This window comes from Drosophila serrata, unplaced genomic scaffold (genome assembly GCF_035046125.1).
Source record: "Drosophila serrata isolate PLE 108 unplaced genomic scaffold, ASM3504612v1 contig_162, whole genome shotgun sequence".
Taxonomy (NCBI): domain Eukaryota; kingdom Metazoa; phylum Arthropoda; class Insecta; order Diptera; family Drosophilidae; genus Drosophila; species Drosophila serrata.
Genome location: NW_028257060.1, coordinates 1 through 139,568, shown reverse-complemented (window position 1 = coordinate 139,568; position 139,568 = coordinate 1). Strand labels below are relative to the sequence as shown.

General features: G+C 41.0%; 14 protein-coding genes and 2 long non-coding RNA genes across 27 annotated transcripts; 10 read left to right on the top strand and 6 right to left on the bottom strand.

Moving 5' to 3' along the window:
* Positions 1–15,542: 15,542 nt before the first annotated feature.
* Positions 15,543–16,588, bottom strand: LOC147644530 (uncharacterized). The gene is made up of 2 exons (XR_015270339.1): positions 16,311–16,588; positions 15,543–16,235 (listed from the first exon to the last, which is right to left on the bottom strand). It is a non-coding gene; the product is annotated as an uncharacterized LOC147644530 (long non-coding RNA).
* A 28,403-nt stretch (positions 16,589–44,991) lies between these two features.
* Positions 44,992–76,034, bottom strand: wat (waterproof). Of its 2 annotated transcripts, XM_020944199.2 has the most exons (10): positions 74,852–75,403; positions 50,174–50,283; positions 47,175–47,249; positions 46,944–47,056; positions 46,627–46,875; positions 46,311–46,566; positions 46,058–46,250; positions 45,757–45,996; positions 45,436–45,693; positions 44,992–45,370 (listed from the first exon to the last, which is right to left on the bottom strand). In XM_020944199.2, the coding sequence occupies exons 2-10, from the start codon at positions 50,253–50,255 to the stop codon at positions 45,283–45,285; spliced, it is 1,554 nt and encodes a 517-aa protein (XP_020799858.2). In that variant the 5' UTR covers positions 50,256–50,283; positions 74,852–75,403; the 3' UTR covers positions 44,992–45,282. The 2 variants fall into 2 exon arrangements, with proteins under 2 accessions (XP_020799858.2, XP_086682851.1); XM_086826725.1 differs by lacking the exons at positions 44,992–45,370; positions 45,436–45,693; positions 45,757–45,996; positions 46,058–46,250; positions 74,852–75,403 and adding an exon at positions 75,998–76,034 and having other exon boundaries at positions 46,267–46,566.
* Positions 76,035–80,686: 4,652 nt separating this feature from the next.
* On the top strand, positions 80,687–81,407 carry LOC110177452 (uncharacterized). 2 transcript variants are annotated; one of them, XM_086826726.1, is made up of 2 exons: positions 80,687–80,738; positions 80,796–81,407. In XM_086826726.1, the coding sequence occupies exon 2, from the start codon at positions 80,814–80,816 to the stop codon at positions 81,123–81,125; it is 312 nt and encodes a 103-aa protein (XP_086682852.1). In that variant the 5' UTR covers positions 80,687–80,738; positions 80,796–80,813; the 3' UTR covers positions 81,126–81,407. The 2 variants fall into 2 exon arrangements, with proteins under 2 accessions (XP_086682852.1, XP_086682853.1); XM_086826727.1 differs by lacking the exon at positions 80,687–80,738 and having other exon boundaries at positions 80,796–81,113; positions 81,165–81,386.
* A 3,767-nt stretch (positions 81,408–85,174) lies between these two features.
* Positions 85,175–89,048, top strand: LOC110177460 (SCY1-like protein 2). Its single transcript, XM_020944198.2, has 6 exons — positions 85,175–85,608; positions 85,678–86,277; positions 86,340–87,215; positions 87,282–87,501; positions 87,576–87,758; positions 87,827–89,048. Exons 1-6 carry the CDS (start codon positions 85,482–85,484, stop codon positions 88,344–88,346), a joined length of 2,526 nt encoding a protein of 841 aa, XP_020799857.2. The 5' UTR covers positions 85,175–85,481; the 3' UTR covers positions 88,347–89,048.
* Positions 88,876–90,638, bottom strand: Ssl2 (Strictosidine synthase-like 2). The gene is made up of 4 exons (XM_020944200.2): positions 90,425–90,638; positions 90,158–90,366; positions 89,802–90,090; positions 88,876–89,741 (listed from the first exon to the last, which is right to left on the bottom strand). The coding sequence occupies exons 1-4, from the start codon at positions 90,538–90,540 to the stop codon at positions 89,108–89,110; spliced, it is 1,248 nt and encodes a 415-aa protein (XP_020799859.2). The 5' UTR covers positions 90,541–90,638; the 3' UTR covers positions 88,876–89,107.
* Positions 90,639–90,753: 115 nt separating this feature from the next.
* Positions 90,754–92,166, bottom strand: beta4GalNAcTB (beta1,4-N-acetylgalactosaminyltransferase B). The gene has a single exon (XM_020944051.2). It carries the CDS (start codon positions 92,029–92,031, stop codon positions 91,060–91,062), a length of 972 nt encoding a protein of 323 aa, XP_020799710.2. The 5' UTR covers positions 92,032–92,166; the 3' UTR covers positions 90,754–91,059.
* Positions 92,167–92,633: 467 nt separating this feature from the next.
* Cpsf100 (cleavage and polyadenylation specificity factor subunit 2) lies at positions 92,634–95,119 on the top strand. The gene is made up of 2 exons (XM_020944088.2): positions 92,634–92,926; positions 92,980–95,119. The coding sequence occupies exons 1-2, from the start codon at positions 92,778–92,780 to the stop codon at positions 95,093–95,095; spliced, it is 2,265 nt and encodes a 754-aa protein (XP_020799747.2). The 5' UTR covers positions 92,634–92,777; the 3' UTR covers positions 95,096–95,119.
* On the bottom strand, positions 95,091–97,477 carry Slu7 (Pre-mRNA-splicing factor Slu7). Its single transcript, XM_020944089.2, has 4 exons — positions 96,462–97,477; positions 96,171–96,399; positions 95,930–96,113; positions 95,091–95,872 (listed from the first exon to the last, which is right to left on the bottom strand). The coding sequence occupies exons 1-4, from the start codon at positions 97,060–97,062 to the stop codon at positions 95,141–95,143; spliced, it is 1,746 nt and encodes a 581-aa protein (XP_020799748.2). The 5' UTR covers positions 97,063–97,477; the 3' UTR covers positions 95,091–95,140.
* Positions 97,391–107,982, top strand: Pkc98E (Protein kinase C). 8 transcript variants are annotated; one of them, XM_020943950.2, is made up of 11 exons: positions 97,391–97,618; positions 99,405–99,762; positions 99,862–100,055; positions 100,124–100,181; positions 100,237–100,349; positions 100,490–100,563; positions 101,136–101,167; positions 103,003–103,073; positions 103,135–104,353; positions 104,432–104,571; positions 104,629–107,982. In XM_020943950.2, exons 2-11 carry the CDS (start codon positions 99,609–99,611, stop codon positions 104,788–104,790), a joined length of 2,217 nt encoding a protein of 738 aa, XP_020799609.2. In that variant the 5' UTR covers positions 97,391–97,618; positions 99,405–99,608; the 3' UTR covers positions 104,791–107,982. The 8 variants fall into 8 exon arrangements, with proteins under 8 accessions (XP_020799609.2, XP_086682847.1, XP_020799607.2 ...); XM_020943948.2 differs by having other exon boundaries at positions 97,395–97,618; positions 103,123–104,353; XM_020943949.2 differs by lacking the exon at positions 97,391–97,618 and adding an exon at positions 97,648–98,158 and having other exon boundaries at positions 103,123–104,353.
* Positions 107,983–109,074: 1,092 nt separating this feature from the next.
* Positions 109,075–110,359, top strand: LOC110177309 (putative dimethyladenosine transferase). The gene is made up of 3 exons (XM_020943974.2): positions 109,075–109,267; positions 109,327–110,039; positions 110,156–110,359. The coding sequence occupies exons 1-3, from the start codon at positions 109,210–109,212 to the stop codon at positions 110,303–110,305; spliced, it is 921 nt and encodes a 306-aa protein (XP_020799633.2). The 5' UTR covers positions 109,075–109,209; the 3' UTR covers positions 110,306–110,359.
* Positions 110,360–110,494: 135 nt separating this feature from the next.
* Positions 110,495–111,884, top strand: LOC110177308 (serine protease snk). Its single transcript, XM_020943973.2, has 3 exons — positions 110,495–110,802; positions 110,855–111,125; positions 111,203–111,884. Exons 1-3 carry the CDS (start codon positions 110,715–110,717, stop codon positions 111,789–111,791), a joined length of 948 nt encoding a protein of 315 aa, XP_020799632.2. The 5' UTR covers positions 110,495–110,714; the 3' UTR covers positions 111,792–111,884.
* A 378-nt stretch (positions 111,885–112,262) lies between these two features.
* On the top strand, positions 112,263–113,580 carry LOC110177320 (venom protease). Its single transcript, XM_020943994.2, has 3 exons — positions 112,263–112,489; positions 112,543–112,813; positions 112,868–113,580. The coding sequence occupies exons 1-3, from the start codon at positions 112,399–112,401 to the stop codon at positions 113,463–113,465; spliced, it is 960 nt and encodes a 319-aa protein (XP_020799653.2). The 5' UTR covers positions 112,263–112,398; the 3' UTR covers positions 113,466–113,580.
* On the top strand, positions 113,407–115,108 carry LOC110177321 (serine protease snk). Of its 2 annotated transcripts, none has more exons than XM_086826723.1 (5): positions 113,407–113,542; positions 113,620–113,937; positions 114,087–114,354; positions 114,414–114,729; positions 114,793–115,108. In XM_086826723.1, exons 2-5 carry the CDS (start codon positions 113,859–113,861, stop codon positions 115,066–115,068), a joined length of 939 nt encoding a protein of 312 aa, XP_086682849.1. In that variant the 5' UTR covers positions 113,407–113,542; positions 113,620–113,858; the 3' UTR covers positions 115,069–115,108. The 2 variants fall into 2 exon arrangements, with proteins under 2 accessions (XP_086682849.1, XP_020799654.2); XM_020943995.2 differs by having other exon boundaries at positions 113,469–113,542; positions 113,631–113,937.
* A 106-nt stretch (positions 115,109–115,214) lies between these two features.
* On the top strand, positions 115,215–118,688 carry Sirt7 (sirtuin 7). Its single transcript, XM_020943956.2, has 2 exons — positions 115,215–115,631; positions 115,864–118,688. The coding sequence occupies exons 1-2, from the start codon at positions 115,479–115,481 to the stop codon at positions 118,063–118,065; spliced, it is 2,355 nt and encodes a 784-aa protein (XP_020799615.2). The 5' UTR covers positions 115,215–115,478; the 3' UTR covers positions 118,066–118,688.
* Positions 118,689–118,948: 260 nt separating this feature from the next.
* Cul5 (cullin 5) lies at positions 118,949–122,830 on the bottom strand. Its single transcript, XM_020944057.2, has 6 exons — positions 122,632–122,830; positions 120,958–122,561; positions 120,415–120,893; positions 120,170–120,348; positions 119,944–120,093; positions 118,949–119,878 (listed from the first exon to the last, which is right to left on the bottom strand). Exons 1-6 carry the CDS (start codon positions 122,638–122,640, stop codon positions 119,741–119,743), a joined length of 2,559 nt encoding a protein of 852 aa, XP_020799716.2. The 5' UTR covers positions 122,641–122,830; the 3' UTR covers positions 118,949–119,740.
* Positions 122,814–124,428, top strand: LOC147644529 (uncharacterized). 2 transcript variants are annotated; one of them, XR_015270338.1, is made up of 2 exons: positions 122,814–122,974; positions 123,684–124,428. It is a non-coding gene; the product is annotated as an uncharacterized LOC147644529 (long non-coding RNA). The 2 variants fall into 2 exon arrangements; XR_015270337.1 differs by having other exon boundaries at positions 123,461–124,428.
* Positions 124,429–139,568: the final 15,140 nt, after the last annotated feature.

Genomic DNA, 139,568 nt, shown 5'->3' with positions numbered 1-139,568 from the left:
GGCCAGCACTGTAGTGCTCGCTCTCGCTCTCTCTCACTCTCTCTGTCTCTGTCTCGACTGCGACGGATTTATTGTTAATTGGAAATGAGGCATGCCCCGACTGTTTGATGCGAAACTGAACGGAACGGAACGGAACTAGATTTCCGCCACTCAGCCGAACACAGAGAATGAGACTTGAGACTTGCAGGGATTCCTACTTATTACCCCACAAAGGCACAAAAACACCGAAAAAACGCTGACAAATAGCACGCGTAATTAGAAATTAAGTTTCTCATTCTGTGTGATCCCCGCCTCCTGTCTGAGGGGGGGAAACCCTAGAGCCCGGAGTGATTAGTACAATGACAATCTGAATGGGCCAACTGCAAAACCGCTCGAGACTGCGAGTCTCCGCCGCAGAAGATTCTGAAACGGCGAGCTGGCAATGACAGAAACTGCTTCCGTGCCGAGCTAATTTATTACAAATGCTCGCCGGCAACTTCTGGTGCTTCTGGTGCCTCGGGCACCTTAGAGTGCCCTTCCCCCACTCGTCTGGGTCGCTTTAATGAAGGTCTTTCAATTATTTTCTAGTTATGCACTTACCAGCGCAGACCTCACGGAATGAGCTCCAAACTAAATTTAGTTCTTACAACGAAAACCTAAGCCTTGACTTAGTTAAAAATAGCTAGATCCATAAGGGGAAAAAGGGTGTCAAGGATTATTATATTATATCTTAAGAATTGATTAAAGTGTATGGTTTAGCAGAAAGGAATACCCTTACAGTTTGCTAATGAAAGAATTAAAAAGTAAAGTTCCTTAAATATCTGTAGAAATTAATACTACAAATGTATCCATAATATTATGATAAATGCTTCCAATAATAGTTATTGCCCATTAATATCGGTTCTCACTCGTGTTGATTTCTAATTCGAAATGTTTGCGCTGTTGACTTAACCCAAATAATGTTATAATTATGAAGATAAATTACCTCATATGCCGAGTTGACCATTTATTTGGAAATTAATCGGAATATATTATTGTTGTCTTTAATAATGCTGCCCACCTGTATCAATTAATAATTTTAGTCAATCACAAGCCTGTGAAAGGCATCAATTAGTAGATATGTATATGCATAGGCTGAAGGTTTGCTTTGGTAATTAATTCAATAGCCACTTGGATGTGTATTTTCTATACATTCTAACAATAACTTTAGAGAGAGAGAGAGTGAGAGAGAGTTCCTTCAAATAGATACAAAATTCCCTGCTAACAATATTAAACAAGGACTTTTACTGGTTTAAGATGGCTCCAACCAATTAGAAACATTGCTAGCCATGTTGACTTCCAATTAAATATCCAATCTAATTATTCTCCTTTCGGTTGCTTACATTTTCAATTGAATCCCAAGTGGATGCATATACATATGTATGTATATGTGCAAGAGGATTATTACGATTTGCACTCTCACAACTGCACTGCAGTTTAGATATCATAAGCTCAGTAGATGAAGCTTAAATAATCTGGAAAACCTAAACAGGGTAACCCCAATTCACACTCTTAACCCATTTAAGTCCTGTGCTGCCAGAAGAAACCAATTTGAAAACACATAACTGACTTCAGGGTAAGGCGAGCCAGGACTCTGACTCCGACTCGAGCCCGAGTATCCTTCGAGCCGTTTACTCCCTCAATTACCCCCACACGTACACACACACACACACACACACACACAGAGACATCGCACACGCACACACTCCTGCATATGTATAAGGCATCAAATTAGAATGGCTAATTGCAAAGTCCTCACATCAGGACCACATTTTCTTTTGTTAACTTGCCCAAAAACTTGCCTCCAGCCATCATCATCACAACTGCCAGAGCGCAAAAAGGGTGTCGATGGGCGAATATTGAGGGGTTGGCAAAAGGAAAATACTAGCTCCTGGATCCTGGTGTGCTGCATCCCCCAAGCAATGGCAACTATTGCATGCTGTCCATGCCCAGTCTGCCGAGTCTGGCAAGCAGTTAAATTACTTCTCGTTTATTTTAAATTGTGAAAAATATGTGCAAATGCTCGGCAGCCAGCAGACATTACACAATGATACCTAACAAGACCGAACACGAAGGAGCAACCCTTCCTTCCTCACCGCCCACAGAGAGTGGCTTGGAAAAAGACGATGCCGTGAGGGCTAGGACTACGGTTGGGCAGGACGACAAGGACGTGCAGATAGAGAGAGAGAGAGTGTGGGGGCCCAATGCAAAAACATGGGGCAAAACTCTTCTGCAATTTGCAGTGAAAATCGCATCGCACGCGCTGTATTTTCAAATAATGCGAAAACTTTTCCGCCTATGTTTTCCCGCAGAAGAACACGGGCGAGAACGAAGAAGCAGCAGCAGCAGTAGAATCACAAGCGGATGAGTTGGGTCGCGATTATCCGGGGAAAACCAAAGCCAACCCGGCCACCGAACCGAACAGAACCGAACCGAAGAGTACTGAACTGCACTGAACTGAACCATCCAGCAACCAGTATCCAACATCCAGCATCCAGAAAGCAGGATCCAGAAACAGCAGCAACTCCAATATACTTTTGTTTCTTTGCCTCTATTGTGACGCCCCCACCACCCACCACCCACCACTCGCCTGTTGGCTGCGTGAAATGCAATTTCTCATATTTGCATAACTGCAGACAGCAGATAGCTCAAAATAAAGTTGAAATTTTCGCTGCGGTGGCGGCAACAACAAAGCAGCAACAACACCAACAACTTTAATATTGCCTGGCCGTGCTGCGTAATTGCCCCCGCCTCCACCATTCCATTCCCCACCGTTTTCCTCAAAGGCCCCCATGTCTTTAGTCCCGATCCGCAATATAAACACTGAGGGAAAATGTTTTCAAATATACAAATTTAAAAACATAATTACAAATATTAAAAGATCTGGCTTTAAGGACTACAATTTAGTTCCATTTTTAAACAATATTTATGGATTACAAGGGTATATTCACAACCAAAAATATATATGTATCTTTTGGATCTCTTAAAAATATATGATGTAGGACAAATAGCAAATTTTCTGGGTTGCTAAATCTTAAAATCATAAGGTTCATAGCTTCCTTATTTACTATAGGAACAAAAACAAGGAAGATAAATGAACTATTCAGTAAAATATTTTGTAGAAGTGTTTCTTTTTTAAATGTTTTACACCATATTAATTAATATTTTGATATCCAATGGAAATGTACATGACTTTTGACATTTATTTGCTTTTTAGGGGTCTTATATCATTAAGGAAAAACCTAGAATATTTATCTTTTAGTAACATTAAATCGATATTTTTATATGCAAATTTTTGGGGGAAAATCATAGCTTTTAAAATAGCTTAACTAAACCAAAAATGCATTAATTTCAAATCGGAATGCATATTTGTGTTAGTTTTTATAAAGTTTACAAATCTGCATATTCGTTTTTTAAATTAAAAAAATTTTTTTTTTTTTGGTAATTTTAAAAATTGTAACCCCTTTTTAAGGGGTAGAAAAAATTTCGAAAATTTCTTTCTGCCTGACATGTCTAGATCGATTCGGCTGTTGATGCTGATCAAGAATATATATGATTTATAGGGTCGGAAATGTCTTTTTCCAGAGTGAGAAGCAATTATAATACCCTGCAACGGTATAAAAACGAATTTCTGTGTGCCAGTTTTAAAACAATAATAAATCTATCGATTCTAAACAAATATAGTTTTGGTTATAGTTTTAACTAATAGCTTTAGGCTAGGAACTTTTGCTGACTTTGGCCAATAGTTTAGGCAATGTTGGTACCTATTTTGTGCAACAAGATAGCATGAATTTCGCTCAGTGTGCCTGCAGCGTCAGAGCGCAGTAACAGAGAAATCCTTTCCGCTTGGCGCGAGTTACGTAGTCCGTGGGTTTCCGCCAACTGTGCGCTCGATTTTACAAAACAATACGGCAATGGAATGCGACGGGGCACAGAGCGGCAGCCAGTGGCAGCAGCAGCAGCAGTTTCAGCCAAATCAACGGAGTTACGCGCACAACAATCACACCCCCGTATACCACACACACACACACACACACACACACTAGAACTGACACCCCCTCCATGCACAAGACAAAGCATACTTTCGGGCGCAAATAACCAGCGCTGCGAACGGAAACCAAAATTGAGCGTCCTTCGCGTAACAAGGACCCAAAGCGCGTAGGAAGCGTGGCGAGAGTTGGTCCTATTCTATTAGGATAAACACAAATCACAGTCAGGGGCAACGGGGCAGCGGGACACCGAAACGAAGGGAAGCGAAGCACAAAAATTTCACGCACAAACAAAGCAAACAATGTCGATGGCCAAAAGCAAACATAATTGATATCGTAATCAATTCAAAAATCTGGGAAAACTAAAAACAGCAAATGCTGTGAAAACAACGCTGTGGACATTGGGACAAGAGCGGTCCCAGCCGCAGGCAAGCTATGCACACACACACAACCCACACTCGCACACCACCCGGAACACCCCGTCCGCACACTCCACACTCCACAGGGCACAGCGACCAAAACCACTTTCACATCAGACATATGTGCTTGCCAGTGCGTGCCACTCAATCAACTCTGAAAAAGTCTACAAATATTAGCCCCTAATACCATTGAGACTGCGGCATGAAGGACGAGGTCGTGGACGAGAACGTGGAGGAGGCAGTGCACCCACATCGACGACCATAAAAAACTGGAATTGTGTATAAAAATGAAGCAGCAGCAGCCGAGCAACAAAAAGTGGCAGCTTCAAATAAAATTGTTGCGACAAAGGCGAAGGAGCAGCTGAAGGAGCAGTCCTGGCACAACGATAACATTAAGACGAAGTATCGAAAAAATGTGTAGTTCCATTCGCACACACACACACACACACACTCGCGCCGTCTGAGGCGACACAAAAGCTGAATAACAACACAATCAAGCGAGGAACTTGGCCATGTTGGGGTGGCAGGACGAAGAAGGAGCATGTCTGGGCATAGGCAGCCGCAGGAGCAGCAGGACTCGAAGCATCAGCAGGAGCAGGAGCTGAAGCTGAAGCTGAAGCTGGAGCTGGGAGCAGCGGCGCTGCATAAGTTGCTAGCGCCAGGCGCAAGCGGCACGTAATAACATTTTTCTAAAGAAAGCAGCAGCGGCAACCAGGAGTAGCAACAACTACAGTTAGAAAAAATTAAAGCCATAAGGATCTTTCTCAATTAGGAGACAATTTTGAATGAAAGTTTTGCTCAGAACTTTTGGATACATTCTTGGGAACTTTTTAAATCATTATTTGTGAATTCAAAACTTACCAAAAAGCTTATAAGACAAGATTAATATATGCAAACAATATGTTTTCTAAATATTTATATCAGTCTAAATCTTAAAAGATATAGAATTTGGTATAAATTTTTTAGTGAAAGTTTTGCTCAGAACTCTTGTTACATTCTTGGGGACTCTTCAAATCATTCTTTGTGAATTCAAAACTTACCAAAAAGCTTATAAGACAAGATTAATATATGCAAACGATATGTTTTCTAAATATTTATAGCAGTCTGAATCTTAAAAGATATTGAATTTGTTATATATATTTAGAGAATGTTTGTAATTATTTAAAAATAACTAAACTAAATGAACTAAATTCTATACAAGTATCCCTTTAATCATATACAAAATAATAGAATCCCTAAGCTTCACAAATCCCCAAAAACTGCCATACAATTTCCTTCAGTGTTGGGGACACAAGGACAACAAAATACCGTTACAGAGCGGCAAACGAAGATGTCAAGCGAAGGAGCCTCCGAAGTTGTGGCAACGAAAAGGCAGCAAAAAAATGCGAGGAGCGAAACACAGGCCACACACACACACACACAAAAAAAAGGACGAAAAAAAGAAGAAAACAAAACAGACAGGGAATAAAGAAATGTGCGTGGCGTGTCCTGGCTCTTGTGGAATGCTGTCAGGAGACAAGTTATTGTTTTTGATTTCATTTTTCTTGCGTTTTCCCAGCCAGCCGCCAAAGCGACTTTCACCGTCTCCACTCCACTTTACGAGCTGAATGCGACCGACTTCATACATATGTGCGATTTTGGGGGCTTATTTCCATATCAGGGGGGGAGGCAATGCCGGAGGGAGAGACTAACCCCCGAATTGGTTAGTTTGGCTAATCGAGGTATTTGGTACTTGGGGGGAGGCCGGGACCCGTCAGGATTTGCCTCGCTTGGCTTTTTTTACGAGAGCCCAGAAGATTGGCGTTGGCTGCGTTATTATTATTATTATTACGATTATAAAAAGTTGCCCTAATCCGAGTGGGTAATTCATTTCTGAGAGCTAGACGAGCGCTCTGGTAACCTACGGACTGTCGACTACCGGTCTCCGGAAGATGCCGGGAAACTATGACGGAAATCTTAACACTTAAGAACCCTTCTGGGAATTTCAAATGTGTACGAAGTGAACGTGCTTTTTCTTTTTACCAGAACTACAATATGTATGTAGTTTTCGGGGAGTGTGTGTGTGTGTGTGCTCGGGGTCTGTATCTTTTACCAAGACAGTTCACGTAATTTTTCGCACTCCGTTATATTTCACTTGTTTTTTAATAATGGATAATCCTCTTCTCGTGACTATAACTAAGGTTTTTGTTACGCCTTCAAGTTGGTCTTGTGGTTAAAAGTAGGTCAACTTATAATTGAGACTTGAAGTGACAAAATTAATTCGAATTTGAGAAGCTTATAATAAATAATAATGTATACAATAAACAAGAAGCTGTCGGCATAAATTTTGTGGCCACGACTTATCTTCTTAAGCTGAGACACTCTTGTTTGAAATAACAATTTCAATGATAATCCAGCTGTCACAAAATATGTACTTCAAGAAAGTGTTTGTTTTCTAAATTAATCAACCGGTACTAAATGAAAACTTTATTATATAAATATATCTATAGATATTTCTCTGTTTAAAACAACTAGTTACCATTAAAACTAAATAAAATCTATTTGTTTTCGGTAGTTACTTTATTTTCTTTACGAAGGCAACAAGAATTGTGCTAGGCAAACTCTCTGCAACTCTGTAAATAATTGAATTCAAGTCAAAGTTAAAGTTCACAAAATTCTGGTAACTCCGATCATTAGGTGAAGTTTTCTTATCAAGTCTTATCCACACCGCACGAGCACAGAATCATCAAGTGGCGAGGGGTGAGGGTGAAAAACAAATAGAATGTATGGCAAATAGAAGTAAAAAATGCAAACGATGTGAAAATGTGAATAAACCAGCAATGACAATCAATCATTCAGTTAGTTGCAGCGCCAAACTTCAGCAATTTTGGGGGGAGGTGAAGGGTTGTCATTAGGTAGCCAAGCCCCCTGGAAGTTTCCCCAAACCCCTGATGGGGTCCCTCCCGGCATTTTGGCAGCCGCAATTCTGGTCTGTTTCACTCTCAAACTAACTTTCGGGGGGAGAAGGAAAACTTTCTAATAAAATAGCCCTCTATGTGGCCCGAGGTCCAGGCACAGACACAGGAACAGGCACAGGTCCTGGTAACAGAAGTTACAGCTTCTATTCCGTGGTTATCACCCCAAAAAGAGAGTCGAGTCGAAGGAGCAACCAGAACCGCAACAACTGCAGCTGAGAGTTAAGGATTCACAGGATTCACATGCAGGCAGGGACTCAATGCAACGAAAGCTCTCTCGCTCGCTCTCTTTCGCGCTAGCTCTCTTTGTGTTCGTTTCCATTTTGTTTCCGCCGCTCTCTAACCTGCATGTGTGTTAGTGTGTGTGTGTGAGTCTACATGGCCGCAACATCCGTTACAATTTTTTACGACTGCGGCGCTGACGTTGATGTTGAAGTGCCTGCTCCTCTGTCTGTGTGTGTGTGTGTGGTGTGTGTGTGGAGCTGGGGGCATGCCGCATTTAAGGATTGAGGAAATTTTTGTGGCCTCCTCCAGTAATGATATGGAATGTGTTGGAATTTCAAGAAGTTCCTCACAGATTTCTTTATTTATTTAAATGAGCAGCCAGCCAGAGAATGCCACAAAGTCAGAGCCAGGGCTCCTGTGTGTCTGTGTGTCTGTCTCTGCGACTGCGACTGTGTTTGTGCATCTGTGTGGTGGTGGCCAGCCAACCAGCATCTTCAATTGACTGACTCACTGACTAACTGACTCACTGACTGACTGACTAACTGACTCACTGACTCACTGACTGACTGACTAACTGACTGAGTGAGCATACAACTAAATGAGCGTTGTTATCGGCCTCCGCTCCTGCTCCCTCGGCGACTGTCTGTCTGCCGTTGCCTTTCTCGTTCTGCGATTACACGCGGCGAAATCAAGTGGCCATGCAAATGAAGGTTAATCAATTATAATTGCTCAGCAGTGAGTGAATTTAGCTCCGAGAGAGTTTCAGTTACAAATATTCAGAGGAGGAACTCAGGCTAAATTCCTGGAAATCAAAGCAGAAATGCTAGAGAGTCCTTCAAGCTCAGAATCATCAACATTTGTACAAAAGCTATTTTTCCACAGAATTATACTTGCTACCTTAAACTAGATACTGTTTTTTTTTTGTAGAGATTTTCTGGCTTACTTAAATAGATGTAAACTCCAAACAATGACCCCAAAGGATTTCTTTCAGTGCTGTCTGGGTGTGTGACTGTGCGTATAATTGTTAGGGCAACCTGCTGGCGGCAGCAAAAGGAGCAAAGAGCAGCCAAGGAGCGCTGAGACAGCAGTTGAATCACAGGACGAAAAAAAAGGAACAGGAACAGGGAGCAGTATCGAGGTGGGAGCGGTAGCTACCCGCAATCCGCAAGCAACCAGCAACGTCATTGAAATTTATGCACGTTGTACTTTCGTGTAGTGATATTTGTATTGGGAATTAAAACTATGCCCCCGGGATTATATCCTAATTTTTGGCGCTGTTCTGCTCCGGCTCCTTCTTCCTTTCTGCTTTCACTCTTGGCTTTGCTTATCCTTCGCCTTATTGTGATGTCTTATTTACCGCACCCCCCCCACGTTGAATTTCCCTTTTTGCTGTCTGTCTTACCATTTTGCCAGTTTTACTTTTCATTGCTTTTGTTTGCCGTGTAATTAAAATAAAGGCGTGGAGTAATTGCTGAGGTCAGGGAGTAGCTCGGAGTGCTTTGCTTTCGGCCCACACTTGGCCATCTATACGTATACGTAATGTTAACTAAGCTCACGCTGAAATTAACACTTTTTTTTTGTTTTTGGCTAGTTCAGCTGGTTACTCCTCTCTGGCGGGGCCCTTTTTTTTAGTTGCGGGTATTCCTTGGAGCCCAGAGCTGTGAATTACCGAACAGCAGATAAAATTCTCAGTTTAACACTTTGTTAAAATGCTACCCATACGGACACGCTTACGTTCGTTTACGTTTCGTTTACGGATATGGCTACGGATACGTATACGCCATGTGGCGCGTCCGCCCATAAAGTGTGCCAACATTTCGCACCCCGAACCCCCGAAGTCCACCAGTTGGAATCCCAACCCACTTAACTGGACTTTGGTCACGTTGCTCCTCGTCCTGCTCCTCGTCCTGCTCCTGCCGCTTGCTGGTTGCCATTCTCAATTGTTGTTGTGCTGCTGCGGTAAATTTCATTTTGCAGGGCATCATTAGACGGAGACCCAGAGACCTAGATTTCCATGCTAATTGGATTCGCAATAAAGGCTGCCCGGAGATCGAGGGACCGACTCCGGAGGACTCGGATGCAAAGAATTCCATCCAACCGCCTTGGCAGCCATGGCAATTTGAAGAAAAATTAAATTCCCCAGTCAACATGAATGTTTCATCTGCCACATATTTGCAAATGAGTTATGACCGCAAAAGAATTTCGCCAGCCAACCAACAACAAGAGCGGAGCCCGCAAAAAGAATCAAATAAATTATTAAGACTGAATTTGATGAATGATGGGGGAGGAGGAGGAGGAAGCTCTGGGTTGTCAGTACTTATGTGAGGGATTCTTCGAAGGCATTACAATATAAAAAAAAACAAGAGAAAAAAAGGTTACTCTGAAGACAAACTGTCTGGGGGCAGGTTAACCTTTATCCGGGCAGGTTGCAAAGTACTTAAAACAAACTGGGGAAAAGCCGAAGGCAACTCCACTTGACTTGGGAAAGAATTCGAGCACTTTAAACTCCAGTGCTGTGTCGCCGCCTCCATGTGACTCTAATCAGCGCTTAATTATGCATGCTTGCCGGGGCCAAAGTCTGGCCATTAATCAACATCAGTTATTGCCGAGCAAGCTGCTCGCTCTGCTGCTCGAATTCAAACCCGAATTGAAATTCAAGCTGGCAGCCAAAAATCCCATGCTCTCGCATTCGGTGGTGGCCCCAAATGGCCAAAGGACTCGGTAGCATGACCAGGAGCAGGAGACCAGGACAACAAGCAACTGCCAACTAAGCCAAATTGTACGCTCAAGTGCCATAAAGCAATCAAAGTTGATATCAAAGTACCACACTGCTAACTTATGCTCTCATGTATTCAATTAGGACAGCTTTTCGAATGCCCTGCCTTCCTCCTGTTTCTGCTAGAGCTCCGGCTCCTGCTCATGCTCCTCCCAGCTCGTCCATTTAAAAGAATTAAGCACTTTTCTGCAGCGCAACCGCAGCCGAGGAGATGAAGAAATTGCTGCTGCAGCTCTTGCTCCTGCTCCTGCTCCTGCTCCTGGCATTGAAACCGCTGGCTCGGCTCCGTCCTATGCTCCTTCAGGAACTTTCAACAACTTCCTATGCCCAAAGTTTCCACAAATTAGTTATGCAAATTATGTGAGTCGCCTTCACCTCACCGGGGGGAGGGTGAGCTAACAGCTCCATCTACATCCCAGCATCTTCCATCTGGCATCTCACAGCAGCATCACCTCATCACCCACTGTGATCCGCATTTAAAACAATGGCTCCGGCGACCCTTGGCTGCGAATAACGCTCCCAAAAGTGTGTCCTCCTCCGGGCCGAAGACCAGTCCGATTAGGACGCATAACAAAGTAGAATTTGTGTAAGTTCGTATTTAACATGCTTTATGCATTCCTCAATTATAAATAGATTAAAGTCCCGAATAGACTAAAGTTAAATGTTAACTTTCCGGCCAAGGCGGACACCATTCACAAAGCAATTAACGCAGCCAGATCCCACTCATTCCCCCTGGATCCTGCCTGGTCCCGAAAAGGAAAGGCAGGAACCCAATTTAACTGACTGCCAACTTTCCACAATCACTGCCCATCATCAATTTCAGATTTTGTTGTATGTTTTATGAAGCAGTCAAGGCACAGGACAGCCGCCCGTCAACCAGACACTTGGACAGACAAACAGACAGGCTCAGAGACAGTCGGCGATTGGGTGTGGTGTGGTGTCGTCAGAGCTTCGGGGTAGGAGGATTTGGGGGCTGAAGGACATTGCTGGCAGCTCGTACGGGATGCCGCCCGGAGGGTGGTCTTCGGCGGAAAGTGAAAACAATGCCTGGCCACAAACGGTTGGGCAATGGCTATCCAGGGAGGCCGTCGACCGCCTGCCGAGTGTGTGCGGATGCTCCTTGCTGAGTGTTTACTTAACCGTAATCCTGACCCCGACCCAGACCCACCAGATTCACCTCCAATCCCCTCTCCCTCTCCCTCTCCCCACCCCCCAGGCTGAACTTGAACCACATCGCACCGAGCGTCGAGCAACAAACAAAGGCGAGCAGATAAAGCAGCGAAGAACGATGGGCGACGGGGAAAAAAGGGTTGAATGGTTGGATGGTTGGCTCCGTCGTCTTAAAGGATTGCTCAAGTTGGCCAAAACCAATATGTAAATGTGCGTGTTGTGATTAAGCACAAAAGCAGAGTAAGCCAGAAACAAAAAGCCGGACTGTCGGACCAACAGACAGACGGCAGAGTTTTCTTGTCTTGTCCGAAAGCCAAAATCTTCAAACCGCACCGCACACACATAATGTGGCCCAAAACGAAGCCAAGCAAAAACGCAGCCTTGGCTAACTTTACACACCTCAAGTGTTTGTTTAGGTTGCTTTGCTTTGGCTTTGCCTTGCTTTTGGGGTTTTTGCTTTTTGTTGAATGGAAGTGCCAAAGGAGGGAAAACACTCGGCAAAAATTAGCAAAAATCTTCACAAAAAAGGAGATTAGTTAAACTCGTTCAACTTATGCGAAAAGCTATTTCTCTTTGGCAAAAAAAAAAAAGGATTTTGCCAAGCTTGTTGAAGTTTTTCAAAAACCTTTCAAAGCGAATAGCCCTTAGCTAAGAGTTTATGAGAAATTATAAATTAAATGAATTAATATAATTAAAGAGTCTTTTATAATAAAACATACTGCATGTGTGGAAAGTAGTTTTCAACTAATATTATTGTTATTGTTAAACAACTCATTTATGATTGTTGTAAATTAAGATAAAATAATACAGCTTCTAAATTAGTTTTATAAACTAACTAAGAAAATCTTATCTTTATGAAAAACATAAAAGTACCAAATTATTCAAGTTCTCAAGCCTGGAATGCAATTACTAGGACATTAATAGCTTTATGCAAATGCTGTTGAAATACAGCTAAAAAAATATTACTTAAATCCAAATCATCTCTTATTCAAGTGCCTTGGGGCACCTAGTCCATGCCTTTGATGCCATGTCCTTTGGAGAACAGAGCCTTGCATTAAGATTATTATTTTATCTGAGTGTAGGTGGGGTTGGAGTAGGTTCAGTGGCCATTTGACGCCTTTGTTGTTTTTGGCCAGCGGCATTATAAATCTTACCCGCAATGGGGAAAGCGATCGGATCCTGGGCTCACCCACATCCTGGGTTGGCAAAAACAATGGCTATGGGGTACCTATTAGCGTAGCGCAATCCTGCCTGGCATCCTCTTTCCGCTGGAGTGTGTGAAGTTTTTAAGGGGCTCGCCCATAAATTGCAACCGCCAGGTGAGCGGTAAGGGTCTCAGGATCTCAGGATCCCAGGATGTCGGGGGTGCGCGGGGCTAATGGGTCACTCCTTGATGTATCACACAAACAGACACAAATGATATTTATGCTACCGCAGTTGCTCCAACCGCTGCTCCTTTCGGGCTCCTTGGGCGGAGACTGGAGGAGCTCGTGAGGCTTCTTATGGACGGACAGCAGCCGCGCACTGCTTGGTGTAATAAAAACTAAAATCCGCACAACAATATGTGCGAGGATAATGCCATTTCCGTTTTATGGGAAATCCTGTTAGTCCTGCGAGTGCTCGCATGTGCGGCTTCCTCAAGGAGCCCAAATCTGGGCGACGAACGAGTTACGACCGGGCTACACCGGGCCAAAAAAATGAGAATAAACCCATTTGGCAAACACAACGGCAAGAGGCATTGCGGTCGTCCTGGCAGTGATGGGTTGCGATAGGTTTCGGAGGACGTAATGGCAATGGTGGCAATGCGTGCCGGCCGTGAATGAATGGATCAGGGATCAAATTTTATGGATTGCCTGGGCATATAATATGCGCACACAACGCTCTCCACACTCCCATATCTCACCTAATAATGAAGTCTGAACTAAGAAATAAATTCCGCAAATTTCATTTGCCAAGTAAGAAGGACTTTAGGTTATATAAGAAATCTTTGGGTTTTGGGAAATTAATGGGTTTACTGAATGTTTTTATAAAGATAATATTAGGTATTATTCTCTAAATTGAACTTCTTAAAGAAATTAGATTTATTATCAATTTTCTCTTGCTATCTATCCTTGCTAATGCCTTCTCTATTCACTTATCTATTCAAATTTAACCCTTTTGACAAGAATTATAGATTTAAATATCATAAAAACTATAGGATTAGAGAGTCCTGTGTGTGAACCCCTGATCATTTCTACCATCGCGGCCTTACAATCAGCTAATCTGTCTTACATATTTGCATATCGCCTCGGCTTCAGCTGGCATTACGATGGTTATTCATTAGCCGCTTTCCTGGTCGCTCTGGACCAACATCTAGGACGCTCTGGTTGCGGTTAGCCGCAGGACTTGGCCCCCTTTTCCATGCCCCCTCTTCATTTTCCTCTCTATTACCGTCTCTTTCTCAACCATAACTAGGCAAACACTTTTTGCTCAGTGTGTGTGTGTGAGGAGCGGCGGGAAAAACAAACGTCCGACTGCGACTGTGTGTCTGTGAAGGAAAAGCGCAACCGGAGAAGAGACGGATGGGGAAAGGAAGAGAGGGGGCAAAACGGAAAGCCGGAGAGTAAGAAAAACCATAACTAAATCCATTGCCATAGGAAAATCCAAAGCAAAGTCTGCGATGCAAATAGTAGAGATTATGGGACTGCAGATGTATGAAGAACGAGAACGAGATGGAGATGGAGATGGAGCTGGAAATAGGAGCTGAAACCCAAGGCGCGGCCAAGGACGGAGGACTGGAACTGAGGCTGATTCTGAGGATGTGCCAAAGGGGAAGACGAAGGTCCCCGGCAGAAGGTGTTATGTGTACGTGGGCACGAGTGTGTGAGGAACAATAAATCTTGCAAGGGTGCCGAATGGTGTCGGGCGACGGGCTTGAGGCCTCCGGCCTGAAGCATCAAGCCCGGACCTGGGCATTGGCGTGGATTTGAGCCGGGACATTGCCCCATCTCCATTTCCCTTCTCCAACGAACCTTTGCCGTCCGCCCCGTGCCCCCCTCCGTCAGTGAAAACCAAAACCAAATAAAACTGACATTATGCGAAAAGCGAAAGCCATAACTAAAAGTTGGATAACGTGGCCATGATGGAGGCATGGCCTGGGATATGGTGGCTCCAAAGTCCGGAGCAGGAACAGCCGTAAAGTTGATACTAAAGCAAAGAGCAGAGCGTGCAGTCCGAAAACAAATCCTAGATTCGTATAGTTTACGATGCTAGACCAGTAATTACCTAGCAATTGTTGCAGGATGATAGCGAAATGATAGCGCTTGAGATGGCAGATAGATGGGTATTGAAAAGCCGGATAGATAGCTAGAAAATGATCTCTTTTACTCTGTATATTTCACCTATTCTAGGTAATACTCTTCCATTATGATTATATCTAAATTAACTTAAGATAACTTTATGAAAGATTTATCTTATGCTTCATATTGGCTTCCAACAAGCTTCTTATATATAGGATTCTATTATTATTTACTATATTTATTATACCTTACAATTAACTAAAATATAATTAAAGAAACTTCTCCAAATGACCAAAGTATAATACCATCCTGATGTGTACATACTTTTCTTCGGTCTCTCATGAAGCCAACAGGTTTCAATACCTATATCCTGAAAGCTCCTTATTGGATCATTAAGCCCTTGAGCTATGGCTGACCTAAAAAGCTGAAACCGCTCGAATGCCGCTAAGCAAACCCCAGTTAGTTCTTTAATCGGCAGCCCGCGAGTTGGAAGCACCTCCAAGTGCACCGCACAATGGATTCAACTGAGGCACGAGTTGAATATCATTCGATTTCACCCTTTCGTTGGGTGGAACTTTGGGGGGGGCATGGAGACATATCGGGTATGAAAAACAGAAACAGGAAAATAGAAATGATAGCAAAGTTGCGAAACCAGTAGAGAGGGCGGGAGGTAGGTAAAGGATTGCTAAAACGGAAATCGACTTTTCAAGGAGTTTTTCTCGTACCTGTGAATTGGAATCTGGAATCTGGCGCTGCACCGAAGTTATGCAAATGCAGAGTTGTTCGTGCTTGCTCCTGCGGCAGGATCTGGCTCCTGGTCTTGGTCCTGCTGCTGCTCCTGCTCCTGCTCCTGCTCCCACTCGCTCCTCAATCCTGTCAATCGAAGGCGATGTCGCGAGTGCTAATGACGTTTGCTTTGATTGCGCCCCGCACACAAAGTCGAAGAATCTGAGCCACAACTCACAACTGTCATTTTCGCAATGCGTCTATATATCTACTATACATATATTTGTACGTACTCTCGAATATTCTTGAGTGTCTAGCTCAGCTGTTGTATGCTCCTCGCACTCCTGCGGATGTCTATTTATTTAATTTGCATGCAATTTTCAATTTTTATGCGAAATGCTCGACATTGACAGCAAACGATGCGCACATTTCGCATCGGCAATGCACAATAGAAATTGAATTGCAAAATTTGTTTGCCTGTCGCAGAAGGGCAGCGCAGGCAAATGGATTGCGAATACAGTGGAATAGCGGATTTGAGGGCTCTTCACGTCTTCACGGCAATGTCACAAGGATTCACAGTGGCGGAGCCCAAGGAGTAAACCAAGGGAGATGAGGCAGCCAAACTCGAAGGAGAAGTCGCACAATTTGGCGGCGAAGATGTCAAGTATACGCCACAGTGACTGCAATTACAATGGGCCAACAACAATGAGGATCTGCCGGCTTGCACACAGTAGTAAGATGTCACCAATATATACACCCAGCAGGAGTCACAGCAAATGTCAGTGTCTGAGTTAGAGTTAGAGTCTGAGACAGGATCCTGATGCACACACAGACACACACACACACACCCCGATATCCTGCTCACAAAAATCGCGCGAATTTTTTGGCAACACGACCAAAACAAAATAACAACTTTCGAACGTTTAGGCCGCGAAAAAATTGCAAAATCAGTTGCCTTCGAACCACCGAACGCTCCGAAACTGAATTCGCAACTGAGCTGCCAACGAATGGATGCTGCCATCTGGACCCGAGCGACAGGATGCCGAGGATGCTGGACGATTCGGTGGAGGCCTGGTCGTGCCGAAGAGAGTCAGTCAGTGGCAGTGAGTGAGAGCTTTCCCGAGTGCTAAGAGGAGAAAGAGCGGCATCGACATTGGCGACGTGTGACTTCGTTAAATTTCTGCGGCGACAGCACACAAAACGGATTCGGAAGCGGAAGTAGCAAGTAAGCGAGCAAGGAGCGCTCTGTGGGCGTGCTTGTGTGTGTGTTCGAGTCCTGTGTGTGACTGTGGGTGGAGTGGCACTGAAGTGGGCGAAGTAGCGCCAAGTGGCTGGCTAAAGTCGAGTCGAGTCGCGGAGCACGACCAGAATGGAAGTTTTGTGTTTGTGTTTTGCAATGCCAACTATACACACACACACACACACTCACGTGTGCAGTCACACACATGTCTATCTGCCCATACATACTTATACACAGTATAGCATGTCCTGGCATCAATATTCACATTCGCACTTGTGCGAGTATTTTCTGATTTGCTGCAATCGCGCTTGCCAACAACAAACTTGGCTAACAACAACACCAGCAGCTTCATGGGTGTTGTATCAGGGGTGTAGGGGATGTAGGGGTGTAGGGGTGATATTTTCCAACGGATGTTTGGTAAATCTTTGGCGCCGGATACCAGCGCTGTCTTCCCCTTTCCTTTCCCGCTCCCGCTCCCGTGAGACATGGTTAGAAAGTCTTCCATATCTTTCCATCTGACTCCTGCACAAGAAGAAAATAATGAATTATAAAGGAGTTACGTTACAGGCAGTCAGTCACATAATTATTAAATCATTCAAGAAGTCATGAATCAAATAAGGAATCTTTAAAATTACTAACTAACTTGACATTTTAAATGTCAACCTATGAAATAAAAGGCGATGCTTTGTATTCATTAAATACTCAATACTGATTATAGAATGTTTTAGCTTTAAACTTCTTATTTTGTGAATAAATCATTGAAATTGAATAAGAAATTTATTTAAAAACGGGTAGAAGAAATGTTGTAACCTAATGAATAGATCCTATCTACTTGGCATTTTTAAAATTTATTTTTTTATTACATATTTATACCCTTACAGGGTATAATTTCAGTCAAAAGTAGAAGAAGGAATCATTTCCGACCCTATAAATCATATTTATTTTTGATCAGCATCAACAGCCGAGTTGATCTAGACAAGTCCGGAAAAAAATAATTTTTTTTAAATTTTTTCCACAATTTTTTTATGGGTCGTTAAAATTGTCAAAATTTGACAAAAAAAAATTAAAATTTAAAAAAATAAAAACTCAGTATACAGAATTGTTAACCTTATACCTAACTATCACATAACTGCTTTCCGAATTTAAATTAATGCATTTTAGGCTTCGTTATGATATATTAAAAACTTCAATTTAAGCTAAAAATTAACATATAACAAGAAAGGAAGCTAACTTCGGCACGCCGAAGTTTATATACCCTTGCAGATAGAACTTCTATGAATAGGAATCCATACAATATAAATTATATATATTTGTGTTAAAAAACAATGAAGTAATACCTGCTTTCATTTCATTCACCTATACATATTATATTTGCAGTTTTACATTCACTGATTTGCATTTTTCCTCCACATCAAACGATCGTTTGTATGGCACCTATATGATATAGTCGTCCGATTTTCATGAAATTTGCCACAAAATTTAAGACTTATATAAAATGGCTATACCTCAAATTTGATGAAAATCAGCTGAAAACTAAAAAAGTTATAAATTTAATTGTATTAATTTCTCGATCGTTCCTATGGGAGCTATATGATATAGTAGTCCGATTTTTATAAAATTTCGTACAATATTGAAGAGTATAGTAAAATGGCTATATCTCAAATTTGATCCAATTCTATTGAAAACTGAAAAAGTTAAAAATTTTTTTGTACAAATTTTCCGATCATTCCTATGGCAGCTATATGATATAGTCGTCCGATCCGGCCCGTTCCGACATATATACGAGTGAGAGTATATAGAAGGCTAACTACAAAGTTTCATTCAGATAGCTTCAAAACTGAGAGACTAGTTTGCGTAGAAACGGACAGACGGACAGACGGACAGACGGACAGACGGACGGACGGACGGACGGACGGACGGACAGACGGACAGACGGACAGACGGACAGACGGACATGGCTAGATCGACTCGGCTGTTGATCCTGATCAAGAATATATATACTTTATATAGTCGGAGGTGCCTCCTTCACTGCGTTGCAAACTTCTGACTGAAATTATAATACCCTGCAAGGGTATAAAAATATCGATTTAATAGACCTGGAATACACTTATTTTTAACTTTCTTGAAAGTATACATATCCAAAAACCTAATGATTGCTAAAAGTATATATTTCGATTTGCAATCAACATAATAATTAATAAAGAATAAAACATAGTATTATTTTGCAGGAATGACAAATAATAAATAGTCAAAAGTACTTAAAGTTTCAGGGAATTAGATTAATTGAACCTTAATAAGGAGATGCTAAAATAGTAATTAAAAACCAATCTTAAGAAATACAATTTTTTTGCGAGTGCAAGGACTCGAGTGGCTTTGCACCCTTGGGTGTGTATGTGTTGGTATCGATAACTAATAAAAGCATTACATTTATGTTAGAGCCAAGTGCCGATTCGTCGTCCCCAGCATTCCCCTCCCCCAACCAGCCAGCAAACCCAGTTCCCTTTGGCCCAGCTCAACCCCCTCGTGTCGCCCTAAGCAATAATTCAGTTTTCATTTCTCTGTTTTCCTCAGTTTCTCATTTTCATTTTCATTTTCATTTTGCAGCCAGTGTGTTGCATGTGTGTGCCGTGTGTCCCCGTTTCCCGTTCGCCCAATTGCAGCCCTTGATTGCCACAACGCCCCCCCTCTTCCGTCCTGGCCAAAATGTGCTACAGTCACGGCCAGCTAATTGGCAACACTTGGCAGTTGTGCTTTCTTGGCCAGTTTCTTGTGTGTGTGGAGCCTTGAAGTGCTGGCTGCGGGTGTGTCTCGTTTAGTTGCCAATTGCTTAGTTGATTTTCATTGTCTGCCCTTTGGGCCGGGCACACAGGTGGTGGCCAGTCAGCTGTTGGGGTTGGGATGGGTAAATGCAGGGGGAAAGTGCTGGGAAATATGCAGGAAACTTCCTCCTCCGATGCATTGGGTTGTAAGTGAAACGATAAACGCTGTAGCTCGCTGTCATTAATTGGCTGCCGGTTGATGTTTATGTCGTTAGCTCTTCGTTACTGAAAGCCAACAGCGGGCAAGCGGTGGAGTGTTTCGGTGTTTAATAATCTCCTCACATTCATCTGGTTTCAGCTTCCACTTTGGCACTGATTTTCCTGCGATTCTTTTTTCTCTTGCTCAAGCAGAGTAGAGTCCCACATTCAATTAAGTTTTCCAGGACGAATCTGTAGGGGACAGCCTCGGCAGGATGTTAATTAATTATGTTTGTGTAAAGAGCGCGCTTATCTTATATCTCCGGTGCCTGCGATGTTTGTGGTTAAAGCTCCATTTCCTCGGCTCAAAGCCAAGTCACTGGCAGCTTCCTTCTGATCCTGAATGCCAGGAATCTGTCTGTGCCTGCACCTGGCTACTGTTTGTGTCGTCAGAGTACCTGCGAGGGCGAAAAGGAAAATATCCGGTTTTCAGCCGCAAACTGCACTTTTCTACTCATTGTGCAGCTTCTTTCGTTATCCTGCTGAGTGGCCCACACAGCCAGAGCGAAGGACTCACGAACCGGCAGACAGACACACGTTCAGGACATTGAATTTGTTTTGGGTTTTGATTTTTCGATTTTAGATTGCACGTCTGAATGGTCAGGACCAGGAGAAGGTGCTGGACCAGCAGCCAGCAAGGACCAAACGAGGACCAAAGCTCCGTAAATTGAAGTCGCAGTTGAAGTGTTGACTGCCGCATTTATCGCAGCTGCAGATGCACAGACTCTTTCGCATTCCAATTGATTGCAAAGTAGTGGCCATTCAATAAACTAATTAAATACAAGTGACGTATAATTAATTTGCTGCCGAGCACCCAGCACGAGGATCTCAAGGATATCCGTCAAATTGAATAGAAAAATTTGTTTATGCGAATCTTAGACTAATTAAATATACCTAACTTGAGGGGGGTGGTACTCCCTGCTCTATGTAGCTGAAAATTGATGAATTTTCAGCTTGATTCGCTTCTTCTCGCTCCAAGCATTCAAATTGTGTTTGCATTCTCGATTTTCATATTTCTCATATTTCTTTTTGCCCAGCTTTTCTTTTGCTTTCCCACTTCTCCGTGCTTGTGTTTGCGTTGGCCAAATGGAATAATTCTGGAACGGAATAGATGTAACAAGCGTCTCAGTTTCAGCAAAAGCACAAAGGAATAGGAAATTGAGTTAATTTTGCAGTCACACTCCCGGGCTGGCTTTAATAAATATTTGAGCTCGATGCCAGTAATCGGCTAATGAATTGGTAGCTCAGCAGTAGCCTGGCAAAGCTACGATACGTTGAAGGGATGCATTGAAAGGCTTTTGTGGGACAAAGGATAAACCGATTGCAGTTAAGGACTCCATCTCCAGTAGCAGCTGCAGTAGAAGCAGCATCTCATCAAACTGGCATGCATCGCCTGGCCGCATAATTGCAAATGACACCGCAAAGGGAATCCCCTCCGAATGCCAGGCAAAACGGTTTCAAGTCTACTTCTGTGTTTAGCTCCATTCTCTGGTCTCCGTTCTCTGCGCTTTTTTAATTTTCCTGCCGTTTTATACCCGGTAATTTGCTGGACTTAAGGGGTATACTGAATTCGTGACAGAGGTTTTTGAGCCCTTTTGTAAATAAATTCGATCCCTTCTTTTTTTGATATTTATTACCATCAAAAAAAGATAACAATGCTTTAAGAATGTCACAACTTTTAAGTTTAAAACCAGGTATTTTGATAGTCGAAGCCTTGCCTTCTCACTCGCTTTTTGTATCGTCCTTTGAGCGGCTCTCAGTTCCTCGACTGTGGTACTTTTGTAGTGGCAGTAGGACCTGGCCCTAGTTGCAGCTGCAACTGCAACTGCACCTGGCAGCGATTCCACTTGCTTACCGCTTTTTATACTGGCCTTGGTTTAGCTTTCTGCCATTGTTGGTGCCTCGTTTGTTCCCTGTTTGTTGCATATCAGGGAATAAGTTTTTTCTGACATTATGGCTGTACGAGTACTGCGACACACAAAGAATGACAGAGAAACGTAGAAGAGATGAGAGAAATTGTTATATATAGAGTCCTAGTACACTTAACCCTTGGCCAGGCTTAGGGGGGAGTCCGCTCTGTGATTTCACTCCGTTGAGTGTTTTAAAGGAGATTTATCATGGATAAGCTGGCATTAGCTGGGAATGTAAGGAATCTGTACAAATATCAGAGTTATAAAAATACAAAAATTAAGAATTGTTTTAAAAGAAATACTACTTTGTATGTGCTTTAACTCTCTCAATTATTATTCTTATAACTTGCATTAAATTGTTTCAAATAGTCGCCAAATTATCCCTTATCATTATCCTATTTTTATTTCCTTTATAACTCACCTCTGAACTTCCATAAGGACCAGTTTTAAATGGCATGCGATCTCTCGGCTCGAATCAAACGTTATCTGGACCTTTAAAAATGAAGTGAAAAGGTCAATCAAAGTTAGTCAAAGTATCCATTGGCCCAGAAGGGGTTAAACTGCTGCCAGTGGGTGTGGGTAGCCTTCGGGGCGGATTACCGGGGGCAACCCTTCGTTCCCCTCACCCTTCCCAAAAAAAAAAAAAAAAATAGAAATAAAAAACAAGAGAAGAGCAGCATCCATGCCACGCTAAAGGATAATAGGAATCGAACCGGCACTGGATGCCTAAACTTTTGCAGCTGCCGTGGCCAGAGTAGAGCTCCTGCAGCAGCAGCTTCAGTTCCTCGATTCCATCTCTCTGCAAAGCTCCTGCAACATTTGCCCGTTATATCCCACTGCCAAATACTGCCGCTGTTTTCCACGTTGTTTACCAAGTTTTTCCTTTAGCGACTTTCCTGCGCTCCTTTGCCGAACGCTTTGTTTGTTTGTTTGTTTGTTTGCTGGTTCGTTCGCTCGTTCCTTGCAGGATTCGGGACCAGGACTCGGGACACGGAACTCAACCATCGCCTGCCCTCTGCCGTTGCCACAATCTGCGTTATCGAGTTGATTGATATTTTTAAATTATCTGCCGCAGTTGGCATAAATTTTAAATTTTTCGGCTACCGCTCCAAGATGCTGATGCTCTTAATCCACATCTGAGGGCTCAACTCGCCGTCCGTGTCAAAATGCCAATCGAGAATCGGCTTCCGCTCCCGCTTTCCTGCACTGCAAACAAAAATGTATGAAGAAAATAAGTTTATTTAAAACAAAATAATAAATTATTGAAACCTAGTGTTAACTACTAATTTTGGACAATTTTAATGGTTGGAACCCGTTTAGAATTGCTTAACAATTGGTAATTTGTGTCAAAAACTTCTTACTAAAACTTTAAGGGCTTTTACAATTCATTTTCTTTTCAAACTATAATTAATATCTTAATATTTTAAATACAATGTCTTTGATATCGATTTTTTTTCTCAGTGCACCAGTTCCACTTACCCTCCTTCCTCGATTTTTTCCCGATGATGATGATGTTGATTGGCGCGGCCGCTGCGGTGCTGGCCTCATTTTGCTGTAGTCCGCCGAAGCTGCCGGCTTTAGCATAAAATTAACATTAATTTACTTGCGGTCTTTGAAGTTATTGTCGGCTGCCGTGTTTTTTTGTTCTTGTGCTTTTTTGAATTATGGAGCCGAGCCGAGGAGCGGCTTTCTTTTGCAGCCCAGCTTGGTCTAGATATTGGGCCGAGATCCTCGAACAATGGTCTGCCATGGGATTTTTGGGTTGCGCCGCTTATCGAAGCGTGGCACAAATGTTATCGGCCATTTCCATTAATGAGGCGGCCGTTTAATGAATTCTAAAGTGTGAGCAGGATGTAGACGAGCTGGTCCGAAAGTCGTCCCCGCTGAAGGCACTGAAGGATGTGCGAGCTCGCTCCACACAGGTTCTGAAAAGATTTTCGATTTTGGTCCTTTCAATTGTTCGCACGGCAGCGACGCGGGCCAAAACTAATTTGCGGGCAACGTTTTAGGGTGCCGGAAATGGCTAAGGCCATTAGGACCCAGGGCCCAGTCGATTCCCAGTCGAACCCGCCGGCAACCGGGAATCCTCGTTCCCACTCGCTCTAATTCGCTCTCCTGGTGAAAAGTCATCAAATGGCTTATGTGGCCCTTACACATGACGATTCTGGCTGGCATTTCGATAAGCCGGCGTAACAAATTTAAGCCCAATCCTGCAACAAAATCCCCCCCCTTGTTCGCTCTTGTCACCCGCCGGCTATTGATTAACTATTTCCATCGAGGACCTTCTACCATAATGTAGGCATCGCTCTTTTCGCTCTTTTCAATTCCTGGTTTCGCTTTGTTTTGCTTTGATTATTGTGATGGATTTTGGCCATTAAGGATTATGGGTTTGGCTTGGGGTTTTTCGGAAACCTTAAACTCGCTTTTGTCCGCTGATTACAGGGCGTATGCGCAATCTGGCCCAAGCTCTGACATACAAATTAAATGTGACAGTGATTCCCGGTTAACTAACAATGCAGTCAGTCAGTTGGTATAAATTTACCTTGAAATAACTATCATAATTGGGGAATACTCGTTGTAACAGCGTAGAAATTCCCTCATTAGTGGTGACTATTGAGTTATACACGGCGTATGCGCGATGGCCAACTAACTTAATCAAGCCACATAATGCATGCAAATGGGAAATCAAATTTAGCACCCACACAGCCAAAAGGGTTCTCCACTTACTTATTCAAATCAACAAAATGAGCAGCAGGCAACAGGAGCAAGTCCTGGCGCTTACAGCAATAACAAAAACATCATTGAAGAGCACACACATCCATGGCAGAGTATTTAAATCGGTTCAGACTTATTAAATGGATTAAAGTGTGCTCAAAAGCGACCGTCGAGGGTTCTCGTTAGGGTCCTTCCGGCAAAAGGATTAACTGAATTGGCCGGGCAAATAATTGAAATTGCTTTCCATATTGCATGCGGCATTCCAAATAATATTTACTCGTGCCCCATTCAAAACTTTGCCCCGAAAATGTTTGCCAGCCGCCAGAGGCCAAACGGGGCCAGAAAGAGGCCAAGAGGCCAAGAGGCCAACGGGGCCAAAAAGGCGGCTGGCAAACAAGCAGCGCGGCGGTACAAAAGCGATTTGAAAATAATGCCAAAGACAAATAATATTACCTGTTACGCACACACACAACACACAAGTCTTCAGTCTCCATCCACAACCACCATAGAACACAATCGAGAGGGGAGAACAATGGGGCTGAGAGCCTGGCGGCGATATCGGTTTATTTATTTAATCAACACTCCACAGTTGGCTTAGTGTATGCTTCCTTTTTTCGGCTGCCTTTAAGCCAAATAAAGTGCGGCGCTTAATCTTTGCCACATTTTATCAATTTAATTATTTCAATTTGAGCGTAAGCAGCAGCAGCAGCAACAACAACAGGAGACAGCCACGGCCAGAGCCACCGACAAATTCAGCTGCAGACACCCACGCACACACAGTAGAGGGATAAGGGATCCCCAGCCAGAGACTCGTGCTTCTCAAGCGCCTCCTGCCCCTCCTGCCCCTCCTGCCCCTCCTGTCCCTCCTGTACATCCTGTTCGTCCTGTTCCTCCTGGCTAAAATGCGCGCAATCTGCGCATCAATAAACGCTTTAATCTCTGCTCTGCCTGCCATGTTGCTGCCGTTTCTGCCGCTTGTGCTGTTGCTGACTTGTTTGCTACCCAGTTCCCCTTCCCCCAAAATACACCAATCCCCGCCAGGAACCTGTCTGCCTCTCCAATCCCCCAACCAACCCTTGTTGTTGATGCCGTTCGGTTGGGATTGGTTTTGGTCTGGTCCGGAGCCCCTGCCGTTGAGCTTTGACCTAAAGCGATTCAATAATCAACTGCCAACAATTTTACCGTACTTTACTTTATTTTCACGCTAAACTATCTCAAAGATGCGAGCGCATAGATACGCTACAGCGATTTTTTTTGCGGATTGCAGACACACTCCAACACACCCAGACAGCCACAGATGTATATATATATATATATATGTATATATACAGAGATATATATTTATCTGTGTGTGTCTAGCCTTAGGCCAAAAGTTACCATACTAACTTGTTTTTAGTTTCGAGTTCGTACGACATCATTTTACTTTAAGCACTTAAATATACTTTGCCCCACCGCCAAACCAGAACCGAGTTGAGTTGAGCGGAGCAGAGAATAGGGCCCCAGGCAGGACATCCACAGCCGCCATCCTTCGTCCCGGAACGCCCTCGCTTCCCCCATCCTCATCCTCATCCGCCTCCTTCGACGGCTAAGCTAGAAGTATATTCTATTTTATTCCTCCATCTATGGGCGGGTGGTGGCCACTCGAGCAGTCCGCACTTTTTATATCGGCAAACTTTTGTTGCGCTGCGAGTTGTTTGTGTTTTTCTTTTGCAGTTTTTCAGTTTGTGTTTCGCTCGCTCTCTGGTTCATGCCTTCTATCCCCCATCTCTTCCAGCTTTGCCAGAGCTCCTCCTCGGTTTTTGGCTGAGCCAGAGATTTCTTTGGAGTCCACCTACAGACCTCATAGGCTTCTGCATCAGTGTTGCCCGGCTATTGATTACGGAAATGAAACCGAGCCAGATACCAGATAAACACAATCCACCTGCCATTTGCAGAGACTATTGCTTAAAAGATGCAGATATCAGATATTATATTAAATAATAAATATTGCACATCAGTGTTTTTCAGTTGTGTTCAAATTTAAACACAATAATCTCGAATGATAACTACTTTTTAAGTGAGACTAATATTATGTATTCATGAAAATCAATATTAGGTTTCAAAATTAAGGTTAAGAGTCGTACAAAAATTGAGAATTCATTTTGGGATGAATCCCTAAATGAAGAGGTTCAAGCTCTTTAATTATTAACTAAATACCACATAATTATACCCTTGCATTATATGTATACCCTTATATTATAATTTTAGTCAGAAGGGTGAAACTTAGTGAAGGAGTCATTTTCGACCCTATGAATCATATATATTCTTGATCAGAATTAACAGGAAAGTCTTTCTAGCAATAATCGAACGAAAAAAATGTTGTTCTTAATGTTTAAAATTTTTTAAGGGGTTACATCGTTAAAATGTTGAAAATAATTTATAAATTTTGAATGTTTTTTAAATTTTAAATTGAGTATGCAGATTTATTAACCTAATAAAAACCAGCATAGGACAGTTTTCGAAAGTAAAATAATTTCTTTTTTTGCTCAGTTATAAAATTTTTAAACTTTGATTTGTCGACGAAATTGTCATATAAAAATATTAATATTTATCTATTTTTATTTATAGCTGCCCAGTTTCCACATGAAAAATGTAAGTATATCTAATAGCAATTTAAAATATATTGAATTATGTTTTTGTTTAACAAACATAGCTTTTCAAATATCTTGGTTTAAAATGAGAATAACAAAATCTTTCCAGTTTAATGATTCCATATAAATATTTCATATTTAATTGCATTAATTAGTTTACGAATTTTCTTAAAATGTTCTCCAGTACTTGCGCTTTCGTGTATTACAAATTATTTAAGTAATAATTAATGGCAAAGTTATAAATTCTTACTAAAACTGATCAAAACTTAGCTTGCTTGCTCCTATAAGATTTCTCAATAGCCGCAAAGTAGCTGATCAGCCATCTCTCTGCCGCAAAGCTCGCACTCCTTTGACGCATTTATGGCTCTTGCCACTCCGCCTGCCGGCCATCCTCCAAATCAACCCAATCAGGATCCCAGACTCCAGCGGCGTATTGAAAAGCAGCAATGGCATCAAAATCGCATTTGAATTTAGCCGTCCCATTGTCCTCACTCCTTGGGCCATAGTCCGCACTGTTGTACTGCCTATTTTTGCTGGCCACTGCTCCTTAGGGGGGAAAATTCTCGCAAGGATGTTGGGGCTTTTGTGGAGGTCTCACTTCGAGCGGCGCGTAAAGTCAGGCGACCCTTTTAGACTATGCGCCGCATATAAATTTCAACCGAGGGTGGAAGTCGTCCTGCCCACGTCGTGTCCTTCAGTTGCTTGGTGTTGTTGTTGTTGTTGTTTCGTCCGGTTTTGTTGGCGACATCGGCAGCATCGTTGTCGGCCTTGTGGGGCATTAAGGCAAATCGGGTTTAATTGAAAATAAAAATTCTTAATGGTCTTTAACCCAAGATTATGGTGCTGTATTGCCGGCGTCTTTTAGTGGCCTCTTTTATTAAATGGGTGTGTGTGCCAGTGCGTGTGTGTGTGTGCGTTGTTTATGGGAATGTATGTGTGTAAGCCGAAAAAAAACCCTTTTTCGGTTCTGGCATCTTCGTCTTTGGTTGGCCTGCACCATTTTTATGTCGCCGGAAGTGGCGTGTAATCGTTTTTATTTTGTAATTGTTTTAGTGCCACTTCCTTTCGTGTTTTTTATGTGCTCCCTTCCTTCCGCTTTGCCGCCCTCCTTCCGCCATCCTTCCTCCAACATCCGTCGTCCATCGTCCGTTGTCCGTTGTCCGTCGTCCTTTCGTTTTGGTTTTGGTCCTTTCTCGCCCAGGATTTTTTCACAGCTCCCTTTTTCGGTTATCCATCGTCCATCGTCCATGCTTTTATGTTTCGGGCGCCGCGCACTTCTGGGGCCAAATAGGTGGCCTCATAAATCAAATATGTCATAGCAATTTAGGTGTCAGAAATTTTATTTTTTATTTTTATAACATTTTTCCCTCCCCCCTCCGGCTCCGTCCCCTTGAAAAGCGTAAAACCCGCAAAAAATATTTAGAGCCGTTCTCAATGGACAGCCGCCGCTGCCGCCTTGGGTTCGCTCGGCGGCGGCGAGTTAATGGTCCTGCCAAAAGGGTGGCCTGCGGGGTCAAATATTCTGCGAGGGTCCAAGCCGAATCGCCTCTCAAGAAAACGCAAAATTTAATGAAAAAAGTTTCATAAATATGGCAATGAATTTAATTAAGGCCAACAACAACAGCAGCTTCGATCATAACAACCGAGAGCCACAAAAAAAGGAAAAACAGAACGTTGAAAACGGTCTGAAAAGGAAAAATGGAAAACGGGCAGAAAAATGTCGGAACACTAATTACGCGAATTAAACGTCAAATTACAAAAACAATTTGTTTGCAGTCACTCAGCGAGGGAAAATCATAAAGGGGAAAATTTTCGGGGCAGAGTGAAATGGTGCCGCCATAACGCATATGAGAACATTAACCTGAGATGAGGTAATGAAAACTTGATGGCTTAGCTGACGAGAAATATATATATATATATATCCTGACTTTTAGAAGCTGATTTTCTGATTTTTTATAAAAGGATCCTCCGGGCATTGTAACGGTTTTATTTCCTACAAATAACATGTAACATATTTATTTTATATCAAACAATGGTTTTGTTCTAGAGCATTTTATTAAGCAAATAAAGGCGATAATTAAGATTAGGAATAATAGCTTAGTCATGGTCAATTTAAATTAATATTTGATCTTTTCCATTTATTTATTAATGGAAATAAGAAAATCTCCAGGTAGTCCGTATTAGAAGGCTTAAGTTATTTTATCTTTGTTATGAGAGCTAACATGACTAATATAAATAAATTGCTGCTTAATTGATTCATGAATTACAATACAATGTGGTAAATATCAACCGCAGGCTCCTAGTGCTAACATTTGTGCTTGGGTTTGTGTCATTTGATTTGAAGGTTAAGTAAATTAATTAACTGGCGATTAACCCCGCTTTGTTGTCTGATGTTTATGCATCCAATTAGGCCAGATCTCCATGCGAGTAATCAAATTCACGCCTTGCTACTCCAGGCCTAATGCCCAATTATCCTTGCCTAATCTATCAGACACATGTAAATTTTGGAGCCCCTGTTAACATCCGGTTAATTAATTGCTTACCACTTGCCACACAGCCCACATACATACATAGTTTGACCCACAAAACTTCCTCCCATGCCGTGAGCCAAGTTATTTAAATGATTTTTCTATGTTTAGCCGCCAAAGGAGATGAGCACTTTATTAATCTAATATTCCCCAGATTGAATGCCAGCGCCATGGCCATAAAGCGCATAACGAGCCATAAGCTAATAATGAATACAATTCCTATTAGGGCCCCGCCTTAATTGAAATCCTCCCCCCTGAAGGAGCGCAGGATCGAAACATTGAAACTGTTGACTGCTGACTGCTGACTGTTCCTGCTGCGCCCCGGTCGAATGTCAGCGAATTAAGTCTAATTTATCAGTCTGTGGCGATGATGAAAAATGTTTTGGCACACGCTGTCAACGTGGGCGAAAGTTTCCGGGTGGAGGGGCGGAAAGGGAGCCTAAAGCAGAGGGATGCAGTGAAAAAAATTGCTAGTTTTTAATTAGGAAATTAAAAAGAATATATAATCTTTATAAATATATGATTTTCTTAGTTAAATATAACAGAAATTGGTTATTTATGAAGATAAAGCCATGTTGTATTGTTTTATATTTTCGGTTTTAATTTTATCAAAATGGGCGACTATATCATATAGCTGCCATATAATCGTCACATGTTCGTTTATCTCTGTGAATCTCTAGAGACCCCTTTCTCTGCAACTTTCTCTGCCTCTTGAGCTATCTCTTGCTCTCTCGGGCTCTCACTTTCTCTATTCTCCTCTCCACTCGAGGAGTATAAATAGAGGCACTGCTTTCGCGCGCGACCCCATTCTGTCAGCGGCCTTTCGACTGTTAACATCTTTAGTGATTGTGATAGTGATAGTGGTAGTGTCTGCTCCTTAAACCCAAAAGTATGAACTAATTTCAGTCAGAAGCTTGCAACGCAATGAAAGAGTCATTTCCGACCCTATAAAGCATATATATTCTTAATCAGCACGAACAGCCGAGTCAATCTAGCTATCTTCGGAAGGAAAAAAAAATTTTCGAAATTTTTTTAATCTTTTTTTTTAACATTGGTACAATGTTAAAAAATCGAAAAAATTTTAATTTTTTAAAACGTTAAATTTGGTATTTAGATATATTAACCTAGTAAAAACCAACACAGAGATGCTTTCTGAATTCAAATTAATGCTTTTTTGGCCTAATTATGAGTTTTTTTAACTTTGATTTGTCATACAAATTGACATCGATTCATTGATTCATTGATCGGTTACCGATACGATCCTATAGTTCAATATAATATTTACTCTAGCTTTCCGTAGATAGTTACCTTTCGCATTATTTATGAATTAATTTTTGCAATCTTATATGTTTTTCTTCCAATTGTTAGACATTCCTAGTAACCATATGTTTCTCTCGGTGCAGAGCGCATCGAAAGCAGCCGCATCATCGAAAACGCGATAGAGATTCATTAAACGAGGGCAGGACGCCCCGCTCTCCCGCCCGTTTCATGGTCAAATGTTAATGAATCTATCGGTCGACTGCCAAAAGGGATTGGGGGAGGAGGCAGAGGCGGAGAAGAGAAAGTTGCCGGAGAGTACATCATTGTAATTGAGTGTTCATTAGTGGGCCAGGCCAGGCCGGGCCGTGAATGAATTCGGTCGAACCCCGGCTTATTGACGGCTGCTCCTCCGACTGCTCCGACTGCGGCTATCAAATCATCGGTACAACGTCATTAACAAGCCCCACCCCCTGCCCCCTCGCCAATGAAGCAGTCAAGCCGAAAGCCTCACAGTCCTTGGTAGCTCCTCCTTTGCCTCCCCCTTACCGCTAATCCACACCCCAAGGAAACCCCGCACACATCCTCATTATCGTCATGAAATCATCATCTTTATGCGCTAATATTTGTGATGTGCTCGCCAAGTTTCGCCAATTTCATTGTACATTAAAGACAGCCACAAGGAGCTGGGGCTTGCCTTCGACGGGGTTTCGGGCTTATGGGGGTTGACACCGCCCCTGATTAGCCAAGAATCTGTGAAGGGCCACTCGCTGCCGTTAAACGAAGTTTACAAATATAATTTGGTAAATGTGCGTTATGGCAATAGAATGGAAAGAAAGAAGGGGACGACGCACACACCAAAAACCCAAGCCCGAAACTCTTTCGCCAAAAAGTCCTGGCTGGGGGGAAAACGGTTTTCGAGCGAAAGTTGAGCAAATGCCAAGAATAACAACAAATTGCTGTCGGTGTGTTGTTGTGCTTAAGTTTTTTGGCAGCGCGAAACATCTGACTGGGATTTGATTAATTCTGAAGTCGGTTTAACGTCTAAGAGGGGGGACGGCTTCCGGGGTCGTCCTGGCTCGCAGGATGAAGGAGCAGGAGGCGCGCGCACAGCTTATTCATTTCGCTGTGGCTTCAGTCTGTCGGGTTAAACTTTGACGAGCAGCCAGGGAATGGTAATGGTAATGGGAGGGCGGGCGGAGAACGGTGGGTATGTAGTTGTTGGGCATCCGGCAGACGTTAAATCAAAAGTAGCTCGAGTAACAAGTTTGATTATAAAATGCAACAACTGTAAATGTTATGATGGCGGAAATTTGTGGCAGCAGCCTTGAAGAAAATTGTCTAAGGGGTGGGCGGTGGAGCTGAGCACCAAGTTGTTGTATCTGCTGCATTTTGTGGCACTTGGCGCCCAACTCTGGGTACGTGGACCCAATCAAATATTTATGATAAGCATCTTTAAATTACGTCTGCTGTTTGCCTTCATACAGAAAGAATAAAGAAGATATTTTTAAATGGAAAATTATTGCTTTTTAGGGATTTTAAGCGTGTGGTTAAAGTAAATGTAGGAATTTAAATGAAAATAAACTACTGATTATTGTCCTCTGGCTTAGGTGTATTTAATTCAAAATATAACCTATTTTTAGTCCGACAAATATACATCAAATTATGAAGAGATTTTCAAGTGTCCAGCTAGCTTAGTCTATCAATCAAGTTGTCCGTGGTTTATATTAATGAGCTATAATCTCTTCAAAAATTGTTGGTAAACAACCAAATTTAATAGCCTACTTATGTGGGCTCTTTAAGGCCAACTTAATTGGTCTCCAATTGGACAGTTATTGGGGTGTGGTCGACCGTGTGTAAATAACTTTTGCCACTTGCCGGCACTTTATGGATAAGTCCCCCAAAAGCGACACCTAATCAAAGATAGCTTTGCAGCTTTCTGGATGCTGGATGTGTGTGTGTGTACCACTGGCAGTGGCAGTGGCCTGTTGGTTCCCAGTTGAGTGACAGTCAGCTCTTAACTCTCAACTCCAGTTCGTAGCTCCTGGGTTTCCAGTTTGGAACTCCCGTCTCGCCCAACTCCCAACACTTCACTTCAGTTGCAGCTCCAGCTGATAGTTAATTTCTGTCATTCACCGGAGAGAATGAAAAGGAGATGGAGTTGGAGCAAATGCTCTGGTTGAGTGCATTTGTAGCCTTTGCTGTTGCAACTTGAATTATGTGCATGTCATTGTCTAACTACACTCGCATAAAACTCATTTTCCATTTCGAGTAAGCGACTCGTACTTGTCCGGATTTTCCACCCTCCCCCACCCATTCCTGTGACCAACCGTTGTCGTCCTTCCTGCCGGCCCAGCGTCATTATCATTCAGCAATCCGAGTGCGACAACGATCGGGACAAACAAAAATACGGAAAATACGAGCCGGAGCCGGAGCCGGAATACCCGCAATCGCATTCCCCTTTTACAGCAAACACAAAATAAATTAGAATTGAAATAATTTCGGGACGAAACTTTGTTCCTACTCTCTCTCCGCTTTTATTTTCATTTTTTGGTAGTTTTTAATAAAGCAAACGGCGCTGTGCAAACTTTTGGCCAGCGGGCAACGCTGCGTATGGGCAATATGCAAAAATGCCAGCGGACGGACCCAACTCAACGTGCCGTCGTCCCCGCTTCTCCTCTCTGCCTTCTGCCTTCTGCCGCTTTCCCAGCAGCTTTTGCGGTCGGACTTGTGGCAAGCAGGCAAACAAACAAACAAAGCAATAAGGAGCGAAGGAGCGGAAACAGGAGCAGGACCAGGACTAGGACTCTGACTAGGACGAGACTAAAGTGAGAGCCAGATATAAATAAATAAAAGTTCAAGGATGCGTGCGCTTTTATCTTCTTGGTCTTTTGCCGCTGATTCCACTTGCTTTGCTTTCGTTTTTTTATTTTTTTCGACATTTTTTTGTTCCCCCGCTTTTCCCGCTTTCCCCGCGTTTTTTTTCGCCTCATTCACGTTTTCATATTTTCTAAATAGCTGAGCAAAAATGTTTCGTCCGTCCGTTGCAAACTTTTTGCGGCAATTTAAACTAATGATTTAACATTTTATGTGGCCTTTGTGTGGGTTCTGTGTGTTTGTCGGAGGACATTCGCATTCATTCGATTCTACAGCTCAGCTCCGTTCCTCCTTGGTCCTTGGTCCTTGGTCCTCCTTTCATTCATGTCCTGTCGAGGCGAAACGAAACGAGACGAGACGAGTCGAGGGTCGGTCAGTAAAACCGCAATTTGAATATATAAATATATTTTAATGATGTCGCCGCTCATTAATCATAATCTATTCATTAATTTTAGCCTCCTAGCCCCTGACATGTCCCACGGCTAGCTCTTAGGGGGGAGGGTTTGGGGTTTAGTACGGTCTCCGGATTGGAATGTTTTACAAACAAGTGAAATGTGTACGAAACAGTTCCGTCGCTGTAACCTTTGTCCCGCACAAAATGCAGATAGCATCGCGAGCGGGCAGAGATTTAGGACTCAAACATGACATCACAGCTAATTAGAGAAAATATCTCTCGGCGGCTCCGCCATCTCCACCTGGCCAATTAGAAGGTGGTGGAAATGGAAGAGTGGGAGAAGCAGAACTGCTTTCCCTAATGACAAATTTTTTCGTTACATATAAATTATGCATTAGCCCACGGCAAGCGTAGCGCGAAAAGCTGTTAAATATTTGAAAAATATTTAGCGCTCGGCTCAGCTGGGTCCACAGCCCCAAAGTAAACCGAACCGAACCGAACCGAGATTTTCGAATAGGCGACAGTTGGCACTTTACACAAAATGTGTCCCATTAGCCCGTTTTTATTAAATTCAAGTCACAGTTGTCCAGTTTTGGTTGGCTGTGAAATTCCAGTACGATACGGAGTGGAGTGTACTGGATGGATGGAGTCTCCGAGAAATCGAAGCAGGATAATTTGTCAACCGGCTGCCCGAGGGGGCGAGAGCTTGGCAAAATGGTGAAACATTAAATTTGGCAAATAAATGGACACTTGTTTGTCATAACGCTGCAAATGCGCCCAAATAAAATGGAGAATGAAAATGGAAAAAGCAAAAAGGAAAATGCGAGAAATGAAAAACGAAAAACGAATTGACGGTGTGACGGCAACAGCGACGGCAACGATGTAATCCAAACAAACAAAAAAAAAACCGGGGAAAGGGGGAAAAAAATTTTAAAAAATGAAAAACAAGACCATTACCATTGGTGCAATAAAGTAGAAAACAACCAAACGCAACTATAATTTAAGCGATAGCGAAAGGACTCAGGGGATACCCTGCAATCGATGCAGAAACCAACTGTTACTTTATGCATTTCAAGGGGAAAAATGCTTTTATTTAATTGCTTAGGTGAGTTTAATTCCACAAAAGGGTGCATTAAATTTGTATAATTTTAAAATGATGAAACTTTAAAGGTTGAAAATATGTATTTATTTTTTATAAAACATTCTTAGGGTGTCAATGAAAAGATATTTTAATTTATATCACTTTTTTGATTTGATACAAATCCTCTCTAATTGTTGCAAAATTATTCAATAACCCTTAACTTAACTTTTCAAATGGGGTTAACCCTCTGTTGACATGTTAAACAAATTGGACAATTGTGAAAAATAATTTATATATTATTACTTTGTCGCTGAATATTTGAACAAATTGTAAACCAATTTAAGAACCTAACTCTTTTAGTCTTATCCGATCTGCTTAATCCCTGAACGCCGCTGGCCAAATCCCAGATACTTGGTTCCGATTCCATTATGACCCTATCGGTACATTGAATCCGATGCTGTCAAATCAATAAGGCAAATACTTTAGTGCCCTTCCATTCCAATATGCCTCAATTTGTTGCTGCACCGCATCCTTTCGAGAAGAAGCAGAAGTATCAGGAGGCAGCAGGACCAAGGCAGCAGAAGGATATAAGGGGGACAGCCAAAGGGGTGGACATCGAATAGCAGAAGGGTGAGAGCAAAAGCGGCAAATACAACGAATCGAGGAAACGGCAAATGGCAATGGCAAAAAGTAAATAAATCGCTTCAAATTTTCGCATAGATTGCGGGTGAGTGGGGGCGGTGATGTCTGGTGAGGAGGGGGTAGGTAGGGTCCTGACAGCGAGGAAGGGGGGGCGGAATTGTAACCCAAAAACTGCTGAGCTCCAAACTGAGCTGAGACCAAAAGGCGACACAGGAGCAAAAAGACGCAGGCAGTTGAAGGCGAAGGCAAAAGGCAAAGTTGCAGAAACACTAGAAAAAAATATATATTAGACGACAATCTTTAAATATTAGATGAGTATATTTTTTATAATCGTCAGTATAAAAAGTTATAGTTGAAGATATAAATAATATGATAAAGATTCCTATAAAAGGATCATATAATCTCAGGAATCACTCTTATAGGTCTGAACTCAAATAGCCTCAAAGTGTGTTAAAATGTATGTTAAGATTGTACTTTTTATATATAAACAAAGCATTAAAATTTGCTGATTTATTAATTTACATAACCTAATAACTTTTTAATTAACTTGAAATATATACAAGCTTTAAAGACTTCTTGGTAATGATTTTCCCTTAGAAAAACATTAAATAAAATCTAGATTGTATGAATAGGATTTTTTATTTTTTGTGTAGAGAATGGAATGACGCCTTTTTGCCTCTTTATTGTTTCTGTTGCTGCCGCTGCTTGTTATTATTGTTGTTTGCTGGTTTTGTTGGTGTCGTAGGTTGTTAAAGGTTCCGCTCACTCCCAGGAATCCCAAAGACGACGACTGGGGACACTTTCTGCGTAGCGTGGCATGTACCAGGTGCAATCTATCGATTCGCCGTTGCTCCCTTACTCCTTTTCGCCTTGTCGCCTTGCTCCTGCTCCTGCTCCTGCTCCTGCTCCTACTCCAGATCCTTGTTTGCTATTTGTGCTCGTTATGGTTGCTGAAGCTACCAGCTTGTTGTTGCCGCTCCTCACTCCTCGCACTGCTGTTGTTGCAGTTGAAATATTTACGACGTACGTTGGACTATTCCACTATTTGTAACACCCCGAGATGGGGCCTCGACACACGCACAAATGCTAACCGGAAAAATAGGTACGGAAAACCGGGGTATATTCGCTTTTGGGTGACAAAATGTATCGAAGAAACTTCGCTTAACCACTTTTCATATATTTTCTTTTGAACAAAACTTTTATAAGCTTATCTTTCCTTTGTTTAAAATGCAATTTCCACTAAAAACCATCATCTGATAGAAGTTTTTATGCAAACTCATCTCTGTATGCAAAAATATTTATGTCAATTATGGAAACAACTCTGACGTGATCTGAAAGCCTGTTTGTCTGTGTGTTTAATAAAGAAATTGATTGATTATATTTGTTCATTGAATATATTTCTCATTGAAATGCTATATTTTAATAGTTTTTTCTCACTTTCGGTGGTAAAAGCCAAAAAACAACTAGCTCTTTATTTGATTAAATGAACTGTTACAATAAAAATTTGAAATTTGGATTAACATCTGCAACAATAAAACATTAGATATTATTCTACAAAATAATATTAAAACTATTCCACAAAAGGTAATATGTTTTGCTCAAATACTTTACAATTTTGTGGTAAATACAAAAATGTTAGTAAACGGTATTTGATAATTTCACCTTACTGGGAATTTTCATTTTTATTTTTTATTTTTCCTTCACTGCTCACCACCTTCCTAGCCCGCTTTTCCGCCCCATTGTAGTTGTTGGTTGTGCATCAGTTTTATATTTTTGTGTTTTTCGGTTCTCATTGTTGGCTGGCTTTTCAGGGACGAAAGCGAAACCAAAGGGGAATACGCAGTAATAAAATAACAAAATAGCAGAGAGAAACAAAAAAAAGGAGAGCAAGGAAAAACCAAACAAGACGCGTCCTGCTTTCATTTATAATTTTATTTATTTTTTCAATGCATTTGGCGTAAATAAAGAAATAAAGCGTTGGCAAAATGGAAAATGCGAAAAACAAGAAACAAGCAACGGGGAAAGCGGCGACGGATCCATGGAAGCTGCGGAATAATTTGTGCAAATTTTATGTGCGGCACTTTTCATTATTTGCAAGAACAAAAATGCTAAAGAAAAAATAAGAAGGCATAGAGAGTCAGACAAGTGATGGCAAAGGCGAAGAGTTGGAGGAGTATTTTAATAAAACCGGCGGCTACACGGCAAGAAAACGGGGGGAGGAGATACACGCATAGAGTTTCATAAGGGCAAAGAAAGCAATTGAGTTGCGTTGAAGTGGCATAAAGTAGTGGCAAGTGGCGGTTGGGAAGTTGTTGCTGCTACTGTTCTTGTTGTTAGTGTTGTTTCTTGGCGGTTGTGCTGGTGTTGTTGTTGTTGTTATTTTGTCGTTGTTGGCCTGGCTTGGCTTGCTTTTTAACCATTTTTGTTTGGTAGCTGCGACCACCGTTCGGCTTTCCGCCCTCAGACCTTACACATACAAAAAACAGATATTGTTAAATTAATAGCAGTCATTACCTAGAGTATTCTGAATGTAAAATATTGTGATGACTAGCTCTTGTCGGAGGATATAATAATTTCATTTGCAGCGCACTTTAGAAGTTATTTCTTACTTCATAAACCTTGTTTGTTTACCTAAAAAAAACTAGCTAAAGTAAGCTTTCGAAATTGAAGTTTAATTAATTGTTCAATTTCTTTGTCAAGTCACCTAATTTAAAAGTAAACAAGAAGGGTATACACAACTCGGCTTCCAGAAGTACGTTTTCTTTCTGGCTTTATTATACATTTCATTAAATACATAAAATTTGTACTCATTTCAAAATCGAAGATATTATAAGATCTTATAAAAGACCAAGTAGCTTCTTGCACATATTTAAATTATTTCTTTCTTTATCTCTTTCTTATTAGTACTCAGCTTGAAAATAAATATAAATAATCAATTTTTAAATAAATTAACTAGAATTGATTTCTAACTAGCTTTTGAAAAGGTTATAATAAGAGTCAGTACCTTCTGTCTCTGTTTCTTACCAACTTACTGAGTTAAACTTTTGCTACCTATACATAAAATAAGATATAAATAAAATATGGAATAGAGTATAAATAAAATATATAATATATAGGAATCCCTGTTACTATAATTGTGTACCGCACTGTCACCAGGTAGATGGTAGTTGCTGCTGGTAGATGGCAGATCCTGATGCGGTGAGCTCCTTCTGGGTTGTAATGGGAAATGAAATGAATGAATGAGCATAAGCACTTTTTTGTTTGTCTGTTTGTCTCTGTGTTTGTTTGTCTGTGGTGGTGGCTTCCTCGGTGAAAGCCAGTGTGTGTGCGCGGGCGAGTGTGTGTTTAAGCGAGTGTGTGCGTGCGGGCATGTTAGTATTTGTGGCCGCAGACGCAGACGGCAGAGCAGAGCAGAGCAGAAATGATGCACTTCAAATTAAAATGCGAATGCAAGCGAAAACTTCAAAAGAAGCACTAGAACAGAAAACAGAAGCGCAAACGAGATACTAATAGACAATGCCAAATGCTAGGGGAACCCAGTATCTCTTTGTGGGTGTTTGTTCCTTCTAAAAAAAGGGGGCCCTGGTCTTCGGTCCTTGGTAGGCGTGGCCGTTTTCATTGAATTGAAGGACCCACCATAAACACACTAACACACTGTCCCAGCGAAAGTGTCGCCGTCCAAGGGTGTGTAAGTGTGTGTGTGTGTATGTGTGTGTGTGTTGGTGTAGCCAACGAAGGATAAAGTTAGCGACGATGACGAAGCAGGACTCGCAAATGCACTGTGTCCTAGCGATGGTCGGAGGTTTCGGTGGGAAATCAATTCAAAAAGTACCCCCAGAGACCATCTAAAGTCATGGAACACTTGAAAAAAATATACATACATATATAAATTAAATTGCATCACTCTCTTAAATTAATTGAAATGTATTAAAAGGAGTTTTTAAAAGGGGGTTTAAAAGGGTTTTTTTTTTTTGTTAAATCAATTCTGTCCCTTTGTAAGGTGCACTTAGTTGGAATGAACAAAAAAAAGACAGACTATATGACTTGTAATCAAATAACGTTGCTGTGCATTTAATTAAAAACAATTCTATGTTTTCTCTTTGTGAGATGTTGACAGATAAAAGTTTAGGACTTTTGGTTTTCTATGCCGCAGGTTCAATGTGACTTTTGAATTTAAAATTAATATTAATTGTTAAAAGATGTTTCCTATTTTGTATGCACCATATGTTAAAAGAAAATAAGTATAATTTAATTTAAATTTGTATGAGTTTAATGCTAACATTAGCGGGTTTAACGTGACGTATACGTGTTTTTTTTTTTTAGTTTTTATAAAACGTTTAAACATATTCCGTATTTTGTAATCTAGCTAACGGTGATAAAAATATACATTATTTAATTCGTATTTATTAGTTTTAATTCTAAAAAAATAAAATGAACGCGGGTTCAACGTGACGTATACGTGATTTTTTTTTGTTTTGTAGTTTTTATAAAATGTTTAAATATTTTCCCTATTTTCTAATCTAGTTCACGTTGATAAAAATAAACATTATTTAATTTGAATTTATTAGTTTCAATTCTGAAGAAATAAAAAGAAAATAGATTCAACGTGACGTATACGTGATTTGTTTATAAAAAGTTTTTATAAAATGTTTAAACATATTCCGTATTTTGTTATCTAGCTAACTTTGAGAAAAATAAACATTATTTAACCAGAATTTCAATGCTGAAGAAATAAAAAGAAAGCGGATTCAACGTGACGTATACGTGATTTTTGAATGTGAAATTTTATAATTTTTTTAAATTAAAATTAATTAATTAATTTAAAATTTTAAATTGTTTTCTTATTTTGTACCCTACAGATTTAAAAAAATATGAATATTATAGACAAATTAACTATGTTTTAATGCTAACAGACAAAAGTTTAGAACTTTCGGTTTTCTATGCAACGTGTCCAACGTGACGTATACGTGATTTTTTAGTTTGAAATTTTCATTTTGTATGCAGTAGATATGACAAAAATTAAGCAAATTAATGTAAATTTCTGTTTGTATGTATAATAATTTAACCAATTATTTTTTAATAATTTAAGGAAAGCATTTAATTATCTTAAAGAATAATACAATTTTTTAAGGTTTTACTTTTTTAAAGTAAGTTACTTGTAGCTTCTCTTAATAATTAACTAGCATCATTTACTTAAATTGAATAAATAATGTTATTTAGCCAACGTAAAGGAATATACACATCGTTCTATAAGGATTACCGACAAAAAAAAGACTTAAGCCTGATTGGCGGCCATTATCGAAATCACTCTTCGAAGCCTTTCCACTTCCGTTTCCGTGTCTGCTTGTGATTCTGCCACAATTCAATGCGATTCAATTCGCTGCGATTCAATCACGTTCTCGGGCACGAACGAGGTCACGCGCCCATCCCTAATACAAATGCACTTTGGACGTGGACGACGCGCGCTAAATTCGCCTTAATTCACTTTTCATACAAAACAGCGGAAGCACAAAAGCACGCCCCGCACGCACACACACACACACACAGAGAAGAAGCCAGGACATACACACACACACTGGAAGGCAGGGACACAAGTAAGTATGCATGTTTGTTGTAATTAATTTAAAATATTATTACAAGAGCGCGCGCGAGCGCTAAACTAAAGAAGAAAGGAGAAACAGGAGCCGAGGTGGCAGTAGCAGTAAGGGCAGCAGGGGAAAAAGGATGCAGGGGGGGGGGGAGAAAGGAGGGGCACCTGAAAGGGGAGCACAGACAGTGACAAGGCAACGTTAAATAATTATAGCCCAAGCGAACTGCAAACAGCGAGCAAACAAACACACTCACACACACACACACAGACAACATGTGAAGTGAATGTGTGAGGGATGTGGCCAAATAACCGTATGCTTCCCACCGTAATGCATGGGTGTCTGTGTCCGGGAAACTAAAAAAAATCTCTAACCCCGAACTTTGTTTTTAATTGACGCGACAACAAGCAGGAACAGCAAATCAACAAGCAGCATTCCAAAAAGTGAAATAAAGGATAACAGGATACAGTGAAGGAGCGAGGGGTAAACTCGGCCAAAATACCGAAAAACAAAATTAAAAAGGGGCATCCCAAAGCGGAAAAAAAATACAGTAAGAAAGTAATAAACGTAAAGCTATTACAAAATCTGATAATGGTCTGAGGGCAATGGCAATAAGGCAGACAAATAAACGCATGCCGGCTAACACAAACACACACACAAACACATCAACAAGAGCACACGACAGGACATTAGAAGAGAGCAAAAGAGCGAGATAAAGCCCGAAGGAGAAAGAGGAACGAATGGAAAAATGGAACACAACACTAAACGAAAAGGTAATCAAGTAAAAATTGGGTTGGAGTCTCTTAGAACTGTAAAGATATGAAAATGTCTAAAGATTTGAAATCTTTCCTTCAGCAACTCAAATTAAGCAAAACATGTTATCAAGACCGTTAAAATAAAGTCATATATAACACTAAATAACAATTTGTAAGGCACTTACAATACTAAGGACATATAAAAAGGCTAATCATGAACTAAAGATAGAATAAGAATAAGTATCAACAACTAATAATTACTGCAATACATGCAAAGTAACCTGAGAAAATATAATAGAGTAGTAGAAATACAATTGATCTATTTAGTTGATACTATTACAATGAATACTTATTCTATGAAACAAAAAGATAATTATTTAAGAACTCTTTTTCGTGTGCTCAATAGTGCAATGTTCCTAAATAGTAACAATGTGCAGGGCGCCCATAAAACCCGTTACAATATGTCCTGCCACCGAAACAGCAGCAGTGGCAATGGCAGTGGCAACACCAGAACATGCAGCACAGCAGCAACATCGAAGGCACAGCGGCAACATCTACAGCAGTAGCAGCAGCAAAACAACAGCGCCAGGAGCAACATAAACATTGAGGCGCGCGTGCTGCGACGGTTGCCGCAATATTAATTTCACGAATGAACAACCCTTGAATAAGCATGCACTTCATGTACCGTTATTATGGCCCCACGACGTGAGAGAGCGTTCGTACATTCCATTTCTCTCCATTTCTCTCCAATTTCTCTCTTAAGAAGAGCGTCACGAAAACTGCCGAGAGCGACACTAACTTACTCTGAAAGCTTTTGTCCTTCGTCTAATTTCGTATTACTTCGTTTATTTAAGCCGAAGTCAGGCAGTTTGTGTGTGAGTGAGTGCGTGTGTGTGTGTGTTGGAGGCCAGTTGCTTTTTCATTGTGCATTTCCCAGAGGTGCATTTTTCTGAAAATCTAATTTGAGAGATTGAGATTGTTTGGTCTTTCAATGTTCGTGTTGCGACGCTTGCAATTTCTGGCCACCGCCAACAATAAGGGTCCTCGTCCTCGTCATCCTCCTCTTTCCCCAAACACACACACAAACATCTACATATATATGGCACACAAAAGTGTATGCGAGCGGCCATATATTTATGCAGCAGTGGCAGGATATTGGGGAGTTATGGTCTCGTCTCGGAAATACTCCAAGTCACAGTCACACGCTCACTTTAATTGGTCGAGTGCGTCGCAACGCTGCGGCAATTTCTGTTGAAAAATCTACATGGGAGATTTGCTAGCTGCAGCTGTAATGTCAGCAGCAGCAGCAGCAACAGAAACAGCAGCAGCAACAGCAGCAGCAGCATCTGCAACAGCAGCAACATCAGCCGGGGGGGGCAGCAACGGAATCCACATGGCAGCGACTTCAATCATTGCGCGCCACGCTCGCTGCGGTTTGACAAACATTTTTCACAGAATGTGCGAAGGCAACCGCCAGGCTCCACGGCAACCAAACTCCCTGTTTAATGGCACACAGTTAAAAAATTCCTGCTTTTTTAGGCTTGATGCTACCAAGAAGGTATTTAGTATAATTTCGAAGGAAATTTAGCAATTGTAGTAACTAAATAGAATGAATTTACAATAGTTTTTGAGTCTTAAAGAGATAAATTTAATATAATTAAAATGTCAGTTGGAAATTACTGCAGGGGTAACAAGTCCTTTTAGCTTATACTTTTCTCTCTGTGCACTCCGACCGAGATCTCGCTCCTTTGGCCTTTGCCCGTCCCTTACTTATTCGTGTATGTTTGATGAGTATGCGAGAGTTTTATGGCTGTATTGGGAATGAGCTGTGAGCAGGAGCCCGCCGCCATATCGGAAGTAAGGGTGAGGAGATAGGAGGAAGCCAGATCCTGAAATGAGGAGCAGGAGGAGGCCGAAGGATGTTCAGGATGAGCTGGCGTCAGGCTTTGGTTTTCGCTTTGGCTTCAGAGCTTGGCGCCTCTTTGCCGAGGCTGCCGTGAAGGAGGCTGATTGGGTTATGCTGTGATTTTAATTTTGAAATCATACGAATGCGAGTACTGCTGCAATGCAAAGCGATACGATACATGTGCGGATTTATTTATGCACATATCCACACATACAAAAAAAGGGAATAAAAATAAACGTATTTGTGTGCGAGCGTAAAACGATAAAGCGCCTTACAGGATTTTGCATCGGACGGCTGCTGTTCGCAATTTGATAAGCTACCTCTGGGCATTATTTTTACGACTTTTTTCCGGGCTCTCTTTCTCTCGCACACAGACACACACACACACAGCGTTTCGCCCTACGCCTGGAAATATGCAATAAAATATTCTGATTTTAAGCTGATGTGTAAATCAAACGAATCTTATTGTTTTCAATTTGTATACACTCCCATTTTCACCGGCCCACCGCTCTTTCCCCCAAACAAGTCCCACCGCCGGCTTAGAAGTTCACTCGATTGCGGAGAGTCGTCCTTCGACACTTGATCCCATAGAAATCGCAGACAGAAGAGCCATAATCATGTATCAATCGAATGTGGAATGAAGTTGAAGGTTACCGGTGATGGGAACCTACTCATACATTCGTACATCTTCTTAAAAGTCAGCCAGCCTTTATTAAGTATACGCACCGGTGAACAATTTAAACACTCATCCTGTAAAAGAGCCTTTCAATTCAATGCATTCAGTAATCAAGCGAATTTCATTTCGATTCTTTGCCTTTAAAGCGAGATTGAAATATATATTTCCACAATTGGGTTTTAGTTTTAAACATTTTGATTTAAAATTAAACCACTTGACGTATCCCAAACAAAATGTGAAGCTGTTTTTATTGTACTCGTAATTAAGTTTAGCGAATTTACATTAACAGACATTACCTACTAAGCTATACAAGATTCGGATAAAGCGTTTCAAAACATATGACTATGGTCATATGGATATGGTACAAACGATATATACGATACATACAACTAGAACTATCAACTATTAACTACTGCGGAAACGGAAACGGAAATGCTTTGCGCTGAAAGGTTAAGGAGTAGAAGTAGACATGCCCTAGAATAGAATAGAATTATTCAAGAGGTTACTGGTTCTATAAGAAGAGCTTGACGAAGGCAAAGAGCGCCCAGGCAGCTAACGAGTAGAAAATAAACAATGTCGTATAGTGCAGGACCTTCAATCTGAAAGAAAAATAAAGAAAATAATTAGTAAAGTTTCACAAAAACACAAAAATCTTAAATCTCACCTTTCGTATCGCTTGATGGACTCTGGAATATTGCTGGGATCATCCTTGACCACATACAGACGCAGTCCGTAGAGACTAACGCGGAACAGATTGGTCCAATCCAAATCCCGCATATCGAAGGCAAACAACCTCTTGTCCCGATCGTCTAGTTTTTCCGTGAGTTTTCTGACATTGTCGTTATCGAAACGGAACTCATTCGAACTAAAGTACTTCAGGACATTGCTTAGCTTGTGAATTTTTCGGTATATCTTCATCATTCTAAAAGATAAAGCATCTTCAGTTTTCATCGGAAACAAAAAGTGATCTTAAATCAAAACCCACCTCGGTTTCTTGCCAATGATCACCATAATGGCATCCATGACCAGGGCAGGCAGTGTGTGATAGAAGAAGCACAGGATGTGATATTGCCACATGTGTGGCACGATTGTGAAGCGCGGATACCAGATAGATTTGCGCATCGGGATGTCACAGCCGTACTCAAAGCCATCCTCCATGTATCGCCGCCAGCTAACCATATTCTCGGCATCCGGCACGTAATTATAAATCGGGGGAGTCTCGTATCTTTAAAATTATTTTAAATTTAAAATTAAATTGATATTATATTAGTGATATTGAAACTCACTTGTTCCGAGCTATATCCCAGGCACTGGCCAGCAATGCATTCACGCACATGTCCACTGGCACAATGTGCGCCTTGTTGTCCATGTCACCGGTGAAGACTCGCAGCACGCCGGAACCAATGCCCACGATTACGCCACAAGGGCCGTACATATTATCAATCCAACCAGTGACCGGTTCGCGGTAAGTGGTGATGACTGTAAGACAAAAAGATCTTAGAAATCTTCACTAACTCAGAAGTAAACGATCGAACTTACCAATTCCCGGTCTAAAAATGGTAACTGGCAGATTTTGTGCACTCTGCTGCACAACATTCTCGGCCAGGACTTTGGTAAAAGTATATGTATTGGGATAACCCTGGATAATGGTCGGCGTTAGGGTATTCAGGGTGTGCTCATCAAGGCATTCGCTCAGCTTGAAAGCATTCTCGCCGGTCATTGTGCCGCTGTAGAACTTCTCCTGGATGTGACGCATGTTGCAGTGAGCAAATGCCGTGGATACGTGTACGAGGGCCTAGAAAAATGTTCCATAAAATTAGAGATATTAACAAATCCTCAGATATATCAAACAAACCTTCAGGTTGACAATCTCTTTGGCCAGTTTAATGATCTCCTTGGTGCCATGAACATTGATGGCAATGGCCATTTTCAGTTTCTCATCAAAACGCACCGTGGCTGCACTGTGCAAGACAATGTTGACATTCTCCAGGATCGTCTCACGCTCATCCGCAGATATTCCCAATCCTGGCAAGGAGCAATCACCACTGATGATGGTAATCTGACAGCGATACTTGGGGTTGACCTGCTTCATCTTGCTAAAGACCTGTCCCGTGGAAGAATATTATTCAATCAGTAAAATTCAATTCAATTTGTTGACCAAAGTCCACTTACGGGATCATTAAACAGATCCTCAATGCGTGCAAAGGCATCCTTGCCCTTCTTGGTGCGTATCAGCAAATAGATTTGTCCCACCTCCGTGACGCGCAGCAATTTCTCAATGATAACTGGGGACAGCAAAGGACGACACGAGACGACGAGAGGACGAAACAGTAGGAGGATAGGTTGTGTAAATAAAGTGGACGCCATTCCAGTCACGTACTGGAAGTCGAGTGGAGAACTTACTTTTGCCAAAGAATCCTGTGCCGCCAGTGAGGAAGACGCCCTTGTCCTTGTAGAACATTTGCATGGGCGACTCGTCTGCGGGGAAGAGATCAATGCAAACAGTCATTAAACAATTAGCCAATTTGATCCGCATCATTGGGGGCTCAGTTTCCCAAGTCCCAGTGCCCTCCGCCCCCCCGCTCGATGTGTGTTCGGTTCGGTTTGTTTGCCGGCAACTTGAAGCGCCGCCACGAATTTAAATGCGCATCAAAAGCCACTTGAATGGCGCATAATTCACGCCACACACACACAGATACGTTTCACGTATACTTGGACAGAACCAGATCCAGGGGCACCCACACAGTTGCATATTTGGTGGGTCATGGGGCTACCGCCTGCATCTGCTGCTCCCGCGTGCATTTTTGCCCAAAGTGCCAAAACGGCAACAACACTTGACGTTTCAACACGCCGCCTGCCAATGGTTACTGGTTATCCCCCTCTAAAAACCCCCCTTTGGGGGGTGGTTTCCCTTTTACTACCCCCCTTTGTGGGCCATCCATCTCTGCCCACATTGTTGTTTGCGGCATCGGTTGCCCCTGCCTGCCACTTGCTGGGCCACTCATAAATATTTGCAAGTTAGCAGCTCGTCGAGCCATTCATCTATTGTCTAAAACGCACACACACCTGCCGGCATACACACACACACACAGTGGCACACGCACAGTTGCATATGCTACACGTGTATCCATTTACACTGGCAAACTATGGGGGGTTTAAAGTAACATTTTGTATTCTTTTTTTGTAAAGTTATGAAACAATATAGAACTCACTTTAATTTGCTTGAAAATTAAAGAGATCTTTGGGTTTGAAATATTCGTTCACTTTGTTTAAAAACAACTTCTATTTGATGAATTTTGTATGTCTAATTTAATATTCAATCTAAGGACATTTAAAAATATTGTAAAATTTAAATATTTAGTATTCCACTTAGATCTACAATACTCTATGTCCAACTGCAACCTCAAAATGTATTTAATAAAACCTATATTATTAAACAAAGTATACAAAAAATATATACATATATTGATAAAAACACATTTCCATTAGATTGTTTTTTTTCTGTACCTCAAACCTCAAAACTAAATAATGGTTAGCAGCCAAAAATGTATTCTCTGAAATATTTAAAATCAATTGTCACCAACATAACCAGCATTAACCGGCATTAATTAAACATTGTGGCTTGTCTGTACATTAAAAATAAATAGAAAGAGCGTTGGTGGAAAATAAACGAAATGTTTAAAATTTCATAAAAAAACCATAGATTATTTGGGCAGCAAATTGATTTAATTAAATATATAAATTGAGAATAAGCATGTAGTTATAGCTTCTGTCTGTTGAATCACTTCTAGTTAATTCTTCTTTATTTTCACTGTCCAACTGAAGCACTTTTTCTTCAGTGCAAGATCCCTAACACATTCCTCAATTGAATGGCATCTCATCTTGAGACGACCTGGTTCAACTTCGCCTTTGCCTTTGCCTTTGCCTTCGACTCGAGCTGCCTAATTGCCAATCGTCGACGTAAATCACTGTCAGTTGTGGGGGACAGGGACCGCTCCCAGACCGATATGCAGCCAGCCAGACAGCAGTGCACAATTGCCACTTGATAATTGCATAATAAATGCAACATTGTCGAGGAGGATGTGCCGCCGGCCCTTCATCGCCCCCCAGGATACCACCTCACCCCGTTTCCCGTTGCTGCCGGCTCAAGCATAACAAACACATTCATTCAAATACGACTTGACACCTATAGCTGACACCAACAACAGCTCCTGTCCAATGGCAAGCCACCGCTATGCCGTCATCTCCGCCCATTACAGCTCCCTCCTCAGTCACCTTCTCCTCGCTCCTCCTCCTCCTGTTTGGAGCAAATTCCTGGCTCGAGGCCGCACTCAACCACAAGCACTTGGCTTGGCTCACTCAAATGTTTTGTTTACCTATGCTAATTGGCTTAAATGCAACTCAAGCGCACTTCGTATCGCGCCCAGTGGAAAACTGACAAGAAAGGAAGGTTAGCTTTGGAGATCTAAACTTGGGATACCCTTGCCGGTCATTTATTTCTAGAAAATAAATGTTTATATACTAATTAAACAGGATTTCAAGTAGCTTCAAAAATGTTAGGAAGGTATGATCTATACTTATTTAATTTTGTATCTTAATAGTAGGTTTAACTAACATCTATGGGGCTATTTATCAATAAAAGGTTTTATCATAAATTGCAGTACATTAGAAAAATCTATAATAATCCTTTTAAGCCTAACAACTTTTAATGAAAATCTTGTTAAACTTAGAAAAATCATTACAGTGATTCTTTCCTATAAACTTTTAAATCAAATATCAAAGCTCTCTGTAAGGGTATCCAAAATTTGCCACCACGCATCTCTCTCTCTTCCCCCTCCTTTCCCTTCTCCTGTTTTGGGAAATCGACTAGGAAAAACCCCCGAAAGACTCCACTCTGGCGGGAAAGCCGTCGTCATTGTTCGGTGCCGCGGCAAAATCGAGCCTCACTTGGAGTGACTCGAGTGGGAGTGGAGTGTGGCGTTTAAAGCTCTTCGAGCGCTTTGGGGCATTTGTTCAACGCTAACTCCGGCTCCAGCTCCAGCTATGGCACCACCAGCAGCAGCACCCAGCATCAGTATCAGCCACACCAACAGCCAAATCCCCGCCAGAATGGCCAACAACAGCAGCGCCACTTTGAGTGAATTGTCAACAATTGTTGTTGGCTCTTTGGATTTTGCGGGCGGCAGACAAAAGACAAAAGTCTGTCACATAATTTGTCAATTTCAACAAATTTTTGTTTTCAACCCCGCTCTTCCCTACCCCCCTCCGGGCAACCCCGCTAATGTAATATTTCACGTAAATGCCTTTTATTTTTCCTGGCTTGTGGCTGGGGATTTGCGTGGCTCTGTTTCTCATTTTTTTGTGTTTTATTTTATATTTTTTTGGTGTAACTGGTCACTCACCCTTCACGTCATTTATGAGCTGACAATGATCTTCCAGCGATTTCATTCCATTCATGATGTTCATTATTTTGGGATCATCCATCTTAGCCAGGTAAATATTTCCTAATTATCTGCGGGTAGAGAGAGAGAGTACAGAAAAATGCGGAATAAATTAGTGAAAACAGGAAATTCAGGTAACATAAAGCAGAGAATGTAAATAATGATTCATAAATGGTATATAAAAATATAAAGAGTAGGAATATATTTAAGAGAACTCTTTGTTTTCAAAGCATTTCACAATATCCTTATCCCAGATGGTCTCAGATTACTTCATAGTATTCATACCCTTTTAAGTTTGTGAATTAATCAGGCCTTGATCCGCTTATCAGCTAAAATTTATAGTGACGCGAATTCCAATTGCATTCCCTTTCGGCTAAAAAAGATAATCCCCTAATTGAATATCTGGACTCAACCCATTTGCACCGAAAGTTTTTGGGAAATTATTCCTTTAATTCGAGCTAGATGAATGGGAAGCGAAAACCATAAAGCCAATTACAAGAGCCCCAAAGCGGTAACCATGCGACTGTTTCTTGGCTACTAAAAATCAAATATATACGTAAGTATATTTCGCTCCAGTAAAGCTCGAAATTTAATTAAAACTTTGCTCCTTGCTGGCAGGCCAGAACTGGTGGGAGCCACAGCAAGGCGACGGGAAAGTGGGAGAAAGTCGACCGGAGCAAAGCGCGTCACTGAAATTTCTAATGAAGTGCCAGACGCACCTGTTGACATAGCCGAAAAACAAGAAGGCTAAAGGCGGCTAGATATGAAACCGAAACCCAAATGAGAGTCAAACTTAAATAAAATTTAATAAAATTCAAATTACGCAGAGGCAAATGCATCTCTGCTGCTGAGGTGAATGAAACTATGCAAAAGTTGCGATAACAAATGCGTTACAGAATTTTGAACTCGTTTCGTTTTTGGCAACATAAACACCGAATTTAAGCTAATTTCAAACTGGACTCACAGTTGAAATGAACTCGTTTTCAAAGGTGTAAACTGTGCAACCTGTTACCCCAACTCATAAATTTCATTTCGATTCGGACTTTAGCCATTCGATGACGACTGGTGATAATTGCACGCTGGTCACCAGGAATTAAACAATGGTACTGGCCAATTGATTTAAGTTCCCGGCGAGAACCAATAGTGATAATTCGAACGCAATCAAAGCTCAGCGGGTGCAGTTACACAGGGAAATACTCGAATCTCGGCCAACAAAGGGTTGAATATATCATGAAATTCCAGGGGGGATGTAAGTACAGTGTGTTTCATATCGAAATGCCAGTCTACTATGTACTTACAAACAGGTATTTAAGGTCAAGGAATCTGTGCCTGTAATTACAATTAACTCGTGTTGGTAGCGCCCTTTTTATCGGAACATTAGCAGGCGTAAATAACTTTTAGTCAATTAACTAAGTAAATGGGGGAGTGCTGGTGATCATTAAATGAAAGTATAGGGCAATATAGCGTATGAAAAAGCACCAGTCATTAGAATAATTAGCAACATTGTTTTGCTAATGCTTAGACCTGCGGTCAAAGTGAGATAATGTTTATGTTACTTCATATTTCATTATCATATTATACTTCTCTTAAGCAATAACAATTCCCCAATAATAAGACAAATTTCAATTTCCTTAAAAGAATATCGCTCGTATTGCATTGCCACGATTGCTGAAATCAATAAAGAAATTATCTCATTAAATAATATTGTCTTAATTAATCGCATAACGCTCCATTGCAAGTCCATTTAATGAATACGATTAAGCCAAATTAAATATGCCAGGCAGCAGCAGCCTTACACTGATGACGCGCAGTGTCTGCTTGTAAACGGATGCGGACCAACAATGGGAAGGCAACAAACAAAGGAAGCCGCAGGGAGGTCTGAAAGCTGAGAAGACAAAGAGAGAGAGACAGCTCAGATGCCATATGAAAATGCAAAATTAAATAATTTCGTGCAAGCCAAAGTCTCGCTCAATTAACCCATATTTGCCATATATTTGCGAATGGAAACCGAGCACCTATAGTCACCTCGTTACCCAGTGCACTGCACTCCAATCCACACTTCCAATCCCGATCCCCTCCAGCTGCTTTTGCGGCTGTGGCGTGTTGCATTTCACACCAATTGGGAAGCTTTTACACCACTCGCGCTTGGCTCGGCGCTCACTCAGTCGGATGAGTGACGAAAGCAGCGCAGTGCAATCCAATGACAGACGGCACGGCAGGCGGAGGAGGAGGAGGAGGAGGTTGAGGTGGTTTTCAGGGGTCGGGAAACGGGTACAGGGACACTTAGTTAGTCGGGCAGCTAGCCAAGCTTCATCCAACCGAGTGAACTGGACTGGGAGGCCGGAGTCCAAAAGCCGGCTAACTGGCAGTGTCGGCCAAAAAGCCACTGCAGCTGATTGCACCACGTCGACGACCACAGCGCCACCGATGGCAACGAGGAGTGGAGCCCATCTATCCATCCAACCATCCATCTATCCATTCAGTTCCCATTCCCTCCTCCAGCAGCGAGGTGAGTAGTACGCACTGAATGAACCTCTGTCCAGGAGGGGGGAAGAGCGTAGTCCGACTTTGTAGACGAATTTATACATTGTTTAAGTATCAGCCGCAGATACTGTTGCCCACCGTGCCTTTCCCCGCTGTCCACTCGATTGCCGACACCAAAACTCCATCGTCAATGCACATCGAAGCGCAGCTAATTGAAACAGTGCGGCACAGTGGGCCCAAACCAGGGAAACCTTGATCAAAAATGTCAGCAAAGGGAAATAGAGTTTTTAGGCTTTAGGAGGTTAGTTAAGAGAAAGATGGATATATGATCTTTATTTTAGATGCTCATAGGTTCAGCTTACTCAAACTCATAGTCATATAATCAAATTGTTTAAAAAATGCCAAGTCTACAACTTAAAAAACGTTTGCTTTACACTATTTGTTAACATATATTTATCAGTTTTGTAACTGGATTTAATTATGTTGATTTTAAGCAATTTTCCAGGTATTCCAGTTATTTATACATTTACATTTTGAAGAATTTTAGCCCATTTATAAAAAATTCCACTGTGGAACTTGGCCTGATGTTGCCACTTTCGGTACTTCTTTTACTTTTCGAGCTTGTTTGCGTGCGGTGCACCAGACTGGTGCTGCTGCTGCTAGTGCAACTGCAGCAACAACTACAGAAAACTTTTCAGGGAAACACAATGGGCTGAAAAACAAAAGTATGAACCACAACAATAACAAACTGGACTGAACCAGGGGGCAGTTGTTTGGGGCAGGAACACAGGAGCTCTGTTAGTTAGCAATGCAACAGCAACGCAGCGGCGGCAACAATGAGAATAACGCGAGCAACAGCAACAAAAAATCAACGCCAGGACCACTTCGCATATTCGCCTGGAATCCTGCGAATCGAAATTTTATACCATCAGCAGCAGCAGCATTTTGCCTTTTTCCACCCCCCATTTATCCTTTGCCGCCCATTTCCCTCTCGTCGAACACTTTTGACGAGGCTCATTCGCTTTGAATTTTATTTAATGCTTTTGTAATAAAGTGTAAAATGGTGGAAAAGTGCAAACAACGGCCACAAGAGCGAGAAATGCAAAGAGGGCCGAGGAAGGCGTTGCATAATATCAGCAACATCATCATCATCATCAGCAAAGAGGGCAGCCTCGTTACCAAGGAGCAGGACCTCATCCTCATCCTCCGCTGTCGTGGGCGGAATAAGTAAGAGCTGCGGCCAACACCAGTGGCCACATTAAAAGAAGAAGAAATAATTAACAGCAACAGTTTGAAAGTCCATAAAATGGAAATGGTCGAGCATTGCCATCGCCATCGCCATCGCCGTAGCCGTGTTGAGTCCACCACCATCTCCAGCTTCAGATACAGTGCCACCCGTCCGCATCCACGTCCGCTGTTGCCTCATTGGCATCACCATTAACAGTGGTGCAGACGCCATCGCCGTCGCCATCGCCACCGCTAACGCCACGACCACCGCATGTGCCATACAACTTCCGACTTCCGTTGGCTTTGCCTGCTGTCTGAAAAGGAGGGTCTGTGACTGGGTCCCGGACTTTAATACTATATATACGACTATATACATAGTACTCTCACTCTGGTGCATCGCACTTGTTTGCCATACCCTTTTTGGCTAAGTGGCCATGACAGAGCAATCGATTCGGTTGCATCTCTGCATATTTACTGTCTAATCCGTGACAATGCAAATAACTTTGAAGTGCAATGGGAAATTTTTCAATTGATTTTCCATTCACTCACTAATTACTCTGACCGCAGATAATCTCAATTATCAAGTTTAATTAAATTGTATTGTGTTTCAGAGGGTGAAGTGATGGTTTGTTTCCGCTATAGTAATTTGTAAACCAAACTTTCTCTTTGTAAAATAAGTAATAGACATTAAATGCTAGCAAGTCCTTGTGAGATATTTGATTTAAGTAAATTATTGAATTTCCATACAGGGTATTCTATGTTCGTTACCATCAACTATCTCTGGTTTTCCGATTTATATTCTTTGCTATTTGTTAATGCCGTTGTTGCTGTGCGTCGATTGTTGTTGGTGTTGTCACCGGGTTGACACACAAGCAAAGAGTCTCTGCAAAAATTGTTCGTTAAATCTATTAAAAGATAATTACGTGAAGACAAATGGACGGGCAACGGGAGCCAGACCAGGAGCAGGAGCAGGAGTAGGAGCGGAGTGGAGCATGGGGTGTCCGGGTATCTTTTGTGCCGACACTGGCATCCTATCCAGTGGCCGTGCTCCGGTGTCCGTATCCGTGACCGTGTCTGTGTACGTATAGTTTGTTCGCATCCATAACCATGCTCGGCTCCTGCTCCTGCTCCTGCTGCTGCTCCTGTTGCTGCTCCTGCGTCTGTGGTGGCCGCCATTCATCCGTACATACATATGTACGATATTATTATTCGAGTTCGTTGATACGATAACGCTAATGGATATGGATATTGATTATAGTTTTTATGTCGCTTATGCATCGTTGCTGTTGTGGGCTACTCCTCGCCCCGTCTCGCATTCTGTGGTGCTCCTTCCGGTTGGCATTTCCCCCCCTGACAGGCTCTCCGGTCTCCCAGGCCACTCAAAGCGAGCTCGCTGGTGTGGTAATGATAATTTTGATTATATTGATGCGTCATTTTATGAGCCGCAATGGTATTGAAATTGAGTGGTCTGTGACAGTGTCTAGTTTATGGCATCCATAATAGCATCCCAATCCCAATTAACAGCTGCTCGACCGAATCTCCGGACGTTCTCTAATGAAAGGAGAGCCTTCTTTCGCAGCCAATTAAGCGGGGATTAGGGGCCACTCCTCCATCTCCATCTCCGACCTCTGGTTGCCCAGACACTTAGTGGGTCGGCGTTGGTAATAATCGCAGTCGATGGGAACTGCGAACTTTAGCTATTGTTGGCGAAAAGTCTTAACGACTTTATCCAGCGTCCGACACCGACTTTAGCACCGCTCAATGCAAACTGCAGGTTCTTGACACTCCCCCAGAGTGGAACTGGGAAATGCTAATTACACGTATCTTCAGATACGTGTGCAAACTCGCAATATCCAATTACGGAATCTTACACGAGTGACAAACATTTGTGGCAATTAAATTAATGAAACTTTGCCCGTCTACGTGTCGCCGATCTTTTTGCTGATTTCTATATATATATATACTATAGATGTGTGTTATTCAGGTGTTATCAGTCGGTATCTTTCCGCCTGAAGGAGCTGCGCATGCGTCACAATATCGTAACAAAGAATCCCTTCCCATACCCCCCAAAATATTCAAATCCCCCTTCTGCCCGTAAATCGGAGAGCAACCAAAAGCCAGCCGCCACACCTGAGCTGCCAATTCAAGCGTTTAACCAAATAGTTTCGGTTATGGCTCTGCGGCTGGCCAAAACGTTTATGTATTGGCCAGTCAAATATTGCCCAGCAATTGCCTCATATTCGCATTTTCGCTTGGCCACAGCAGCAATCAAAGCCAAATTGAATAGGCAAATTACCAATCTTCATCCACCCGCCCGATGATAGCATGAAGAAGAGCTTTTGCTGAAAATGTACTCAACCCAATGGGGCTTTAAATGCAGAGCATGACCCTTATGGGGTAATCCGAAAATGTTTTATAACCCAATAAAATATGGTTCATTTTACCTTATTTGTGTTACTGATTCATGAAGTAATTTTTAGAGAAATTTAATAAATGATTTTCTGATAGTTGTTTGGATTCAAATTGAATAATTTATAATCAAAATTCAACTGAATTAATCAATCCAATTTAAGACATTAAAAGCCATTGTAACAGTCAATCAAAACTACGAGTAAATGTCATGTTTCATAAATATTTCCATAGATATCACAATAAATAACATCATATTTAATCAGGTAATTAATAAAATAATTAAACATTAATTGCTGGCAAACCTAACAAGTTTGTAAATCAGATCAATAAATAACTTTAAACATTTTTTTGTAGGTATTTAAAAAGCAAACAAAAGACGTCAAACTGATCCTCTAATCCCCGACCATAACTGACGAATATCCCTTTGGGCCTGCATTTTATAAATTGAATTCTCATTAATTAGGCATTCATTCTTTTCCATTGTGATTTATTTTAATTTGATTGTTTTCATTACTTAAATAATGAATATATAAGGATAATTTCAATTTTCCATTTAATGAACAAAAGAATATAACGCACTATGAACAATTTCTAAATCAATTTCAATTGTTTGTTACACCATTATTACACCTGTTTATTTATGGCCGGGTTTTTTGAAAATTATGGGAAAAACGTACAAAACCATACATACAACGTGCATATATAAGCGCACACATTTACAAATTGTAATTACATAATTCGCTCATTATCAATGACAACAACAATTACAGCAACACGACATTACAAAATCGGCATAAAAACAAAACAAAAAAAAATCGAAATAAATGCAGAAGAAGACGAACAAAAAAATAACGTAAATAAATTAAATGCGCTCCGCTATAATTTTTATTAATTAATCGCTTTATTTTGTTGTATTTTTTCGCTGCCATAATCGGGGAAATCACGCCAAAAATCAATGCAACAACAATCGGTGGCATGTAATGTACAAGCAGCAACAAAAAATATTATTACCTATACAAAAACAAATTTATGCGCTAATAAATAAGCAAACATTTAAATCGTTTTCAATTGCTATCTCCATCTCCCTCGCTCTGCCCCAATTTGTGTAATTTATAATTGAATATAATTTGAAATTTTTGTTTGGCGCTTACATATAAATAAAGTATGATATTTTCCAATTAAATTACAACAAAAGCCATGAAAAACTTGAAGCTTACAAACGTTTTAAATAAGAGGCAAAGGGGATAAGTTTATGTTTAATCAGGGTTTTAGAACAAGAAGTGACCTGCATTAAAGAGAATTAGAGATAGAGATTTGTATTTATGATTTCCTAAATTAATTTCCTATACTTATATATATATAGGTATTAGTATAAAAGACTTGTGATTTTCTCCTCAAATTAAGTAAAAATAAAAAGCTGAATAGCAATCGATTGCAATTTTTATTAACTCTTTAACAAAAAGTACTTTTTTTTGTGTTAAATTTAAAACAATTCCATTAATTTATGTTTCTTTATTGAGATGGAAATAGATTCCTTTATTTTGGCTAACAAATATTTATTTAAATTAAAGTGAAATCGTCACTGTAATATGCCCAAAATTTCTTCAAGCTCAGCGGGCGTGGTGTGAGAAGTCATAATGGAAATTCTTTGGCAAATTGAAATTGCAGCCACTTGAGCCAGAAGTGGCAGTGGAACGGAACTAAAGTGAGGGGGGCGTGGCCCACTCAGGCTGAAGAGAGGGGGGCTAGAGACCCACTTCGAGGAGGTTGCGGAGCCGGGGTAAACGGTTAAGAAATCACGTCATAAACGCGCCAAGCACGAATTATTTACAAAGCACGCGAAAGCCTAAAAGAAGGCCCACACCCCAATAAAATAACAATAAACTATGGCCCAAAGAGAGCGAGAAAGAGATGGAATGGGTTGGGTGGTGGGTTAACTTCTGGGTGGCTCTCGGATGGTCATAAAAACAAAACAACAAAAGCTATGGGGCACAACAAGCCGCAGTGGCATAAACAATTGTGTTACAAATACGACTACAAATGCATAAAGCAAAGGAATCCAGCCAGCAACAAATGTCGTCTCTTATAGACGATTATTTATTGTTAACGATTTATATTTGTTGTTTGTGCTGCTGCTGCCGCTGCTGCTGCTGCCGGAAAAGCTCGCATTTCCAAGCTGCGTCCCCTCGTACGTGCAAATGTGTGAGTCCCTGCCCCAGATTGCAAGCTCCATGCTTCGTGCTCCATGCTCCATGCTCCATGCTCCATGATCCGCCCTCTCCGGTGCCGCTTACTCCGTTTTGGCCTCAGCGATTGAGCCTGATTGCCGGCTCAAGTGTCGGTCGCGTCACACGGGGCGTATGCGTGTCGGATTTGTGGGCCCAAGTGGAAATGGTGGCCCCTGGGCGGCAATGGGTGTGGCAGTGGCATCTTAGAGCTGAGCACTTGGCCCTGCCAAACAAGGCAATAATTTTGTTTTTATATTTATGACCAAAAGAAAGAGCATGATGCTTTGATTTGGTGATTGCCAAAAAATATATCTATGTTGGGAAGCAATCATTCATTATCATTTTTATAGATTTCCGTTTAAGTAATTTAGTTTCCCAATTAATGGATTCTATCTGAAATTCATAAATAACAGCATAAGGAAAGTCTCCTTATACTCTGTGCATCACTGGCTATGAATGCTTGGCCCATCAGTGGCAAGTGTTACATTTCGGCTTTCCCACTTTCCCGCTTTCCTGCTTTCCCACGCGACGCGGCAACATTCTTCTTCGTCAAGTGCGCGGCATGTTTGACAGCAATGAGTGCTTAACACGTACGAGAAGGGCCTTTGTTCGATACCCACTGATGATGCTGTTCCTGAAGCTGTGGCTGTGGCATTGTTGCTCATTTGCCACTTTATCTTGGCATTGTGCATGTTATTTACTGTTGTCCCACCAGCTTCCTTCGATTCAATACGCCCTCAACTGATGTTGCCTCTTTGTGCATCAAGCTGTGCACTTCAAGAAACTTTTTAAAGCTTCAAATGTAATCCAAAAGCTAATACATAGAACCAAAAATTAATTTATAAGTCATAATATAGTATCTTTAAGGGTAATAATAGTAGTAATAGATTTATCTTTTCTAAAATATTTTCTTGTAATATTATAATCTTTTTTTGCTGCGTATCTCGCGAGTATCTTCAGACTGTCAAAGTATCTGTATCTAGAGACGAAGCTTCAGCTTCAGCTGTGGCCGTTGTATTCTGTATCTCTGTGCGTGCACATTGTTTTCTGTGTGACAAATTTTTGTAGGAAATCATTTGCTATGCTCTGTTAAACGATGACTTCTTTCTCCGTTTGTGTGACGCCCAATTCATTGAGTCTACCAGCCTAAGGGGTTTAGTTACCCCAATACCGAACCCAAAGACCGAACCCAACTATCTCAGCCTTGGACCAGAATAAACCAATTTGGGCAAACAAGATGGAACACAAGACCAAGACGAAGATGGAGGACGAATGACGTAGGACGAAGACAATAACCGACCCACTGACCCACACAAAGTAGCACAAAGATGTTTTACGAGTTGTTGTTCTCGTTGTTGTTACAATTTGTTCATTACTTTTTATCACTTGTAGATGGTGCACTGCAAAGAAAACCAGAAAATCGGAATGATTCAAAAAGAAATTCTTTTAAAATTGATGAGAAGACAATATGCGCTAATGAATGGTGAGTTCAAAGAACTTTAATTTATCTTTTTAAGAATTTACTGAAGCATTTAATTACTTATTAAGCTTGAAAGCTAATTTTAAACCATTTTAGTTACTTGTAGATTTAAAGATAAGAAGCAAAAGCAGTGTTAAGTTCAATTTATCAACATATTTTATTAAATATATGCATATTTTAGCCCCATTTTTTGTAACCGTGTCATAGCATAAAGGAATTCACTGATAGTGACCTTTTGCCCTGCCAAAACAAAATTGTTGCCCCTTTTTCGGACAGTTTTCGAGATTTTTCCTTTCCCCCCCAGCAGCTGCTCATCCATTGTATTTCTATGGCAATTGCAGTGATTTTTTCCCCATTGTTAATTCCTCTGATTGCCAATGTTTTCTTTTTTTTTTGTTTCTGCTGCACCCATGTCATGGGTCAGTTGAATAAAACGAAAAAAAAAACAATACAAAAACAAAAAAAAATATATGTATATAGATATATGTATATAGAAACACGCAATGTTGCAAAATTGTTTCTGGCCACAAGCAGTTGGCCCAAAACATATAATTATGTACGAGCATTGTGGATAATGCCAAAAATACCAAAGCCACACACATGCACTCAACCCATCAACCTCAAGCCTAGCCACGCCCCCCTTTATCCCATCGCCCACCATCACTGTTCCGCCCCGAGGACCAAAATTGTATTTTCCCTCATTTTTATGCTGCCCACAAATTGCATTCAATTTATTTTGCTTGTTGCAAATCAAAAATCTCCATAAAGCAAAGCAAAATGTTTCCTCCGCAATGTTTGTGGACTGCATAAAAATGTTTAACATCGCATAAAAGTTATTACTTCATTTATTTCAAATGCAAACATTGTTCTCAACCAAATCCATTTTTGGTAAAGTTATGGCATGAAAAAGATACATACATTTATATTTCTTTATTGCATTTAAATTGAGTACGCTTTCATACCATTTACGAAAGGTAAAGCGAAAGGAGTTAAGAGTTATTTCCGGCATAAATTAGCAACTTTTTAATGTAATTTTTAAATGGACTTTCAATGTCCGCCAATTAAATGGGGCTTCAAATGTGGCTAATAAACAAGGCTGTTGTTTTAACGACTTTTAATTTATGACAGCAGCTTCGTCAATTTAAATGAAGCATTATTTTAAGATATCTGATGAATATAAGAACTTAGCATTAGCATCAGCATCTCTTTTTATCAATAAACATCACAAAACTTTGCAGTTAATTAGGATTTCAGTATCTGTTTACCTGGTAATGGAAGTAAAGCATTATTTCCATAAGCTTCCATTGGGATTTTAAGGTATCAACTTGTTGCAGAAATTCACAAATTGCATATATTTCAGCAAACTTCCTTTGTTAAGCTCATATAATAAACCAAATAGCTTATTCCAAACTATTCCAGCTTAATTAAATAAATTTCAAGTGGCTTTCCAACTCAGTAGAAATACACAAAAAAAAACTTCAAACAACAAAAAATGGCTTAAACCCTGAAGGGTCAAATGTGGCAAATGAAATGGAAATTCCCTGCATATTATGTATATCAAGTGGCAGCTTTTGTTTATGGCCAGACACTTCAGGAGCATCTGCAATCTGCAATCTTCATTGTAACTTAATAAACCACTAAAGGAGGATAGAAATGAGCTTGAAGGGAGGGAAAAGGACGAAACCCGACAACGAATTCTAAAACAATTTCTATGGGGCTCAGGTTCAGATCAATTCAAGGCTCAAGAGCTCTGTGTTTTATTTTTTTGTTATTTTTTAATAAATACTTAAGCGTAAACCGGATATTTCAATATCCTGGCTAACCCCTACACACACACACAAACGCATATATCCTTCGTATATAACGGAGTGTGCGGACAGGGTAAGAATGGAAAATGCTCCGGCGTATTTGCATAAGAAAAACTAAGTTGAACCAAAATCAATGATTGTACACTAGCAGCTAACAGAGCCACGCCCCCGAATCCTCCCTCCTTCAGCCAGAGATGGTCCAGAATCGTGTCCTGAAACAGAGGAACCAGGGTTAAGGAGGAGGAGGCGTGGAAGGAGATGTTGCTGGCCGCTTTCATATTATTACTTTATGGTTGCCTCCAGTTATGCATACTATAACCATAAATATGGTCCAATGGATCCAAAGTCAGCCAGCAACGAAATCGGAGAGGATCCGGGCGGGAAACAACAACAAAAACACTAACAACAATAGCAGCAGGAGCAAGAGGGATAATATTTTGTGTTTGTATTAATGCAGCCAGCACACATATTTATACTATAACTCAGAACAATAAATAGTAAAAGCTGGATTATGATTAAATCGATTACATGGAGAGCTAACGCTGGCCAAACATTCGTTACGCTCCTAAGGACCCAAGTCCTGCATTACGCCCAAAGTTATATGCCACGCCCACAGCAAAAACAGTCGAAAAAAAAAACGAAAATATACAGAAGTCGAACAAAAAATCCGGAGGGGAAAAATGTGGATAAAACGCAATCGAAATAAAGAAGTAAACAAGAAACCCATAAAAATGAGTCTATGACGGGATACATATTCATAAATGCAAACAAATTTGCTGGGACCGAGGGCAGGATATATATATCTGTGTATGAGTGTGTAACAGCCGCACACAGATACAAAATAAATACGCAGCACTCGGTTTTCATAACTGAATTGCATGCCCGATTGAATGACGAATGGAAATTGAATGAATCCCCCAGCCAAATGCAATTGAAGATGGAAATGGAAATGGACACGGACACGGACACGGACACGGACATGGCAGGAGCTTCCTCATCCTCATCCGCATCAGGAGCCCAGGAAACCCAGGGTGACCGTTTTTAAAGCTGAAATATTAACTTTATCCCCCACTCAACGTTTATGCGTCGCATCTATAAATGTGATTTTAAATCCGCCACAGAGTGAATCCCTAAAGAGCTGCTCAAAGGTTGCCCATTATCGAATATCGTCCTTAATGGACAAGGTGAAAAAAATATATATGTATTTAATCTGGCAAAGTGAAGTTTAACTCTGGAATTGCCATTTTAAATTAATCGTCTCGATATGATTATGCTTCTGCTTCTGCTTCACAAAATGAGGTAGATAACTATCTTAATTTGAAAGGCAAATCGTTATGCTAATTGAAAATAAAATGTGCGATCCCATAAACTATTTACGACTTTAGTTTTAATGAATAAATAAATTAATAAGACCAGCTTAAAGAGAGTTTGTTTTAAGTTTTATTATTTAATCTCAGCTGCTTGGCTAGAATATGTTAATAAGTAAATCAATGTCTATCTAAATAAAGACAACCTCCAGAGTTGGCCTCTAGGGCTCCCCTAATCACTCCCCATGTTCTTGAGAGATGCAAACCTGCCCCGAAAAAAGCCAAGAACCGAGGACGTGATGGGGAGTTGGTCAGGTGTTAATTGGAGCGAAGCGATTCAAGAGCAACTAAGTTCAATGTTAAGGCACTTAACAGTTGTTAATTGCGGACACTCCCCTTACCACAATTCCCTTGGTGTAGCAGTTGGTTTGTTAGTAGGTTGCTTAGCTGCTCCAGTGGGCCATTAATGGTAAACTCATACCAGATATTTACCAATTAAAAGTCATGATCAACTGAGACGGCGACCATCGCCAACTAGTTAATCATTACCAGCATCCCAATCGTGATTATGCCCATCATCATCATCATCAACAGCGATGTTGACGTTGTCGTTTCGGTTGGTAACTTTTCGCACTTGGCCAAACTTCCGCTGAAGGCGAACCGAAACTTTCATTGAACAAGAGAGAGACTTTGGAATCGACGACTCGAGGCAAGTTGAAAAACTTCAATTAGCATTAATCTTGTTGACAAAATTTGTTTGTGCAAATCAACAGAACAACATGGCCAGCAACACTAAATGGCCAGAGATTTAAATGCGAATACAGTTTGCCAGATTGCCAGTTGCCCAGAGAGTTTGTGCATATATATATATATATATATAAATATACATATATATATATATTTAGAATGTTGCCATTAAAGCATTGCTTAGATTTTTGTCTTACTAAAATTAAGAGCAATGCCCCTTTCACCCATCGATGGCCTTGTGGTAGCACTCATTCTGTGGCTTCCTCTGGTCCTCTAGGGTTTATGATTATTTTTTTTCTTTTTGCGGTCTTTATGCACTCTTTGATTTTATGTTTTTCCATCATATCAGCATGCATTGGTATTAATATCCATACCCTAGAAAAGAGTCCACTTGAAATACATATCGAGTTGAAGCATTAACTCCATTTAAAAAACTATCTAGTTCTGGGGGTATAATCATACCAATTTAGATTATCTTCGACTGGTTTTATTTAACATTTTTATTACGCTCATTGTTAATTGTTAAAAATTCTTCTAAATTAATTAAAAACAAAACAATTTAGTACATTTTATGTTTGCTTTCGCTTAATAATGCGATTTTCATTGCAAATTAATTTGTATATAAGTTTCCCTTTTATTTGGGTATCACAGCATCAGCATCAGCTCGTTTAAAAAGTAATCGAAATGATTAAAATAATAATAAAATAATATAAGCACATCATTAATTATGTTAACTGCCAGCAGTTAATACAGACATTGTGTGTCAGACGAAACCGAAAATCTGAAATCATTCTGACAACCAAAAATGCCAAACTGGTTTTACTTTTTACTTAAATAAATAACAAGTTCAAAAGTCCGGATAGAATAATAAACGCTAAATAAATCATTTTCTCAGGTGCTAATTACACTTCAAACACCAAATCTTTTTTTTTAAGTTTTTGTGATATATAGAATATTTTTCTTTCGTTTAAAGGTACTTATCATAAGTATTCCCAACTTTTATTATATTACTCCACTCTTATTATAATTTGAGTCAGAAGTTCATAAAGCTGCGAAGGAATCATTTCCGACCCTATAAACCATATATATTCTTGATCAGCATCAAAAGCTGAATCGATCTAGCCATGTATAAATAAAAAAGTTGCGAAATTTTTTCATTTTTTTTTCAAAAAAAGATAAATCGTTCAAAGTGCCAAAAAATGGCAAAAAGTTTAATTTTAAATTGAGTATGCAGATTTGTTAACCTAATTAAAACTAACATTGGAAAGCTTTCCGAATTGAAATTAATGCTTCTTGGGCTAAGTTATGAGGTTTTTAAATCGAAAATATGTCTTTTAACAAGATCTATAAATATCTATTCAAAGAATTTATATATTTCATTTTGCTATGATTAATTTCGAATTCATTCCTATAATTCAATGGCAAACTGCAAGGGTATACAAACTTCGACTTGCCAAAGTTATTTCCCTTTCTGGTTTTATATTATTTTATTGCAACTCAATATTTGTGGCTGCTCCTCTGCTGGGGGGGAACCTAAGGACCCGTGGCACTTTGCATACCGATATGATCGCCATGTTATCCGTTTTGACCATGGCTTTAGCTTTAGCTTTGGCTTTGACTCTGGCTTTGGGGCTTCCGTTCCCCGGGTAACTGATAACTGAGACAGCTGGTAACTGAACCAGTTGTTTTTGGCCATGGCCCTGGCTTTGGTTCTTGGCCAACTATGACCAGAGGCGGCACTCATGAAACGGCTTAATCGCTGGCACACATCAATTACGATGCAGTTGTCCAAATGGAAAGTTCATTTGCAGGCAAATCGCTCAAATGTCCGACTAATGAATAGTGGCAGGGCATTACCTAATAAATCGAGAATGTCCAGTATCATCCTAGGCTATTATCCGCTTATTAATTGCAGACAGGCGTCGCACAATTATTCACGTCTGCTTTCCCAACCCATTTCCATATTAATGCACTTTTTTTTTGTAAGCCATCGATACGATTCCATTTGGCCAGAAGGTCGCATTCCGCTCCGAATACGCTGTCACGTAGGGTGTCGAAAAAATGTAGCCCAGAGATTTCAAAACTGGGACTGGGTCGCAATTGGTAACCGCCGCACAGGAACAAAGCCCACGCACACGTCTCATTTCGAGGCGTCTTTTTGGGTGCGTAATGCATAACAATTCGACTTCAATCCGAATAAAGTGAATTCGAGTTTGCTTCGATTTGGATTGGATTGGAATCGAACGGATTCCCAGATCGGTGGATCGACGGGCACGTATGCGGAAACCGTTAGCCACCGATCGTAGGGCACAATAATTTCACTGATTCCCCTTCCGTACTAATCAGTAGTTGCCATGAGAATTTGGCTTGGGTCTCCGGTCTTTTCGGTCTCCATCCAGCACCACACCTACCTCGGTACTGCCCGTAAATGCAAACAACTCTTATTTTCACATCTATCTGCTAGATACCACGTACGAGAGCCCAGCGTACGTGCGATTTGATATTTTAAGCAAATATTTAAAACAAATTACCACAGCACAAAAGACGCACACACAGATGTGTGGCACAGTGTCGTGGAATCTCATTAAATTGGTAACATCAATGATCTTTGATTATATGAGCAAAGTTCCTTTTTAAATACTCAAAATCTAGAAGGTAATATATAAAGATTATATCTAAGTTCAGGAATATAATATAAATAATAAAGTTCAAGGAAATATATATCTTTTTAGTACAATTAGTTAACCACTGTTCTTGTTAAGGCCTGGAGTGCGGTAGCGCTTGTTGCCTTTTAGTTAGTACAATATCTGAGACCCCTTTTTAGCCCTCCTGCGCCTGCTCCTACCATGTTGCCACTTTATTTTGTTCCCTGCTGTGTTGGCCAGTTAGTTTTGCTTTGGTCAGTGTGGCCAAAATGCGCACACAAAGCGCTAAGCTTTGGCTTAGAAATTGGGAAGCAATACAAATGTGAGACGGCGGTCAAATGTGCGTATATCGAGGGGGCAGGTGTCGGACTCCAACGACTGTCGTATGAGTTGTGCAAACAGACCGAAAATTCCCCCAAAAGCGAAGCAACACAAAGTAAGTCAGCCCCATGTAAAGTGCTTCACGTACATTCATACATACATATGTGCTGGCCACGTTGTATCCATGCATCTGAGAGATACAAATAGCGAATGCCCGGGAGGCGAAGTCAAGACTGCAAACTGCAACTGGAACTGCGTGTGTGGAATGGTCTCTAACTGGGACTGGGACTTGGACTGGGACTGGGACTGGGACACTGGACCACTACATAGTACGGGAACGGGATTTGGCCAGTTTATCAACGTCGGGTTGCCCCACGGACCCCCTTTCCCCTTCGCGTCAGAGGAGAGATACTATGATTGTCAGATTGGCAACAAATTCGTATGGTTGCTTGCTGCCAGTGCTGAAATTATGTCAAACCTGTTTGATTGAAACACTGAAAATTGTCTGCAAATTGTTTTTTACAGCATTGCCCACCGCTCCGTGTGGTGTAATCGCCAATGTGGGGGCTGCAACGTAACCAATATACGTATCGATTGCTCTAATGCTGGCTCATTACAAATGCACAACGTCAACATTAACGGCAACAACAAAGGATGTCGGCTTCTCTACGATTTTCGAATTATTTTTGACATAATACAAAAATGTGGGGCTTTCGACTACGGGAAATGCGGTATGATTCGATCACACAAAATTTATAGGAAGTGCATGATGGCAATGGCGACGTATTCGATTTCTATAATTGGATGTCCATTTCATCATTACGAAATGGAAAGCTCAAAAGTATAATTACGCTTGTACGCTGTCCCATATAGTTAGCATGTTGCATTAAAGGCTCGTCAATTATCATTATGAAATGTGTTATTTGGAACAAAAGTATGAATTATGGGAAGTATTGGTAAAAGAGACAATGTAATTACACATTTATGCAATACAAACTAGGCTTTAAAAGTTCTACAAGCTAGTAACATTTAATGTGCTTCAAGATATAGTTAAACATTTTAAACAAATTGAACTGATAGGTGGTTTCTAACTTACCGAATCAAACTTAAAATTTGTATTAATAAACTAGGATTTTATGGTCAGAAGGATGTGTGGCGGAGACCCCCCAAAGGATTCTTTTCACCAACTGAGCAATATCCACACTCCTGAAATATCAGATCAAGTGCAACAGTTGCACATTCAAAGAAATTCCGTATTTATTTATTTACAATCCGGTTTTAAAATGTTCCATCAAAGAAGAGATTTGGTTGCAGCTTTATCTCTGCTCTTCGCTGCTGTGTGTGTGTGCCAAAAACAGACTGAATGGGAAATAAATGTACATATGTTTATATATACATATATTTATATATATATTAAATGTATGCAAACTGCATAAATGCTTCCTGAATCGAATTTAATTGTATCTGGTGTCTGCATGCCGCATTCGTATCCGTATCTGCATCTGTATCTGTATCTGTTCCAGTGGCTGCCACAGTGCACTGTACAGTATCGTTCGTAGCTGCATGCTATATGTATCTGTATCTGTATCTGAGCGATGTTGTCTATCCATTTGGATGGATGTGCATGTGGATACGGATGCACCCCCTCCGCTACAATGCTGCGGCTTTCGGGTTTAATTGGCTGCGGGAATATTCCATGTGATTACTTAATGAGCCCCAACTTATGTTTACTACGCGAAACATCGGTTGGCTTCGGTCGCTTCAGTTCGCTGCTGAGCTGCACAAAAGTTAAAAGGTTAACACAGAAGCTGAAAAATGAAATAACACAGAGCACAGAGCGATTTTCCGCCGCCCTCAACCTCCCCCCACAAACATGTAGTTTATTATTCAATTATGCATTCATTAAGGTACATAATTAATAATTTAATTAAAGGTGGCGTAGCGTAGTGCATCAATTTGTGGCAATGTTTCCTTTATTACTCATTTTCACGCACTCTGACTCTGACGCACTGTGTCATGACTCACTGACTCAATGTGGGGGCGGTGTGCCAGTACAAGTACAAGTACAAGTATCAGTATCAGTATCAGTGGGTTTAGACATTGCCATGGGTTAAGGGTTCCGCTCGATCGCCGCTCGAGGAAGTTGGCAGCAATCCGAGCCACTGGCTGCGGCATGCGTGATTTCCGATTGAAATCGAACGGCAAATCTCACAGCTTATTGCCTGCCAAATGATGCAAATCATTGTTCCAATATCTGTGGATGCAAAGATGACTGGCCAAAAAGTCTTTGCGAAAAGATTCCACTCGAGAAATCAAGTCTCTCCCCCTCAAGATTGCAGTAATTCAATTAGTATCGATACATGTGGATGCCGTCAGCGAATCATTTTACGCTAGCTTAACTTTAGTTTACAGATTGTTCTGTGATGTAAAAGGAAGTCAATCATTGAGCTTACACGTTCACTCAATATAATTTAATTACATATTTTTCGCCTTAATTCGTAATTTACTGGTTAAATTATGCAAACATGAGCAATCAATAAATCTCTGGGAGTTGAGTTATGAAACATCTAAGTGCATTCTTTGAAGTTCAAACATGATTACCAGCATTCTACGATTTTCCAAGTCTGCAAAAATGTACTTCATATTCTCCCAAGTCCGTCTGCATCCTGAGAGCTTCTTAGGCCAAAGGTCAAGAGGTGCTTTTGCGAAAAGGCCAGCAAATGCCACCACCAGGTCTAAGCCACCTCAGGTCGACTGTGTCTTCATCTTCACCGGGCCAAACTCTAATTTATGTCTTTATGGCGCATTACATTCAAGACAATTCACTTGCTTTATAACCTGTTAGAGTAAGTCTTTTACGGCCACGTCAACGACAGGGCCAGGCATTGGCGTTGGCGTTGGCATCGACATCGGTGCGGGGGCACTTGGCCGGAGATCAAAGCCAGGCCATGGTAATGACCCAGTTGGATGTGCGGGTAAACCTTTTAGCCTGGTCAACGATGATTTCATAGAGACATACATAATTAAAAGGCCGTTACAGGATGTACACGGTCGGGGTTTTATGCCTAAACGGCCATGCCAAAGTTATGGTACCAGCCTTAATTGGGCCAAAACGTTTGACAGACATATGAGTGTATGTACGTAAGGCCGAAAAGAAACTAATGTTGGCCACTTTACGTGCAGAGTTTTTTGGGCCACGTTCATGTTCAATGCCAAACGCCATCGAGTAGTGGAGTTAACCTTTCAATTCTCAATGGCCAATGGCCAAGTGAAGATTCTGAGAGAACCAGAAAGCCTTGCCGAAAACCAAGCCCACTCAAATACACTTTAACCAAAATGTATTTAATTTAACTAAATTAATTCAATGCATTCTGCAGCTTAGAGGTGTAAGGGAAAGCTCTATCTAACTCTTCCTTAAGCGGTAATATTCAAGCACTTTCCCTAAATTAAAAATCTAGTATTATCCTGATCATTTGTAGAATTTCTTCAAGTGCATGTATCTCGGGCCCAAGCTCAAGCTCAGAGGCGCGCTGGCTGTCAAGGCGGTCAGGTGCATTTATTGCAATTAAACACTTGTTGCTGCCAAAGCCGAAGCTGCCACCGCAAAAACAACGCCACATCTAACAAGAAGCGAGGCAAGATTAATACGTGTATTACGGCCGGGCCACGATTCGACAATTCAGCAATTCCACAAGTAGCTATTGCTATAGCTTTATATCTATATATATTCGTACATATGTATATATTGGCTGGTACGGCGATTTGCTTAGAATGCGACAACCGCCGGGCCCCAAATAAAAGCCAAAGTGACGACCTTGTCAGTGGCTACTACATACTACTACGACTATTGCAAAACTATTGCTGCCGCTGAATCTCGAGTGGTTTTCCTTGTGTTTGATTTTTCAATTTTTGCAGCACAAAGCGAGCAGCGCACTCGAACGCATTCACACACATTCGCAGAGCTAATTTGTTAAATGAAATCCACCTGGAAAACTCCAGTGAAATAGAGACTAATGGAAATGGGCGACCTTAAATGATATCAATATCACATTTAATCGGCTCATCAGTGGTTCATCTATTGTTAATTCATATCAAATATCTGCACATTCTGAGTGAAACACTTAAAACCGTTGGAATTTTACAATTACATGCATATCACAGCGCCCGGTGAATAATTAATAAGTGTAATGGGATAGCCATCAGCATAGCAATGGTCTTTGCTAAATATAATCACACAAATTAAACGAATATGTTGAATTTAATATGTGGTCAGTTGTATGAGTTCTCGGAGTTTTGAGGTTTATTTATTTAAAAGCGAAAAAAATCGCCCCTCAATTAAAACGATTTTCAAAGAACTATCATTAAATAAGCTATTAAACAAGGCTATGTATTAACTATTGTCGGATATAATATTTTAAGATATTATTAAGATATTCAATATAATCAAGGTGGTTTTTAAAATTTTAATAAATTCTTATATTCCTAGAATGGATTTCCAATTATACAACTTTAATTGTTTGCTTTTAGTTAAATTCTACAGGTCAATACAAATACTCCTCTCATTAAGGAAATTTACTATTTATTTTATTTTGCTTGGCTACTAAACAATTTAAATGAAGATGTTCCCAATCGGTTTCATGGTCATGTTGTTGTTGTTTTTGAGTTATTTATGCATATTTTACAAGCTCTGGCAAATGCTAAACGAAGAACGGCGGCTCTGGGCACTTTGAATGCTTTGCGTTTGTTGGCTGCTAATTCGCAGCAGAAGCAATATTCGCACATTTATCGATTACAAATCAATTTCGTGCAATTGCACATCTCACGTAACGTTGCCAGCCCCCCTCTTTGGCCAGAGTTTGGCTGTGGCTCTGGCTCTTGGCCTGGCTTAACTTGCACTCTGCACTTGGGAAAAATTATACTGATTATTTGGGATAATATCTCAAGATGCTTAAAGATATTTAACTGTGGAATTTTGTATTGAAATATGGGAAAGAGTTGAAATGGCAATGTCCTGTCTTAAAAGTAGTATCTTAAAAAGGAAGCAGTTAAGAATGGGTATAATTATATAACTCGTAGTTCTTAAAACCTTTTGTAAATGAAATTTTAAATATGTATTATGCTGTTCCTATGATAGGTTTCCGAATATCTTAGGCATATTTTTATTTTCGAGTGTGGTCTCTGTGACTCTGGCTTCGACTCGTGTGCATTGCATCGCTGCCGGATTACCCCCCGATTAATGCTGCCTGCATACAAATTGGCGCATTTACGTTCGCCTTCACCTGGAAGGTGGTATGGGGATGAGGTGGTGGAACTGAAGGCAGGAGCAGGAAGGGGTTCCTGAGGAGCCAAGCTCAGCTGAGACATCCACAAGATACGAATACGCGAGCGCCTGCACTCGTTAGCAGAGTCTGGAAGCATTTTGCTTTCTTTTTGGCATTCGCAAGGCAACTTGAAAATTGCATAAACAACACGCGAAATGAAAACAGGGTGGAGAGTATGTGAGTATGCGAAATATATATAAATTACACAGCGATAGATGCATGCAAATTCAGTTTTTAATGTTCACATGCAAATCGCATGGCATTGTCGAACGCTTTAAGGCAACTGGACTGCAAACCGAACTGACTGTCGGGCTCTTCTTCCGGCAAATCCTAATCAGTATGACTGGCCCAGTGCCAGTCACACTCGCAATCCAGGCTATCCAGGCTATCCTGCGGGGTAAAAAAAGTGGAAAAAAGCGAAGCGAGGTGACAACATAAGCAGACTTTTCGCGGGATTTGTCAAATATTTGCGCTACGCTGTGCTCATTCAAAAAAGAATAAAAAAAAAATGCGATGGGGGCCACATAGATCCAAAAAAAAATACTGCAATGTGGAATCCCCAAAACTCAAACTGAAAACCCAGAGACAGAGCCAGAGACGGAGCCAGAGCCAGAGCTAGAGCCAATCCCTGGGCTAACCCCCTCACTTATTTTTTTGGTGTGTGTGCGCTTTCACGCCTCTCGGAAAGGCGGCGGGCAAACTTTTATTATTATTTCATTTTTCGCCCCGCCTCGCAAGTTCAAAAAGTTTAATGCTATTTGACTTTGATTCAATGTTTGCATTGTGCCCGGGCACATCATCGATTATTTTCCACTTGACGCCCCACGCCAAGTCCACCCACAACATCCCATGGATGTCAGCCGTTCCCTCCTCCTCCATCTCCAGCTGCTCCTCCTCTCCAGCTGCCACGGATCCCAGTTGTTTGTGGTGGACAAATGAAATATGTTTGGCCGGCACCGCCAAATCAAAGTCCTGACTCTGCCGACAATGACCGGGTACGAGTATTTTGATAAATTGCAAATTAATTGAATTGCTATGACACGAAACTTAGCACTCTTTTTTTCTGTTTTTGTTGGTTGTGCTATAATTAAAGAGTTGGCAGTCTGCCTGTTATTCGATGTGTCGCCAAATGATTTGCTGGGCTTTTCAAACACACAAATTTTAGAGACTTTAATTACTGGTAGTTGGAGTGAGTTGTGTTTAATGTTTCCAGATCATTTAATTGTTGAAAAATGAAGAAAATTTATAGTATTTATAAGGGATACCAATGGATGATACATCAATGTATATCTTTACTACCTAGTTACAGATTCTTAAAGTGTATTTCAGGGAATATTTTTGGGTTTGTTAAATTTCAACAATTATATAATGAAGTTATGTGTTTTGGATAATTAAACTAAACCCTTCTACGTCTCAGCAAATGCTTTAATAATTTGTATTTATTAATTTTAATATATGCATAATAAGTGAAGACCATCATTTTTGCTATTCAATCATTTATTTATAAAAAGTATTCACTTGCTAATCACTTCTAACAAATCAGCATTTAACCCACATAAATCATAAAATAGTCAATGCCAAATGGAAAACAACTTTTTACTGACTCGAACGTTGATAATAAAACCAAACAAACTATGTAAACATCAAATTAAAAAGCAAAGTTGTACCATTATTATTTAAACTTTATTACTATAATCTAAATGTGGCCAAAAAACGCACAGACTTTTCCAGAGGAAGCCTAATCTTGATCATTAGTCATTAATTGAGCTTAAAATATTCGCATTGTTTAATCTATTTTTTTTATATTTCAATTTTTGCACAAATCAACGTTTAAAAAACTCATAACTAAGTCCAAAAATGCATAATTTTCAATTCAGTAAGCTTTCCTATGTTGGTTTTTATTAGGTTAATAAATCTGCATACTCAATTTAACATTTCAGGAAAATTAGAATTTTGGTCAATTTTAACGATGTAACCCCTTTTAAAACCTTGAATATATTGAAACAAAATTTCCAAAATGTATTTTTTTGACCGAATATGGCTAGATTTATTCCGCTGTTTATGCTGATCAAGAATATTAATGATTCATAGGGTCGGAAATGGTTCCTTCCCCGCTTTATGAGCAAAATATTTAATAAAGCAAAGCCGCAAAGTATCTGAGATTCCCTAAAAATTGTTTATTACCATCTTGCTAACTGCTATTTTAAATATTGTCTGGAATTAGCTTGAGTAAGAAGTGTTTTTCCCCATCGTATTTGGGTTTGGCCAAACTTGTAATTCGTTCGGAATGCACGAAAAAAAGTGAATAACTAAAACCAATGGGGGTAATATAATAATCCAGCTCGGTATTATCGATTCTTTGCAGGCATAACTCCAGTTGCAATGGGCAAAACAATGAATTATTTCCCAATTGCGCTGTGTTTGTGTATAAAATTTGGTAAATTCAATGAAATTTCACACATTTTTCTATGCACACCCGTGCTGGCTGTGTGAGCCTCTCTCCTGGAATTGCGGAGCGAATCCAACTCGTTTTTGGGGTATTTTTTAGAAAGCCACTACTACCACCACTAGCATGTTGGCGCACATAGTTTAATGGCATTTGTCATACGAGAAGTAGTAGAGCAGATTGGCCATAATCCCAATGTAATTCAAGACTCACCGCTTTAGCTGGCTGCACTGATCCCACGCCCACAGATTGGAGTGGATTTCGACAAATGGATGGCAAATTACAGGTCGCACGAATCTTTGCAAGCGTTTTGCAGGGATATCAGAGTATTTGCGAATTTTCGTATTCCTTTTAGTTTTGTTATTATTTTTTATAGTCTATACACTTTCGAAATATGTTTTCAAATGCTTTTACGCGGTTTTTATGCCGCACGCAATCTTGCACAAGAGAGTATCCAAAATCGTTGGCAGGCAATGCCAAAAACACACAATAAGCGGCAACAGGTTGAGTCCGCGATCGGATCGATACGAAAATCCGATTGTAGAGTCCCGAATGGAGTTTCAAAAGTGATTTTCGAGACAAGAGACAAGCGTTACGCGTTCCAGAACCGCGCTGCCAGGCAGACGAAAGCAGACTCAGCTCGACGGCGGCTTGCAAAAACCACAACACCTGACGGCGGCTCAGCGGCTCAGCGGCTCCGCAGCTCAGTGGTTCGGCGGCTCAGTGGTTCGGCGGATCAGCGACTGCGACTGCGACTGCGACTGCAACGTCGAAGTCAACGTCAACGTTGACGACGACGGCGGCATTTGGTGGGCGGTAAGTCGAGCTCAGCGGCAGCGCCTAAAAACAGTCGAAATTGAGTGGCGCAGTTTTGGATCTCGGATTGAAGTATGTAACTAACTAACACAAGTGACTGGGAATGGGAATGTTATGGTCCAATTTTATGAAACCTCGTAAATCCTATGCTATTAAGCAGAGAGAAGTAAACAGAGTACTCCATTTTAGAGCTAGTCACTCATGTAGGAAATAATACTGCGATCCAATCGTAAAGAATTCTGATAGAGAGGTATTTTACCATTAAATTGGGTATAAGTTTTGTGTTTGTTTTAAAATAACAACTTAACCTAATGCTTTCATTGCTTTGGTTTATATAATATATGCTATACTTATCAATTTCTTAAATATAATGTAATAGAATCTTTAGAAAAAGGAATAAATATGATTATGTCACTAAGATTATCAAAAGAAAGTATATGCTTTTAATTTTAAAAACACATTTTTAAAGTGATACTTAGTCTTTAAAGTGTTTCCCCAGCCAGAAAATCAAAGTTTCTGTAGAAACATAGCTTTTAACCTTACCACTTAACAAGTATTCTCCAAGTTCTTGCTATATTAAGTATACGTCGTGGAGGCCACTGGTAATGAAACAAAACAAAAACTTTCCGCCATTTCCTATAATTAGTTTACCTGTGACAAAATGTGGAAAATATGCATTCTTTTAATTATTAAGCCATGTAAGATTTAATACAGCGACTTAGACCCCATGTTCTGACACGGACCTCTGGCTGACTCATCACCAAGTGCAGTCCCCACATCCGCTCAATCGCAGTCACAGTCTCTATATCCCATTCCCAATCCCAATCCCGATCCGAAATCCCAACCCACTTGGTATGCCTGCTCCGTTCGCCCGGAGACGTCGTTCGACGTAGTTCGCTCATAAATTTTGCATTTGCTGTGTGATTTTCCTTTTTAGACGCGACAAGATTTCACGGATTTTGCTGCGAATAATATGTATAAATATATTCTCCAGTGAAGTGCTGGTTCTGTACTTATTTTTTTAGTTGTTTTGGGGTAATCGCAGATCCGCCATCAATCACGTAATTCCCAGCATGTTCCGTCGCCGATCCATCTGTATCTCGAGTCCAGTATCTTCTCACAGCGAAACAAAGCTCAGTTCGAATACAACTCGCATAAATGCTACCCGAAACAAAAGGCCGCCCATTAATGACAAATCCCAAAAAAGTACAAAAAATCAAATTTAAGAGAAAAACAACAATAACAATAACAAAATAATAAAGCAATATTTGCGAGCCGTCATTGCATATTAATGGTGCCCCCATCAAAAGGCACTCGAGTGCACACTTCTGCGATATGATCCGATCTTGTTTGGGTCTGTGTTCAAACACTTGACAATGACATGATTCGCTGTGATCTTTAATTACTTTATTTTCTGGCCACAATGGACACACAGGCAATCTGACGCCTTAATAAATTCATAATGGCTTAGCTTTTGTAGTTATTTTTATAAAATTAAGCTTCAGTCGAACTTGACAATTATACAACCCTTTCTACTGAGCTGGCGATTAACAAATGTTGTTTATTTAACTCTGTTAATGAAATAGGTGAAATTCCCAAGTGGCTGAACCAGGGTTCAAAAGGTTTAATGTATTTTTGAATACATTTCTATTTGTTCTACAAATGATGAAGGAGGAAGCTGTTGCTCTCAGTTGGCTTGTGGCATCAACTAACCCCCGAATTTTTAGCATAATGCATAAACTATAAAAAGATGAAAAGGTCAATGCAAATTCCCAGACTGGAGAGCAGCCGAAAAACTTGAATATTGAATAATTTAGTTTCGATTAAAATTTCTACTTGCTTGTCAATTTAAATTCCTGCTGTGATTAGTCTGCATAAAAATTGTCTGCGGTTTCTATATATGTGGATATATTTTTAGCATAGGAGATTTATAGATCACCAAACGGGCTTGATTACCTTACCCACATGCATCGTCGTCAGGTGGGGGGAACTTATCACCATAATCAGGTGGATTGGCCACTTTGTGGCAGCGACAAATTGAAACTGCAATAAAGCAAACGGGATTTTGAGAACCCTATAAAGTGGGCAATAAACTAAAAAAAAAACAAACTAAGGCGCGTAACTTGACCTTGTCGTCGCACAAAAGAATCAAATCCAAGTGCGATTTGTGGCTCTAAATCCGGCAACGAATCTGAAAAACAATCTAAATGGTTGCACCCCCGTAAACTGGCCAGCACCAACCTCGCCAGCACCATCACCATGATAATGGCCTAAACAAATCGGCAAGTCATTCAGGTTTTTGCCATGCGATATTCTCGCAAATCAGCGAGCAAATAGCGCCAAACAAACAGAAACCAAAATCAAAGTCAAAGTCAAAGTCTGGTAGCTGCAAATCCGAAAGGTAATTGCCAGGGCTAATTTGGATTACGGAATCGCATACTCGAGAAGTTTGAGAACTCGAGATGTCGTGGAGAAGGAATCAAGAATCGACTCGTCACTGCATAATTATTCGAGGGGATGCCTCTCGATGATGAGAGGGCCAGTGTCGGGTAATTTGCCGCTTCTGCCGTGATTTACTATTGACTCTGGTGTCGGGCTTCTTGATTTATTTTATGACTCAACGCAACGCATCGCACGGGAGCATACAAGTACTACATATATGTACATATATGTTCGCCCCCGCCCATGGGAGGTCTATGGGATTGCTTCGATGTCTGGAATACCCTTGGGGACCACTTATTTTGATAAATGCCAAAAGTATTTTGATTGAATCTTAAAGATATACACAATTATAGTATATTGAATTTTTATATTATAAAATATTAAATCTGTAATAATAAGTATTCAAGCTAGATCAGTAAAGTTATATTACAATCTAAGATTGGTCTTAGGGATATTGGGATATTGTAGGGATCCAAGTAGAGAAGACTAATAGTTCTACAACTATTACAGAAAAAATTCTTTATTATTAAAGAAACAAAAATAGACAACATCTGATTTGGTAAATTAATTGTCAATTATATTTGACAGTTTTTAATCACTGTTTCCATCTGTTTTCATCATTTGTTTATAAACCATATGATGAAAAAAAACAACTTTTTACTACTCCACATAGATTACTCATAGATGTTATAAAATATATATTTAATTGGTTTGACAGCTCTATATACATATATGTCTTTCTTTGGGATTTCACAAGTTTGTGCAAAATAAAGTAAAACCCCCTCCAAAAAGGGTATAAAAATATCAGTCACGGTAGAACGCAAAATTACCAACACATTGGCTGCAGCACACATGGACATGGTTGAACGGAATCCATTGAAATTCAGAGCGGGTTCAAAGACGGTCGGCCACGGCAACAAATCGTGCAAACAACAACCCGCCGAATTGCATAGACCAACATCTTCATGGCGGCAGGGTGGAAAAGTGGACAGGAGGAGCACCAGCTGGGAGCTGGGAGCTGGAAGAACGATAAAGTCACAGTCCAGAGCCAAAAGCGATTCAGCTAAATGCATTCGAGTGCTTTATTGATTGAGTTTCGTGTGCGCGGCAAGCGCAAAAAATAGGAAAAAATCTATTAATTTAACTTGGCGAATAAGCAAATGCATCTCAAGTGGCCCAGACGCAGATCGGGAATAGCGACGCGGGGTGGAGCTGGGCTGACGTCGACACGGACATGACTGCGGGCTCGTTGACAGGTGTTGACTGGACAGTCGTCAGGCCATTAATGAATACGGCTACGAAAGCACACAAACAATAGTCAAGCTTTTCGACTAGAAGATACCCCCGGTCACTCATGTCTTCGTGCACTGTTTAGAAATAATTCAAATTTAAATGGAAATTGTAGACAATACTGACGTCAATACGTTAGCATATGCGGTCCGAGATGCCAGAGATAATAGTTGGTTATTTATAGGATTACTACTCAGCGAAATAGTATATATTTAAGGCGTAAGAAGTGGTGGTATTAAGCAAATAAGTTAAGCGTAAACAACATATCAGAACGCGAACTTGATGTTAACATATAAATAATTACGTATACGTCGTAGACTTTTTTGTTAACAAATAAAGGAATCACAAATAAAGCGTAAAATATACTCAAGTTTTACCATCAATATCACAATATCTAATCAAGGTATTAAAAAAATCATTGATTAAAACATATAGAGTAAATATTTAAATATTTCCTATATCGAATCATAAAAATATACCTCTCGATTAACGAGTACCAAAACTTGGAAATACTACGCGATCAATCTATTTGAAGTAATTAATAATTACGTATACGTCGTAGACTTTTTTGTTGACAAATAAAGGAATCGCAAATAAAGCGTAAAATATACTCAAGTTTTACCATCAATATCACAAGATCTAATCAGGTATTAAAAAAATCATAGATTAAAACATATAGAGTAAATATTTAAATATTTCCTATATCGAACCATAAAAATATACCTCTCGATTAACGAGTACCAAAACTTGGAAATACTACGCGATCAATCTATTTGAAGTTCGAATTGAGGGAAGCGAACTGAGAATTTTTCCATAACAAACCTCCAAAGCTAGGCGTGTACTTGACTTCCGACTTTGACTTCAAAGTTGAGTGTTACTCGATAGTATGTTTACCGAATCTAATAATGTTTGACTTTCATCAATTGGCAATTCAGTGGCAAACAGCATCCCAGCAATTAGCGAAAGCTAAGGTTATACCTCTATCCATAGGTCTTTGAGGGATTATACACTTGCAAATGGTGGGCCCTAGTGAAGGCCAAGGTGCAGGCCAGACAGCAACCGCTGTGTGTTAAATTTAACGCACTGTGACCAAATTGCAGAGGCTCTTAAATAATAATTACTCGCTGGCCGCCCCATAAGGTCGGTGCCAATTACTCAGTCAAGGTAATTAATGTGACGAAACGCCATTGTCTGGAACCAGCTGTATGAATAGATAATAAAGTGGAGGGTTTATAGGGTCTAGTGCAGTTTGTGCCATTTTCCAAAGTCGAAATAAAAGCTCATTTTTATTTATTACGGCTAAAATCAACACTGTAAAGTGCTAAAATGCTATCTGATAGGGCCATTGTTTGGGTCATTTCACCGCCTGATTAACCACTAATGTCTATATGGATAAGCAATTATGTCATAATAATTTACTGGGAACACGGAAACCTAATTTGGTGTCGAAAATGAACGGATTTAGCAAAATTTTCCCACTTTTCCATAAGCAGCCATGAGGAGAGTGTTGACTACTTGTCTGCTGGTTTTATTATTACAGCATTATCAGAGCGTAACATATTTATTATCTTGGTATTTACACAAAGTCATAATTATTTAAATCCTTTAGGCAGCTGTGATCTTCAAGATGACGAATGCCGTCTGCGAGTCCTACAATAAATCCTGGGTGGAATTCGGCCTTTGTCGCCTCCGAGCCGTGAGCCGCAATAAGGTGTGCTTCAATGTTAATGCCACATTGCTGCATCCGGTGCACGATGTGACTATTAAAGCCCAATTGATGAAGAAAGCTAATGGCTATAAGCCTTGGCTCTATAGCGTTAACTTTGATGGCTGTCAGTTTTTTAGAAGGCGTAACAATGCCTTAATTCGCTTGGTTTGGGAACTTTTTCGGGAATACTCGACCCTAAATCACTCCTGTCCCTATATGGTAAGTTTATAGCTTCAGTTCAGTTTTATGTATACGGTTTGTCGTATCTAGGGTCTGCAGCAGGTTAAGGACTTCTATTTGAGGTCAGAAAAGCTGCCTACCCCAATACCAACTGGAGATTATCTGCTGATGATCGACTGGCTATTTAACAAGAAGCCCCAAGCTGCCACAAATGTTTACTTTACTTTTGTGGAGGATCTAAAGGACAGTAAATAAAATTGATAAATTAATCGATAATAGTAAAATTTAGATAATAAAATTAAATAACTAAAATGGTTAAATGTGGCATATAAATTGATCAATTGTCCTTATAAAACCTTCAATTTGATAGTTTCTAAACTACTCCGTACATTAACTTTGGAAAAAGCGAAAACAACATCGCAATAATAAGTAAGATTCCAATTCAAATTAAATTCATTCAATTGTAAAATTTTTGTATACCCTTGCAGATTGAAATTCGATCACTAGGAATTAATAAAATATAAAATACATATTATTATGATAAAAAACAATAAAGTAATGGCTGCTTTCATTTCATTCACCTATAAATTTTATATTTATGTTTTACATTCCTCTATTTGTAACGATCCGATTTTCATAAAATTTTACACAAAATTCTAGATTACTATATTATCTCTATATATATTAAATTTGATGAAAACCTATTGAAAACTGGAAAAGTTATAATTTGATTCTAAAAAATTTCCTATTTCCATCGTTCCTATGGCAGATATATATACATATGTAAAATATATAGTCCACCGATTCGCCAAACATATGTACATATGTACTAGTAAAATTATATAGCAGAATAATTCCATATTTTCATTCAAATAGGTTGCTCTTAAATTTGTACCAAAACAAACCTCGCACATGTATGTGATTCCCAACTGGTTCTAACATCCCCGGAACGAAGTGACTTCTGCCGGCCATGTATCAGAAATGTGTTGTGTAACAAAAGTTACAAGTCATTGTTTATTAGTGTTCATAGATACTTAGTAGTCATTGATACTTATTGGTCATAGATACTTACTGGACATACATTCTTCCTGGTAAAAGTTATTCCCTATCAGAGTTACTTACTGGTCATAGATTCCTACTGTTCAGAGTTACTTACTCCTCACAGTTAATTACTGGTTATAGTTAATTACTGATCATAGTTCTATAAATCGTGTAATTGTTCCTATGGCAGCTATATATATGTATATATGTATATAGTACACCGATTCGCCAATCTCCGACTTATGTACTAGTAAAATTATTTAAAAGAATAACTATGTACATAGTTTCATTCAAATAGCTTAAATTTGTTCCAAAACAAATCTCACACATATTGATTATAGTTAAATTAAATAGCTCGCTGTTTCTCTCTGCCTCTCCCCCTCTTTCTCTATGACTATCGCTTTATGTTAATCTCTAGAGGCAACTCCTCTCCCGCGCACTCACACTCACTTTCTCTTCTCTTCTCTTTCCTCGGGGACTATAAATAGAGGCGCTGAGGTCGCGCGCGCCTCAGTCTGTCCTAGGGGTACCTAGTGTTCACATCGATAGTGATAGTGCAAGTGATCAGCCTTCGACCTCAATAATATGACGTGGCCAACTCAAAACATCTGGATGACCAGGAATAAGCTCTCTTGGATTCTTGGTCACTACACTGGAATGAAGAAGCAATGACGTGTCCTTTACTGCGGTAAGTCTTAACCATGACATGATCAGGCCTAGGTCTAGACTTTATATTCCAATTTTTTTGTTTATTGCCATGGTCCCCTTTACATACTTAGATACTTACTCAAACTTTTAGATACTTTAGATATTTACTGATATAGTTACTTACTGGTCATAGATACTTACTGTTCAGAGTTACTCACTGCTCATAGTTACTTAATGATCAGAGTTACTTACTGCTCATAGTTACTTACGCACATGTGAGCATATGATTCCCAACTAGTTGTAACATCCCCGGAATGAAGCGACTCCTGCCGGCCATGTATCAGAAATGTGTTGTGTTACAAAAGTTGCAAGTCATTGTTTATTAGTGTTCATAGATACTTACTGGTCATACATTCTTCCTGGTCAAAGTTACTCCCTATCAGAGTTACTTACTGGTCATAGATTCTTACTGTTCAGAGTTACTTACTGCTCAGAGTTAATTACTGGTTATAGTTAATTACTGATCATAGTTCTATAAATCGTCCGATTGTTCCTATGGCAGATATATCTATGTATATATATAGTACACCGATTCGCCAGTCTCCGACTTATATACTAGTAAAATTATTTAGAAAAATAACTCCATAGTTTCATTAAAATAGCTTAAATTTGTTCCAAAACAAATCTCGCACATATGTGCATATGATTCCCAACTAGTTCTAACATCCCCGGAATGAAGCTACTCCTTCCGGCCATGTATCAGAAATGTGTTGTGTTACAAAAGTCGCAAGTCATTGTTTATTAGTGTTCATAGATACTTACTAGTCATTGATATTTATTGGTCATAGATACTTACTGGTCATAGATACTTACTGGTCATACATTCTTCCTGATCAAAGTTACTCCCTATCAGAGTTACTTACAGGTCATAGATTCTTACTGTTCAGAGTTACTTACTGCTCAGAGTTAATTACTGGTTATAGTTAATTACTGATCATAGTTCTATAAATCGTCCGATTGTTCCTATGGCAGATATATCTATGTATATATATAGTACACCGATTCGCCAGTCTCCGACTTATATACTAGTAAAATTATTTAGAAGAATAACTCCATAGTTTCATTCAAATAGCTTAAATTTGTTCCAAACAAATCTCACACATCTGTGCATATGATTCCCTACTAGTTCTAACATCCCCGGAATGAAGCGACTCCTGCCGGCCATGTATCAGAAATGTGTTGTGTTACAAAAGTCGCAAGTCATTGTTTATTAGTGTTCATAGATTCTTACTGGTCATTGAAACTTATTGGTCATAGATACTTACTGGTCATAGTTACTTACTGATCTTAGGTACGTACTGGTCATAGATACTTACTGGTCAAAGCTACTTACTGGTCATAGATACTTACTGATCATAGATACTTACTGCATTGTTTATTAGTGTTCAAATTAAGTAACTGATCATACATACTTACTGGTCATAGATACTTACTGATTTTAGTTACTTACTGGTCTAGTTACTTACTGATCTTTATATGGTCGGTGATGACTCCTTCACTGCGTTGCAAACTTCTTACTGAAATTATAATACCCTGCGCTGGGGTATAAAAAGAGCTCCTATCTGAGGAATACAAATGCGATTATTAAATCTGTTTTGTTTTTATTTTGAGACCACCAAGAGAAGTTCCGCAGCCAGCGCAAAGTCGTAATTTATTTACGCCAAACAATCCAAAAATAATTACCAATTACGCTTATTTTAAATTCACTTTCCGTTTGCTCGACAATAAACAAAAACAGCCTTCGAAAGAACAACAAAAAGAAATAAAAATGTTGCTACTTGCTAAAAATAAAAAAAAGTAATTGCCTTTAAAACGCCTATGGTTATGTATTATATTTTATACATTATTGTTTTCTGATTTTCTTTCAAATAATAATAAGGAATGTATATTTATTAAAGTTTAAAGTAGTATGGTGGTGACTTTAAGAATCTTCCCTGGAGTATACCTCTTCATAATAATATAGTTTCAGGGCTAATTTCAATTTTGTATGGGAATTTAGTTACTTGTACATTCTAAGCAAGTAGTAAATAAATTCAACTACGAAAAAAATATCAATATTTTGCAATATATTAAGATTTGTAGATTATTTTAAGTTTCGCGCCCTCATTTGTGTTTTGGCCTTAAGAAAAAAGTAGTTCTTTGGTCACACTAGTGTATACCTGACGTTAAATAATTACGTGTTTGATGACTTGACGTTAGATGATTACGTTTTAAGTCAGAGCAAAGCTTTCCACCTTTTCCCATCATAGTTTAAAACCTATTATTACGGTTACGGGTATTTAAACCAAGCTTAGTTTTCCACCTTTTATCTATCGGAATCTGAATATATCGTATCGTATCGAAAATAACATCTGTTTTTAAATTCTAATTCCTGCATCAGAATTCAAACGCAAGAATTCTACCGCTGGAAACGTGTAAAATGGTTATCTAGTCGTACAAGATGTACATTTTTAAGCATGTTTTTGATAAAATCAAACAATATCAATAAAAACATCGCAACATCGATAGTTGGGCAAACAAAATATCACGATATAAATATATCATTTTGAGGAAAATATCGATATATTGATATTTTGATAAACAACCCTAGTATTGATTAATAACAATAGGAATTTGCACAAACTTGGGGGCCGCAGTTTCTGTAGATTCGCAGCCAAAATGGACATGATAAACAAATTCTATTCGACGGCTGTGCAGACTGTATCCACTCTGTCCGGCGTGCTGCCCGGAAACAATGTAACGCGCGAGTACGAGGTGCTGGAACAGGTGTGCACCGCAGGAGTGGGTGAGTTTTCCCTGGACGAACTCCCCAACATATTGTGACAAATTTCGTCTCTTCAATCCAACCGAACAGGTCTTATGTGGAAGGTTTACAATGGCTACAAGAAGAGCACCAAGCAGGAAGTGTCCGTGTTCGTGTTCGAGAAGAAATCGCTTGAACGATGGTCGAAAGATGACAGGGAAACTATGCTGGAAACGCTGCGCAGGGGCGTGCAACAGTTGACCAAGATCCGTCACCCACATGTGCTGACTGTGCAGCATCCGCTGGAGGAGAGCCGGGACTCACTAGCCTTTGCCACGGAACCCGTGTTCGCCTCGCTGGCAAATGTCGTTGGCGACAACGTCCGCTCCGAGAAGAAGCTGTACGACGTGGAAATCCGTCACGGCCTGCTACAGCTGTTTGATGGTCTGCAGTTCCTACACCAGGACGCCAAGATCGTTCATCGCAACATATCGGCCGAGACGATCGTGATTAACAAGAACCGCAGCTGGAAGCTGTTCGGCTTCGATTTCTGCATTGCCAACCAGCCAGCGACGGACGGAACACCAAACTGGCCATTCCGGGAGTACACAACCTCCCTGCATGTTCTGGCACAACCCAGTTTGGAGTACACGGCTCCGGAGGTGGCCTTGAACAGTTTAAACACACCCGACAGTGATCTCTTCTCGTTGGGTGAGTATAGGGTAACTCCTTAAGTGAACAGTTTGTTTAAATTAATACTTAATAACCCGCAGGTGTGCTCATATTCACCATCTATTCCGGCAAGCCCCTCAAGATGTTTGGCAGCGATTACAGCGGCTTTCGGCGCTATGCCAACGATCTCAACCAGCGCAAATATCCACCTATGAATGCTGTGCCCGGCGAGCTGACCGAAAGCCTTAAGGCCCTACTCCATCCCAGTGCTAGCCTGCGCCCAAAGCTGCACGAGCTCAAACAGATCGCCTACTTCCAGGATGTAGGCGTTAAGACTCTTAGCTATTTGGACTCGTTGTATCAGTGGGACAATCTACAGAAATCCAAGTTCTACAAGGGGCTGCCCCAGATCATTCCGACGCTGCCGCACCGCGTGAATCTGCATTCGATCCTGCCCTATCTGGTCAAGGAGTTTGTGAACTCTCCGATGATCCCCTTCGTGCTGCCAAATGTGCTGCTTATCGCGGAGATGAGCAGCCAGCGAGAGTACTGTGACCATATCCTACCGCACCTGAAGCCTATCTTCAAGCTGACGGATCCCATACAGATCCTATTGATTTTCATGCAAAAGATGGATCTTTTGTTAAAGCTAACACCCGCGGAAGAAGTCAAACAGAGTGTGCTGCCGCTGCTGTATCGCTCACTGGAGTGCGATATGCCGCAGATTCAGGATCTGTGCCTGGCAGTGCTTCCCACATTCTCCACCCTGATCGACTACAACGCCATGAAGAACTCGGTGCTGCCACGCATCAAAAAACTTTGCCTGCAGAGCAGCAACGTGTCGGTAAAGGTCAACTGCCTGATATCCATTGGAAAGCTCTTAGAGAACCTGGACAAGTGGCTGGTACTAGATGAGATCCTACCTTTTCTGCAGCAGATTCAGAGCCGAGAGCCTGCCATCATCATGGGTATCATAGGTGAGTAAATAAAGTTTTTAAATTTATTTCATTATATTTCTTCTGTAATTTCTCTTATCCTTAAAGGAATCTACAAAATTGCAATGACCAATACGAAACTGGGCATAACCAAGGATGTGATGGCACATAAATGCATTCCCTACCTAGTGCCCTTAAGTGTCGAGAATGGCCTGACTATAGCTCAATTCAATACGATTATAGGTCTCATCAAGGAAATGATGGGCCGGGTGGAACAGGAGCAGCGTGAGAAGTTGCAACAACTGTCTACCATTCAGAGAGACAATAAGTAAGATCGTTTTTGTTTTTAATCAAAAAAAAAAATTATATTTAAATAATCCCATTCTGATTACTTTGATTCAGACCCAAAGATGCTTCCGAAATATTGGCTAATGAGCTGGACGGCAGTTCTGCCCTTTCGCCCAGTGGTGGTGCCAACAATGGCAACAAGATCAACGATGACATGTTCTCCGGCTTCACTGTGGGTCAACCAAAGGCAGGCAACGCCGCTCCCCTGGCGCCCGTCAAAGCCAAAGAGCAGCTCAAGTACGCATCAATCAAGCGGACTATGAAGACAACCAGACAAGACTCAAGAAACCCTTTCGATATTTCAGAATAACGCACAACACTATGTCGGCACAGTCAACTGGCAGGCCAGACATTCTCTCCTCGATGATGCAAAGCAACCTGACTGGTTTGGGAACGACAACAGCTACCACTCCACCTGCGCCAGCACCGGCACCGGCACCGATGCAGATCAATAATGGCTGGCACAGTGCAAATCCGTTGGTTATGAACCATCAACTCGCCTCACCACAGGCCAGCAACAATAATTTCTCCTCTCTGGATAACCTGGATCCCTTCGGAGGAGGTACAGGCCTCACTGCGACCACTAAGCCAAACACAAACGGTGCCAACACATACACGCTGCAGCAGCCGACTGTTAACTATATTTATCCAGCCGGATACAGTCTGAACAGTATCCAGCAGCATCAGCAGCAACAGCAGCAGCATCGTCTGGGCAAGCCCAGTCAAGCTCCAACGCTGCAGCCCCAGACACAGCCCCTGCTAACGACAGATAACCAGAACCTCAATGCACTCTCCCAGCAAGACATACTTAACTTTTTGAACTAGACAGTTGTAGCCAATAACCACATATTCCATATATCGAACAGCAAGGCCAACTCTATATACAACAGGTTGCGTCGGACTTTTATGAAAAAAAAACCGAATGCGGCAAAAACATGAGATAATAGTCAAGTCTTGGGACCCATTTGTTAAGACTTGACTATACCTCATGTTTTTGCTACAGGGATTTCGACTTACCATTTTATTCACGTATATACATACCTATAAATATATATATATATATATAAATTAATTAATGTGCGAGGTGTGATTGTCCTGTGTACGTGTGTGTGGTGCGTGTTTGTTAGAAATGTTTTAAATTATATTATGTAGATTTTAACACGAGTCCTTTGGCTCCTCGCTCGTTGCCACATTCCGCAACCGATATCAAACGCAAAACGAAATGAAAGCGTTTAGTTAAAAATAGAATATGTATTATTATTGTTAGCTAGACAAAAGAGCAAACCGACTATGTTTTGTGCAATGGATCCTTACCTATGTATATTTTACAAAGGATATAGACAAAGATGTATTATTTAATATATCAAAATATGTTATTTAATATATTTATCGGTTATTGTTTGCTATTTAAAAGGATTGATTTATTTTTACAATTATTATTCAGATTTCAACAACTGTGAGCTTCTTCGTCCTTGTTTAATATCTTTTCTAAAAGAACTAACTAATAAAATTACAAAATACAATGCACAAGTATAGTTTTTAAGAACAAATAAGGATTTTAATTTGTAAATCTAGTAATCGATTTCCTAGCTAACAACTTCATTCTCCTTCTCATAGGTAATGGGCAATTCAACTTGAATTACATACGGGTTGAACGGTGATCCCATATAGAGATGACCTTCGAACTCCAGGACATGCGATATTCCAGCCGAGGATCTATCAAAACCATGCAGGGATCTAACTATATTTCCATTCCAGTCCACACGCACAACGGTCGTCCTACTGGGAGTATTTCTGCTTACCCACTCAGTGAACGAGTGAAACAGACGATCCCCCACAGTGTTGGGATACACTTGGTTCAGATAGCGAAAGGGAAGCTGCATTAGGGCCATAAGACGGGCGAGAAAGAACCGAAGTCTCGGATGGGGAGATAAAATGGCAAACATATTGGGGTTCTCGCTATCTGCAGCGACGCCCAGAGGCACCCAAATTCCCTCGGCATCGGGAGTGAGATTATCCGGTAAACCTGGCAGGCCGTCTACAAAGACTTCGCTCTGACCAGCCCGTGGTCCCTTAAGGTGGTATTTGGTCAGGCGCATTGCAGTCGTTTCAGAAACGATAATGAAATCCTCCTTCGGACTTAAAACCAAACCATTGGCAAATGCCAGCTCATCCAGAAGTACCTCATTGGTCTTCATCTTTCGATTGTACCTAAAAAGACTAAAAGAGAGCTCATTATTATCCCTTAAAACCAGAAAGATTTCCTTAAATTAAACTTACCGACCCGAAGGATTCGCAAACGGAGCCAACATAAAGTCATCGGTTAGGGAGTCGGTCCAGTAAATGTCACCCTCCCGGCTGATTGCCACTGAATTGAATAGCTTTGCCGGTCGATTAACTTTCTTTCCCGGAAGTACTTGCTCCGGAGACACCAACATGGTCTTCTGATTCGTATCTAAGTTCACCTCCCATAGCCCATAATAGGCATCGGCAATAATCATATTGTTTTTCTGGGAGACAAAGGCCAAGCCCACGGGGTAGCCACATACCGTATCTTGAAAAATGTAATCTAAGTGGAATAAAAACCCATTAATTAAGTAAACATAAGTAACCATTAAAGAAAAACTCTTCCTTACTACAAGGTTTTCCTATCTTTGTAACAGTCTCAACATAATCTTTTTTTTTTAGCCTGATGACTTCTCCACCATGAATGCCCGTGTAGATACTATCGTCCCGAGCTATCAGGCACTCTGGTCCAAAGACTCGATCCTGCCACAAGTGTCTAGCGCCATCCAGGTGAGTATTAGCTTCCAGTGTCCCCTTTAGTTCCCTCGGCGGTGTAATGCTGTCACATGTCGGGATATTTTTATACTTTGGGAAGGAATTGAAGATCATTGACTTACACATATTCCCTTAAGGGAAATGTGGTGTTTGGTGGTAATCCGGGAAGCAGGAAAATCGCTCCCAAGAAAAAACCCACGTATAGAATGACTTTACGAATGGAACTCAGAAAGCCCATATTTATGTTCTTAAACACAATTTTCTAACTGAAAAGGTTGCCCCAACGTTAAGGTAAAGTCCAGCCATACGAACATGGTTACAAACAAAAACATATGGACTTTGATTACTGCGATAGTTAATTATAATCAACACTATGGTTAGATTTGAATGTTAACCCGGGAAAAATAGGGCACAAGGTATTGGAGGAGTTTCTTTCAAATTGAAACAAACATTTTTATACTTATTTATCCATTTATTATTATCAGAGGCAGAGCGTGCTTAACATGGCTGATATCTTTGGCGATACATCTTCGATCGAAGATGATTAGCGCATTGTACTTCCCTTAACATATTCGGTTGTTCATCGTTTCCCGTCCAGCCTTCCCAGCTTCTTAGCCTAGTGAGTGGAGATATCACGATATCGATTCGGAACGCATTGTCTAAGGCGGCTGCTAAGCTAAGTGCACCCAAAGTCTAAAACTGAGTAAACGATTGGCCTACAAGCTACATAAATAACAAATACTAGCAGGCAGCGCTCTCAGGTCTCCACCAGGATGTGTGTGAACAGGCTGTGCATGCGTCGCTCCACCTCCTTGTAGACCAGCGAGTTGAGTCCATCCGAGTGCTGCCGGAGAGCGGCGGCCCGGAGCAGGGCCACCCGGTTCTTGTTGGGCTTCTCCGGCTTGTGCTTCAGCATTGTGTACTCGCTAAACTCCATCGCAAAGCGGCAGATATCGATCCCCAGAGCCACTAGCCGCTCGTAGAGATCATCGTCCTCGCCGCCCCAGCCGTGGTACAGATTGGACATTCCGTTAATCTGCTGGAACTGGACGGTATTGATGGCCACCACACCACCAAAGAGGCCGCGGTAGGGCAGTCGGAAACGCCAGTGATCCAAAGCGGAGCACATGTGCCGTGGCTTCTCCGTACACGCGTACATCTGACCCGAGTTGAGCGGCAGCAGGTCCACGTCGTGCAGGATCAGACAGGGGAAGCCGTACTCCGCCGCAACCTGGGCGCCGATGTTGAAGAGCATCGCCCGGTTAAAGGGCTTGTGGTCGTACTGCTCCACTAGGAAAATTCGATAGTGGATCAGCTGCTGGCGCAGGTAATTGTGCATGTAGGTGAGGAAGGCGTGCAGCTGCTCCTCCCGTTGCCTGTAGGGCACAATGATGGCAGTGCTGTAACGGGCCTGGCACTGCTCCGGCCGGAACTCGCCGCCAGGATGAATCTCGCCGCCGTTGTGAACCGCCTCGTGGTAGTGGGCCAGGTTGTAAACGAACCTGTTGGCCGCAATAATCTCCGAGTAGGTGCACTCAAACACCTCCTGCAGAGACACATTCCGGGTGACTTGCTGCACCAGAGCCTCCTCGATCTGCGATCCCTCGATGTAGTCGTAGTGCGAGGCGAAGCGAAAGGGCAGCGAAAGGTACACAATGAGCGTGACCAGGCTAATGGCGAGGAGCAGGTCGTGAATGTGGAAATTCCTGTGCCACAGCCGCACGAACATCGTTTGGCAGGAACTCAAATCTCAGCGTGATCTCAGGGAAGTCCGCATCCTAGGGGCGGCAGAAGTCTCGACTGGCGGGCTGACAAAAATCAGCTGCCGACGAGGGGTGCAAAGTACTCATACCAGTGCAGATTATACGACGCCGTGTACAGTGGAACATCCTTAAAAAGGAATACCATTTTATATTTTCCACTCTTCAATTTAAAAAAAAAACAATATTTACCTAATTATCATATAAATATTTATTAATTACGAATTTTCTATCATTACTTATGAAGGACAGATGATTTTCTCTGTGGTTCATCCCAAATGATTTCACTGTCCAAGTTAAATATGTTAATACTTATCTCATTTAACCAATAGCCAGATAAGAATATCTTCTGAGGTAATAATTTAATTAATTTTAAAGGAGATAAGGTAATGAAAATGCCTATGACCATAAAGAAGATAAATTAACCTTCTTAATATTTGTCTTGAAAATTTTCCTGAATTTTTTTTTATTATTCACTTCGTTTATTATGTGCGTAAGTTATTATGTGGAAACATTAAACAGTGTTTATTTTAACTGGTGACCACTGTATAAACAAACAGCTAGTGCATATAAAACAGTCTGGCAACTCCACACGAAAGTTGTTGTCCAGCCCTGGGCCGGTCACTTGGCTCTTATTTCTTTCTCCGAAGATTAATTAATCGTTTTTAATTAATGCGCGTTAATCTGTTGTTGAATAGTAGTTGAATCTGCCAAAATGACGTCCATTATTAAGTTGCACACGATATCCGGGGCTATGGACGAGTCTCCGCCGTGCTACATTCTTCAGATAGACGACGTGCGAATTCTTTTGGACTGCGGGTGGGATGAAAAGTTCGACGCTAACTTTATTAAAGAGCTCAAGAGGTGAATATTCGAGACAATTTAAGGTGCAGCTTATAAGTTTCATACAAGTACAGGCAGGTGCACACTTTGGACGCCGTGCTGCTGTCCCACCCTGACGCATATCACCTAGGCGCCTTGCCGTACTTGGTCGGCAAGCTGGGATTGAACTGCCCCATCTACGCCACAATTCCAGTGTTTAAGATGGGCCAGATGTTCATGTACGACCTGTACATGTCGCACTTCAACATGGGCGACTTTGATCTCTTCTCGCTGGACGACGTGGACACGGCCTTCGAGAAGATCACGCAACTGAAATATAACCAAACGATTTCGCTGAAGGGTAAGGGCTATGGCATATCCATAACGCCCCTCAATGCTGGCCACATGATAGGCGGTACCATCTGGAAGATAGTGAAGGTGGGCGAGGAGGACATAGTATATGCTACTGATTTTAACCACAAAAAGGAACGGCACTTGAGCGGCTGTGAGCTAGACAGGCTGCAGAGGCCCTCACTCCTCATCACCGACGCCTACAATGCACAGTACCAGCAGGCCAGAAGACGGGCTCGCGATGAAAAGCTGATGACCAACATTCTGCAGACGGTGCGAAATAATGGCAATGTCCTCATAGCTGTGGACACCGCAGGACGTGTTCTTGAGCTGGCCCACATGCTGGACCAACTGTGGAAGAACAAGGAGTCCGGGCTGATGGCCTACTCCTTGGCCCTACTCAACAATGTGAGCTACAACGTGATCGAGTTCGCCAAATCGCAGATCGAGTGGATGAGCGACAAGTTGACAAAGGCCTTCGAAGGTGCCCGCAACAATCCCTTCCAGTTCAAGCACATCCAGCTGTGTCACTCCCTGGCGGACGTCTACAAACTGCCTGCGGGACCCAAAGTTGTGCTCGCCAGCACGCCGGATCTGGAGAGCGGATTCACCAGAGACCTCTTTGTGCAATGGGCCAGCAATGCCAACAATAGCATTATCCTAACCACACGCACTTCGCCCGGTACTCTGGCCATGGAGCTACTCGACAACTGCACGCCAGGCAAGCAAATTGAGTTAGACATTCGACGGAGAGTTGAGCTCGAAGGCGCCGAGCTGGATGAATATCTGCGCACCCAGGGCGAAAAACTGAATCCCCTCATTGTGAAGCCAGATGTAGAGGAGGAAAGCAGCTCCGAGTCTGAAGACGACATCGAAATGAGTGTTATTACTGGCAAGCACGACATTGTCGTCAGGCCAGAGGGTCGTCACCATTCCGGTTTCTTCAAGTCCAACAAGCGCCATCACGTAATGTTTCCCTATCAGGAAGAGAAGATCAAATACGACGAGTACGGAGAGATCATCAACCTCGATGACTATCGCATCGCCGATACGGGGGGCTACGATTTCGTGCCCGTGGAAGAGCAGAACAAGGAGAATGTGAAGAAGGAAGAGCCGGGCATGGGAGCTGATCCTCAGGCCAACGGAGCTGTCGCAGACACTGATGTCCAGCTGCTAGAAAAGCCCACCAAGCTGATAAATCAGCGGAAAACCATTGAAGTGAATGCCCAGATCCAGCGAATCGACTTTGAGGGTCGTTCAGACGGTGAGTCCATGTTAAAGATCCTCTCCCAATTGCGACCGAGGCGTGTGATTGTCATCCACGGCACTGCGGAGGGCACCCAGGTGGTGGCCAAGCATTGCGAGCAGAATGTCGGCTCACGCGTCTTCACGCCGCAGAAAGGCGAGATCATTGACGTGACCACAGAGATCCACATTTACCAGGTGCGCCTCACAGAGGGCCTCGTCTCCCAGCTCCAGTTCCAAAAGGGCAAGGACGCAGAAGTGGCCTGGGTGGATGGCCGCTTGGGAATGCGTCTCAAGGCCATCGACGCTCCCATGGATGTCACCGTTGAGCAGGACGTACAAGAGGGCAAGACGTTGACCCTGGAAACGCTAGCGGACGACGAGATCCCCGTCCACAATTCGGTGCTGATCAATGAGTTAAAGCTCTCAGACTTTAAGCAGATTCTCATGCGGAACAACATCAACTCGGAGTTCTCCGGCGGCGTCCTTTGGTGCAGCAATGGAACCTTGGCTTTAAGGCGCGTGGATGCCGGCAAGGTTGCCATGGAGGGCTGCCTTTCGGAAGAGTACTACAAAATCAGGGAGTTGCTCTATGAGCAGTACGCAATTGTTTAAGATTAAAGTTTTCTTTATAATCTAGATTATTTTTATATTCCACGTCTATATAAACTGCATCATTGGATCTTCTGCACGCGGCCGCTTCTTCTTCCATTCCTCTATCTCATCCTCGGTGGGTGCCTTTATATCGTACATGCTGTTGTACGCCCGCTTACGATCGTCCATCTCTTCAGGAATCTCTTTTGCCTTTTCCTTCGTCTTTGTCTTCTCCTTCTCCTTGGCTTCTTTGTGTTTGGATTTCATTTTGCGCTGCTCCTTGGCCTTCTTTTTCTTCTCCCGCTTTTTGGATTTCTTTTTTGACTTTTTCTTCTCCGGCTTCTCTTCCTCCTCTGACGATGATGAAGATTCTGAGCTCGGCACAGAGTCGACTTCGGAGAGAACTGGCTTCTCCGATGGAACATCTGGCACTTTGAAATGAACTTGGGCGGTGGACTCTGCAGCAGATGTTGCTGAGCTGGAACTAGGAGTTGAATGCTGATCCGAATAGCCCTCTGGCTCTTGCATGCCCACGCAGTAGGAGTTCTTGATGAAGGACTTGCAGCACTTGTAGCCCCAACGACCGGCGTTCCAGAAGCTGCCCCACACAGTCGTGTGGTTATTGATGTAAACATCCTCCTCGTAAATGCTGCGGGCTTTTGGTTTCTCCACGCCCTTAATTACCTTGCCACTGCGAGAGTATTCGATGTATTCCTCAGTTTGAGCCAACAGCAGCGACTTGGGCGGCACCTGTAGATGCTCCTCTCCGCCGTATTTCTCCACGATGTGAGTTTTGGTCTGAAAAGAGGAAATGTTAAGGAATTGTTGAAACATTACAAGAATTCATGGTCTTACACTTGACTTGAACTGCTCCTTTTTCTGTTCGTACTCCTTCTGGAGGAGCTCTAATTTGGTGGGTTCAGCCAGCAGATGGACATCCACACCCTTGCCATGGGCTTCCCAAGCAAACAACTGAGCTGTGGCCTGTGCTGTGGTGTCTCCCGAAAACCGCACAAAGTTCTCGCCAGCAAACTCAGCTCTGCAAGATAGATAGGTGTAAGTAAATGTAAGTTTCGGGATTCCTTATGGTACTCACTCTTCTTCCGGAACCGCAGGATTGGGATTATCACGCATAGAGCGCGTTTTAGGATCGTAGTAGGCGGAGTTCGGATCCAAATTTCGTAGATATTTTGCTGTGTCTTCACGGATACGCAAGTTGCGCACAGTAATACGCTGTTTGGAATCCACTTTCGTGCCCGGCATGTCCACTTCGTCCACGTACTTGTCCTCGTTGCCGTCTTCATCGGAAATCTCAGCATCAGGATCTGCAAGTTGCAAACAAATATGCGGAAGTCTATTGTTTAGCTATGTATGTACGCTTCCTTACCATTCTTGAGCTTCTCGGCCTTGAGCTGCCGCTTGGCCTCCTCAACCTTCTCATACTCCTCAACGATCTCTCTATGGTTTGCCGGATCGTAGCTGCTCCAGCGATCGCGTTTCTCGTCATAGTTGACCGCCGCCTCGTTAACTAGATGCTCATCATGGACAACGATGGATTCAGCATACTTGGCCTGCACTTTGCGTGGCCTTTCCAGGCAATCCTTGCGCTTGTGTGAGAGAGCCCCGCAGTTCTCGCAGGCGCCCTTCCGGAACTTAGTGATGATGCGAGAGGTGTCCAAACCCTTGGGTGCACGCTTGTCCAGCTGGCCCTGTTCGTCCTCATGCTGCGGCCGCTGATGCTTGAGCGTGGGTCCCTGTGAGCCGTAATACCACGGAGCATTTGATATATACTGTGGGATGTGTGGATTTATGTCGCGACCCTCTTCGTCCACAGCGGCTGGGGCTGTTCCTGCCTTTCGAGCTTCCTCGAGCTCCTTGGCCTTGCGCCAGTCCTCGCGGGACTTCTTCTTGGGCTCCTCTTCGGCATCCTGGTCGTGCTTGCTTTGGAGGATCTGCGAGACGGGAGTGCGCATGGCCCCCGAACTCATTTTGTCTGATTTTATTTATTTACAATTTGCCAAATAGCCTCACGCTATCTTCTTCTTCCACTGTCAGTGTTGAAAACCGAAAAATTAGTGGTGGGTAAAAAAATTAAAATAAACAAAATAATTTTAAGTAAATATCTAAATGAAAAACATATTTTACACTAAAATATTTTATAAAATAAATTTAATGAAAAGAATCATTCCTAAGCTCTTCGAGTCACAAATATAAATTTTTTACTTTTGAAAGAACCTTTTCCAGCACTTAACTTAACATAACAGTTGGTTTTACAGCTGTTAGCAGCTTCCCCAACTGATGAGCTGTTACCATCCCAAACGATACATCGCCCAAGTTGCACATCTCTAACATTTTTCCAATAAGATTTGGCGTGAACATTTTTATCAATATTAATACGCGATTTCGATTCAAAGCCAACAATAAATTGACAGCAATGCAACGGAAAATGCTGGAAACTGTGATCTTGTGAAATATTTCAAATTCGTCGGAAACTAAAGTTAAATTCCTTCGGAAACAATCAATTTAAAACGCTGTGCAAACAGGGTGCGTGTAACTGTGTGCGTGCTGAGTGTGTGTATATGCGCGCATGCATATGTCGAGCGAGTGTGTGCTGAGTGTGTTGTGTGTGTGTGTCTAGTGCCAAGGCATCCTTAATTTTTTCGCACACATAGCTGAACACTTTTTTTCTAATATACACCAGCTTCTGCGCACTAGACCCTAGTTGGTCAGGTTGTGACAGTGTGCTGACGGTACGGCAACCCTGAAGGCTGGAAGGCCTCCGTTTTCACCAATTAGAAAATTACAAATTTTCCAATTCGGCTTCCTTAGCAAAAAGACGATTTGTTAATTGAACGCAGTTTCTCGCGTTTCGTCAGGTGTTTCTTATTGGATCGCCAGGGGGTGGTGGTGTTATTCGCGAGTGTATTGGTGGCTGGCGCGCTGAGGTGCGAGTGGGAGGCAGCGCTAGAACATTTCTTGTTATTCTTTCTTTGTTGTTTTATCTGTGGAAAAAAGCTGCGCGTGTGTGTTCGTGCCTTGCGTATGTATGTACCATACATGCACACAAGAAATTTGCATAAAAAAGTGAGCGAGCAAAGGCATTATGATATGTAATCAAAGCTAAATGACAATGAAAGCACTTTAGATTGTGGAAAATGGACCAACCAACTATGTGTACTTGTGTTCCCATCAAACAAAAGTTTGCCAATTAGAGAAAATAAATTCCTTGTTTGCTAATTAGGGGAATTCTTAAGTGGTTGTGTTTGCGTGTGTGTGTATTTCCACAACAGACGATCTCTCGGTGAAAATTGCGAAATTTACAAAGTTGCACTCCTTGGAATGATTTATGCGCCAGAAAAATATTACCACAGGCAGAAGATAATGATGATGATGATGATGATGATGGTCGTGTACTATTTTCGATTTTCCGTTTCACGGACTGTTGTCGTTTGAGCGATTGCCTAATGGCCCCCATCCGAGTCCGAGTACACACACACACATATACTTACACAAATGTTCGCGGGAGACAGTGGCGGCCAAGATAATAGTATTTGAACATTTTAATATTTATAGTCTTGCAGGAAATTGTAATTGTAGTTAAAAGCATTGAACGCAGTGAAGGAATCATTTTCGACCCTATAATTCATTAATAATCTTAAACAGCATCAACAGCTGAATCTATTTAGCCATATATAGATTTTTTCAACAATTTTTTTTTACATTGTTAAAATTTGCAAAATTAAAAACAAAAATAATAATAAAAAAATTTTAAATTTAGTATGCAGATTTGTTAATCTAAAGAACTAGCATAGAAAAGTTTTCCGACTTGAAATGATTGCATTTTTGGCTTTGTTATGACCGATTTTCAATGCAAGGGTATAGAAATTTTAAGTTCCAGAAATTACCTTGGTTATTCAAATATTCATTTAATTAGATTTTTTAGTAATTGTGGATTTGAATTCGATTAATAAGTGCTGTTTGAAAGTGTTGTACACGACCTTAAAACAAACCTAAGGGATTCGTGATCTTTTTGAATCAAATACTTACTTCAATTTGCAGAATCCCATGCAGAATTCATTTTAAAAAGTTAATCAAACTATTTAATTTAATTTGTAACATAAAATCGTGCACTATTATCATGACCGCATCTGTAGATAGATATCTGTATGTACCTAAATTCCATTGAAGCGAGGAGCAGGCGGCGACCTTGAGAGTGAATCGAGTGCACGGCGCAAGCCATTCATGAGTGTCAATGACCTACAGCAACATTGGCCCACAGAGAAAGTTGCGAACGCCTCTCAGCCCCCCGTTCGGTCTTGTCTTCCCACAGATCACCAGCCGAGCAGACCAGATCACCAACGACAGCACTAGGATAACCACAGTCGAGTGGTGAGACCGCTGCTCCCAGCACACACACGGACATCGCACGCAGGACCGAGAAGCGGCAGGAGCAGGCGGAAAGGATTCGGAAGCGAACCCCGGACACGGACTCAATTCAACAGCCTGTAAGCGCTTCGAGGGCCAAAGGACGACCATGTTCACGGGCAAGCTGCAGATTAAGGTGTGCGAGGCGAGCGGCCTGCGGCCCACAGACTTCCAGAAGCGTCACAACCTCACCTTCGGCAAGCTAGCCGACGAGCAGCTCATCGATCCCTATGTGTCCATAGATGTCGACGAGAGTCACTTTGGTAAGTCTTGTCATACATTTAGCGCAGTTTATGGTTCACTAAAGTTCCAATTTGCAATTTGAAGATTTATAAAATGATGACAATATTTATAACTTTCAGATCGAGCCACCACACGGCCAAAGACATTTGATCCTGTTTGGAACGAGCAGTTCGTCCATGATGTTACCAATGTCAGCAACATTAATTTGACCGTCTTTCACGATGCCGCTCTGCCGCCAGATGATTTTGTGGCCAACTGCATAATCTCTTTTGAGGACCTCATGCAGAGCGAGACGGCTGTGCAGGATCTATGGGTATGTCATTACATTCTTTTATTTATGTTTTTTTGGAAACAATAATGCTATTTTTAATATTCATGCAGGTTAACCTGGAGCCCCAGGGCAAGATCCACGTCATAATTGAGCTAAAGAATCGCAATGGTATCTCAAATTCACGTATTTATAGTACGCATCAACTCACGTTTATTTATTTTAGAACAAGCCAAAGCCGAGGCAGAGGTGGAGCACACTGTGGCCGTCAACAAGGAGTTCAAAGAGCGCGCCGGCTTCAATCGGCGTCGCGGTGCCATGCGTCGTCGTGTGCATCAGGTTGGTGGCAATCTATAAGGACAAAGGACTGATGAAATCAATAACTATGAATATTCTTGACAATCTTATTGATTTCTGTGGGTCTTAGGCCTAGTCTCCTTCAATTTTACTGATTTAAATGTGTTCTTTTGCGAATCCAGGTGAATGGGCACAAGTTCATGGCAACGTTTTTGCGTCAACCCACCTTCTGTTCGCATTGCCGCGAGTTTATCTGGTAAGTGGAGCACACAGCACACATGATCGTACAGTCGCGGGCTGAGAACATCTCCTCCGTACATCTTTAAGTTGTATCTCTGCAGTGATTAATCTGAACATGCATTTAGTTTCGGGACTTGATTTACACACAAACACCGCTCACCATCTGAACTACTTTTGATTTGATTTGATTCTACTTGGGTTGATCTCTTTACCTCTATATGTTCTTAATGTACACCACTCTATCCCTCATACACTCATCATCTTTCGGCTCAACATCATCATCTCTTTGGGCTCTTTTTTTTGGGTGGCTCACTCTATTAGCAGTTTTAATTTCCTTGGTTTCCCATCGGCATTAACACTTGGTGGTTTCCTATTTTTGGGCTACAGCTTGGCTGGCGGGTCGCGGGGTCATCGGGTTCACGATCAGCTCGGCCTCATGCTTGGTTTTTCACGGGGCTTCAGGCTCTCATCCATCGAAACACAAAATCGCTCGCACAATTTCACACTCACACAACACACACCAATCATTCAGTTACCCAAAAAATATATATACATACAATAGCCATGGAATTTCTTGCCTTTTTGCAGGGGAATTGGTAAACAAGGCTATCAATGTCAAGGTATGTGTGTTCGCTTCAGACTAAACAAGGAAGGAGCAACCAGGGCAGCTTCAGCCCTGGCGCTTCCAGGGGGAGCTCCCTCCAGGAAGAGCGCCCCCCAAAAAGCTATATCCAATCCAAAAACCATATCACTTTGCATTTGCTTGTTACGTTCGTTCGTTGTTCGTTATTCGTTGTTTGCTGTTGTCGTTGATGTTGTTGCCATTTTGGGGTTTCGCTTTTGATCTTGATTGATTTTTTTTTTTAATCGAAACGGAATCAACCCCTCTACATTAGTCCAGTCTTCGTTCGGCATTGTCCAATGCATCGATGCATCACCCACGGCTTGAGTCATGCTTCGCTCGGAACAGGATAACACTCTGGTGTCCTGTCCCCTAATTGCACCACTAATCGATCTGGTCCTGTCCCCATCACATTGCACTTTTGTATCTCACGTATGCGGAGGGAATGCAGACTACTAATTGGATCATCGGGCAGGGTCCTTGGGGTGTAACCCATTTTTAGTCATTTAGAATTACGAAATAATGTCATTCCATTAAGGTTTATCAGTTTGTCCGTCTGTAACACTTCAATAGATTCTATATGGTCCTGACTTAGAGTGCATGCCTTTAAGGGGGTTAAATAAGTCTCAAATATAACTAATCTTTAACCATATAGGTCTACTATTAAATAGCTTTGTGAGTTCAATAAAGTGCAGGGGATATGTTACTAGAAATTGAAAATTATAAGACAAAACTAGGATTTAATCTGAGTGAAAATATATATAACTTTCAATAGGCTACAGTTTTCATTTACAGAAAATTGCATTTACGGCTTCATTCTGTGCATTCTCCCCTTTCTACGTAGTTTTGGTTTCAATATATTCATATCTGGCACGAAGCATTGTTTAAATGTTGTGATTAAAACCTTGTGTACACCAAAACACTAATTAGAGCACAGACAACGAGCACACAACTTAACTCCACTGACCAACATACTATTTATGTGGTATAATCACACAATGCACAACAAGAAACTGTCGTCGACAGTTTCTCTAACTAATTTCAGAATCTCAATCGTGATATTCAAAGGAGATCCGGAGAGATCCGTAAAAAACTATTGAATGCCACGATTGAGGCACCTTTGTTTCTAACACTGAATGTTTCAACGAGCTTGAGTTAAACGAAATCCTGTAAATATATATTACACATTCGTATGTCTTTAGATTATAGAGTGTAAACTCGGAAAAATGTGGTCCATATACAAAAATATAAAAATGCTATTTAAAACTCTGTAGATATTTTACAAATTATGATTTGGATAAGAATAACAATTGATAATTCATTGTATACCTTTAAGACTCCTTTATTAATTTCCTATTCTGCACCAGTTTCTGTGCCACCCCTATTTATTTTAATTAAAAAAAATTGTTTATCAAAGTAATTACAAGAATCAATAGTTTATCTTGCGACAAATTGTTATTTTCCAATTTTAAATTATAATAAAATGAATCTTAAATATTCATATATCCTAAAAGTAGATTTTAAATCTTAAGGGTCATACTTTAAGATCCTTTTAAGTCCCCAAGTTTTCAGTTACCTCATAAACTTTCTTCACATTAAATAGATTCTTCATATTTAAGCATGTTCTAAGTTTCATTTATTACAATCGGTATATAAGAATAATGTTATCCTTTCGGGAAACATTTTTCCGAGCATCGTTTAGAGTTTTGGAATAATTTGCCCTGCACTCTGCCTCTGTCATCAAAGAATTCCATAAACGTTTGGTGCCGAGTTGTGGATATTAATCGTATACCGCCTTTGATTTCTCTCCCCTAAAAAACAAAACACTTTTAGTCTGCACGTTAGTTGTACATAAAAAATGCCATTTGTCCGTGGTGTCCAAGTGTCCGGGCATGCGAGATGAGGTGAGTCATGTGAATATATACCAGGAACTTCAAGATCCAGCTAACTTAGTTGTGTCCGCAGCAAACCAAAGTGGAGGTGGTGCCGGCGGGCCAGCGCTTCAACGTGAATTTGCCCCATCGGTTTGTGGTGCACAGCTACAAGAGATTCACCTTCTGCGACCACTGCGGATCGCTGCTCTATGGCCTGATTAAGCAGGGATTGCAATGCGAGACCTGCGGGATGAACGTGCACAAGCGCTGCCAGAAGAACGTGGCCAATACGTGCGGCATCAACACCAAGCAGATGGCCGAGATTCTCAGCTCGCTGGGGATCTCACCGGACAAGCAGCAGCCGCGCCGCTCCAAGTACTTGAACCAGCAGGGTGGCGAGGACAACTATGGTGCCTCCTTGGGACCCGATGGCGATGGCGCTCCGGGCCAGTCCTTCCGCAGTGGCACGCTCTCCGCGGACAGCCTGGCCACCTCCACCACGACGCTGACCAGCGGCTACAACAGCAGCAGCTGCATGAGCCTGGCCGTGGGCGGTGCTGGCGGAGGTGGTGCCACCGGAGAGACGCGGCCCGGCAAGTGCTCCTTGCTTGACTTCAACTTCATCAAGGTGCTCGGCAAGGGGTCTTTCGGCAAGGTGATGCTCGCCGAGAAGAAGGGCACCGACGAGATCTATGCCATTAAGGTGCTCAAGAAGGACGCCATCATCCAGGACGACGACGTGGACTGCACTATGACGGAGAAGCGCATCCTGGCGCTGGCCGCCAACCATCCCTTCCTGACTGCGTTACATTCCTGTTTCCAGACCCCGGACCGCCTCTTCTTCGTGATGGAGTACGTTAACGGCGGTGACCTGATGTTCCAGATACAGAAGGCGCGCCGATTCGAGGCCGCCCGGGCGGCCTTCTATGCAGCAGAGGTGACACTGGCATTGCAGTTCCTCCACACCCATGGCGTTATCTACCGCGACCTGAAGCTGGACAACATCCTGCTCGACCAGGAGGGCCACTGCAAGCTGGCCGACTTTGGTATGTGCAAGGAGGGCATCATGAACGGCATGCTGACTGCCACATTCTGCGGCACGCCCGACTACATTGCCCCGGAGATCCTTAAGGAGCAGGAGTATGGCGCTTCCGTCGATTGGTGGGCGCTGGGTGTCCTCATGTACGAGATGATGGCCGGCCAGCCTCCGTTTGAGGCCGATAACGAGGACGAGCTATTCGACTCGATTATGCACGACGACGTCCTATACCCAGTTTGGCTGTCCCGCGAGGCCGTCTCCATTCTTAAGGGTACGAATATCTCCAAAGTCTATCCTTAGTAGCTCTATGTGAACTGTTTTCTATAATGATAATCCTTGATTTCTGCAGGTTTTCTAACCAAAAATCCGGAGCAGCGACTGGGCTGCACTGGCGACGAGAACGAGATACGCAAGCATCCATTCTTTAACAAACTGGACTGGAAGGAGCTGGAGAAGCGCAACATAAAGCCACCATTCCGACCGAAAATGGTTAGTAACCATGATTTCTTTTGAGAATTTTAAACTAAAACTCTATTTTATTTGTAGAAAAATCCACGCGATGCCAACAACTTTGATGCTGAGTTCACGAAGGAGGATCCAGTGCTGACACCGATCGGTAACGAGGTAATTCGCTGCATCAACCAGGATGAATTCGCGGGCTTCTCGTTCGTAAATCCAAAATTCGGACCGGAGCGCAAAGTGTACTAAGAAGGCCCCCAACGATCGAATTTCATGTTCACCATGTTCACTTGGATGGGCTGGATGAGACTGGGTATCCCGGTTAGCTGGCCCAACCCAGATCGCTCCAAATCGTCGTCGTCCGGTCATATCCGGTCGTTCGGTGTCTAGCGCATCTTCCCAGCACAGTCTAGTTTATCGTTTATTGTTTATCGTGATCATTTTCATTCAACTCCCCCCGGTGAACGCTTTATTGTTGTCTGTTTCTGTTGTAGTCCACTCGTAGTCGTTGTCCTCCCAGACCCCTTTTCCTCCCAGAGTAGGATCATCCACATCCACATTCAACTACCAGTGCCAATTGTCGCGAAACTGCTAAGCTTCAACTTGATTTAAGGCGCACACCACAAGGACAATGCAAATTGTTCCGAATTATCCCCACGATGAAGTCAGAAAGTAGTGCTGCAAATGAATCGATGTTTTTGTACGAAAAACCCGATTCGAAATCATCGATGTTCTACCAGTTCTGTACCCAAAAACGTAGCCTATTCCTGTTTAAATTTATTTATGTTGTTTGCCAACGAAAAAGATATCCCCCACACCCATACCCAAACCCACACACATCCATCTAGTCAATGCCCAGTGGCTGAGTGCATTTTGTTATTAGTTATTTATTGATTGTTCGATTGATGTGCCGAATCTCAAGTTTCGCACTCACAGCATCCGACAGCATCCAGGCAGAGAGCGAGGCACTTGCTCCAAGCGAATCTCAAGGGAATTTCAAAACACAATAGCCGCAATGTGCCGTCTCTACCACAAATACACACTCAGACACACAAAGTACACAATATTTAATTTCGAGTTTGAAATCTTGCACAACTTCCTTCTCAAGTATTAAAGCGATATTATTTTAAAATTATTACCTTATTGTTATACATAAATATTTATAAAACAACAAAAAAATGAAAAGAAACAAAGCGAAAATCAAGCCAAAAACCCCTCTAATACAAAGCGCATACAATTTACCAACAAAGAGAAAATCGTATAGCTAAACTAATCATAGAAATAAATGCTAAAAACCTACAAAGAGAATGTCTATGAAAATTCATATTAATTTATGCTAAAAACAAATTATGAATACAACCCAAACAACCAATGTGTTTAGACTGTAAGCGAAGGAGGAGAAAAAGCATATTATATATAAAGTATATAATATATGAAACATATATAAATTGTGAAACTAAAGGCATATATATATAATACACACCACACAAAACACGCCCACAAGAAAACAAAACAAAACACTTAGCGTAATGAGGGAAATCCGTCAACAAATTATATATGAAATTATGTGGCATAGGATGAATAAGAGAAAAAAACAATATTCGCGGTTATTATGTGTTAATTTAAAAGCCAAAGACTCAAAGCTAAATATTCTATTTGAACTAACCCGAGGCAAGTTTTTAGCATACCGCATCGAAATTGGATCAGTATCATTTAAATGTTATTACTATTACTATTATTATTTACTCTACGACTAATTTCGTGTGTTTTCTGTTTTGATTTCCATCTATCGGTGGAAAAGAGATCACTAAAAGTATATATTTAATAATAAATCGATGGGAATAAACGAGAAAGCAAGGATAACAAAAGATTTATTAACTATTAAGCAGCGTTGTTAACTAAAAGAACAAAAATAAGCAAAAAAACAGAAGTGTATGGCAAAGGCAAGCGCAAAAACACACATTTGTATGTAATTATAAAGAGCCCAGTGTCTAATAATATTTGTGAAATAGCAAAAACAACCCGACGTAAGCGCTAGTTACCCACTTACAATTTAAATGTTAACCCAAAGTATTTTCAAGAACGCATTTTACCAAAGAATAAATAACCAACAAAGGAGTAAGCCAGGAGATGATGAAGGAAGTTGGAGTATAGGCAAAATGTTAAAGGCTATTAATAATTTTTTAAACAATGCGCTCAAAATCGCCAGTCGATCGAAGCCGTTGCCAGGCTGGATAGAGGCACGTATTCAATTAAAAGATATATATATATATATATATATATATAAAACAAAACAGAAAAACGCATCCAGCCAACAAGATAATGATGATCATGATGAGGAGACCGAACGAGGGATCAGAGGATTATGTAGGTGTCAAGGTAATAGAAAAATCCACTGGTTGTTGTTGAACAAAGAACAGACAAAAGTTAATTGAGAGGGAGCAGGATTAAATATACTATAATAGGAGCCAGAGGAGGAGGAAACAGAAAAGGGAATAACAAATCGCGTAACCGTAACCTGACAAATGCAAGTTAAAGTTATAGGACAAATGTGCAACCAAATGTTAGCTATAAGCTCACTCTCTAAATATATGCAAAAGCTGAACGAATCCCAGCCCCCATCTACTTGGTCCTTTCGCTTGCCAAAGGTCCTGACCCTGGACCAGGCTCTGAACGTACTCACTCCTTGGCTCGACACGATCAGCTTAGCTAAACTTTTTCTGGGGCCGCACAGGCTCAGGCTCTCACCAAGGCAACACTCACTCTGACAAAGAAACCAACTTACATACATATGTGCAACTTTTTCACGTACCTTTCGCATCTTAGAGATACTTAAATGGAACTTATTAAACGGAAAAGCCCCCGAAATCATTGTCTACAAGTTGTTAACTGATCTAAGACAAAGAACTACACACACTCACGAACTACTAAGGAAATATATTGAATAATTTATTATTGATCGGTGGCGTAGAAAACTAAAGCGCGATATGGTTTTATTGGAAGGAGCTGCGCAGATCATTGCAAGCGAATTAATCATTAGCAGAAAGAAAGCAAAGTATTCAGAAACCCACAAAAAAGCACAACACACAGCAGTCGAAGTTGAAGAAGAACCAGACTAAAACACAGAGGAAAATGCATAAAGTCTAAGTTATGTTTAAACCAGAGATAAATAACTGTAACGGTAAAGTCGAAAGTCAACAGTTGATATGTTGTAAAAAAGCTATTAAATAAAACAAAAAAAAAGAGGAAAGTTTACCAAGGCATGCAGGAAGGAGTGGGCAGAATTGAATGTTAAAGAAGCTACTAAATAAATGGTATATGTAAGCAGATGTGTGCAAAAGATAACCAAAGAAAGCAAAATTGAAAACAAGAAATTGATTTATAACATTAAGTGAAAACTAATTAATAAATAAAGAGAGGTAACACCTATGAAAAATGTAACCAATTGTGTTTCAATTTAACTAAATAATAACGCGTAAAAAAGAATTACAATTTGTTTATTTACTTTATTTATTATTTTTGTTTTAAAAAATAACAAATCCAATTTAGCGAATTCTCCATATAAATATGGTTCTGTGTACCAGGCGAACAGAACAGTTCGCAAGCAGCTGAACGGCTGATTTAAAATTGCAAAAGTAACGGATCTTAAAAGAGAGGAACGTGAAGATCTTCTTCTCTGATTGGTCAATTCAAACGTAAACAAACGGCAGCCATTAGGTTAGTTCAAATGTAAACAAAGGCGCCATTAAAAAGTGCTGAAGTAACGGATTTTAAACGTGAAGAACCTCTCTTATTGGTCAATTCAAACGTAAACAAAGAGCGGCCATTAGGATCTGGAAAGCTAAAGATCCGTTATGTGCAGTACTGCTGTGTGCTGCTGGGTTGCTGCCATCTGTTTCTGTTTGCCTGGTAACACCAATTGTTGAATTAGTCTGAATACAGCCCAAATTTGTGAGAAATAACAACAAATCCAACAACACTTGTAGCTGAATTAACTCAATTCTCTGTTCAACTCGTGTCTTTATGTACCAGGCGAACATAACATTTTGCAAGCAGCTGACCGACTGATTTCAAAGTCCAGAAGTAACGGATCTTTAAAGAGAGGGATGTGCAGATCTTCTTCTCTGATTGGTCAATTAAAACGTAAACAAAGGGCGGCCATTAGGTTAAATTCAAATGTAAACAAAGGACGCCATTAAAAAGTCCTAAAGTAACGGATCTTAGTAGAGGTGAACGTAAAGATCTTCTCTGATTGGTCAATTCAAACGTAAACACAGGGCGGCCATTAGATTAGTTGAAAAGTAAACAAAGAGCGGCCGTTAGGTTCTGGAAAGCTTAAAAAATCCGTTATAAGCAGCTCTTGCTGTTGTGCTGCTGGGTTGCTGCCAATTAAAATTTATGCTTTTATTGTTTATGGCCTTATGACCTTTTAAATTGCAAGGGTATTTAAAATCCGGCTTCCCGAAGTTCGTTTTCTTTCTAGTTAAGTTAACAGATCGTTTACAGAGTCTATTCCGATAAGTTATCGGGGACAGTGCTCATCACTAACAGCTGGTAACTAACAGCGCACATGTTGCCATCACAAGAAGAAGAAGCAGCACATTCAAAACAAATAAATATTTGTTTAATTTTAGCAAATTTTAGGAAGATAAACAAGTGCTAGCCAAAATGCCAAAGGTGAAAACGGAAAAGAAAACCCGCATCCACACCGAGGTGCAGAAGCAGGGTAAGTATATTTGGTAAATCAACCAAAATACAAAAAGTAAACATTTCGCACCAAACCAGGAATCGTATTCAACAAGGACTTTGGGCAGCACATCCTGAAGAATCCGCTGGTGATCACCACCATGCTAGAGAAGGCAGCCTTGCGCGCCACCGATGTGGTGCTGGAAATCGGTCCCGGTACCGGCAACATGACCGTACGGATGCTGGAACGTGCCAAGAAAGTAATCGCCTGCGAAATCGACACTCGGCTAGCGGCCGAGCTGCAGAAGCGCGTCCAGGCAACGCCGCTGCAACCAAAACTGCAGGTCCTCATCGGAGACTTCCTTAAGGCAGAGCTGCCCTTCTTCGATCTCTGCATTGCCAACGTGCCGTACCAGATCAGTTCGCCGCTAATTTTCAAGTTGCTGCTCCACCGCCCGCTCTTTCGTTGCGCCGTTCTCATGTTTCAGCGTGAGTTTGCTCAGCGCCTGGTGGCCAAGCCGGGCGACAAGCTCTATTGTCGCCTGAGCATTAACACCCAGCTGCTGGCCCGCGTCGACATGCTCATGAAGGTTGGAAAGAACAACTTCAAGCCGCCACCAAAAGTCGAATCGAGTGTGGTTCGCCTGGAGCCAAAGAACCCTCCGCCGGCAGTCAACTTCACCGAGTGGGATGGCCTCACGCGTATCGCCTTTTTACGCAAAAACAAGACTCTGGCAGCCACCTTTAAAGTCACCTCCGTGCTTGAGATGCTCGAGAAGAACTATAAGCTGTATCGTTCGCTGAGAAACGAGGTGAGTTTATTCATATTTTTTTAATCATATTTTTCGATGTAGATTGTTATAATAATATTTAATATGAAGAGAATATTTATATGTATTTATTAATTGTTATGTTTATTTTCCCACAGCCCGTCGAAGATGATTTTAACATGCAAAACAAAGTCATTGGCATCTTGGAGGAGTTGGACATGGCCACCAATCGTGCGAGAAGCATGGACATTGACGACTTCATGCGGCTCCTTATGGCCTTTAACTCCGCTGGAATACACTTCAATTAGTCATATTTTGTACAATATTAACACCCACAATAATATACATAAACGTTAAGCCAATGAACTTTAGTTAACATTGTTATGAAAACCGGTATGTTTATTTCTGGTACAGTATATATCGGATAAAGCAACCAATGTAAGCTTGCAGTTTATTGTGGGTGTTTGTATTTTACCTTATCTTTTGGGAATTTTCAGGGATTGGATTTAATTATAATGAATTTTAATCGGATTATTATGTGTACCTCCGCATCGACTACACCAAAGTGAATTTAAATCTGATCAGCTGATGTACATAGTGGAGAGGGATTCACTGACAAGTTCAACTGCGCAATTAAAAACTAGTTGATTAACAGCTTCGAATCGATCAGTCGCCGGCCGATCGCCTCCCACTGCAGTACGAGAGCGAATCAAGATCATGTCAATCCATTCACTTGGAACGCTCTTGGTGCTATTTAGCGGTAGCCTTGTTCTCGGCCAGAACCCGGATCCAGCCGCGGAGAAATGTGAGTGTTTACAAATTATAATATTATTTGAATTCATTTTTTTTCCCCTTAGCTTGCACATTTTTCAAGAAGACAGTCTTTGAGCAGAGCATTCCTATAAGCCCCTTTTTTCCCAATGCACCGATTACATATCATACACTCGACTCCTGCAGTGGGTCGCGACCCCTGATAGTGGACGGGACACCGGCGGAACCCAAAGAATTCCCACATGCAGCGAGGCTGGGCCACCGGGATGCTAATAATGAAATTAAATGGTTCTGTGGCGGCACCTTGATCAGCAATCGCGTTGTGCTCACAGCGGCACACTGTTTCTATACCAATTTGTACGTACATCTGAGGAGAATTTTCCAACCTCTCCCTTGCAAAAATAATGATAATGTATAAACTCCTTTTTTCGCAGAGGAGCGGTCAACGTGGTCCGGTTGGGTGAGCTTGAGTTCGACACTGATACGGACGACGCTGAGCCCGAGGACTTCGGCGTGTCGCGGCTTATAGAACACGAAGAGTATAGGGATCCTGCCCTCTATCACGACATTGGCATGGTGCGGCTCGATCGGGAGGTGAAGTTCAACCTGTACAAGCATCCCGCCTGCCTGCCCTTCGACGACGGCGAGCAGCACGAGACTTTCATTGCAATCGGTTGGGGCCAGAAGGCGTTCGCTAGGAAGGAGTCCAAGAAGCTACTAAAGGTTCAGCTGCGAGGCTATGGGCAGCGGTGTCTGGAAACCACAGATGCGAACGAAGAGTTGCCCAATGGCTTTAACACCACCATTCAGCTGTGCATCGGATCGAAGGACAACAAGGACACCTGCAACGGAGACTCTGGCGGTCCGGCATTGGCCTATCACAAAGTGTTTACTTGCATGTACCATGTAATGGGCATCACCTCGGGGGGAGTCAGTTGCTCCACACCCGATATACCCAGCGCCTATACGAGGGTCCACTACTACCTCGACTGGATCAAAAGGGAGTTGGCGAAGACCTCGTAGAGTCAATCGAGTTATGAAGTTATGTTTAATTTAACTAAATAGCGAATTTTCTTTTCTTAGAAAGGAATAAATGTAGAAAATAAAAAATGTAAATGTACGATTTATTCAAACTTCCCAGACCGGTTTGGTGTGCTCAAGTCATAACTTAAATTTCATAGAATAAGATCTGGTTTTAATTCCACAAAAAGCAGTTTTCATTTGTGTTTCCATTGTTGATTTTTGAATAAATATTTTAACTTATGTTTAAGTATACTTATACCGTTACGTGACTCCTTATATATCAGATATATCAGTGCAATAGTAACCTTTTGAAGACCTTCAAGTACTGCAAATATTTAAAACCCGGAAAACTGGCTTTGTTTTGTATATTGCTTCGGGTTGGTCAAGTCGTGAGCATTGAATATATGTATGAATGCTCAATACTTGTAGTGTAAGCCCCTATAATTTATTCAATTTCTTATCAATACTCAGACTTTCCCAGTATTTAATGGCTCTCCTGCGATGCACTTCAGAACCCAAAACCGAATCGAAACTCTCGTAAGACAGGCTTTATGATCATTGGCGATAACGCTGTCAGTAGCTAACACATCGTAGAGGCAGCCAGACGATGAAATCTGAAATGTATTTCAGGCTGGGATTAACATTGCTGGTTCTATCTGTTCAGCTGGTGACCTGTCAAGATCCGGACCTAGTGAGAAGTGCGCGTGTTTTCATATTCTGGAGGATTTATGCTAAGATATACTCTCTACAGCCTGCACCGCCTACAAAAAGGATGTTTGGGAGGAGACATCTGAGTTCAGACAGCTTATGGAGGGCTCAGCGCCGATCTACAAGACTGAGGACAAGTGCACCAGCTATGCACCCCTCATAGTTGGAGGCGCACCAGCCTCACCCAAGGAGTTCCCTCACGCCGCCCGGCTGGGCCACCGCGATGAGAATGGCAAGACGAATTGGTTTTGTGGTGGAACTCTTATAAGCAACCGTCATGTGCTTACGGCAGCCCATTGCCACTTTGGCGAGGAGTATGTTTATAGATAATATATATTACAATATACTTATAATATGTAAATTTATAGCACGGGCTCTGTTAATATTGTTCGGCTCGGTGAACTAGAGTTTGACACTGACGCCGACGACGCTGATCCTGAGGACTTTAGCGTAAAGGACCACACGTTGCATCCCGGCTTCGATCATCCCGCTCTTTACAATGACCTGTCCATTATACGGCTGACTAGGACTGTTTCCTTTAACGAGTATAAGCATCCTGCATGTCTTCCGTTTAGCGACGGAAAATCGGACACGGCCTTCGTCGCCATCGGCTGGGGACAAAGAGAGTTCGTTCCTCGGCTTGGTGCGGAGACCAAAAAACTCCAGAAGGTTAAGCTCTTTAACTATGGCACTCGCTGCTCTATAACCGCGGAGAAAAATATAGAGCTGCCCGATGGGTATAATGCCACCACGCAAATCTGTATTGGGTCAACGGAAAACAAGGATACCTGCAACGGCGACTCTGGCGGACCGGTACTGACCTACCATAAGCAATATCCTTGCATGTATCATGTAATGGGTATCACCTCAGTTGGAGTTGGCTGCGACACACCCGATGTACCCGCCATGTACACTAGGGTGCACTTCTACCTCAACTGGATCAAGCAGGAGCTGGCCAAAACGTAACGACATGAATTTGCTAAATATTTCTGACTCCAAAAAGCTTCTAAATAAATGTAAAAACAATAACTACGATCGAACAGGTAAAGAATTTACTCAACCAATCAACCCCTTCCATTAATTATCGTGTTTTAATTTGCATATTCTTTTAATATACGAGTAAACAAATAGCTTTTATATCGCGCTAAACGTTTCCGAAGAACCCGCTGGGAGAGCGAGAGATTTTTGTTGGCTTTTACCCGATTGAACCTTCGTCTGTGAACCGCAGCTAAGATTGATCGGAAGCCAGCAGATCGATCGATCAGTAACTGATTGGGAGTGAAACCCGTTCGCAACGAATTTAAGCGGTGTAGACCTCGGGGAGAGTAGCTCTCAGTTGATCTCCGATCTAAGGTAGAGATGTGGTCTTCTATGCTCACTACCCTCTTGGGAATTCTGCTGGCATGTGTATTTGGCCAGCATCCGGATATAGTCAAGTGTGAGTGCACCAAATACGTAGTATCTTAAAGATATATGCCTAGAAAATCATATTTTGTATACTACATTTATATTCTAAGCTTTACAACTTTCTTAATGGGCTAATAATAGTCTCAAAGTCATATAATAATATTAATAATTCCGCCCTAGCTTGCACGAGATACAAGAAGACCGTGTTTGATGAAACAGTCCACTATGGATTACTCCTACCCGGAGCCGCGACTCTTAGCCGGGTCATCGACAATTGTCGTAGTTATTCGCCTCTTATTGTGGGCGGTCATCCGGCTCAGGCCCGGGAATTTCCGCACATGGCTCGCTTGGGACGACGCCAAGATCTGGGCATTGACTGGTTCTGCGGCGGTGTTTTAATCAGTGAAAGCTTCGTCCTTACAGCTGCCCACTGTCTGGAATCGGAGAAGTAGAATTTAAAATCTAGAAAATCTCAAAATTTATTTTAAAATTACGAAATCCTTATAGAGGAGACGTGAATGTGGTGCGTCTAGGCGAATTAGACTTTGATTCGTACTTAGACGACGCTGCTCCCCAGGACTATAATGTGTCTGGGTACATTACCCATCCGAATTATGAGGATCCAGAGTTCTACCACGACATAGGAATGATCAAACTGAATGAGAATGTGATCTTTGATATTTATAAGCACCCAGCGTGTCTGCCATTCCAGGATGATCAGTCCAAAGACACTTTTATTGCCGTTGGATGGGGAAGCACGGATCTGGCTGGGAAACCCTCAGCCAAATTGCTGAAAGTGAAGCTAGATCGCTACGCAGAGAAGGTAAGAATAATTTGACTTATCCAACTGCTCCGGAATCGAAGGCACTTATAAGTTATCCTGTAGGTTTGCATGAGACTCTTAGCCCGGCAAGTGGAGGAGTATCCAAGAGGATTTGATGCGCGAAACCAACTCTGTGTGGGTTCCGGTATGGCCCGAGATTCGTGCAACGGCGATTCGGGAGGGCCTCTGCTGATATACCATCTTGAATATCCTTGCATGTACCATGTCATGGGAATCACATCGGCGGGTCTGACCTGCGGCACTCCCGGAATCCCTGGAATATACACTCGCGTTTATCCCAACTTGGACTGGATAACCCGAACAATGGCCAAGTTTTAAGAGTCTTAATAAAACAAAAACCCGTTAGTGTTATTAAAAACGTAAATTATAAAATATAAATCAAATTAAATGATATAGATTGAATTACATTGCATTTTGAATTTAAACTTTTTAAAAGCACGAAGTGAGTGATGCATCCCTAAGCTATCGATAACTAGCATCTATCGATACGGACATCGATAGTTGTTTACCTTTTTTTCCAAAAAAAAGAAACATTTACAAAACAGAATTTTGTCCCACAATTTGGCGAATTTCATCGCTAATAAAATGTAATCGGTTATACAGCGCCGGAAACTGCATCACACTTGGCCATTGCCCGCATCTTTCCCGTTCCCGGCCGTGGTGCACATTAATTCTGTTTCCCGCATATACACCTGAGATTGCCAAATTGTGCCGGACCAGCCAGGACCATGGAGCTGGAACGCGAAAAGGAGCAGGAGCAGCAGATTGAGCTAGAGCAGAAGCAGGAGATGGATGTGGCGCAGTCTTATATAACCCGGGCCAAGATGAACCCGGCCAAGAAGGACAACGAGAAACGGCGACGCAAGGATGCCATGCGAAGGGTAATTAAAGTCCGCCATAGTATGTGTGTGTATGTGTGCGCTGGTGATATGAGTGTGTGTATGCTCGTATCCTGATAGGAAGTGGTCCAATTTGTCCAGTTCAGAGAGACTAAATTACCATTATTGATGGAAATTGAAAATTTAAATAATATGTACTTAAAAAATACATTAATAGAACCCTCTTTGACGGTCATTACTTTCACTGCTTTTGCTAATCCCTCCTACATTTCAGGTCTCGATGATTTTGAAAAAGTGTGACTCGCTCCGCTCAGCGGATGACCGACAGTTTCTCGATAAACATCCGGATATGGTTAAGGCGACCAAGAAGCGTAAGGAGCGCGTGGAGATCTACAAGGAGAGGGTAGTGGAGCGCGAGGATGCGCCGCACGTGATCGAGGCGAAGGTGGAGCAGCTGGCCAACATCATATCGCAGGCAAAGCACTTAGTTTGCTATACTGGCGCAGGTATCAGCACAGCGGCATTGATTCCGGACTATCGTGGCAGTCAGGGCATTTGGACGCTGCTGCAGAAGGGTCAGGATATTGGAGAGCATGATCTATCCAGCGCAAATCCCACCTACACGCATATGGCCCTGTACGAGCTGCACCGCCGTCGACTCCTTCATCATGTGGTATCACAGAACTGCGATGGCCTGCACCTGAGATCCGGATTACCGAGGCATTCGCTGTCCGAGATCCATGGCAACATGTATGTGGAAGTGTGCAAGAACTGCCGTCCAAACGCCGTCTACTGGCGTCAGTTTGACACCACAGAGATGACCGCCCGCTACTGCCACAAGACCCACCGGCTGTGCCATCGATGCTCGGAGCCCCTGTACGACACCATCGTTCACTTTGGGGAGCGAGGCAACCTCAAGTGGCCGCTGAACTGGGCGGGAGCCACGGCGAGTGCAGAGCGAGCGGATGTGATTCTCTGCCTTGGATCCAGCCTTAAAGTACTCAAGAAATACACATGGCTGTGGCAGATGGATCGTCCGGCGCGCCAGCGGGCCAAGATCTGCGTGGTTAACCTGCAGTGGACGCCCAAGGACGCGATAGCCAGCATCAAGATCAATGGCAAGTGCGATCGGGTGATGGCGCAACTGATGCACCTCCTCCACATTCCAGTGCCCGTTTACACCAAGGAAAAAGACCCGATCTTCGCACATGCTTCGCTCCTGATGCCCGAGGAGCTTCACACACTCACGCAACCGCTGCTAAAGAACGCCGACGAAGAAGAGGCCTTTACAACAACCACCGAGGAGACGCAGGATTCGACTATCTCCAGCGAAAGTTGCAGCTACAATTATAGCGATCTGCCCATCGGAAAGGGACCGCGCATCCGTACGCCCATTAAGAACGGACGACGGGTGAAGACCAATCTGGAACTTCGTCAGAAATATAAGTTACCCAATGGTCAGGATGAGGAAATCAAGGTGGAGCAACTGGACACCAATGGTGGGGTGAAGAAAGAGGAGAAGAACGGCACCATTCTACAGCTGGAGACGACGGAGACATCTGTTAAAATAGAGACTGATGAGGTTAAACTAGAAGTAATCGACAGCCAGGTGACCTTCGTAAAACAAGAGCTGCATCTGCTTGAGCTCTTGCCCAAGCTGGAACCATTGTCCCTCAAAGAGGAAGCAGAGGAATCAGTAGAGACGCAGGTAGTGGTGGCCAATAGTCAACTGGAGCTGCCCAAGCTAGTTGCCATTCAGAAATCTACTGTGGCAAGCAGTACCGAACTCCCGATTGAGGTGAGACTAGAACCCATGGAATTGCCACCGCTGGTGCCTATTGGAGCACCCCTGAGTACGCCGTTCGTTGAGCCCAAAATTGTACTGCCACCTGCCTTTCAGGCGCTTAACATCCAAGCCCAGAGCGACTCCAGCACAGAACACGACGAAGAAGAGGAGGAAGAGGAGCAGGAGGATCAGGAAGATGAAAATATCCTCGCGCAAGTGGATTTACTGAGGCAGAACACCGATGAAGAACTCCTCCGCCAGCTGCCAAGCTGGTACGACGCGAAGTACGCGTATTCTGGCCTGCACAGCATTCTGATACCGCCGCCAGCGGATCTCAATATCTGGAACTTGCAGGTGGTGCCCAACTTTGCCATGAACCGCTCCGCCGCCAGCTGTGACTTCTGCTTCGATCGCTATGCCGAGCTGGAGTGCCAATTCTATCGCCGCTGGAACCTCAATCAGCGCAAGCACAAGAAACGCGCCAGAAGCGGCCGGTTCGTGGTCTGCGAGTGTTGCCCCACATCTGATGATGACGATGAATACGACGAGAATATATCCTTGGCGCACATTGCGGCCGCTGAGACGGCCAAGCGAAGGCAACAGCTGAGCACTAGTTTTCCCCGAAAGCTGGCACGCACCCAGGCCGGGTGGTACGGCAAGGGCTATAAGAAGGGACGCAAGCGACGTTAGATGATATGGAAATCTTCCTCCCAATAAACAAGGATGGGTTGATTTCGATAGCTGAAAACCAATTAATCTATTGGGGAACAAGACGGTTTTTTTAACTAAAGGTTTTGCGTTAAAACCTAGTTTCTCTTATAGTAGCTGTACGATATCGACCCAACCTTATCCGAGATATGCATACGCCCGCTTCCATAGTATTTTAGCTGTGTAGGATCATAAGTCATAGTATAGGCTAGGGTTCCGTTTTCATAATTTATACATTTATGTAATTTAAGGCGTCAGCATCCCGTGTGTCCTTGTTATTTGAAGGAATGGTCCTGTAAAATATTAATGTAATGTTGCTCAGTTTTTGTCCTTATAAGTTAACTATTTAAGTCATCAAGTTTAAGTAGTGTTTTAATTTGTGTACTTTGCCCGTCACTATTGTGAAACAGAGATATTGTTTCACCGAGTATCAATTTGAGTATCAATTAATTGAGTAGTTTTTATGAGTTTACATGCATATGTGTTTTACTTTGAGTCAATTTTATTCGGTTTAACTTAACGCACGTGCACGTGTTCCAACTCCAACTTCCGCCCTTTATTTTTGTAAGTTGAATAAACAAGGCAAGCATTTTGCTGTAATGATATGCAGTCATGTTTAATTTGGACGACTATTTGGGACTCTAAAAGAAATACATTTGAACAGAAGGTTGCTATGCGACAGAAGTTATTTAAAATTATTAAAAAGAAGTAGTCCAACTACTAAACTAATCGTCGCAGAGTTTTATATAAATATCAATCTGATCTAATCCTTCCCATTATCTGAGAAGAGAGTACAACTCTCAAAAATACACATCTTATCCTATTTAAACTTCGAGTCCTCCCATCTAAAGAATAATGCTGTGGATTCGCTTTCATTATCTGAGTAGAACCAAGTTTATTCATTAACTTAAAATGTAAAGTATTGCTATTTTTTAGTTGTGGTTGTTTAGCGATCGCGTGTTTGTGTATTGTGAGTGTTTGCGTGTGAGTGTTTATGCATTCCATGCTGGGAGAGGACCGGACCTCGGGAGGCTTATTTCCCTATGTGACTGAGTGCGTCGTCTTACGCAGAACATTGCAAAAATACCCAAGAATCAACAGAAGACGACCATGCAACGGAAACAAACAAGGGAGACGTACTACACACGAAGAAAACAGCAAGTTGATTAGATTAACACTATCGATCGATAAATATTCAAGGGGCAGGGTGCGGGCATGGGCACAAAATTTCCAAGGGTATTTTGGGGCTGCACTTAATCGCACGAAACATAATACCTAGGTCTACGCCTTAAAAGCCAATGGAGCTAGTTGGGCCGAATATAAAAATACAAAGATTTCACAAAATATGAATACAGATATGAATACAGACGTGGAGATGTGAGAAGCGGGCGCCGGACTGAAATGCCTGCCGATATAAATGCTCTGAGGACGCAATGTCAGCAGCGAATCTCGATTCCATTATATAATACAATTGATCCAATTCCACCGTTAGAAATATAGGTTGCGTGCGTGCTTTGAGCACGTCTCGGCATTGAGATTAAAATCGCCGCAACGACGACGTGTGAGGGGAATGGAAATGGATATTGGGAATGATTGCTTAGACGGGGACTGAGACTAGAGCCTGGAACCTGGAGCAGCATCTGGGATAGCAAACATCCTAGGCCACATAGATGAACATGTTGATGTCGTCGTCGTCGCGCCTCATGTACTTGTGCTCTATAAGCCACTCCAGCTGCTCCTTGATCATCTTCTTGGACGGCAGGAACATGTTCTTCAGTATATCGATAAGTTCGCCCTGCAAGCACAAAAAGAATAAGTCTTTGCCAAAAAAAACGTTTAAAGGCACTCTTAAACTATTACCTGCAGCGCTGCGTTGTTCATCCGCTTGCGCACCTTCATAATCTTGATAATGGCCTCCTGGGTTCGGAGGATGCGTAGCTGCACAATAGACTGATTGTCCTCCTGCTGCGACCGTTCCGTGCTTAGTTGCAGGCGCCCAATCAGGTTGAGCTATATGAAATTGATAATCAGAATAGGCTTAAAGTCACCTGGAATTGATCTATACTAGCAGACATGGTCTTCATACCTTTCCACGCCGTTGTGATTTGCCATTCTTGACGATTGCGAATTCCTGATTGATATAGAACATTGTGTTTTCAGCAAAATCCTTGGGCGAGTTAATGGCCGCCGGCTCCATCAGCAGTATTTGCTTTTTGATTTTGGGAAAGGCCACCAGCGACCACAGCGTTCGTCTCAGTTCGGGATCTTTAACAGAAAGCAGGAGGTATTTGTAAGCTCAGACTGCCTAAATTTAAAACATTGAAACCTTACCTGGCAATTCGGTGGCCAAGCGGAGATTCTCATAGGAGATCTTGTCGTGCTGCCGCTGATTCCAGGCAAACAGTACGGCCATTTGGAAGGTGGTCACGTCCAGATCATAGCGACCGAAGTTGTTCACAAAGGTGATGGTGCCGTTGCTCATGTGATGATACCACTGCAGCTTGCGGCCGGAATGCTTCTTCTTGTAGAACTCCTCCACATCGGGGATATAGTCCTCCAGTTCAATGGGAAGCGACACTGACACGCGCTCCGAGCAGCGTGCCCAGGCCCCGGCATTGAGTATTTTAATGTTTATAGCATCGTGGCGACTTATCGAGCTGCGGAATTGTGTATTCAAATCCTCGCTGACCTTTATGTCCTGGAACATGCGTGCCAGCCGATTGACGTAATCCGCTGGCATGCCCACCTCGCGCAGCCACTCAACAATGTCCTCTTCTTTTTCGCTATCCGCACTGGTGCCGAGAATCAGGCTAAAGGAATTATACAGAATTCGTAGAGTACAAGTTCTGATTAGATTTGGGAAATTAAACTCACCGCCTTGTCAAGTGAACCTTGTGGTAACGCATAAAGACGTCCTTGTTGTTCACGTATTTCAGGACAAGCAAAACGTCGCGCAGGCGTGCGTCAATCTGCTCGCTAGTGAGACGCTTGCTGAGCGGTGTACGACGCAACAGCATGTCGCAATAGTTGGCTAACAGTTCCGGACACTTGCTTTCCGGCGCCGTGTACTTTACTCCTCGATTGGCTATGCTCGTAGGCAGCTCCATCTTGAACACGCTGGTGTCGTTTACCACCGTCTTAAAGGCGATGTCACGGGCGGTGAGGAAGCGGGGATCATCGTTGAAAGCGTTGCGCACCAGGTCGCTGAACTTGTTAAACAGCTCCAGCAGCCGCTCCACATACTTCTCAGAGTCTTGGGTAATCACCTCGGACGCAGAGAGCATATCAGCCAGACCCGCGGATTGGATGTGCCGCTGCAGGTCACTCATCATTGCTTCTACACCGACGCCGTGCAGGACGCGGTCCATTAGTCGGAACATGAGATTCAGGCGCTCCGTTTCATAATCCCTAATCAAAGCCGGACACTCCGCAATTATAGAGTTTAGGTGATCAACAATTAGCACCTTGACCAGCGTGTAGGTGAGTATGCTAAAACTGCTAGGCTCTAGATACCGCTTGGCTCGCACCTCCTCTTCGCGCAGCTTGGCATCTGCGTACTTCATGTACGCCAGCACTCCGTTCTCCTGCTGCTGCTCCGCGGACTTGAGGCGATAGAATTCGGCTGTGGCCTTTAAGTAGGCCAACTCGAAGTTCTCCCTGTAGATCTCCAGCTTGTCCTCAGCATTCGAGGAGAGATTAACATAGCTTTCGCGAACGCCCACCACCAGTTGGGCGTCATAGGCATCACCGTTCCGCTCTGCGTGAACAATCTTCATGGCAGACTCCTGCAGGCGGTGCTTGATGTCGTGAAAGATGTGCTTGTTCCACGAATCCAGCATTAGTTTACGGACGGGACTGTCCTCTGTGGGATTCTTCTTGGAGGTGGAGCTACCACTGCCTCCCGATGATGCCGCCGCCGCCGCCGCAGCAGCTGAGCTTGTTGATGCAGATGTTGAGGCGGCGGCGGCAGAAGTTGAGGCTCCAGAGGAGGCGGCGGCAGCGGCCGAGGTGGAGGCGCCTGCCTTGTTGGCCGTAGAGCTACTACTGCCCGCCTGACCACTGCAGGAGGCGGCAGCCGCGGCACTGGTGCTAGCCCCCGAAGTAGACGCGGTGGAGGAGGAGCTTGAGGGCTTAACCTGAGGCGACTGCTCCAGCTGGCGAAAGGGCAGCGGCAGGTAGTTGGACTGTGTGAAGAATTTTCGCCATTCCACAATGTAGGTGGCCAGCAGAGCCTGTTCGCCACGCTGAGCTTGCACCTGGCTCTGCGCCTGGACGATGAACTCGACAATGTCCTGCTGCAGGCAGTCGTAGATCTTGGCGGCGCCCTTCTCGTCCCACAGGCATACAAAATGCACGCCGAAGAACAAATCCTGCCACTCGCGCTGCGACACAGTGTCCTGGCGAAGCAGCTTCAGCACGATCCTCCGCTTGTCCGGCCAAACCTCTTCAAAGATATCCCTGTCCCGTTTCCCGATTGCCTGCCCAGGAAGTTTATATATATTGTACGCTGGCCGAGAGTTTGTTCCACCCGCCGGGCAGGTCACTTACCCGTAGCATTTTGTTCGTAGCAATCTCTTTGTTTTTGTTGCTGCGTCCGCTTCACTTCATTTATATTTATTTTTTTGTAATTAAAGCAGCGATGGACGATAGTTGGGTATCGTATTGGAGGCAGCGGGAAAACTCGTGCGATATGCGGTTATTATCGCTGCATCGATGAATCGATAGGCGGCAGAATCGATGAAAAACAATCTCGAGGAGCAAAAAAAAAAACTCCGGAGCGTAGGCAAAAGTGCGGGAAATCTGCGGAACGCTGTAGAAACAGCTCGCGTTTGACAACGGGAAAGTCGGCTAGTACATCGATCGCTAATGGCCAACGGAATCCGTTTAAAGTGTAATTACCAACTGATTTTGTCAAATGTTTTGTGAAATTCGCCTGTTTCCCATTTCGTTTTGGTTTTTTTCTTCTCTACCTCTTCGTGAGCGAGTGCGATGGCAGTACTGCTAGTGCCCCATCGCCCATAGCCATCTCGCTCGCACACACGTCCCCGACCTAATGTCTGCTTCGAGCAAATGTTTCGGATTTCTCCAGGGTTGTCAGGTGTTTTCCAAATGTCAAGTTCCATGATTCTTCCGTATATCAAGATTTCGCCATATACTACAATAGTTGCGACAATCTAATGATTATGTTTATTTAGATTGCAAAAAAAATCGTTAAAGCAATAAATTAAATACAAAATCTTCAGTTATTATGATTATATCAAATTTTCCATTATATTTTGTAAAAATGCGAAATCTTTATTGAAGTAAACTTAAATGAATTCCCAATTACACTTACATTTTTATCAAAAAATAAACGTAAATATCTTGAAAATCTCAGCACCTAGACATATGACCGGCAACGATGAACAAAGAAATATCGATATATTTGAAGTCTCCGCAGATGTGTGACAACCCTTGTTTCACATTTTTCACATTCACCATTTTCCCTTTGTTTGTCGGCGGCGGCGCTCGTTGTACGGCCGTGCGTAACGAATAATAATCGCAAAAAATCGCGGAAAATATACAAAAACCGTGCTGAAATGTAAATAAACAAAATTTAGATGATCAGTCGCCGATCCAGTGCTCCGATTCCCCAGCATCATGTGCGTAAAAAGCGAGATTCAGTGACCACAACAACAACTACGTGCTGCTGCTGCTGCGTTCATTGACGTGACGCGCGAGCGTGAGAGTGTGTGTGCGCGTGTGTGTGTGGTCGGTGTGCTTGCCAGTTGAGTGTGTAGGTGTGTGTGGCTGCGCTGCGAGTTGTTGTCAAAATTGAAGCATTTTTAAAAACAACAAGCCAGCGAGAAGAGGAAGCAGCAACAAAAAAAAAACACCACGACACGGCTCAAATTGCAATAGAAGTAGCAACACCTCAAATATCCCCAAAGCAGCAGCAACAACAACAACAGCAGCAACATCAACAACGTTAAAGAGCAGTGCCAACATCTGTCGCGTTCTCCTCTACTGCCAAAGAGAGAGAGAAAGAGAGGGCAAAAAGAAAGTCAACAGTCGCGTGTGAAACGAAATTCGAAAAAATGTCCGAGTGTTTGTGTGTTGAGTGTATAGAATTGAGTAAGAAGCAGCGCGACAAAAGGAAATAAAAGCAATAGCAAACCAACAGCAAAAGGAACTGCCAACCACAGCAACAACAAATGCAACAAAGCAACCAGCAACAAACAACAACCAATGAAGCAATCAAATTTAGTTTAATTTGCTTCTCTAAACCCCACAAAAACACAACAACACGACAAGGAGCAAAAATCTTTTGCCAATGAGTCGCAGACAGTCATTGGATCGACCAGGTGAGAAAATGTGTGAAATTTGGGGGAAATGTGAAAACTAATGGGAAGAAAAACACTCGTAATAGCGCTTAGTTTGCATCGGCGGCAAGAGCGAGATGAGATGCTGCACTTTGCGCGCATGTTCTCTGCGGCTCTTCTCGCTGTTTTGGCCCTCTCTTCTCGCTGCTCTAAAAATACATTTGCTCTCCTTCTCTCTAAACGCTGGCTGCGCAGCTGCTCCCAAACACTTGAACTTTGTAAACATCTCCAACAATTCTTCGGCGTGACAAACTAGCTGTATAATTAATTGTATTTCGAAATAGCCAACAGTTGAAAAAAAGGCGACAGAAGAATTCACAATATATGAATGGAAAAGCCATCGCTCGCTCGCCATTCTATTTTTAGCCAGAGTTTCAACACTCGAGCGGGGAAAAGAGAAAGTATCTGTCACTGTCTTAAGCAGATGTAAATGTGGCTCATATAACTCTGTCTCGGTGTGTGTGTGTCTGGGAAAGAAAGCAGCCAATAACCATAAATACCAAAAATTCACCAAGTTTAGGTTATATTGTTTCTGTTTTGTACTTTTGCAAGAGCAAAAAATGCGATGAACAAAGTTATAAAGTCCAATATTATTAATTCTTATTTGGGAACTATCCAACCTACTCTTAAAAATATTATTCAAAGTAATTTGTAATGTAAAGTCAAAGCTTTAACTTTATAATTGTTTTTCCCTATTTAAATTACCTTGCGCCCGTCACATTTGTTTGTGCTACAAGCACGTGAAACTGTTTTATTTTATTATATTTTTTTTCACACAATAAGAACCCTTGAACCGGAATCTACGCTGTAATGTTAAGTAAATAATAATAGGCTTAGCTAGTTTTGCGTTGAGGAATGCTGTCCACTTATCAACGGCAATTAGCGTTGAATGCTGGTCGTCGTGCATCGCTTGGGAACCCAGACAGACCGGCCTTATGCACACACACCCTAGCGAACACACACCCACACCCACCTGTGTGTGCGTTCCTTTAATTTATTTATAACATTCAATGTAAACTCTGCTCAAGCGCCGGCCAACAGCAGAAACAACACAAACAGGCTGCAGTTTGCTTGATTTTTTTGTTGTTGTTTTTGTTTTTGTATTATACGCCGCTTTGTAGGTCAGGGTTGTCGTGTGTAATGCAAAACGTGCCAGCAAATTGAATGAATAAGCGTGGCTAGCGACAATCCGCCCATATATTCTATTGCAACTGTGATCACAACACAACCATTTGCCAACAATTGCCGGCTATTGCCCGAAATAACAATCGAACTAGCGAGTTTTAAACAAGTTCGTTTAGACATAAGTAATTGGGGTGTAAAATTCGGACTTGATGTAACCACTGATAACCGGTATATATGCCAGTTGTTCTAACTAGATTATGACCTATGATACTCGAACATGACTTCCGTTTCCACTTTAACTAAGCTCAATTAACATAAACCTGTATTTTGTACGAGTGTCATTTAAAAATTCATTGATATATGTTAGTCAAAACTTTCACTATGCAAAAAGGCACAAAAGATACGTACAATAATTTAATTATTTAATTATTATTACAATAAAAATAAAGAATTTTATAGTTTCGGCCACAAAATATTAGTAAAGCAATTATTACCAATAAATGATCTTATCAGAAAGCAGTAAAAAGTGAAAAATTAAAATTGTATGTTTATGGGATCAGAAATTACACTTCATATCGTTAAATGCTTTTCACTGAACAGATGAAACAATATATAAATGAAAACCGTTTATTTTGTAGAGTGGTGTAGATGGAGATAATTACTGAGTATCGTACTCTTTTCTCTAGCGGTTCTTGATGTTTTTCTTGACAATTCTGCTTGACTCGCTGCAATTTCCTAATCTACGTTGACCTTATTTCCAGCCAGTACAGAGAATGTTATCGATATTCACACTGTTTACATGCGATATGACGGTTGGTGTTGCCAGTGTTTACACTGTAAAAAAGTATTCCACCTACTAGTTGATTGACTATCATTATTGTTATTGTTATTATTGCCTGAACCCCACCGCCTTGTTGTGAATATTCGGCTTAAACTCCATTTAGAGAGCCAAAAACAGAAGCACCTCAAAATACATTTTGTAGGCGTTGCAGACAATCTGATTCGATTTGTTGTTATTGCTTCGATTTTCGCGCTTTTCTTTACGTGGAAGCGTGACAAAGCGTCATTAAATTCTTTTTAAGGTGAAATCGATTTTCCGGACCATTAGGTGCCATTAGGAATCGTTGCTATTTGAATTTTCACGTTGTTTAATTGTATTTTGCTGACAGTTTGGGTGAGCATTATTTATTAATCAATAAATAAATGAGACCTTATCAAGGTCTTTATTCAGATTGTATAGAAATTTGTACTGTCTAAAATGTCGTAATGTGGCTTGTTTATATGGGATTAACCAACTGATAAGCGATAACTTGTTGGGCTAGTGCTACGTGTTGAAGTTTAAATGCAGTACACATTAAATAAGGGAGAATTTATTTAACAAATATTATGTATTAACTGAAATATTTTATAAATAAGAATGCAAGAGTATCCCAATTAAATAAAACAATTGTGGTTGAATATAATTTCACTCATTTCACAACGTTTGTGTATCTGTCATTATCTCGTCTAACTAAGTGATTAGTAATGCTTATACTTACCTTCATTAAATGAATCATAGGCAGTTACATATTATATAAACAGTGATTTATACGTTTACTAATAAGGTTGTTTTTTTTTTTTGGAGCTTTGCTAGAACTTATTCCTCGTGCCCGGCATTACACTCTTTTTAAATTGTATTTGCTTATCAACAAAGAGAGATTTGGGAGAGCATGTGTGTGTGTGTGCCAGAAAGAGAGTTTTTCACTGTTCTCTCCTGCTTTTTGCAGACACTCTGGCTTTGGGAAATATTCCAGCAATTTCTCTCTGAACCCAATGCTGTTTGTTATCAGTGCATTTGTTGCTCTATGCGCCTAATTGCTCTTGGCTTTTTTCGCTTTTGTATAATGATTTACGAGTGCCAAGCAAGGCCAAGAACAATGTCGGCAAATGAAAATTTGATTAGCATATAGACGGGTCCCCAAACCGGCTCCTCCTTACAGCGGAAAATCCAAGCATCGTCATCCTCGAGGCACATCATTAATCTTGGCACACAAAGGGACAGCAAAAAGTTGGCAAAAGTTGCCAAAGCAACGCATCGGGCTATTAACTTCCCCGTCCCGCTCACGCTCTACTCTCACTCTCTGTTTTTCCGCTTTTCCCTAATGAAATTGCTTTGATTTCTGGAAAAAGCTTGCGAACTTTTCTCATCTAGCGCCCTGCGTCTGGTACAGCAAATTACACGAATCCTTGTGGTTTTTCCAACCTTTTGTGGAGCTTGCTATAAGTCTTGACACTTTATTTTGAAGGCTAATGACACTGGGTTGTTAGATAAATGAAATTTTTGCCCAACACTTGATAGAATGATGTCTAGCTTATTAGCAACATCAAACTGTAAACAGAATAATAATAATAGAAATATGTTTGTATAGTTCAAAGGAAACAGTTAAAGCTGCAGTGTTTATAATTTTAATTATAAATATATATCTTAAAACATGAATTCATGACCTAAACAAAACACAAATATAATATTTTGAGTTGGATTTGTCTTGAAAAAAAAAAAAACAAAAACATGTTAAAAATGCCTGCAATAATAAATTTTCTTATGACAAAAACTTAACCAAATTATAACGAATCCTTGGGGTTGGCCACTTGGCGGTTGAGTTAAAAGTTGACACTTCTTTTTGGGGGTTAATCGCGCCGCTGGCTGCGATGTGTATCTATCTATTAAAAAATCGGGGCGAGTCGAAGTGGCCAAAAGACGATGTGGAAAACGACGACAACGACGACGCCGACGACAATCGCGAATGCGCTCTCAGGAAATTGTTTTTGGGAGCACGTCGGAATTAGCGCCAATAACAATGGGAAAACTGAAGCAGAAGACTCGTGTCGGAGTCAATTTCCCGAGGGACAAAAAGTACAAAAAAAAACCTTTTAACCAAACATTGACGCAGGAAAGTAGGCAATGTGTATAGAAATTATAATTATAAGGACAAATGGTTGCTGAAAATATGTTTCACTTAACTTATAAATTTAAATATTCATTTACATAAACATGATTTAATATCAGGAAAAGTCAACTAAAAGTTGTTTTTATCTGACTATTAAATGATTTTATTAAATAGTTGTAAGCATTGTTTAAATCAACATGAATAGCGCCGAATAGTAGGCAATGTATTTACAAACTCTGCTCATGAAGTCGAACCCCGCATGTCCTTTACACTCAACTCGCAATATTTCCCCCATCTAATCGTCCAATTTCCGATACTGTCCATGCATCATCTGAGTCCGGAATTCGCCCTTTCAGTGGTGCCAGTTGCCAGTTGCTAGTTGTAAATTGTTGGCAGTGAATCGTGGCTAGTGGGTCGCTAAGGGAGAAATGGGGGGTCTGACGCAAGCTGGGCATAAATTATTTTTGCCGCCCGAATGTCTAATATGGCGGCAACGGATATGCGGCTGCCATCCGCCAGTTAGACATGCACCCAACACACCGGTGACAATTTAATTAGAAACAATGGAGGGTATTTCTAAAGTTGTCATAACAGGAAACGAAACTAACTGTCGGGAAGCCAAATTTTATATACCCTTGCTGTTTGAAACTATAGCTAAGCTATAAGCTTAAAATATTTGCATTTCGAAATTTTATTTTTTAACGGAACATGTCTAGATTGATTCAGTGTTTGATGCTGATCAAGAATATATATAGATTTATAGGATCGGAAATGATTCCTGCACTTATCCCTGAAAAGGATTGGTATAAATCTGCGGCTATTATACATTTTTATGTTATTTAGCTAATTAAACGGCTGTTTTACTTATCGTTATTGAATTGAAACATTTGGTTAAACAATTTAAATTATTTTCTTATGAAAAATATCCATATTTCATATTCTTCATAAATATGTTAATTTTAGATATTCTAATTTCTTAGCCGTCGCTGTGATTTGCAGTGTTGTGTACGTTGTGTGTTGATGATGCTCTCACTCACACCCATTTAATCGATTTGGTAACATTTGTTGTTGTTGTTGTTTCGGTGTTGTGCTGTTTTCATTATGGGTTATATTCCGGTTTGATCTGCAAGCAAGCAAACGAACAAAGCCAGACCAGACCCATGCCCAAACCCACTTCGAATCCCGATTCCAGACCGGCACCAGAGGATTAATATTACTCGCTGCTGCTCACCTTTGCTCGCAGGACCAACACACACACTCACACACACACTTACGTACACTCGCTCTCCGTGTGCGTTTCATCTGTCATTTATCCCGTTTGTTTCTCCGCTTGTTAGTGCTGCAATAGCTGCTGTTGTTGTTCCTGTGTTTTTTGGCTCTCCGGAGAGTCGAGAGTTTTTGATTTTCGACATGTCGCTTCTTCAACCCTTTTTTCAATGCATACATACATACATACATATGTACATGTTGTTTGTTTGTATGTGCGTATGGAAAGTTTTGCATTTTTATTATAGATAATTTGTGTACAGGTTTTTTTGCGGCTGCCGCGCAAACTCCCAACTTTTGAACCTTCTGGTGAGCTCCATCTCCGCTTCCTCTCTCCCATCTCCGTCTTCCAGTCTCCACTTCACGACTTCCTCTTGTCGTCGTCCTGTCTGCCTTTCTGCATATGTTGGATGTTGTTTATTTCTCTCCTTCATTCCGCTGTTGTTGTTGTGCTCTTGATTTTTGTTTTTGTTTTTCGTGTGCTGTATGTTGTATGTTGGGAGCCATAATTAATTTTCGACATTTGCTTGTGTGCTGCTCTCCTTTTTGAAGTCTGGCAACGTTGCAATCAAAACCGCAGAAGTTCTCTACATTAGAGAATAAAAAGAGTGAGGAAGTTGATAATGCAGAAAAGAGAGAATAGTGGAAATTGTGTATTTTATTGTTTATCGAATATGCAATTTGATTTGTATTATAATATTTATTTTTACCAAATATATGTAGGAAGAATTCTGATTTATTATTCTGTTATGGATAGAACAATCATACTTAAAATACATCCAAAATGGATGGTTTTATTAATTTCACATTAATTACTAAGCCAGAGCACCCAACCCTCATGTTTTTTAGCAAGTAAACATTTACATTTTTAATATCCTGAGCTCACATTCCCATAAACAATGTGAAATGCTTGAAATAATGCAAATTTATGCATTTATACAGGACATTCAAACAAAAAAGAAACCCTATTATATGCTGACAAACATAATCCAAACGTCAACTGATATTAGCAGATTTTAACAACATCCCTTTCCGTTTGAAATTTCACAATTGAACACCAGAAAGCAGATGGAGTTACATCGTTTCTAAAATTCAGTATGTGTTTGTGGCTCGACTTGTTTTCTGTTTGACAAACTTCGACACGCAATGAAACATGCACTTCCGAATGCTCAACCAAGTTGCATTATTAACCAAATTCAGAGCCGCCTGTCGAGCTGTCTAAATGGAAATGGGGGGAAAAGCCGCCGGCATCTTACTTACTGCACTCCAGCGGATGCATTTTGCATGTCATCCACTTTCAACGGGGGGAACCCGGATCGCTCATGTGTGCATTCTGCATACTACAATGCCACTTGACATTCGCATTAGCAGATACGGTGGAGAGGAGAGGATAGGATTCTTCATACCCATGGTTGGTTAATGGGTTAATGGTCTTTGAATGTTCAAGTTAGGGGCTGTCTGCTCATGCATTTCCCCAAACCGAAAAGTTTGGCCAAGTTAATTACATTCAGTTTCTTTTCTTAGTCTATTTTTTAGCGTTTCATAAGCAGAAAACGAAAAAGGGAATACTATATACTACAATAGTACAGTCTAAAGAGGCTGGACACTCTACAATATAATTATATATAATTATTATACCAAACAAATTCGTTCAATATATAATGTATACAAAAATTAGGCATTCTTTTACATATTTTGAAAGCAAGATTCCTTTTATTATATAATAATATAAACATTTAAGCTTTAAGACATGTGAATCATTTTGATTACTGAATTTCAACAGTCATAATATTACCGAAACGCACTGTATGCGGTAGATATGTTCAAGTACATGTGTTATTTGCATGTTTGAGTATTATTTTTGCCTCCAGTTATTATAATAAAAACCAAATTTGAGTTTGCTTTTCGCCTTCCGCTACGCTTGGTAATTTTCATGCCTCTCGGCTGCGTTTACGCTCCCGTTCTGGTTCTGAATCGGGTTTTGGCCCATTCTCTTGGATGGTGGCTCATTGTGAATTCAACGGTGGTAAACATTTGCACAAGTGTCCGGATCGTTGAAGGCAGTTATGAAGCTTTTTGGTTGCGAATTTTGACAGGGAACGAGAAGGCATCGCTTTTGCACAGTGAAAAATAGGTCGTTTTATTACCCTGTGATCTTTAGATAATGGTAAACTTGCAATTGATACATTTCCAAAGCATTTGAGACTATCGATTTGATTTAACCGAGGAGTTTCTGCTCATTCAGCTAAAGTTTAGCTTCATGAAAGTTAGATTTCAGGTCTCACCTTCTTTTTATTACCTGGGTATCCACTGAATCATAGTTTTTTGTAGGCGGCTCCCCACTGCCAGGCGTTTGAGCTACTAAATGCCGGTTAATTGCGATCGCGTGCCGTAAGGAGAGAAAGGGTTAGTGTCCGAAGTGCAAGAAAATCGAAAGCAGCACGAACGGGGAACCCCAAGGAAGTTGACCCAGTTCCAAGACCGGGTAAGGCATATACAATGACCTTACTGCTGCTGCTGGCCAGCAGCAAAAGTATGTGCATCAAGTTAGCAGGGCAACTTTGGAAAATCAAATTTTTGACTATACCATAATTTGCCGTTAATTATTCGTTAATTATTCGTGAAAGAAAAAAATTTGCCGTTCAATTTTTTAACTTAATTTTTTAATGTCCTGCTAAGTTGATATCAAGTTAGCAGGGCAACTTCTGAAAACTTTAATATTTCCAAAAACTTTTTTACTCAGAATTTGCCGTTAATTATTCGTTAATTATTCGTGAAAGAATCAAATTTGTCGCTCAATTTTTTAAACATTTTTTTTTAATTTTTTAAAAACTCAAAGTTGCCCTGCTAAGTTGATATCAAGTTAGCAGGACAACTCCTGAAATCCTTCACATTTCCAAAAACTTTTTACGCCAGAATTTGCCGTTCATTATTCGTGAAAGAATCAAATTTGTCGCTCAATTTTTTATATTTTTTTTTATTTTTTAAAAACTCAAAGTTGCCCTGCTAAGTTGATATCAAGTTAGCAGGACAACTCCTGAAATCCTTCACATTTCCAAAAACTTTTTACGCCAGAATTTGCCGTTCATTATTCGTTAATTATTCGTGAAAGAATCAAATTTGTCGCTCCATTTTTTATATATTTTTTTTATTTTTTAAAAACTCAAAGTTGCCCTGCTAAGTTGATATCAAGTTAGCAGGACAACTCCTGAAATCCTTCACATTTCCAAAAACTTTTTACGCCAGAATTTGCCGTTCATTATTCGTTAATTATTCGTGAAAGAATCAAATTTGTCGCTCAATTTTTTATATATTTTTTTATTTTTTAAAAACTCAAAGTTGCCCTGCTAAGTTGATATCAAGTTAGCAGGACAACTCCTGAAATCCTTCACATTTCCAAAAACTTTTTACGCCAGAATTTGCCGTTCATTATTCGTTAATTATTCGTGAAAGAATCAAATTTGTCGCTCAATTTTTTATATATTTTTTTATTTTTTAAAAACTCAAAGTTGCCCTGCTAAGTTGATATCAAGTTAGCAGGACAACTCCTGAAATCCTTCACATTTCCAAAAACTTTTTACGCCAGAATTTGCCGTTCATTATTCGTTAATTATTCGTGAAAGAATCAAATTTGTCGCTCCATTTTTTATATTTTTTTTTATTTTTTAAAAACTCAAAGTTGCCCTGCTAAGTTGATATCAAGTTAGCAGGACAACTCCTGAAATCCTTCACATTTCCAAAAACTTTTTACGCCAGAATTTGCCGTTCATTATTCGTTAATTATTCGTGAAAGAATCAAATTTGTCGCTCAATTTTTTATATATTTTTTTATTTTTTAAAAACTCAAAGTTGCCCTGCTAAGTTGATATCAAGTTAGCAGGACAACTCCTGAAATCCTTCACATTTCCAAAAACTTTTTACGCCAGAATTTGCCGTTCATTATTCGTTAATTATTCGTGAAAGAATCAAATTTGTCGCTCAATTTTTTATATATTTTTTTATTTTTTAAAAACTCAAAGTTGCCCTGCTAAGTTGATATCAAGTTAGCAGGACAACTCCTGAAATCCTTCACATTTCCAAAAACTTTTTACGCCAGAATTTGCCGTTCATTATTCGTTAATTATTCGTGAAAGAATCAAATTTGTCGCTCAATTTTTTATATATTTTTTTATTTTTTAAAAACTCAAAGTTGCCCTGCTAAGTTGATATCAAGTTAGCAGGACAACTCCTGAAATCCTTCACATTTCCAAAAACTTTTTACGCCAGAATTTGCCGTTCATTATTCGTTAATTATTCGTGAAAGAATCAAATTTGTCGCTCCATTTTTTATATATTTTTTTTATTTTTTAAAAACTCAAAGTTGCCCTGCTAAGTTGATATCAAGTTAGCAGGACAACTCCTGAAATCCTTCACATTTCCAAAAACTTTTTACGCCAGAATTTGCCGTTCATTATTCGTTAATTATTCGTGAAAGAATCAAATTTGTCGCTCAATTTTTTATATATTTTTTTATTTTTTAAAAACTCAAAGTTGCCCTGCTAAGTTGATATCAAGTTAGCAGGACAACTCCTGAAATCCTTCACATTTCCAAAAACTTTTTACGCCAGAATTTGCCGTTCATTATTCGTTAATTATTCGTGAAAGAATCAAATTTGTCGCTCAATTTTTTATATATTTTTTTTATTTTTTAAAAACTCAAAGTTGCCCTGCTAAGTTGATATCAAGTTAGCAGGACAACTCCTGAAATCCTTCACATTTCCAAAAACTTTTTACGCCAGAATTTGCCGTTCATTATTCGTTAATTATTCGTGAAAGAATCAAATTTGTCGCTCAATTTTTTATATATTTTTTTATTTTTTAAAAACTCAAAGTTGCCCTGCTAAGTTGATATCAAGTTAGCAGGACAACTCCTGAAATCCTTCACATTTCCAAAAACTTTTTACGCCAGAATTTGCCGTTCATTATTCGTTAATTATTCGTGAAAGAATCAAATTTGTCGCTCAATTTTTTATATATTTTTTTATTTTTTAAAAACTCAAAGTTGCCCTGCTAAGTTGATATCAAGTTAGCAGGACAACTCCTGAAATCCTTCACATTTCCAAAAACTTTTTACGCCAGAATTTGCCGTTCATTATTCGTTAATTATTCGTGAAAGAATCAAATTTGTCGCTCCATTTTTTATATATTTTTTTTATTTTTTAAAAACTCAAAGTTGCCCTGCTAAGTTGATATCAAGTTAGCAGGACAACTCCTGAAATCCTTCACATTTCCAAAAACTTTTTACGCCAGAATTTGCCGTTCATTATTCGTTAATTATTCGTGAAAGAATCAAATTTGTCGCTCAATTTTTTATATATTTTTTTATTTTTTAAAAACTCAAAGTTGCCCTGCTAAGTTGATATCAAGTTAGCAGGACAACTCCTGAAATCCTTCACATTTCCAAAAACTTTTTACGCCAGAATTTGCCGTTCATTATTCGTTAATTATTCGTGAAAAAATCAAATTTGTCGCTCAATTTTTTATATTTTTTTTTTATTTTTTAAAAACTCAAAGTTACCCTTCCATATGAAGTTAGCAGTGCCTCACCATGTACATCTACATGAAAGAAAGATGTATATGTGTAAAAATGTTATAGACGGGCGCCAGCAAGAATTCCAGAAAATTTTCACTGAAGATTTATAACAATTTTTTTTAGTTGGCGGCTAAACTTTTTAGTAAAAATATTAAGATTAAAAAATCTTGCTGACATAAATGGGAAATATACGTTTAAAAAAAGGATGGAGTAGATAGTAAATTCATTAAATCTTATGTGCAGATATTTATTTTTTTTTTATTGGCGTCGGTGTCAATATTAGAGCGTGCAACGTTGTCGACGTCGGCGTCGGCGTCGACGCCGCCAAAGCCGAATTTAAAAAAACACTACTGCCGCAAACATGTTGCAGACAGAGTGGCGGCCATACGATATAAGTCGTTGTTGCAGAATTGTGATCCCGAAACTTTATGATTTCTACCGCCTATCTGACGCCAAAATTTCAGTGGAATTTTTCTTAGAAAGTTTCACGCACCAATGATCACAACCGAGAATCGTCTGGGAAGACTTCATGTGGCGCCTTTACGTCTATTATTTAGTAGTATTTACATATATAGATCCCTGTATTCTAATATGCAGATATTCCCATCTATATACATGGCGCCAGCAAGTCCTTGCCTCAGGTAGTCCCACAATTTGGTCTGGCGTACGCAGGCAGAGGCGCCACAAGAAGTCTTCCCAGACGACTCTCGGTTGCGATCATTGATGCGTGAAACTTTGTAAGAACAATTCCACTGAAATTTTGGCGTCAGATAGGCGGTAGAAATCATAAAGTTTCGGGATCACAATTCTGCAACAACGACTTATATCGTATGGCCGCCACTCTGTCTGCAACATGTTTGCGGCAGTAGTGTTTTTTTAAATTCGGCTTTGGCGGCGTCGACGCCGACGCCGACGTCGACAACGTTGCACGCTCTAATATTGACACCGACGCCAATAAAAAAAAAATAAATATCTGCACATAAGATTTAATGAATTTACTATCTACTCCATCCTTTTTTTAAACGTATATTTCCCATTTATGTCAGCAAGATTTTTTAATCTTAATATTTTTACTAAAAAGTTTAGCCGCCAACTAAAAAAAATTGTTATAAATCTTCAGTGAAAATTTTCTGGAATTCTTGCTGGCGCCCGTCTATAACATTTTTACACATATACATCTTTCTTTCATGTAGATGTACATGGTGAGGCACTGCTAACTTCATATGGAAGGGTAACTTTGAGTTTTTAAAAAATAAAAAAAAAATATAAAAAATTGAGCGACAAATTTGATTTTTTCACGAATAATTAACGAATAATGAACGGCAAATTCTGGCGTAAAAAGTTTTTGGAAATGTGAAGGATTTCAGGAGTTGTCCTGCTAACTTGATATCAACTTAGCAGGGCAACTTTGAGTTTTTAAAAAATAAAAAAATATATAAAAAATTGAGCGACAAATTTGATTCTTTCACGAATAATTAACGAATAATGAACGGCAAATTCTGGCGTAAAAAGTTTTTGGAAATGTGAAGGATTTCAGGAGTTGTCCTGCTAACTTGATATCAACTTAGCAGGGCAACTTTGAGTTTTTAAAAAATAAAAAAAAATATAAAAAATGGAGCGACAAATTTGATTCTTTCACGAATAATTAACGAATAATGAACGGCAAATTCTGGCGTAAAAAGTTTTTGGAAATGTGAAGGATTTCAGGAGTTGTCCTGCTAACTTGATATCAACTTAGCAGGGCAACTTTGAGTTTTTAAAAAATTAAAAAAAAATGTTTAAAAAATTGAGCGACAAATTTGATTCTTTCACGAATAATTAACGAATAATTAACGGCAAATTCTGAGTAAAAAAGTTTTTGGAAATATTAAAGTTTTCAGAAGTTGCCCTGCTAACTTGATATCAACTTAGCAGGACATTAAAAAATTAAGTTAAAAAATTGAACGGCAAATTTTTTTCTTTCACGAATAATTAACGAATAATTAACGGCAAATTATGGCGTAAAAAGTTTTTGGAAATGTGAAGGATTTCAGGAGTTGTCCTGCTAACTTGATATCAACTTAGCAGGGCAACTTTCAGTTTTTAAAAAATAAAAAAAATATAAAAAAATTGAGCGACAAATTTGATTCTTTCACGAATAATTAACGAATAATGAACGGCAAATTCTGGCGTAAAAAGTTTTGGAAATGTGAAGGATTTCAGGAGTTGTCCTGCTAACTTGATATCAACTTAGCAGGGCAACTTTAGTTTTTAAAAAATAAAAAAATATATAAAAAATTGAGCGACAAATTTGATTCTTTCACGAATAATTAACGAATAATGAACGGCAAATTCTGGCGTAAAAAGTTTTTGGAAATGTGAAGGATTTCAGGAGTTGTCCTGCTAACTTGATATCAACTTAGCAGGGCAACTTTCAGTTTTTAAAAAATAAAAAAAATATATAAAAAATGCAGCGACAAATTTGATTCTTTCACGAATAATTAACGAATAATGAACGGCAAATTCTGGCGTAAAAAGTTTTTGGAAATGTGAAGGATTTCAGGAGTTGTCCTGCTAACTTGATATCAACTTAGCAGGGCAACTTTAGTTTTTAAAAAATAAAAAAATATATAAAAAATTGAGCGACAAATTTGATTCTTTCACGAATAATTAACGAATAATGAACGGCAAATTCTGGCGTAAAAAGTTTTGGAAATGTGCAGGATTTCAGGAGTTGTCCTGCTAACTTGATATCAACTTTGACGGGCAATTTTGAGCTTTTTAAAAAATAAAAAAATATATAAAAAATTGAGCGACAAATTTGATTCTTTCACGAATAATTAACGAATAATGAACGGCAAATTCTGGCGTAAAAAGTTTTTGGAAATGTGAAGGATTTCAGGAGTTGTCCTGCTAACTTGATATCAACTTAGCAGGGCAACTTTGAGTTTTTAAAAAATAAAAAAATATATAAAAAATTGAGCGACAAATTTGATTCTTTCACGAATAATTAACGAATAATGAACGGCAAATTCTGGCGTAAAAAGTTTTTGGAAATGTGAAGGATTTCAGGAGTTGTCCTGCTAACTTGATATCAACTTAGCAGGGCAACTTTGAGTTTTTAAAAAATAAAAAAAAATATAAAAAATGGAGCGACAAATTTGATTCTTTCACGAATAATTAACGAATAATGAACGGCAAATTCTGGCGTAAAAAGTTTTTGGAAATGTGAAGGATTTCAGGAGTTGTCCTGCTAACTTGATATCAACTTAGCAGGGCAACTTTCAGTTTTTAAAAAATAAAAAAATATATAAAAAATTGAGCGACAAATTTGATTTTTTCACGAATAATTAACGAATAATGAACGGCAAATTCTGGCGTAAAAAGTTTTTGGAAATGTGAAGGATTTCAGGAGTTGTCCTGCTAACTTGATATGAACTTAGCAGGGCAACTTTAAGTTTTAAAAAATAAAAAAATATATAAAAAATTGAGCGACAAATTTGATTCTTTCACGAATAATTAACGAATAATGAACGGCAAATTCTGGCGTAAAAAGTTTTTGGAAATGTGAAGGATTTCAGGAGTTGTCCTGCTAACTTGATATCAACTTAGCAGGGCAATTTTAGTTTTTAAAAAATAAAAAAAATATATAAAAAATGGAGCGACAAATTTGATTCTTTCACGAATAATTAACGAATAATGAACGGCAAATTCTGGCGTAAAAAGTTTTTGGAAATGTGAAGGATTTCAGGAGTTGTCCTGCTAACTTGATATCAACTTAGCAGGGCAACTTTTAGTTTTTAAAAAATAAAAAAAAATATAAAAAATTGAGCGACAAATTTGATTCTTTCACGAATAATGAACGGCAAATTCTGGCGTAAAAAGTTTTTGGAAATGTGAAGGATTTCAGGAGTTGTCCTGCTAACTTGATATCAACTTGACGGGGCAAATTTCAGTTTTTAAAAAATTAAAAAAAAATGTTTAAAAAATTGAGCGACAAAATTTGATTCTTTCACGAATAATTAACGAATAATTAACGGCAAATTCTGAGTAAAAAAGTTTTTGGAAATATTAAAGTTTTCAGAAGTTGCCCTGCTAACTTGATATCAACTTAGCAGGACATTAAAAAATTAAGTTAAAAAATTGAACGGCAAATTTTTTTCTTTCACGAATAATTAACGAATAATTAACGGCAAATTATGGTATAGTCAAAAATTTGATTTTCCAAAGTTGCCCTGCTAACTTGATGCACAT

What these genes read in the sequence shown, in the direction of transcription:
- LOC110177320 (XM_020943994.2), top strand. Translation starts at nt 112,399, where the DNA reads ATGAAATCTGAAATGTATTTCAGGCTGGGATTAACATTGCTGGTTCTA. An exon ending in AGATCCGGACCTAGTGAGAA is followed by an intron (nt 112,490 to 112,542) that starts GTGCGCGTGTTT and finishes TACTCTCTACAG; the next exon opens with CCTGCACCGCCTACAAAAAG. An exon ending in CATTGCCACTTTGGCGAGGA is followed by an intron (nt 112,814 to 112,867) that starts GTATGTTTATAG and finishes GTAAATTTATAG; the next exon opens with CACGGGCTCTGTTAATATTG.
- wat (XM_020944199.2), bottom strand. Translation starts at nt 50,255, where the DNA reads ATGGATGATCCCAAAATAATGAACATCATGAATGGAATGAAATCGCTG. An exon ending in CACAGGATTCTTTGGCAAAA is followed by an intron (nt 47,057 to 47,174) that starts GTAAGTTCTCCA and finishes TGCTGTCCCCAG; the next exon opens with TTATCATTGAGAAATTGCTG. An exon ending in ATCATTGGCAAGAAACCGAG is followed by an intron (nt 45,694 to 45,756) that starts GTGGGTTTTGAT and finishes TTTATCTTTTAG; the next exon opens with AATGATGAAGATATACCGAA.
- beta4GalNAcTB (XM_020944051.2), bottom strand. Translation starts at nt 92,031, where the DNA reads ATGTTCGTGCGGCTGTGGCACAGGAATTTCCACATTCACGACCTGCTC.
- Slu7 (XM_020944089.2), bottom strand. Translation starts at nt 97,062, where the DNA reads ATGAGTTCGGGGGCCATGCGCACTCCCGTCTCGCAGATCCTCCAAAGC. An exon ending in GGCCGAGAAGCTCAAGAATG is followed by an intron (nt 96,400 to 96,461) that starts GTAAGGAAGCGT and finishes TGCAACTTGCAG; the next exon opens with ATCCTGATGCTGAGATTTCC. An exon ending in CCTGCGGTTCCGGAAGAAGA is followed by an intron (nt 96,114 to 96,170) that starts GTGAGTACCATA and finishes TCTATCTTGCAG; the next exon opens with AGCTGAGTTTGCTGGCGAGA.
- LOC110177460 (XM_020944198.2), top strand. Translation starts at nt 85,482, where the DNA reads ATGGACATGATAAACAAATTCTATTCGACGGCTGTGCAGACTGTATCC. An exon ending in GGTGTGCACCGCAGGAGTGG is followed by an intron (nt 85,609 to 85,677) that starts GTGAGTTTTCCC and finishes CCAACCGAACAG; the next exon opens with GTCTTATGTGGAAGGTTTAC. An exon ending in CAGTGATCTCTTCTCGTTGG is followed by an intron (nt 86,278 to 86,339) that starts GTGAGTATAGGG and finishes AATAACCCGCAG; the next exon opens with GTGTGCTCATATTCACCATC.
- LOC110177321 (XM_086826723.1), top strand. Translation starts at nt 113,859, where the DNA reads ATGTGGTCTTCTATGCTCACTACCCTCTTGGGAATTCTGCTGGCATGT. An exon ending in GCATCCGGATATAGTCAAGT is followed by an intron (nt 113,938 to 114,086) that starts GTGAGTGCACCA and finishes ATTCCGCCCTAG; the next exon opens with CTTGCACGAGATACAAGAAG. An exon ending in TAGATCGCTACGCAGAGAAG is followed by an intron (nt 114,730 to 114,792) that starts GTAAGAATAATT and finishes GTTATCCTGTAG; the next exon opens with GTTTGCATGAGACTCTTAGC.
- Pkc98E (XM_020943948.2), top strand. Translation starts at nt 99,609, where the DNA reads ATGTTCACGGGCAAGCTGCAGATTAAGGTGTGCGAGGCGAGCGGCCTG. An exon ending in TGTCGACGAGAGTCACTTTG is followed by an intron (nt 99,763 to 99,861) that starts GTAAGTCTTGTC and finishes TATAACTTTCAG; the next exon opens with ATCGAGCCACCACACGGCCA. An exon ending in CACCATTCCGACCGAAAATG is followed by an intron (nt 104,572 to 104,628) that starts GTTAGTAACCAT and finishes TTTTATTTGTAG; the next exon opens with AAAAATCCACGCGATGCCAA.
- Ssl2 (XM_020944200.2), bottom strand. Translation starts at nt 90,540, where the DNA reads ATGGGCTTTCTGAGTTCCATTCGTAAAGTCATTCTATACGTGGGTTTT. An exon ending in TTTCCCTTAAGGGAATATGT is followed by an intron (nt 90,367 to 90,424) that starts GTAAGTCAATGA and finishes GACATGTGACAG; the next exon opens with CATTACACCGCCGAGGGAAC. An exon ending in TTTGCGAATCCTTCGGGTCG is followed by an intron (nt 89,742 to 89,801) that starts GTAAGTTTAATT and finishes GCTCTCTTTTAG; the next exon opens with TCTTTTTAGGTACAATCGAA.
- Cpsf100 (XM_020944088.2), top strand. Translation starts at nt 92,778, where the DNA reads ATGACGTCCATTATTAAGTTGCACACGATATCCGGGGCTATGGACGAG. An exon ending in TTTATTAAAGAGCTCAAGAG is followed by an intron (nt 92,927 to 92,979) that starts GTGAATATTCGA and finishes ATACAAGTACAG; the next exon opens with GCAGGTGCACACTTTGGACG.
- LOC110177309 (XM_020943974.2), top strand. Translation starts at nt 109,210, where the DNA reads ATGCCAAAGGTGAAAACGGAAAAGAAAACCCGCATCCACACCGAGGTG. An exon ending in CACCGAGGTGCAGAAGCAGG is followed by an intron (nt 109,268 to 109,326) that starts GTAAGTATATTT and finishes GCACCAAACCAG; the next exon opens with GAATCGTATTCAACAAGGAC. An exon ending in ATCGTTCGCTGAGAAACGAG is followed by an intron (nt 110,040 to 110,155) that starts GTGAGTTTATTC and finishes ATTTTCCCACAG; the next exon opens with CCCGTCGAAGATGATTTTAA.
- Sirt7 (XM_020943956.2), top strand. Translation starts at nt 115,479, where the DNA reads ATGGAGCTGGAACGCGAAAAGGAGCAGGAGCAGCAGATTGAGCTAGAG. An exon ending in GCAAGGATGCCATGCGAAGG is followed by an intron (nt 115,632 to 115,863) that starts GTAATTAAAGTC and finishes CCTACATTTCAG; the next exon opens with GTCTCGATGATTTTGAAAAA.
- LOC110177452 (XM_086826727.1), top strand. Translation starts at nt 80,814, where the DNA reads ATGACGAATGCCGTCTGCGAGTCCTACAATAAATCCTGGGTGGAATTC. An exon ending in ATCACTCCTGTCCCTATATG is followed by an intron (nt 81,114 to 81,164) that starts GTAAGTTTATAG and finishes TGTCGTATCTAG; the next exon opens with GGTCTGCAGCAGGTTAAGGA.
- Cul5 (XM_020944057.2), bottom strand. An exon ending in AAGGTTCACTTGACAAGGCG is followed by an intron (nt 120,894 to 120,957) that starts GTGAGTTTAATT and finishes TAATTCCTTTAG; the next exon opens with CCTGATTCTCGGCACCAGTG. An exon ending in AATCACAACGGCGTGGAAAG is followed by an intron (nt 120,094 to 120,169) that starts GTATGAAGACCA and finishes AATTTCATATAG; the next exon opens with CTCAACCTGATTGGGCGCCT.
- LOC110177308 (XM_020943973.2), top strand. Translation starts at nt 110,715, where the DNA reads ATGTCAATCCATTCACTTGGAACGCTCTTGGTGCTATTTAGCGGTAGC. An exon ending in GGATCCAGCCGCGGAGAAAT is followed by an intron (nt 110,803 to 110,854) that starts GTGAGTGTTTAC and finishes TTTTCCCCTTAG; the next exon opens with CTTGCACATTTTTCAAGAAG. An exon ending in CACTGTTTCTATACCAATTT is followed by an intron (nt 111,126 to 111,202) that starts GTACGTACATCT and finishes CTTTTTTCGCAG; the next exon opens with AGGAGCGGTCAACGTGGTCC.